Genomic DNA, 131,161 nt, shown 5'->3' on the forward strand with positions numbered 1-131,161 from the left:
ATTCCAGTGCCTCCTTCCTTTTCAGAGCGTTTCAACAGTGATGTTTCCCAGCCACAGGCTCTGCAGGTATCACTCCCTTCCCAGGGTGCAGGTGCACAGAGCACAGCAGTGCATGCCACCAGGAATGTCCCTGCACTCCTCCTTTCAGCTGCTTTCCCACACTCTTGCACAATCCACACAGGCTGCACCCCTTCCAGCAAACTCACATGGAGGGTATGACCCCATACAGCCCCACAGAGGCTCCACAGCCATTCCACCACTGCATCCCAAAATGTGCCCTCAAATTTCTCCAGAGGCTTTGGGAACATGGAACATGCTGAACTCAGAGCCTGCCCATGGACAGCAGGGGCCTTTTACTGACAGGGATTAGTGCAATGGGGCTGGAGAAGGAATCCTGCCCCAACACTCAGAGCACTTTGTCCATCCACGGCACTTCCCATCATTCCTGATGAAAGATCCCTCGTAGAGCAGAGCCAAGCAAGGGGCCCTGCAATAAATCAACACCCAGGAGACTCTGGCTGATGCAGACATTCCTGAGCAGATTTAGATCTTGTTTGTGAGGAGGGATTCCTCCACGTCCACACTCTGCACACCCCAGCCACTAGAGAAGCATCTGGCAGCCAGTCCACAGCTCAGCCACCCCAGACACATCACACGGCTGCTGAGCAGCAGGAAAACTCTCTGGTTCCAGCAGATCATAAGCTTATTAAAGATAGATTTGTGCTTTGGTCTGCAGAGATAAACAGATCAAAGGCATTTCGGTCTGTGTGCCAGTGCCGCCGGTATCCCCTTTGGCAGGGAGGTGGGGATGTGCTCTCCATCCCCGTGCAGGGCCCTGGGGGAGCTCAGCCCGGTGGGGGAGCAGCAGGGAGTGTTCCCAGGGCCACATCCAGACTGTAACGAGCCCATTCTTGGCTGTTTGCATGGGGAACTTGGAAGCAGCTGGTGGGGAGTGAAGCACCTCCCTCGCAGGACTCCCTAGGCTGCTCTCCCCAGCCCTGCAGAGCCAGGGGTGGCCAGGCTTCGCTGGAGTCCTGCTGCCAGCCCGGGGTCTGCTCTGCTCAGGAGGGACAGCTAAAAGGGGAAACAGGTCCTCGCACAGCTGGCCCGGCAGCTGATATTTGCACAGTGCTTTGAGACCCGCAGATGAAAGGTTTGAGAGACACGAAAGGCTGTCACTGCCTGTTTGTCATTTCGTGTGGTTCCTCCCTGCTACCGCACGCAAAGGAGACGACTTTCAGGAGAGGTGAGTGCAGCTTGAGGGAAAGATGAAACAGGGGAGGCTTTTCCTGCCACGTCCGCTTGCACGAGGAGCACATCTGCACCCCAGAGCTGGCTGGGCTCCAGCTCCCTCCACCCACTTTACAGGCACCCCGCCTTCATCCTTATCTGCCCCCAGTTCCACACAAGAGTCACCATCCTCCCTGAGCCACGGCTGATACCCCACTCCAGGCTCAGCTGTGCTTGGGGGTTCACATGAATTGCAAAGCCAAAAATTGGGAATGAGTGACAACATCATCACAGGCAAGTGTGTGCCTGCAGAAGAGAGCCGGGAGGGAGGGAGGGAAGGAACCTTAGCACATGGCAAACCAGCAGCAAGGGCCCCGAAACTTCAGGCGAGTGAGGAAGGTGATGGTATCACTCAAGAAAGCAGCAGCAGGAGGCAGCAGGCATCCCACCCCCTCTCCGTGCCAGGCACGGCTCGGCGGAGCCCGGCACGCTCGGAGCTGGGCTCACTTTGAGCATTTCAAATTTGCCGGATGATAACCTCGGCGCCTGATCCCACCCACTGGAGCTCTGACTCATGTTGCAGTCACCGCTGCCCGGGTAGTATTGGTACGAGAGCAGGGAGGGAGGCTGGCTCCAGAGGAGGGAGGAGAGCAGAGAGGAGAGGGAGCGAGCTCTGCCCTCGCAGCTGAGCCGCACGCACCGACCGGGGCGAAGCCGGAGCCGCTGCAGCCGCTGAAGGCTCCCAGGGGCTCTGAGAAAGCACCAGCTTCCCCAGGTAATGTTTTTCCCTTACTTCTTGCTGAGTTGTTACGCTGCTGAAATACTTTTTAGGTGAGATTCAGAAGGGTTGGTGGGTCGCTGCTGAGTGGGATCTTGCAATGGGACAGCTGGGTCAGGCGAGAGGGTGTCAGATGCTGGTGCCATCAGCATCCTGCGGTGGCTGAGTGGAGGCCGGTTTGGGGACTTTTTTGGCTGTTTCTGGTGGGGACAGCTGGATCTGAGAACATCAGAGCCAGAGGAAGGACATGGGTGCAGCGTGCCCAGGGCAGAGCCCTGCACATCTGTGGTGCACATCTGCAGCCTCTCTGCCCAAGCACGGGGGCTCTGCTGACCTCTCACTCTGACCTGAGCCTTGCCCTGGGCACTCCAGCCCTGCACACCCTGGCAGCTGTGGGGATCTGCTGCTGCCCCGTGCCAGGGCATGGTCAGATCTGTGGGGCAGGACACCCCCAGGCTGGGCTGGGCAGTCCCAGGGGTGCCCAGTGCTCACTGTCCCTGTCCAGAATCAGCTTCAGCAGGAGACTGAATCCCAAAAACTCAGCTCCAAGCACACCCTAGAGCCCAGCTCCTCTGTTTTCAGTTTCACCTTTCCTAGACGCTGTCTGCCGAGCAAACTTTTGAAATGCTGACTGCTCTGTGCATTTCCACATTGCTCCTCACGTTTCCTGATTTCAGGGGTCCCGAACAACTCCTTACCCACAGAGCCCCTTTCCTCCTGGGGAAGCATGACGGAGGGCTGGTGGCAGTGACGGGAATTTTGTCCTGCCTCCCCCAACCCCTCTGCTCATGCTAGAGGCAATAATCACTGCTTTGAATCAGACATCACTCTGGGATAGGGCACAGAGAGCACCTGGAGAACCCAAAGAAGCCCAAAGAACAGGGACAGAAGTGTCTGGGGATGCAGCCAGGCAGGACACCAGTGTCCCCTCGCATTTTTCCTCTCTCACATTGCTTTCAAGTCTTACCTGTGACAAATTTGTTGTTGTCCCATCATGGATCAGGCTTGTGGGCCTGGCAGGGAATCAAGAAGCCCATTCCCAGCTTGGGAATTTCGCAGTTCCCACCATCAAACCTCAGGCATCCTGTCTCAGACCAGCATAAACCCCCACACTCCTTCCCCTCTCTTGGCTGAAATACCTCTCCCAGCATGCCCAGATGTTCAGTCTCAGGAAGGAGTTGAATACAATTCTAGAAAAAGCCACGACACTCTGCTGTGAGCTCTGCATGGCCAGGGAATGCACTTGGCTCCCAAGTGCAAAGCACTTTTTCTGCCTGCTCTTTTCTCAGAAAGAATCTGTCATGGGAGGCAGAGGAACATTTCTGCAAGGGCACAGCCCTCCTGCCCCTGAGACAGAGCTAAAAGGCTTCATGTGGTGCTTCTCCTGAGCCCCCAGCCACCTCTGTCCTTTCCAGAAGTGTGAAATGCTTCCCAAAGAGAGGCTGCCACATTCAGGCACTTCCTGAGTGCTCCTCTCCACTCGTGTGTCTGCTCGTGGTGCCGATGTACCCGGGCTTTTAACAGGTTCAAAACAAACCTGTTCTGCCAGAAAGGAAGGAGAGCAGCCAATGTATTCCCTGCCAGAGCCAGCACTGCATCCCATTAATCTTACTGCAAAAGTGCACCAAGTGCTGGAATTAATGATGTTCTAGGAAAGGATGCTGAGAGGTGGGGAGGGGGAATAAAAAGGTAAAATGCAACAGAAATTTCCCACTAATAAATCGCAGCCCACTCCCCAGAGGAGAAAAATGCCATTTTAAAGAGGAAAACGGCAGATCAAATACAACATGGACTGCAACAGAGCAGAAAAATATCTGTTCAGGCAAATATCTGGCAAGAGAAAGCAGAAATTACTATGAGAATTGTAAAGAGGATAATGGGGAGACGATAGGATATTACAGCAGAAGGATCATTAATGCACCAGAGAAGGCTATTAACAGAGTTCCTTAAAGATCAGCCTAGAGGTAAATTTTATTTAATGGTTGTCATTAGTGATCTTGACTCAGAAAATTAGGGCTTCTTTAAGAGAAATGTACTGGTGAGAAACTTGGGAGAAGTTCTGCACTGGACAAAGGACTAAGTACTAGAGGAGAAGAACCAGAGGATCTGAAGATTAACAGAAACACACCGGGCTGGCACAGGCTCACATGCTTAGCAAAAAGCAAAAATTGCTACTCTAAGCAGCTGAAAACACCATAGAAAAAAAAAAAAATCTGACTTTTGGGGGACCCCAGGATGAGTGCAACAACAAATGCAACCTGAGAAGTCTTCACAGCAGAGATAGTGTTCATTGGAGCACCAGCACCACGGAAAAGGCATGAGAAAGATGACCCAGAAGCAGCGCCCTGCTCTGGCTCCTTCAATGTCAGGAGGGTGATTTTGAACCACAAACAGGTCCAGGCTGTGATAATGAGGATAATCAGGTGAATGTAAAAGCTGCCTGGTGAGACAGGGCTGGAAAGGTATCATTTATTCTGGCTGTTGCTGGAAAGACTGCCATGGGAAACAGCTGCTCCACTCGTACATCGAGGAGGAAATCAACTCACTCTGCCAGAACACAGCAGGAGCAGAGGACACAGGTATTGGAGGTGGCTGTGAGTGACCTGGGCACAAAGCCAGGAGCACACGTGGAGTCACAGAGAGCCAATGCTCCAGGAGAGAGCTCTGAGCTGGAGGCATCATCCCGGGCTCTGTGTCCTGGCAGTGAGCTGACAGCCCCCAGCTATGCCAGCCCTCCAGCCTGCTTTTCCTGCAAAGCCACGTCCAGAGGCTCTCCTGGGGGAGTGTTTCCATGAGATAATTTGGCTGGGGGATATGGGAAGGTGTCCTACACCTCCAGCACAGTTAGGGTTGCAGCATCACACACCCGAGCTGACAGGAGGCAGGTCCTGCCCCACTCCATGGAGGAACATCCCAAGGGTTTGCAGGCAGCTGAGCCCTGCAGCCCACATTGAGCCACAGAGTCCCCAGCACTACCTGAGCTCCTCTGCAGGGATGGGGACACCTCTGTACCCTTGCAAGTGGCCATTCCTTGCCCTGAGCTAATCTGAAAAAGCAATAAGAAGCAAAACCCCTTCTGGGCACCTCAGCAGGGCAGGGCTGCACCAGGAGCTGTCCTGGCACCGCAGCAGAATCCAGATGAGCCCAAGTGCCCAGAGCTGGGTCCCACCAGCAGAGCCCCAGGCGAGCCCAGCACAGCCCACACGAGCTGCAGAGCCAGAGGCAGGAGCAGGTTGTTGGTGTGTGGTGAAGCAGCCACGTAGGAGGCTGCCATCCACCCACAGCATTTTCTAAGTGTGCTACTCCCCCTATAATTTAATCTGCCATTTCCACATGTTGGGAGCAATGAAAACACATCCCTTTCACTTGGAAATACCCTTCTGTGGGAACAACCTGTTCTCCTCGCTGCCGTCAGTGGGCAGGCAGCGCTCAGCTTGTTCCACACTGCTTTTGTGAGTGAACAAAGAGCTTTCCATGGCAAGAGCCTGCGCTGCAGCTGGAGGTGAGGAGCGCTCCACACGCTGCTGCCGTGGCTGAAAGCATTGCATCCCTCTCCCAACAGCCTCAATCCCAGCACCCAAACTCAGAGGGCTTCCTGCCTGCCAGTGAGTTTGCTCTGCTCAGCAAAAGGCTTCCCATGGGCTCATGGTTTGTGACTTGTTGTTTGCTTTCCATGCCTTTAGAAGCAGCAGGGCTGGGGGAATCGCCTCTATCTCAGTGGTCCAGTCCCAATCTCCCCCTGTATGGCTCCTGGCAATCAGTGGTTGTTGGCTCATGCAGTCTCCCTGGTACACTCCCTCCTGTGGCCCCCATGCCTTTAGACTTCAATCAAAGATGTAAATCATCTGAAGAATATTTTAACCTGCACCACAGTGTTATCTTGTTGTTGCAGGGGGAGTTTAAGATCTCACCTTTGTCCTCTGACAAGGCTGGATCTTTTCCTTTCCTGGGGTTTCTTCTGATTGCTCCATCTCTGCAGCCTGTTGCTCTCTGCAGAGAATCAGCTCTGCCTTCCTGCACAGTCCTGGGCACCACCAGGGAGGCTTCACTGCTGCTCCACAGGGTGCAGGGAGCCTGCAGAGCTGGGTCCTGCACACCCACGGGGACCAGCACAGCTCTCCCACACCAGCACATTGAGGAGGATGGGGAGACCCCTCAAATCATCTGGGAAGCTCATGGTGGGAGACCACAGCTTGGACACAGGCAGATCCATGAGGGTCAGCACAGTCCAGCTCCTCAGCCCATTCCCAGCCCTCTTTCTTGTCCCTGCACTGCCTCAATTCCCCTTCAGGTATTTTCCCAACATGGATAATTGCTCCCAATCAAGGACCCGAGGTCCCTTTGAATCTAGTAGTGGCAGGGTCTTGGAGATCACCATAACCAGCAGCTCATTGTAAGTCAGAGTGGTTTGCTCTGTTGTTTCTTCCCTGGCAACATGTGGTGTTTCGTTATTTGCATGCAGACAGAAATCAGCCAGAAAAAGTCAGTCTCCAAGGGATATTCTTCCTCCCTCCCAGGACCCAGAGCAGAGTGGGGATTTCCCATACAGGCTACGGGAGCTGCTGTGATTTGTGATGGCAGGATGGCTGCTGCCAAGCACAGACACAAGGACAAAGTTTAATGAGATTGGCAGCCGCAGCCAAGATTCAGAAATTACGTAGTCGTGACTAATTTTGCTGAATTGCATAAGAACTGCTATCTCAGGAAAATTGTTTCCTCATATCCTCCTCGTTCTCACTTTTATTGTAAGCCTATAGGAACATGACAGTTTTAAAATCCCTGCCCTTCTCTCAACATCCCTCCATTACATGGGCACCCCTAGGGCTGGGAGAGCCCAGCTGGCAAACTCATGGGTGCCTGGCTGCCAAAGGACTTTCCAGCTTGGGTTTAAGTGGGCTGGAGCAGCCAGGGAGGTACAGACACCCTGCTTCTGGAGGGGCTTGAGGGGAAGCTCAGAGGGTCTTTGCCCACTGCAGCTCTGACTTGATGCTTTTATAGAATCACAGAAGGGCTTGGAAGGCAACTTACAGATTTCATGCCACCCCTGTGCCAAGGACAGGGACACGTTCTGCAACACCAGGATGCTCAGAGCCTTATCCAGCCTAGACTTGAACGTTTCCAGGGATGGGGCAGCCACAGCTTCTCTGGGCAATCTGTGCCATGGCCTCACCAGAACTTTTTTTTGTAGGTTGTCCTTGGGAGGTGGCAAAGCTCTGTCCCTGCTGGAGCTGCTGACCACTGTCACCAACCAAACATGCAGAGGGCGTGAGAGCCCACAGGACCTGACCCAATGGTCACTCAGAGGAAAGGAGAAGGCAAGAAAGGAAAAGAATCTCTTGAGATCCACCAGCAGCTGCCACGGGGCTTTGGCTCCAGCACTGAGCTCCCAGAGGGGACCAACAGGCACAAATGAGTTGCAGTGCCACATCTTTCCTAGGCCATGTCATTCCCAGCACACAAGGCTGAACGTGTGAAGTGACTCTGCAATGTTCTCCAAGATCACTGTAGAACAAGGGTCACGTTGGGAAGGGCTCTAGGCTGCCTGGTCCAGCCTCACTCCAAGCAGCTTTGGAGCTGATGAGAGCAGGACTGCTCCACCCTTGCAGCGACACCATGGATCCATGTTACAACCACACAAGCTCTCAAAAAAGGATGGACTTCCCCCTGCAGCTGCTGGTCGGGTTCTTCCTCACCATCCTCATCCTGATCACTCTCTGTGGTAACATCATCGTCTGCCTGGCCGTCACCCTGGACCGCCGGCTCCGGAGCTTGACAAACCGCATCATCGTCTCCTTGGCCATCACAGACCTGCTGCTGGGGCTTCTGGTGCTGCCATTCTCTGCCCTCTACGAGCTCACCAAGGAGTGGCCCTTTGGCAGCGTCTTGTGCAACATCTACACCAGCCTGGACGTCATGCTGTGCACGGCCTCCATCCTCAACCTCCTCATGATCAGCCTGGACCGCTACTTCGCTGTCACCACCCCGCTCCGCTACTGCCAGGTGGTCACTCCCTCCCGGGTGGCCGTGGGTTTGGCTGTCATTTGGACCGTTTCACTGATGGTCTCCTTCCTACCCATCCACCTGGGCTGGAACACCAACGGGACAGCAGTGCAAAACACAGACCCCACCTGCCACAAGGAGTGCATGCTGGCAGTGAACCTCGTGTACGGGTTAGTGGACGGCTTGCTCACCTTCTACATCCCTCTGGTCATCATGTGCATCACCTACTACCGGATCCTCAAGATAGCCAGGGAGCAAGCCAAGAGGATAAACCACACGTGGGGCAGCGCGCCCATGCCACCCATGGTGAAAGAGCACAAAGCCACCGTGACGCTGGCGGTGGTGCTGGGCGCCTTCATCGTGTGCTGGCTGCCCTACTTCACCATGTTCATCTACCGGGGCGTGTGGGGGGACAGCAGGATCAAAGGCACGCCCATGTCCATTGTGCTCTGGCTGGGCTATGCCAACTCAGCCCTGAACCCCATCCTCTACGGGACACTCAACAAGGATTTCCGAGTGGCATACCAGCACTTGCTGCGCTGCTGGAGGACAGGACACCCCAGGAACTCCCACCTGCCTCCCCTCCCAAAGGCCCAGCCCAGGGGCAGGCAGGGCCAGGGCAGGCAGGAGGGTAAGCCCTTGAAACTGGAGGTGAGGAATGAGAAGGGGACTCTGCTCACTGATGGAGCCCTCAAGAGGTAAGAACCTTCCTCTTCCACTCGGGACATTGATGGGAGGTCTGTCCCCAGCAAGGAAGGCAGAGGTGGGGACTTCTTGCACTCAGGACATTAATGCTGTCCCCAGCAAGGAAGGCAGAGGTGGGGACCCCAAATTGTCCATGGACTTTTAAGCAACAAACTGATGCCCCAGCTGGAGATCCTTGCCCAGGCAACTCCTGAGTTCAGCCACTCAGAAATTCCTTACCACTCATAAGAGCCCACCTTGCATCCCCTCCATGCTGGCAGCACAGCTCCAGGTACTCCAGCTTCCCACATGGCTGGGCCTCCCCTGGAATTGCCACCGTTCACAGGGAGCACAAAATGTCCCCTGGCTTTGCTGGATAATGAGGACAGTTACCATCAGAATTTGCTGTACAGAATGGGGTGAAGCTCTTAGCTGGGGCTGCTCCCCAAAATCAGCCGTGTCCCTGTGAGGAACAGACAGCAAATTCTGGGCACAGAGCAGAGCTTCAGGGGCCAGGAAAGGTGACAGAAGGGAAGAGGGGAATTAGTCCTGGGGCACAGTCAGAGCACCTGCAGCCAGGCTGAGTCCCTGCAGGAGCCAAGGTCTGGGTTCCCAGCTCCCTGCAGAGCAGCTCGGCCACTTCCCATCCAAGCCATGCACCCTCAGCATTTCAGCCCTCAGTTTGCATCAGCAGTGAATGCAGCCAACAGCAAGTTCCATTCCCATCTCTGGAAAGGGGCAAGAGTAGCCCAAATTAGGTTGGCAGATGTTTTTAGAAATACAAATGCCCATGTAAAGTTAGAGCAAAAAATTCCCTCGGCGTCATCCCAAGTGTGTTACGAGGGTCAGCCCCAGCAAAGGGTGTGGTGAGGGAGCAGGATGGGAGCAAAGTGGGCAAGTTCTGTGCCAGGCTGTCTCCTCAGCCCCCTCCCTGGGCACCCACACCCCCACAGGGCTGTGCCACCCTCTCACTGCCTCACTCCAAGGTGTTCACTCAGCCAAGCACAAGGAGAACCGAGAGGCAGGCTGTCAATCTGCTGCTCCCGAGATAATCTAACCTCTAAGCAGTGCCTGATAAGCAGCCCAGAAACTTTCCATCCATAGATAAGGAGTCCTTTGATTCCCTGTTCCCAGCGTGCCAGCAGAGAAGCCGCGCTCGAGCAGCACGTGCCCTTGATCCTGCCCAGAAGGAGCCTTAAGCCACCACAAGGAGAACTCAGGGAGGTGAACCAAAGTTCAGAGCCATCCAAAAGGCTGATCCAGCATCGTGCCTCCCCCGGGGCACCAATGTGGCTGTACCCAAGGGAGGGGTGCAGATAAAGAGATACAGAGGGATGGATTAATGGGAACAAATACAAGAATGCAGGTCCCGGGGCTGCCTTTTTCCATTTCCAAGGAATTAATGAAGAGCCCAAAGTTACAGCATTTGGCAAATTGTAGGTTGTGTATAAAAACATATGGAAAACGTGTCTAAGGTGGTGAGGGTGTTTCTGCAAACATACAGAGACAAAGAGAGCTATCCTGTTTGCTCACACAGAAGTGCAGCCCCTGGGCAAACCAGGAGCTCTGCACTGAGGCTCTGCAGCTGAGCCAGGAGAGCTGGTGGTGGGGAACAGGCTGTTGGGATTTCCCTGCACCGCCAAGAGAGAACAGAATATAAATATATGTCAGTGTCTTCTCCAAATGCTGACTTACCACAAAGGGACAATAATGACTTGGAGGGAGATGAAAGAGGAAGAAAAATGGGTTTCTGTTCCTCAGGCAGAGGGCAGGGTCACTGATTTCCTGGCGTTTACCCTCCCAGCTTTTCCGGATAGAAAAGATTCTTCCCCTGGTTTCCCAGAGGGAGCACTCAAGCAAGGGGATGTTTCCTGACCTTTCTAAATCCAGTGAGCTCCACCCCATCCTACACAGCATCACCACTGTGGTTTCCACTCACAATCAGATAAGAGTTGCTCGAGGATCTGCTTTTACTTTCTCTCCTTGTCTTCATGGCCCTCTCACCTCACAGCAGTCACAAACCCATGATCACATGTGGCCCCTTCCAGCCCTTTTTTCCATAGTCAGATACACAAAGATCTGCTGTTGGCAGATGATCAGGATCAACTATTCCACACAAGACAGGTGAGCACAGGGTTCACCTGTTCACCAAAAACCTGGCAGCCAATTTCACCCCCAGCACAAACCAGGCTGGTTCCTCTGGCCTCTTCCTCTCTGCAGAGTCTTCAGAGTCATCTGCCCTGAACACGTTAACAGGAAAAGGCCAACATAAATCACTCAAAAAACTCATAACCCCCCAGACAGGAACACCCAGACCTCAGAAGAGCTCTGCTCCGAGAAGCTCTGTGGGATCATTCGAGGGAAAACAGAATTTTGAACTGTTGCCCTTAATAACAATGTTCTTTTCAGTTATGAGGCATAGGGAAAAGACTAACAAACAAGAGTGGAAACACTGTACTGAACTGCAGCCAGTCTCAAGGGTCACTCAGAGCCTCAGTCAGGAGCAGGGCAGGGAGTCAAAAGCCACGGGACCTCCAGAGCAGCTGGGGGCTGGAGGGCACTCCCAAGAGTGAGGACCAGGCAGGGCTGAGAGTGCAGGACCAAGCAGAGGTGCAAGGGGAAGACAGCTGCTCCCATTTCCACAGCAGGCATCAGAGAGGAAGGCGACTCATACAAAACCAGTAAAGAAAACCAAAGCACCTCAGGAAGCTGTTTCAGTGCAGTGGATGGGGCTCTGAAGTGAGCTGGTGCTTGGCTTGCTCGTGGCTTTAGGCTCTGAGACCAGACCCTGATGTTCAGAGAGATCAAAATCCCGTGAGAGGGAGCACTCAGCACTAACAGGGGTGTGCTGGGGAAGAAGTCACTGGAGCTGAATGAGTGACTGTGGATCACACTCTTGCATGCTTAGAGCAGCATGGAACAGGACCATGAACACAATATATGGGCAGAGGAGCAGCCAGTTCCCACTGGAAAGGGTCCCTGTCCCAGTCACAACACGCCTGCCCAGCTGCCAGCCTCAGCAGACACTGCCTGGTGCTCCACAGGGCAAAGCCAGGCTCAGCCAGGCTGGCACTGACAGACTGCACTGTTCTTTTTCTCTGTCTTCATGTGCAATTTAACCTTTCCAGCACTGGAGCTTTGCTGTGAGTCTCAGCCAGCCCGCTGCCCTAGGACCCACATCTCCCAGCCTTCAGCTCCTGGCTGCCCTCTTCCAGAATCCTGTGTGTGAGGTTGCAAGGACAACACTCAGCTTTCCTCAGCGCAAACCTCGACAGCAGAGGCGAGAGCTGCAGGGTGAGTGCAAGGCCAGGGCTCCTGGGTGAAAATGAGGGAGGAGGCAGCTCTCCCTGCTGTGGCATCCTCTGCATTTTTCCTGCTGCAGGGATCCCTTCCTGATGGTACCTGGTGCAAAGGGTGACACCATCAGAGATGAATCCTCACTGCTTTATCCATCCCTGCTTGCTCCCCAAGCACAGGGGAGGTGCACAGAGCTGGGCCCCCCTCTGTGGCTGCCCCGGAGTTTTGGGGTTACAGAATCAGCCTGAGATGCCCTGGAAGATGCTGCATCCTGTCTGCTCCTCATGCACTGCAGAGGCAGCTGCATTCAGACCATGAATTTCCAGCACACTTCATTTTCATGCAAGCCTACATCCACGTAAATTGCCAGCAGCTTTGGCGGAGATGCTGGCAGGGCTCCCGAGGTGAAGAGCTGATGCTGCACCAGGCACTGCTGCTCTCTCCAAGTGGTGCTGGGCTGGAGGCCACGACTGCCATGCACGGGGGTGCCTCTCAGCTCCAGAGAGCCACTTTGTGCAGCCCTTCTCAGGAAGAGTCAGGCAAGGTCACCCTGACCTCCACAAGCTCCCCCCTCCAACGCTGCATGCTGATAACCTGGGCTCTCCATATTGACTGTGCCTTGGGGGAACACAATCACCCACGTGCTGGAAGCTGGGCACGCCTTGTCCCTGCTGCACCCTGAGCACTTCTAACCTCAGCCAAGGTCACAGCAACGACAGGAGCTGCTGCTGTGTGTCCACACACAGAGCTGGGGTAGAGGCACCCCTGCCCTGGGTGCACCACAAACCTGCACTTCTCAGAGGGGCTCCCTGTGAATCACCCTGGAAATGCCACTGCCCATCAGCAGAAGGAGAAGCAGAGGAGTGCAGGCTGCAGATGCTGTGCTTTGGGGAGGCATCACTGCTGCCCTGCAGCAGGAGCAGAGTGAGCCCTCCAGTCTGGAAACCACAAAGCACAAAGTGAAGGTCCCCAGGGCAGGCACAGCGCAGACACGAGGCAGAGTCATCTCTGCTGCTGTCACTGCCCAGCAGCAGGGGCAGAGGGGACATCAGTTCCAGCTCTTCTGCTTCATGCTTTCCATCCCTGTGCATATGTTCTAAGACACACGTAGTTTCTGTGAGGTAAAAGGAAAATGCCAGCCATCCCCTGAGAGGCTGCTGATCTAATCAGCAGAATGAAGCAGAGGTCTGGGGGGGAGGTTTGCACGAGATCTGAGGTCCTGGTGTCACCACACATTTCCTCTCTGCACCGTGGGGGTGGGGACAGGAAATACCACCTCGTACAGGACACCCAGCCAAAGAGCTCCTGACCAAAAAATTCCCTGACCCACAGCAGGGAGAGGGGCCATGGGAGAAGCAGCACCCAGGAGCAGAGCAGTGCCAGGACATCAGCTTTTGACAGGCTACGCTTCTGACAACTCAGTCCTGCTGCTGCTAGCTGGCCCAAGGGACAGGAAGAGCAAGCAGAGAAAGCCACAAAAAAGAGTGATATTGCTCAGAGGGGTGTTGGGTGATAGGTTTTTGGGCGATGCAAGCCTGCTCAGCTCTGCCCAAATGCCAGCACTCAGCATTTTGTCCAGGATGCCAAGAGCATCCTCACGGCATCACACCACGGCCCCTCCCAGGCACAGCAGGTGCTGAATGCAGCACCCTCACCCCGGGGAGCAGGAGAGGGGGGAAATGGACCCATCTGCGTCTTGTGAAGTCATTGATCTCCCTCTGTGTTCCCCTGCAGGATCCCTGCTCTGGCACATGGCACCACTCCATCCCAACACTGCTGGAGAGCCTCTGCCCGCCCAGGTTTCTGCCCGGGAGGGTGCTGGGTTAGAAGAGCCCTCGGAGGAGCTGCAGAAGAACACATCCCCATCCTGTCTGGGCAGTGACACTTTCAGCATCAAGCCCCACAGCAGCAGGAAGAGATGCCAGAGGAGCTGGGTCAGGAGGCAGAGCATGCCCTCGGCAGGGCAGGGCAGGGCAGGGAGTGCCTCTCCCAACCCAGGGGTCAGGCTGCAGGGGGAAGGGGCTGGCACTGCTGAGCTCCTGGTGCCAGGCAGACCAGCCTAGGGTGGAGAAAGACAACACAGGCACCACCTTCCTGGTGTCCTTGGGATGTACCCACCCCTCAGAGGGGAAGGCCCTGCTAATGGGGTGAGGGGGCTCAGCGTGGGGGGTGTTGGCAGCCACGAGTGCTGGATGTCTGTGCAAAGAACATCCCAGTCCCCCAGCAACCACGCTGGGGCAAGGCTGCTGCCCATCCCTGGGGCTGTTCTTACAGCACACCCCCTGTCCCAGCCCTACTGCAAGGCAAGGAGAAGCCCTGGAGCCTGCTGGGGAGACACTGAGCAGCCAGGGTTTGCCCCAGGCTCTGCCCTCCCGAGAAGGCTCAACACGAATGTTCCCAAAAGAGAAGATTTCTGCCCCGAGCCTGTGCAGAAATCATCAGTGGTATAAAAATCTATTTAAGACAGAAGGAAAATGCAATACTTGATTTCTGTGGATGTGCTTTGTCCTGGGAAGAGCCTCCCTGAAGAGCTCCATCCTGCTGTCCCATTCCCATCCCTCTGCTGGGACAGAACCCGAGATACAGGCACAGCTAGCCTGGGCAAGGCTGGCACCCCCCAGAGCACAGCTTGCCCTGTGGTACCAACCAGATGTTCCCTCCCTGGTCCCTGAGCCGATGGAGCAGGGCACACCCTGCATCCCCCAGGCGCAGACCCGGAGGGGTGGCACGGCCGGCTCGGAGCTCCCCCTGCTTGCTGCGGGCACAGACTGGCCCCGAGCCCCGGCCACAGCGTGGGGATCACCCTCTGCCATCAGCCACGGCGGGGCTGGGCTCCCCGAGCTGGCACAGAGCACCCCAATCGCCCCCCAGCTCCTCAACACCCCCCGAGCCACCCCAGCGCTGGGGTCAGCACCTGCCACCGGTACCTGGGTGGGTTTCACCCTTCCACCACTAATTAGGGGTTACAGAGGGCAATCGGCTCCCAAAGAGCGAGGAAAGATGAGAGGGGGAGCATTGCAGCCCCAGTGCCCCCCAGCAGCCAAATCCCACCAGAACATCAGCGGGCAAGGAAACATCCCCAGCGAGGTGGGCAAGGTCCCCTCGTGGTCCTCCCTCCTGTGGCCTTGGGATAAGGAGCTGTGACACTCCTGGGCTGAGCCCCCAGAGCAGATTGAGAAATCCCCTGATCAGCAGCTCTGCAGAGCGGCAGGAGCCGGGTCCCTGCAGAGGGGAGCTCCTCTTCCCCAAACAAACCCGGCCGGAGCCGCCTGGAGCATCCACGCTCTGCTCCAGCTCCGAGAGCTGGCACACACACACCCAAACCCCTGCCACCTATGATAACAATTAGAGGCTTATCTAATTGCAAAAATAATTGCAATTGAAGTGTTTAATTACCATACTAAGCAGGAAGAGCCGTTTCCTACTGTTCCAGTAGCACTCCCGATCCATCAAACAAGGTTTGGGGCTTGTTTGGGTGCTGGGTGTTTTTTGGAGTTTTTTTGGTTTTCTTTTTTTGATTATTAGATTGCAGCCCCAGGGGATGAAGAGATTTGCTAATTAGGGTCTTGGAGAACAGCTACCAATTCACAAACACTTGCTTTTAATTTCGATACTAACGAGGCTGGAAGGGGGAGAAATCCAAAATGCAGAACATCTGTGGCAGTGCTGGCTGCAGCAGCGCTGCTCCCACCCCCTGCTCAGGGACCATCCCAGAGACCCCGGGAATGGGCTGGGGAGGGGCTGGCTCGGTGCAAGCACAGGCAGGGTGGAGCTGATGCTCTGGGTCGCTGCTGTCACCGCAGCCACCACAAAAACTAATCCCAGCATGGATCATGTGTCCAATCCCCCCAGGGACCATCGGCTTTCTCAGTGATGGGCTAATCCTGGTCCGGAGGCAACCCTTCCATCCCCTGGGGGTGCAGCAGCAAGAATTTCTCCAGGTGACGTTCGGTTTTGTTCCCCTCTAAACTGACAACAAAAGAGAATTTAATTCTCTCTGCCAAGCAGCAATTCTGAGAGGGAAGAGAAACTGCTTAGGAAGCTCCTAACCAACATCTGCTCTCCCAGATAGGAAATATCCCCTGCTAGAGGAGGGAGTACAGGCAGGGCTGGCTGCCAAGTGCAGGGGGACATCCCCATCCCCCTGTCCCTGCAGGGGACACAGGAGCTCCACTGCCCTAAATACAGCACCCAAACTCACCCTGCTCCTCCAGCCACCCCAGGGACATCCAGCCAGTGCCTGGCTGGGCTTCTTCCACCAAACCACCTTTCCTGCCCTTGCCCCAGCTCGGGGAAGGGTCCAAAAACCTGCAAAGAGGAGACCCAGGGAGGGAGAGAAGCACAGGGGAGGCAGAGCAGCCGCAGGGCATGCAGGCGTCCTGACCCCCGGGAGCACGGCTCAGGTGTGGTGGCTGCCACAGGCCAGAGGCAAAGGAGCGTTTTATTTCTTTTAGATAAAAGAGAAACATCAGTAGAATGAGGAAATAACTGTGTTGTGGGGTTTTTTTCAGGCTGTCATGTGATTAAACACAGAGGAAACAGAAAGGTAGAGAACAGCCCCGAGCAGTGGAAAATGAGAAACTTTGTGTTAGAAATCTCAAGATTGGATTTTCTGGAATAAAATACATTTTGGGATCACTCACCCAACAGTTCTGGCTGGGGAATCACGCCTCTGGAAAGGTTATGGAACCCATTTCCTCCCCACTAATCTAAAAATCACATTTCCATGACAAAGCATCTCGAAAGCAAGGACAAGCACTCCCTACCAGCATGAAGGAGATGGCTGTGGGGATGGCATCGCCAGGTGCCCTCCTGCCTCAGCTAAACGCTTCTTGCCCAGCATTTCCCCACCACCACACGGGCTGGCAGTGCCAGAGGCACAGACAGACCCCGGCCCTGCAGGGTGGTGGCCACGAGGAGCATGGTGGTGTCACTGGGACGGTGGCCAAGGGACCAGAGAGAGAGGACAAAGCCACTAGAGGGCACAAGTATGACAGAAACACGTCCCCACATCGAGGGACCTCCACCTCCTGCGGTTCAACCGCCCCAGAGGCCCCCAAACCCCTCATCGCCCCCACCTCCAAAAGGTGCACCCCCAGCTCTCCCCCAGCTGTAACACACCTTCTCCTGGAGGCCAAACCCCACCAGGCAGAGCTGCCATGGAGACCCCTGGCCAGGCCGCGAGGCATGGGTCCTGCCAGGAGCCATCACCAAGAGATGTCCAACATCCTTCTGTCCTTCTGTCGTTTCCTTCTCCTTCCTCCCCAGAGCGTCCCCTCCCCACTCCCGCAGCCACCACCGCTTTCACCGAGGCTCTCCCACCAGACCAAACACCCTTTGCCAGGGAAAGAGCTGCCCCGTGTCCCCCAGCAAACAGGCACTGTCACCTCCCTTTCCCGTGTGCCACCCACACCTGTGCACGCTGCCTGTCCTGGGTGCAGGATGGGGGGCACGGGGCCCTGTTTCCAGAGCTGTGTTCCTGCTCCCAGCCCCACCAGCACCCCGGGACTTGTGTGTGGGAGCCGCTCTCAGCACCTGGCTGCCCAGCACTCCACCCACCCCGGGCGTAGCTGGCAGGTGCTGCTGCCCCGGGGGTGTTTGCACAGCTGTCAGGGCCTCCTGCTCTCCTTGCTCACCATCCTCACCCCACAGCAGCAGCCGAGCCCCTCCCTGCCGCAGGAGCCCGGAGCTGCTGGAGGCAGAGGCAGCAGCACCTCCGACCCCGAGCACGCAGGGACTGGCGCTGATTAAACGCAGCCCCGGTGCTGATAATTAATTTCTTAGAGGATGAATTACTTGGGAAAGCTCCAGAATGAATGTTGTTCTTCCTGCCACAAAACTGCTAGGTCTGTTGGGGCTTTTAAGAAAATCTAAAAGCAAAGGAGAAGAAGATTCCCTGATGAAGAACCATGGCTGTGCCCTGGGCAAGGGCTCCTGCTGGGTTTGGGATCTCTGCTGGGGCTGTTCTCTGGATCCACGAGGCTGCAGGCAGGACAGGAGGATGTGCTGGCACTGCCCAAGACCCTCAGGACAGGCTGTGGGCATTGGCCAGACTCCCTCCAGCAGCTCCTTGGACCCACCTCAGCCCACCCTTTGTGCTGAGGCATCCCCATCCCCATGGGACCTGCCCAGGGAAGCACGGGGATGTGTGTGGAGAGCAGGCACTGCCCTCTCCCCGGGCACTGCCTGCCATGGTGGGGCTGGACGTGGCTGTCCCCGTGTCCCCGTGGCCCTGTGCCCAGCCCCCTGCTGTGGATGCAGAGCGAGCAGCCCCTGCAGACAGCTCTGTCCTGCAGGGCTCTCCATCCCTTTTGCTTAATAGGAAGCATTTTTCTGTTTCATTTCCCTTACCCTTGGAGCTGAAACCGCCTTTCTGCAGCAAAACACACCAAGCCAAGGAAATTCTCCCTTTGCAGCTCGCAAGCTGCCCTCCCTCCTCCACCAGCAGGAATGGTGCTGGAGTCCCCCCTTGCCTGGGGTACATTGTACAGGTGCAGGGACAAGTGATCCCCTCCCCTGGCCTCCCACTGGCACCTTGGAGACAGCAGGGACAGAGATACTGAGGGGGCTGCAGGATTCTGTTCCCTCCATGTACAGACCTTACAAATATTCCCAAACACGGCAGAAGGCAGAGCCTGCCCTCGGCTCATCTCCTCTGGCCCTCCCCGAGGGCACTTCACTCGCTTGGCCTGCTTCAGCGCTGAGCTAAGTCCACCATTCGTTATTGGGTAATTAAGCTGTTAATTAAGAGGCTGATTTCCCCTCAGAGCCCTGCCAGCAGCTCTTGGTCCCTCGGTCAGGTGCCTCCAGCAGGGCACAGCCTGCAGGGCCGGGGGAGAGCTGCTGTCCCAGGGATGGCTCCGGGGTGATTTTCCTTCCTCCCCCAGGATCTGTTCCTGCCAGCCTGGCCCTGGGGCACCGTGACCCAGCCTGAAGGCGTGAGCCTGCTCCAAAAATGTGCCTGCAGCACAAGCGAGCCTGACACGTCTGGGCTCAGAGCGACACCGGGGAGTCAGGGGCAAGCAGGGGTGAGACACTGCCACCGTGAGTGATGCTTAAACCTAAAGCTCCAAGACTAGAGAACCTCCCAGCTTGTAAGCCTTAAGAAAAAAAAATATATATATATATATATACAATATTTGAGATATTCCTGCCTAAAGAAAAAATCTCTCAGCGACCTTTGCTGCCAGCATGTCCCCCCTGTGTGCTCCTCCCTCCTTTGGGACCGAGCTGGGTGAGGAGGCAGCAGTGCCATGCCCCAGCCCCGAGCTGGCTGGACCGTAGGGGATACAATGGAGACCCTGCCCCAGGCTCCCCACCAGCCCCCAAACCTCAGAGAGCCGCAGCAAAGCAGCCGTGATGAGCCGCTGTCCTCGGCGAGACGGCAGGAGCTGCCCTGCAGCGCTCCGGCTCCGTGTGTGCATCACTTGTCAGCTCCCCTTAGCCGTGAAAGGAGAGTTATCCTCCCCCGGGGCACGGCCGTGCCGTCCCAGCAGCGCTGGGCACGGGGGCTGGCGCTGGGCGTCCCCAGCCCTGCCCGGGTGTCTGGGTGGGAGGAGAGACGCGAGTTTGGCTAATCCAACTGGAAACTAATTGTGCTTCATTGAGGTTTTATCTCTGCAACTGGCAGCGTGCTCCTGCAGGAGATTTAGTGTGAAGTTGTCTGGTCTCTGCCAAGGAGGCTCTTTTTTTTTTTTTTTTTTTTTTATAGAAAGCACATTATGCATCAAAGTTGAAATTCAAATCCCTTTTCCTTCCTTCCCAGAGTATATTTATGACGTTCCAGATATTCCTCGGTGCATCAGGGTTTGTGGGAAGCCCCCAGTCACTGCAGGAGCCCGGGACCAGCTCAGAGAGCTGCCTGAACTTCTTCTGCTTTGTGGTTTTTCCCTTTGCTTTAAGTTGCTGCTGCGTGAGTGGGGGGCTGTGGGCAGGCAGGGATGAAGCTGATGCACACGAATGGCTCCAGGTGAACTCCCCCCAGCCCTCCCAAGGCTTCCCAAGCCCGGGTTGCCCCTCTCCTGCTGTAATTCCCACACTGCCATGCCCCCCCGTGTGCAGTCTGCTGCCTGCAGTCTCATCCTGGATGGGGCTGGCAGCAAACTGAGTGTTTTTCCCTGAAGATGCTGCACTCCTCCCTTGGTTTAGCAGGTTGTGAGTACAGCCATGCCAGGAGGTGAATCAGCCCAGCCTGGAGCCTGCACCCAGAAGGGGAGGAAAGAGGGGGGCACAAGGAGTCATGTGAGGGCAGAGGGGGACACACAGGACTGCAGCCCTCTCACCCAAACCCTCTGGGGTGAAAACCCACCTGGTTTGCTGAAGCAGGCTGGGAGGGTGGATGGGTGGGGGCCTCCTTCTCCTCTCGAGGCATCAGGACAGGCCCAGCATCTGCAGTCGCTGGAAAATCACGCTCCATTTCCAGGAAGGAAAGCAAAGTGTAAATCTCCCTCTCAGACGCACATTTGTTCCTCTGCAGCAAGAAAAGTGGTGAAAGCTTTAATTTCCGAGCTGGGAGGGAGAGACAAATACATCAGCAGCACCCCGGGTGCAGAGGGAAAAAACATCAATTCTGGGATTACACCAGCGGCCACCGAGATTTCTCCCTCCCTGGCTGTGATCCAGAAACACCACAGGTTTCTCTGCCGACCCTGCAGCTCCCACCTGTCACCGTGTTTGGGGGAAATGTGGAGAGCTCCGTGGCCATCGGGGTGGTTATTGCACCAGGGTTTGCCCACAAGTGCCAGGCTGGGGGAGGCAGGGATTCCCCTGCTGCATTTCGCATTCAGAGCAGGCTGGCCGTAGTGCTCGGCTCTCCCCAGAGATTCCCTTCATAAGAGGGAGCAAATTCCACTTATCTATCCAGGGGAAATTTGCATTTTAAATATCCCAACTCCAAATGTCACCCAGTTTGATCCCCTAAGCTGAACAAATGCAGGGGAGCAGGGAGGGGGCTCACCAGTGTGAACAGCCAGGAAGAAAAGGAAGAAAAAAAACAGGGTTAAAAGCATGTACAGATGTTTAATCTGTGCTGAGGTTGAGGATGGGAGCAAACATGGCAGAGACCTTCCCCCTCTTCCAGCCTCCATCGGGCAGGACACGGGGGACGGGTATCCGAGGCTCCAACCATTAAGGATTAGGGATTTCGTGTTTGAGATTTTGTTTACACAATAAGACTTAAGACTGCATGGAGTGTAGGTGGATTCTCCCCAGTGCCTGCAGAGGGATTAGTGCCTATAAAGCAGCCAGAACGAGCTAAAAATTGGCGAGATCAAAGTGCAGGAAGAGGAATCACGTTCTCGGGGATGGGAGGAGAGGGGAGGACGAGGGCAATGGTCAAGCCTGAGACAATTGCGGCTGCTGGCCCTGGAGAGCTGGGGAAAGGCACAGAGCATCCTGCAGCTGCAGGGATGCCAGGAGGCATCTCAGGGAGCAGCTGGACCCCAGGTAGGGATGGGAGGAGAGGGGAGGAAGAGGGCAATGGTCGAGCCTGAGACAATTGCGGTTGCTGGCCCTGGAGAGCTGGGGAAAGGCATGGAGCATCCTCCCCCTGCAGCTGCAGGGATGCCAGGAGGCATCTCAGGGAGCAGCTGGACCCCAGGTGTTTTCCATCCTCCCCTGACCAGCTCCAGTCTGCAGCAGAGGGATGACCCCAGCCCTTCCTGAGCCCTCTGCTGCCACAGGGCCATCCCTGGGGAGCTCAGCAGAAGAGGGGTGTCCAGCCTGAACCCCTCTGCAGTGCTGGGGCATGGGGGAAGCTCAGCTGCAGGGAGGGGAGCCTGATCCTGCTGCTCCTGCCAGCCCCCCATGAGCAAGGTGACACTGCCACGAGTCAGCCCATGCCACATGAGCAGGGAACACACCCACCAGGGCTGGGGGGCTCTGCCAAAGCCCTGGACCTGCAGTGCCCAGCCTGCTCTCCCTGCCTGGCTGAGCAAATGAGCCTTCTCCTCTTCACCTGATTAAAGCCATGAGCTGATTCGATTAAAACAGGGCACCAGCCCTCGTCCCCAGAAGGCAAATGGGATGAATGTTTAAGGCATGAAGTTTTCTGGCCCCCAGCAACTCATTACCAGTTCAACCCCCAGTGCACAGGGCACTGCCTCCTACCAGCTCCCTGCCTGCTGTGCACCTGGGGGCAGATAAACTCACCTAGGGCAGGAGTAGTGCCAGCCCTGCACTACCTTTGGCCCCAGGGACTCAAGCCCAGTGGGGCCACGCACATGGAAAAGCAGCCCAGGCACAGCAGGCTTGGAGACACCTCCAGTGCTGGCACTTGGGGATGCCTCTGGCTGCAGCAGCCCGTGGCTGTGCAGCTCACAGGCCTACAGGCAGCCCTTTCCTCCTTGGCATCTGCAGGGACTGCTCCCTCACTCTGGTTTTTGGGAGGCACAGGGTGCCTGTGCTCCCCTGCACAGCCGCCCTGCATCCCCAGCCTCTCCCCTCTCAGGCACAGGACTCAAGTTTTATCCTCACCCCTGCCTCCCAACCTGCGGGCAGGCAGGCACTCCTTTGCCAGAAATGAGTCTGAAACGGTTCAGAGAACTAATTCCCTCCCTCCTTAATGCATGGAAGCTTCTTACACTAAATCTATACAGACACAATTAGCATTATTCATATTCCATATGCTCCGCTCCCTTGTGATGAATATTAATCTCCTTCCCGCTCCCAGGCATTAGAGATAACAGCACTGCTGCAGTGGCACAGAGGGTCTGAGCGAGTGATGCTGCAGGTGCAGACAGTCTCATCCCCATGTCGGCAAGGACAGATTTTGTGTCCTCTTGGGGCTGGTTTTACAGCTGGGCTGGAGAGGGCTGTCCTTGCTGCTCCCACTCCGGCTGAGCTGGTCTCTACTGGGGCTGCTTCAGTCCCCCCAGGGCACGTGGTTGTGTTGGGCACCACGAAGCCCCAAACCTTCCTGCACTTCCCAGCTCTCCACAGGTTTTGGAGGTGGAGTAGGACTCAGTCAGACTGTCCTGCTTCTGCCAGCTCACATTTCGCAGCATTTCTTAGGCTGAGAAGAGGTCACAGCACTGCAGGAGCTAAAGTGACGCCTCTTGGTGCTGCCCAGGGCAGGAGCAGCTTTGCCGGCATCCCAGAGCATCCCTGATGTATCTCCTGAAGTCAGCACAGCTGGGAACTGCAGCAGCTGGGCCACTGTCCCTGCTCTGCTCCCACAGCATCCCACCCCACACGGGCACAGCATCTCATCCCACACGGGCACAGCATCCCACCCCACACGGGCACAGCAGCACCCGCTGGTGCTGCGAGAGGAGCGCAGGGGGCGGCGGAGGGAGGGATGCAGCCAGTGCAGCTCCTGCACTGCCGCTACCACGGGGGACACGGCGGCATCCACAGGTCAAGGAGGGACCATCCCGCCCGCAGGCGGGGCTGCACGGACCCTACACAACCCTGTGTCCGTCTGTCCGTCCGTGCTTGCCCTGCAGAGGTGGCTGCAGGCCAGGCCGGGGGTGCTGTGAGTGGGGGCCTGGGGGCTGCGGATTGGAACGCGTCCCTGTGGTGGGGGTGGAGAGGATACAGGCCAGGAGGCTCCGCGTCTCTGTACATCCATTTGCATGCCTAATCCGCTGCCGGGGAGTGGAGCGTCAGGTCCCCCATCTGCTCCGCAGCTCACATCATTAGCTGGCTGGTTTCCGAGCCGGCACCGAGCAGAGGTGGGAGTGGAGCAGAGAGGGGAGAAGGGAGGCTGCTCCCATCCCCACGCACCATCGCAGGCTGGGGAGCCTGGGAGGATCCTGCCCCTTGCCGGAGCTGGTGGGCAGCACACGGGGGGCAGAGAGGGGCGTGGGTGGAGGAGGGGGTCGATTCCTGTGGGTTCCTGGGATGCTGCTGTGCTCCAGGCTTCCCCCTGGGCAGCGTGAGAGGCACAGGGCATCTCCTCACCCATCACGGGTGCTGCCCACACTTTAACTTTGCCCCGGGGCAGCAAAAGTCCCCATAGGTGGTTCCTTGCTGCAGGCAAGCCAGGAAGCACCCACAGCCAGCAGCCCACTCACGGAGCTCAGCTCCTCCTCAGGGATCCAGCCCCACCAACCATCCCCACCGCCACTAACGCGGCGTGATGGCCCTGGGACACAGCCCCTTTAAATCCCCACACTCACAGCCTGGGCTGGGACACTCTAAAGGGAAAAATAAGGCAAAGAAATTATTTTCTTCTCGCCAGCAAGCCTGGATCGCTGCCCGTTCCTCGGCTGCGCGCTGCCAGCCCGCCCACGCTCCGCACAGCCAGCACTGCAGAGGCCAGCGTGGGCTGGGGGATGCCAGGGGGGTCGGGGGGCAGCGAGGGACCCCCGTGCTGGACACCTCTGCTCACTGGGATGCCACGGGGGAGATGTGCCAGCCGGCCCCTCGCTCCCTGGGGTGCACAGAACATCCTTCTGCTCCATTGCCTGCCCCGTTCTCTGGGGCCGTTCCCATCTCATTCCCATCCAAAATCCCTGCTGAACTCCCGAGGCTGGGGCCACAAGGACCTGCTCCAGCCAGCAGTGCTGAGTAAATGGGGGTTTCTCAGCAAGCAGCAATGAAAAGGGGGTCAGAGAGATGAGGAGGATGGGGGACAAGGGGAGCAGGGAGAAAAGAACCCCACATTTCCCCAGGGTTACTCTCCCCCTCTGCTTTCACGCCTGGCTGGGTTCCTTCATTACTTACCCAAGCTGTAAATTGTCTAATTTGGAGCACACCATTTATCCCTGATGTGCACTTGAGCAGCCAGATTTTGTTTTCAGGTGTGTAATTAATTTTTTTTAACGTGATTTCTCTCCTAGGAAACTGCAAACAAACAGTTCTGGCTTTCACGGCTGGGCAGCTCGGGTGAGCGTCAGGGCAGGGATTAGGCAGACAAGGACCCGAGGCCGGATCTCAGAGGATGTGAGGAGCTGGGGTTTTGCAGAAACCTCTTGCTCCTACTTTCCAAATCCTTCATCCTTCAGTGCAGCCCTCTGCCTCCTCCAGCATCTCCACGCTCCCCATGGGCACTGGAGAAGGCTTGAAAGGGGAAGCAAGAGCCACCTTCCCTGTTCCCAACTCAATCTGCTGGGAATTACCATTTTTATTAAGACCTAACATGTCCTTGGCTGCTGGGAATGTGATTTGCTCCTGGAATGAGATTACAGCAGCTCCTGAGGATCCCATATCAGCATGCACCTCACTGTGATGATGCTCCCATCCCCAGACAGAGGTGTCTCCATCAGTGGATGCTCAGAGACATCTCCACCACCAGGAGAGCTCGTGCTCAGGCACAGTACAGGGGGGATCCATGGGGATCCACTATCCTGAACTCTTTGCCTTTTTTCACATCATCCCAGGGATGTTTCCTGTCTGGGAATGACGCCGGCTGTTTTTGCATCACCCCTCACCTCTCACAGGGCAGGCACAAGGGAGGATGGAGGAGAAGCAATGCCGAGGGGCTAATGTCTGCTCCTGCTGTCCCAGTGTCCCACTGAGTGTGGGCTGGGGTCACAGGGGGTCCCAAGTGCTGCTCTGCATCCCGAGCCAGAGCGATGCTCCTCAGAGCAGCACGGAGAATCACCTGCTGTGAATGCGAGAGAGAAACCTCTTCAAGGCTCCTGCTGCCAGGGAAGTTGTTAGATGAGTTTTGCCGGCGGTTTTCCAGATGAAAGGAGGTGAAAATCACCTCCATTAGTTGGCAGAGGCAGGTGGGAGGATCTGCGGAGAGAAGCACTTTCAGGGCTGACTGGGCAGACCCCAACCCTCTGCCCTGAAAGCCCCCGGGCACAGGGTAGCAGTTTTGGGGTACAGGAGATGCTCTTGTGCCACCCCAACAAGGGAATTTGGGATGGTGTTGGCGCTGTGGGAGTTTTGGGGGCGCTGGGGGGGAGCAGCTGGGGACACCCCTGGGACAGCTCCCGTGCACTCCTCTGCTTCCTGCCCCACCAGCATAGGTCCCACCAGTGGCAGCTGCCTGCAAAATAAATCCACAGCCCCCCCAGAATGATCCTCCAGGAGTGGATCTTGGCCACCACAAAACAGGCTGTGACCCCTTGAGGGGGGATTCCACCAGCCAGACCCCCAGAACCATGGGCCAGGCTTCTTGAGATGTGGAGGTTTTCCTATGAGTTTGATTATCTGTTGTGACTTTTGGGAAGGGACAGTGCAGTCTCCAGGGGCCAGAGGAGGGGGCTGACTGCCCTGCTCCCCCATCCTGCTCCCCTTTGTTCTTTGAAACTGCTTTCCAAGGAGCTGCTTAGCATTCGGAGCAGGCACCCACACCGTTTCAGGGCAAAAACTCTGGTTTGCCTTCAAAAACACATCAATCTTCTGCAGTCTGCCATGAAGGGCAGCTCCTGCCCTCCAAAACAGGACAGAGGGCACATGCAGGCTGGCTTGGCTTTCCCAAGTGTGTACGGTGTAAAATGTGCATGCTCCATCCTACAGCCCCTCACCCATCACCACCCAGCTCTGTGTTCAAAGGAAAAGGCATCAAAACCCCAATCTCTTCAATTTCCTTTTGGTCTTTTTCTTTTCCCTTCTCCACTGAAGGAGTTCAGCTCCCAGATACTGCGTGCACAGACACAGAGAAGAAAATTTCCAGGAATTGCTGCTCTCTCTGGGAAATTCATTCACAGGGATCCAGGCAGCTGAGTTGATGCCAGGCACTTCCTGCCCAACGTTTGGGACTGTGGGCAGGTACAAGTTGTACCCCAGCATTCACCAAACCTTTTCCCACCAAGGTTTGGTGCCACCTGAGGGGTATAAGCTCATCTTCCTAAGGACAATGGCTGATTTATCTGCATTCCCTTTCCCGACAGAGGCCTGGCTGTGGGCTCACCAGGCGGAGGAGGCAACACTGAAATAGCTTCTTTTCTTATACTTCACGTGGGGATTATTATTATGCCTCTCATGAGTCCCCCCTCTGCTGCCAGCACAGGAAAAATCCCCGCGGTGCCACCATCAGCAGCCCTGCCACCAGGCAGAATGGGACCGTGTCCCCTGGCACTGCAGCCTGGCCTCTGGCACCATGGGCTTCCCTCTTCCACCCACACACGGTGGGAACATCCTCCCAGCACCTGCAGAGCTGTGGAGCTGAGCAGCTCCTCCTGCACTGCACCTGCGCAGCCACCGCCGGCTGCCGTGAGGGTGAAACGTGTCCCTGCAATTCCCAGCACGCCACAAGCCCTCGGACCTTTGCTCCAAAATGTTTGTTTATCACTAATCACAGCTATCCCAGGGACCAGTGTCCGCTGTCCCTGCAGCCTTGGCAGCCAGCAGCTCGCCTGGTGGCAAAGCCCCGGGCTGTGACAGCTCCGCAGCTCTTGGGGACCCTCACCCTAAGAGTGCAAAGGAGGAGCGGGTCCAGCTGCAGCCCACCCATGGCCATCCCCTCCTGGCAGCGCTGGGGAAGTGGCAGGGCTGGTGGCTCCCATTAGGCTGGGGAGAAAAACGAGTATTGATCATCCCTGCAGGTCCGGCATGAGGCACGCACGGCCCACGGCCGCGGTCGATAGAGCCGGGGAGGCTTTGCTCTCTCTGAGGTTTCTGTGTCCGTCTGGGGCTCCAGGAGGAAGCCTGTGCTGTGCCAGCGTCCTGCACGGCCCCTGCACAGCTCCATCCTCCACAGTGCACCCTCTGTCAAGCTCTCCAAGCTGATATTTCCACCCGAGGGAAGCTCAAGGGTAGGGATGCTCACACGGGCATGGCAGGGGGGAGAAGGCAAAGCAGCCATCCCACAGCTGCAGCCTCTCCACCCCTCAGTTTCCACACTGGTGGCATGGAGACAGCCCCAAGGATTCTCTGCCTGGCAGGGTTTCCTCTCCTGGAGCCCTGTGGGCTCCCATCTCGGCAGGGATGCTCTGGGCACACAGGCTCCCGACAGAGCCACCTTCCTGTCCTGCTCCACATCCCCAGAGCTGGCTGTCCTGGTGCTCCATGGGGCGCCCAGCCTCGGTGCAAAAGAAGGAACGCTGAAAATTAGGGATTTCCGTCCCTCCGGAGGAGGATGTCGGCGGAGGATGAAGGCAGAACTACACTTCCCAGAGTGCTGCTGGCACTGCCGGGGGAAAGGCTGAGGCACCCAGACACCAGCTCCTCCCTGCTCCTATGTTATTCTCCTTCTTGTTTATTTGTGGGTTTTCTGCACTTAACTGTCTGCCTCATCCACTTAATTGGGGGATTATTGCCACTACCTGCCCGCCCGCCAGAGCCCAGCTCATTACTGGGGTTTATTTATTAGCAGCGAGGCAGCAGAAACGCACCCTGCAGCTCCCTGCTCTGCTCCTCGGGCGCAGGCAGCTGGAGGCGATGGAGGGAAGCGAGCAGGAGCCAGGATGAGCCAGTGGCAGCGGCCAGCTTGGCCAGGAGCAGGTCAAAGCCATCCTCTGCCATGCACGGAGGATGGCAGCAGCCTCCTGCGGCGCCTGGCACCTGCCTGGCACACCCCAGGAGGACCAAAAGCCTGGCTGCTCTTTAGAAGGTTCCCTGAGCTCAGGAAAGGGCAGTGGCACAGCGCTGTGCTTCCCCTCGCAGCAAGGGACCCCTGTCCTCGGCACGGTGGCAGCCGGGTGACAGCCGTGTGACAGCCGTGTGGCACGGAGGCGAGGAGAGCGCTGAGCCCAGGAGGAGCCAGCAGCCCCACGGCTCCTCTCCAAACCGCTGCTCCCATTTCCAGGAGGGAGAATCTGGGGGAAATGTGGGACAGCAGGAGAGAGAGCTGCATATTGAGCGCTTTGATAAATAAAACATGCGGAGAAGGCAATCAGAGCTGCCCACTTGGCTGCAGCAGCTCTGTCTGCGGCGGCTGCACGGGGGGAATTCACAAGCGCTGCCACCCCGGCCGCCGGGCCGCCAGCCCCGGCGCTGCTCCTCTGCTCGCATCCAAGTTTTGCAGCCTCAGCACCGGGGGGGATTGATTTATTCATCAGGCTCTCCATCCCGCAGCAGCCCTGCAAGAAGGAGTGGTGCAGTGAGCTGCTGCGGGATGTGACGAGCAGCACGGCGGGAGCAGGGAGGGACAACCGGAGGTGGCTCCCGGGTGACCGGCACCTGACCCTGCCGTGATGCCTGGTGGAGGAGGAGGGATTCCCCAGGGTGGGAAATGTGAGCAGCAAACTCCCCCGGGCATTAAGACACAGCTGTCTTGCACCCCCTTTTCAGGAGGGAGAGACAGGACCCCCCTGTTCAGAGAGCCAGCAGAGATCCCCGTGGCCAAACAGATTGCAAAGACAAGTTGCAATGCAAGGAGCCCACCCCAGAAAGCACCAAGCCCAGAGCATCTCCAGGGCTTGGTGGGAGAAGTTCTGAGCATCCACAAACCCAAAACAAAAGCTAGGGGAGAAAGGGCCTCAGCTGCTGCCAGGAACACAAGGGAGCAGCCTGTGGACAGGGACTGGGCAGGGGAAGGATGAGCTCCAGCCCCTTAGGCCAGTGGGGTCTTGCAGTCCTCTTGACCACGCTCTGCACCAATCCCTGAACCAGAGTTTTGGCTTCTTGAAGCCTCTGTGGACAAGTTCTTGCTTTTCTCACACTCCTTCCTTCTGCTGTTCCCTACCTCATGCAGCAGCACATGGCCAGCCTGGCCATGTCCCCATCCCTGGGCTCTGCAGCTCCCAGAGCATCCCCTGCTCCAGCTCTCCACCTCCTCTGCTCCCTCTTGGCCCTTCTCCAGCTCCTCTGCTCCCTCCTGGTCTTTCTCCAGCTCCTCTGCTTCCTCCTGGCCTTTCTGTGAGCCCTGCAGGTTCCAGAGGGCTCATGGCCCTTCATTACCCCCATCCTGGGGGCACCCTGTGAGGGAACCTTTGTGCAGGAGGGATTTGTGATCTGGGGAACACTGCTGGCACCCGAGACACCCAGAGGTGCCCTGTCCAGAGACCCCTCCTCTGGAGGGGTTGGCAGTGCCATGGGAGAGGAATCACCAGCTCAGGGGGGCAGAGAAGCACCGGGTCCCGTGGGGAGGGAGCAAATATTAGAAGGAATTGCTGGATGGGGAGAAACTGGCAGGTTCAGGGGGTCCAGAGGGATGGCTGGGGAGTGAGGGGAATTTCTGGGTACTGGAGAAACGGGTGGCCAAGAAATGGGGTACTGGAAGACATGGCCACGCTCTGGGGAGGTTGTCATGGCATGGAGGTGCAACTGTGGCACCGGGAGGGACGCTTCGTACCGGGGGTGAAGCGGGGCGAGGGGGGCACAGCCGGGTGCAGGGGGCGGATGGTTGAATAGCTAAGGGGGGGCAACTCGGTACCGGAGCAGCCATCACCGGGTACCGGAGCGAACCCGGCCGGCAGCGGGGCGGAAGGCCGGGCCGGGGGCTGCCGCCCGGGGCGCGGGGCGGTCCGGAGGCGGGCACGGAGGCGGCCCCGCCCGGGAGGCCGTGCGGCGGAGGGGGAGCCAGCACCGGGCCCCCCCTGTACCGCTACGGCTCCCGCCTCCCTTCCGGCGGCGGCTCCTTCTCCGCGCCGGGGGCGGACGGGGCGCACCGGAGCCGCGCCGAGGTGCCGCAGAGCCCGGGGGGTCCGGGCACGGGCGCGGGGATCGGCCCGCCGAGCCTCCCGGGGCCGCCGGCTTATATAACGGGGCGGCGGCCGCGGAGCGGCGGGATGCGGCATGCGGGGTGCGGGATGCGGGGTGCGGGCAGGGATGCAGGTGCTGCGGGGTGCGGGGAGCCATGCAGGTGATGCGGGGTGCGAGATGCGGAGCTGAGCGGCGCGCCCCCGGGCTGCCCACCCGCAGGTCTGGGAGGGGGACACGCCGCTGTGCAGGGGATGGCAGGAGAAGGGCTGTCACCCCCGGGCCGGGCTTTGGGTACCCCTCCGTGCCTGGCCGTGCCCGGCGGGGGGGCTCCGCGGAGCGGGGCTGCGGGCAGGGAGAGGATGCGAGCTGATCCCGCCATCACCCCCTGCCCGCAGCCCGGAGGCTCCGTGCACCTTTCTGCCGGGGGATCTCCGGTGCCTGCCGGGCTCTCCCCGTGCCTCCCCATCAGGGCTTCCTCCTCCACCCTGCTCTCCACGGCTGAGTCCAGCCACTCGCGGAGCATTCCAGCTTCACCAGTCCCCTGAGATTCAGCCCCTGTCCCCTCTGCACTGTCCCTACAAGGCACCTCCGAAGCCCCACAGTCCAGCCCTCTCCCTGCCGTGTCCCCAGCAGCACACGGGCAGGTGGCTGCTGTGATCCAGGCCTTGGCAGCACGCGGTGGCAGTGCCACCCGCATGGCACGAGCGTGACCGGGCAGCCGCTGCCCGAGGCTGGCAGCATAGTGAGTCAGAGCAGAGAGGCAGGGCTGGCACCGTGGCTCAGATCAGGGCTCAGGGCTTCTCCCTGCAACCAGCCAGGCTCCAGCAGCTGGTGGCCAGGGCTGGTGAAGGAACCGGAGTGATTTGAGTCAGGCTGAGGTGCTGGGTTTGGCAAATCGAGGGCGAGGAAGGATGGGCTGGACACTCAGAGAAGTGTCCTCCCTGCCAAACCTGCAGGACCCCAAGGGCTGCCAGGACAGGCTCCAGTATGGAAACAAAGGAGCTCAGTCCCCATCCAGTAGCACTGCTCGCAGTGTCTGACCCTCACCCTCCTGGGGAAACTGGAGATGGCTCAGCTGAGACAAACTGGCACAGAAAATGTCTCAAAGTCTCACTTGGCTGTGGGCCGTGTTTGTTTCTTCGATTGCCTTGCTTGATGACATTAGTATTGAAATGACCTGGAGCAGACAGAGCTCGGAACACCTCACAGCACTGCAGGATGATTGTGGTTCACACCTTGGCTCTTCCCTGGGTTTCTGCAGGGGCTGCTGCCAGGCAAAGCCCACCAGGCCCATATCAGGAGCCAAGGAGGCTTCCCAAGCCCACCAGGCCCATATCAGGAGCTGTGTTGGGTTGCCTAGCCTGGTTTATGCTCTGGAGATGAGAAGTCCCAGCAGAGGTCCAGCCATGTGGAAAACCCCTCTGGGGAAGAGGCGGTGATCACTGGCAGCGTGGCACATCTCCATTCCTACCCCTGGGCACCATGTGCCCCTGTGGCCTGGAGCTCTGGAGGTCTGGAATGGCAGGAGAGCGTGGTCACTGCAGCCCAGGCTGCATGGCACCGAGCCCGAGCCCTTGGGCATCACACACTTCCCCAGCAGCCAGGGCTGGACCCAGAGGATCTTCCCCATGGCCAGAGGATCTGTGCTCTCGCCCACAGCCTCTGTGCTCCTGGCCAGGCCTTCCCATTTGTTCTTATGCCAGCATCATCCTGGAGTTTAAATGATCCTTCTCCCTCCCCGGTGTTTATTCTGCGGGTGTATTTATAGAGAGCAATCAGGCCTGCTCAGCCAGGGTAAACAAGCTGTGCTCCTGCGGGCTGCTCTCGCCTCAGCGCTCTGCTCGCTCGTCCCAGGAGCTTCCCCCTCTGCCTCTCCTGGTCCCACGGAGCCTTCCTGGCTGCAGAGACCCAGACCATCTGCCCTGGGCTCTCCAGGTGGTGCCTTGCAGGAGCCACTGTCACCTTTGCTGTGTTGCTCTGCACCACCCTGCTCCTCCTGCACACAGCCAGACCAGCAGGTCCGTCCCTCCCTAAGTGGTGTCACCAGCCCCTCTGTGACACTCACCAGAGGCTCAGGAGCACTGCTCATCTCAGTCAAATCCCACAGCCCCACAATGGTGTGACCCAGACCTGCCCCAGTGTGAGGTGAGAGGAATTGTGCAAGAGGAATTGAGATGTTTGAGGCTGAGGATCTCTGCTTTTTGAGGGCAAGGCAGGTCACCTCAGCTGGGGAATGCCTCTGGGGGCTTCCCAGGGTGGCATGGCACCCTGAGTCCTCTGCACCCCTGTGTGAGAGCCAGGACAGCACGGCTCAGGTGCAGACCTCAGCTGGGGAATGCCTCTGGGGGCTGTCCAGGGTGGCATGGCACCCTGAGTCCTCTGCACCCCTGTGTGAGAGCCAGGACAGCACGCTGCCAGCACAGGCTTTCCCCAAACATTGTGGCTGAACCCTCCTGCTCACCTGCTGCCCAGACAGGAAACTGGTGCCAGACCCAGGCAGGAGCATCTCCCTTAGGCAGGGGAAGTGCTTTGAGATGTGCCCTGAGTTTCTCAGCCCATGCTCCACTGCTCACCCTCCTCCTCCCCAGCGTCCCCTCCCCTCAGACACCTGCACAAGCTCAGCTATTCAAGCAGGTGCTGAGAGCTGGATGTTCCAAAGCAGAAGAGCTGTGCACTCACTAATGTCTCATCTTGAGCATTAAATTTTCCCTGGATACTGAGTCTTGTGTCCAGACTGGATCACAACATCCCTGCCAGTGCCTGGGGCTGTCCCTGGAGCTGGGGGTGTTGTGGCACCATCACCCTGCTCTGCTGGTCCCTGTCCTCTGCTTTGGCTGTGGTTGGTGTCTGGCTGCCTGGACAGACAGACAGACTGAGCTAGTGCAGCTGCCCAGGTGAGAGGCATCTTCATGGTGCTGCCAGGCTCTGCCTATTGCAAAGGAGATTAAAAACCTCTTTGGTCTGGCTGAAATAAAAAATACCCTGCAGGAATGGGAGCAGCACCCTCAGGACTCTCTGCATTCTCTCAGGTGCCTGGGCAGGGTGTTCCTGCTCTTCCCACCCTCTGGGGTTTCACAAATAAATATCTGCTGATCTGCACCCCGGGCCATGGCCAGCAGAGCCACACTGATCCTGTCCCAGCCCAGCTGTCTCCTTGGCACGGCGCTGTCTGGAAACCAGACGCCCCCAGGAGCACATCCCTGCAGCTCTGCAGCCCGTCTCTCCCTGCTCCAGAGCCTTCCCACCTCCCAAAGGAGGCAGTGGTTGTCCCCAGCAAAGGTCACCTTCATGCTGCTGCTGAGCCCTTTGCAGGCTGAGCTCTCAGCTCTGCATTCCCAGGGCACCTCTCACCGTCCTGGGGTCTCCTTGAGGTCCCACTGGGGAGCCTTTGCCTCTTTCCACATCTGCCTCCCCAAATCCTGTTCCAGGGGCTGTCAGTGTCTCGTGCTCCCAGGGTTGGAATGAGGCATCCCTGCTCTGTGAAGCTTTTCAAAATGCAGGCTCCATCCATGGCAGCCCTGCTCCTCCACAGTGTTGGTGTTTGCCCGTGTTTCCCCTGGCTCCCCTGAGTCACATATTTATCTCCAATTTGCCAAAGCCTCCCTCCTTCCCCACGGTGGAGGAAAAGCCTTTGCTTGAAGTCAGGATGAATTTGTAACTTCCCTGGGAACCTGCTCCTCGAGGTGCAGAGGAGAAATGACACTCATGACACATGTCACAGTGACGTGAGCCACACCACAGGGACAGCCCACCCCAGGAACTGCCAGCCTGGCACCCAGAACCCTGGACCCAGGTCCCTGCACAGTCCCTGCCCAGGCCAGCATCCCCCTGCATCTCCCCAAGCATCACAGGGGGGTCTCAAGGACATTTGAGGCAGGGATGAGATCCCCAGGCAGAAGTTTCCTGAGGTCCAGCAGGAGGGGGGAGCCCAAAGCAGCACCAGGCTTCCTCCAGTTGCTGAGTCTGAGCAAGGACTTCTGTCTGGTGGCTTGTTTTAACTTGCCATTATGTTCTCCAAAGAAGAAATTCATCATGTGCAAGCTAAGGAAGGCAGAGTTAATGTGAAATTTTAAAACCCTTAAAGAGTTGAGAGCCCTCTAAATTTTTAATGAAGCCATCCGAACTGCCAGGTACCTGCAGAGACGGCCAGGAGCCCTCTGCCAGCAGCAGAGTGGGTGTCCCTGATCCAGGAGAGGATGAGCTACCACCTCCTGCAGCCTGCCACCCTGCTGGGCTCCCACCTGCAGGGAGATGGTGGCTCTGGGCAGCTCCATCCTTGGAGCTCGGGATGCAGGGACCACACAGACCCAGCCAGGTGGGGGAGAGGGCAGCAAGCAGTGGTGTGCTCTGTCTGCCACCCATCAGGTGGTTCCTCTCTGTCGATGCCACGGGGTGCTGTGGCCCCTCCAAGGCACTCATGCTCTCACTGTTGGTGTCTCTGCAGGCCCTGCTCTCCCTGCGATGCCCAGCCACCCCCACGAGCTCCTTGTCCCCCTGCCTTAGGTGCTGAAGCAGGCAGCAGGCTCCTGGTGCTGCACACACCAAGGTAGGCAGCGCTGTGGCTCCTGGGGGGCTGGGGGGGCCATTTCACTCCCCGTGGTATGGGGGCACAGCAGAGGCATGGGATGGATGGGGAGGCTCAGAGGCACCACTGGGGCTGCCTCGGTGGAGCCAGTCAGGTCACCCAAGATGGGGGGGTCTCATCTTGGTGACACTTTGATGCAGGCAAGAGGCACCTGAAGCAGCTCAGGGCCAGGCAGTGACCAGGGGAGTGAGGAGCAGCTCAGGCTCTTGACAGATGCTGGGCACAGTCCCACCTGGAGACCATGGCAAGTGATGGTGACTGTGGAGGTGGCACAGGGCCAGGGCTTTTTTCTTTCTTCTTTTTTCTTTTTTTTTTTTTTTTCCATTTGAAAGCCCCCAGATGGGAAAGGTACGAGCCAAACCCCTCTGAAAGCAGCCAAGAATGAATTTCCTGGCCCAAGCCCCAGCAGCTCTTGGAGCAGCACGGTGCCTGTCCGGCTCGTCAGAAACCCCGAGCACAGACAGCTGGGTGGGCAGCCAGCCCCACAGCCACCCAGCTCCTCCTTGGAGTCCCCTCCCCAGCCAGGGCAGCTCGGGCTCCTCCTGCTCCCCCTGAGCTGCAGCTTGGCCCAAGCCCAGGCACCCAGATGTCCCCCCATGCTGCCATGGAGCCCCCCACCACGCAGCCATCTGCTGCCACCACGGTGTCCCTGGTGTTGCCCCCCTTATGCAGCTCTGTTGCCCAGGCCATGGGGCATTCTGGGCTCCCAAATCCCCCCTCTCACAGGACACAATGAGCCCTTTCCCCAAAGCAGGCAGGTGCTCTCCCAGAGCTGGGAGTTTGGGTCAGGCATCCCTGCTCCTCACTTCCTGCTGCTCCCCAGAGGGGTACAGAGAGCACCCCAGTCTCTGTCCTCAACTCAGACACCCCAAAGAGCCTACAGGATCTTTGCAAAAGCAAAGCTTGAGGCTGAACCTCAAGGATCTCATTTTAGGGTGTTTTGGCTGGAGAGGGGACGGGCAGGGGCTGTCATTGCTCTGCTGTGACCTGGATGCCCAGCCTTGAGCCAGTCATGCCCTTGTCCTTCGTGTCTTTTTCCTGTCAGTGAAATGAGGCTGGGTATAACCACTCTGAGGCTTTCTGTGGGGAGTGGGTGCCCAAATCCCATGCTGACACAGAGCCAGGAGATGATCCTTGTGCATCCACTACCCACACAGTCCTGACCACCTCAGGTGCCTGCACGGGCCCTGTCAGCGTGGCAAGGATGAAAATCCATGTGTGCACGGGGTGAGGCACTGGGCAGGCAGCCCAGGGGCTCGGGGGGCTTTTGTCTGCTTCCCAGGCAGCGTGTGTGTGCTGCACCCAGCCCTGGCCCCTGCAGAGCTGCGCGGGTGTGCGTGCCTGCCATAAATATTGATGGGGTTACTCGGCGGCAGCGTGCCCTTGTCGGGGCCATGGGGGTGGGAAGGCTGTGCCTGCTGTGTGGGCAGGGCAGGGCAGGTGACAGCACCAAGGTGAATGCAGTGTGAACCCACAGGGAGGTGGGATCCATCCTATACAGGATGGGGGGTTGGAAGCGGCCAGGTGAGTAAGGCCAGGGGTCATAAAGCTGTTTGGGGAGCTGGCCAGACCTGCATTGAGCTTTAATGTGGCAGCTGAGTCTGCAGCAAGGCACCACGGCCTGTCCCCATGCAGCCACTCCAGGATAAACAGCGAGGGGCTGCAGTGCCTCTGTTTAATAATGCACAGCACAGAGGCACCGGACACACGCTGGGAGTCAGGAGCTGCGGGCATCAGGAGCCACCACTGCAGCACTCCCGTGGCAAGGTCCATCCCAGCAGGGTCTCCCTGGCACTCACAGGTCCATCCTGTGGACTCTCTGGGGCTCTGGGTGGCTCTGAGACTGGGGCTGGGTGAGCAGAGGGCGCAGAGCAGTGGTGGCAAAGCCATGGCTGACAGCCCAGCCACTCTGGAGTCTTCTTAGCTGGAGCCTGGAGCTGAGTCCCTGTCCCCTTGGGAGGTCCTGCTGGGAGATTCATCCCCAGGATCACTGTGAGACACAGATGTAGGTGAAGATGGCAATTCTGGGGAGCTCTGGAGGGCTGAGCAGCACTGGCAGCTCCCCTCTGTGTCTGGTACCCTCCTGGGACAGCTGGCAGGCACGGGCTGGCCCTGTCCTCACCCCAGCCCTCCTCAGCCACAGCCTCCCGGCCCGCAGGAGGTGATGGGGCCCACGGGGGTCATTCACAGCCGTGCCCCCCGGGACAGCCTCGTGGGGAGCAGCTCTGTGACCGGCCCCACCGGCTCCCTGCCACCCAAACCACGCCGTGCCCGCGGCACGGAGAGGGGCAGGGCTGAGCTGGGGGTCCAGCGAGGGGAGGGCAGGCAGGTCAGCCAGAGTGACAGTGACAGAGAGAGGGGCAGGGCTGAGCTGGGGGTGCCCAGTGCACCCCTCGTCCAGCGAGGGGAGGGCAGGCAGGTCAGCCAGAGTGACAGTGACAGGGCTGTGGCAGCAATGCAGATGGGCAGTGATGCAGAGGGACCTGTGCAGTGATGCAGGGGAGCAGCAACAGCTGCAGCGTCAGCCCAGAGCCCCCTCTGGCTGCAGGGGGGCACAGGGTGGGCAGGATCCCCCCCAAGCCAGCCAGCAGAGCCCAGAGCCAGGGAGAGCTCCAGGGCCAGCAGAAGTTACCCCATAAGGGTGGTTTTTGCCCGTTTGCTCTGTCCCTCTCTGCTGAGCACGGTGCTGCTGCCACAGCTGGGAGCCCCACGGTGGGCAGGGTCAGGCTGTGGCATGAGCCCACCTCCCTCCCCACCAGCCCCAAGGCTCCTGGTGAGGGCTGAGCAGTGAGACCCCATTCACCCCGTGTCTGACAGGGGTGTGATGACAGCTGAGCAGTGCTGGGGTCTCTCTCACGTGTGCTGGGGGTCTGGGCTTGCTGCAGGGGCAGAGTGGTGGCCCTGGCATCCCCAGGGACTGCGTGTGGGTGGCTCTGAGCACCACAGAGTGTCCTGGCCCTGAGCACAGCACGAGGGAGTGACGCCGGGTCCCCCCTGTCCCCGAGCAGTCTGTGCTCAGCCGCTGAGCTGCAGGGGCTGTCTCCAGACTGATCCCAGAGCACGGCTGGTGTCTGTCCCTGTCCCTGTCCCTGCCCCCGCCGGGTGCCAGCCCCGAGGGACCAGAGCTGCTCTTCAGAGGCTGCAGCTGCTGCATGTTTCGTGCTGCCTCTTCCTCTTCTCCCCGCTGCTGTTTTTGTTTTGTTTAAGAGGCTGGGTTACGAATTTTAAACAGGCTCCTGAAAAACCCAATTACCTCCAGAAGACAACCTGATAAAAGCTGCCTAAGTGGCACTGTGGAAATCGCCTTGTGCAGCAGCTGAGGGAAAACCAACATAACAAAGCCTTTGGAAATGGAGTTAACCACTTTTAATCCCTCGGTGCAATGAGAAGGACCAATAATTATTTTCCGCAAAGATGTTGGGGGGCGGATAAGTGAAATAACTGCCCTGGGCTAATGGGTGACAGCAGGCTAGGCTGGCAGTGCCGCAGGGATGGGCGAGGGTATTCCCTCTGCCTGGGAGCTCTGAAAGGGCCCACAGAGGCTGTGACCTTGCAGGGTCCCCATCTGGCTGTCAGGGCACAATGGGGACGATGCCAGCTGGCAGGTGCCGCTCGGGCGTTGCTGACAGCAGATGCTGTGGCCGATGTGGTGGCACCAGCCACCCCCATTCCCTCCCTGGGTGCCAGCAGGGACCTGCTGGGGCCCTGGCACCTGTGCTAATTCCACAGAGGCGACTTGCAGGGCTTGCCCCATTCCCTCCCTGGGTGCCAGCACGGAGCGGAGCAGGGACCTGCTGGGGCCCTGGCACCTGTGCTAATTCCACAGAGGCGACTTGCAGGGCTTGGCAGTGCTCTGAGCTTCCTCCTCCACTTGTCTCCAGTGCTGCTACCCAGCCCCTCACACCTCTCCACGTCCCCTCCCTTCCTGCCTCCCCCAGCAGCTCCAGGCAGCCACCCAGCAGGTGATACTGCCCAGGATGATGCCAAGGAGCAGCTGGGCCTAAAGGAGTGCCCGCACTGGGCACAAGCACCAGGAGCATCCCCCAAACACCCATGGGAGCTAGCTCAGCTCTGGGACTGTGGGGGTCCCCTGGATCCCATCTCTGTCCCACAGCAGGGGTGTGCAGGGCAGGGGGCAATGCCCAGGGCTGCTGGCTGCTCTTCCTGTGGAAGCCTGGCCAGCAGGGCAGAGCAGGGTGCCCATCAGCCCAGCAGGGCAGAGGAGGGTGCCCCCAGCCCAGCAGGACAGAGCAGGGTGTCCCCAGCCCAGCAGGGCAGAGCAGGGTGTCCCCAGGCCAGCAGGGTAAAGCAGGGTGCCCCCAGCCCAGCAGGGCAGAGCAGAGCAGTGTGCCCCCAGCCCAGCAGGGCAGAGCAGGGTGCCCCCAGCCCAGCAGCTGCAGTGCTGGGGCCCTTGGCCTCAGCTCACACGAGCCTTCCCACAGCAGCAGGGACGGGGCTGCTTCGCCCACCTCCCCCTGGCCACCCCACTTGGGGACAGTGCTTGGGGACAGTGCTCCAGGCCACTGAGTCCCAAGAATGGCAAGCCCAGCTTAGCACTGGGCACTGACACAAGGGATGTCCCTGCCAGTTTGGCCTCAGCTGATACTGGGAGCAGATCTCTCTGGCACACTGGGATCTACTGGAGGAGGATGTGCTTAATGAGCCGAGGCATCTCCAAAGATTGAAAGACTCAAGGACCCATCCCAGGAACAAAAGGAGGCGTTTGTCAGGCGCTGAGAGACGGGCTCGTTAATTCCTCCTGGCTGTCACACTTATCTGTAATGAATTTGTGCTCCGCTGTATTATTTTTAATACAATAGGAGCGGTGCCGCCCGCCCACCGCCCGGCTGCCGGGAGCGCTGACGTCAACGCCCGGAGCAGGGCTGCCGCAGGACGGACGGACGGACAGACGGACGGACGGGCCGAGCTCAGGCCTGTCTTGCCGCCCACAAGCCCGTCCCACCAGCTGCCAGCTGGCAGAGCCGGGCTGGGCAGGAGGGCAGGAGGCTTTTTTGCCTTGGAGGTGGAAAAAGGAGTTGTTGGTCAGTGCCAGGCAGAGGGCTCGGGGCTGGTGGAGATGGGTTGTGCCAGGAGGCGTTTTTGAGAGCGGGTGACCAAGAGGGACGAGTCCCTGCTGTGCTGTCCCTGTGCTGAGAGTTGTCCGTGAGGCAGGAGCTGGCAGCGGGTGCACACGCACGGATCTGCCGGTGCGTCTCTCTGGAGGTGGCACTTGCAAGCCAGTTTGGGCCCCCCTGGCTGCGAGATGTCCCCCCACATCCTGCATCACCCCCAGCCTTCCCGCAGCAGCCCCAGAAGTGCAGGGCAGCACCGGCAGCATCCCCGCAGCCCACCCCGAGGAGCCTGTCCCAGCTCCCTGCAGCCTCCCACGTTCAGGGGGGGACATCCCTGAAAGGACCCTGCACCCCGACCTTCTCCAGCGCCCTCCTGGGCCCCCGCAGGCTGCTAGTCCAGAGCCTCACTGTTAAACACCAGCTATCCCACGCCCGGCTCCAAGTACCACTGATTGATTCGCACAGGGCTCATCTTGTCCCTGAGAACCCAGGGCTGCGTTAATCAGGAGGCACCTAAGGAGGTGTGTGAGGAGCACAGACCGTCCCTGTGCATCGGGACAGGGGTGGGAGACCCGGGCACTCCTGTCCCGCACTGCAGAGGAGCACAGGGGGGGCTGCGGGAGCCCATCTCCCTTCGGGCAGGTGCAGGGGGGCCAGGCAGGGTGGCGCACCCCATTTCCCACCCAGGAACCCTTCGCTGGAGGGGTTTCTGAGCTCCGTGGGCTTTGTATCCTCAGTGCCACCGCAGACCCCCTCAGGCATCCCCTCCCTGAGCACCCTACACCCGCCCCGGAGCAGCACCAAAAATCCAAAGCTGGGGCCCCCGAGCGGCAGCTCTGGGCGGCGGGGGGAGGGAGGGTGATTTGATTTATCAGGGACTTTAATTAAACTCCCGCAGCCGCCCCGCATCGCTGCAGAGGAGGCCGGGGAGCTGCGGGTCGGGGTGAGGGAGCCGGGGGGTGCGGGGCTGGCGGCACCTCGGGCTGATTACCGCTAATTGCGGCGGCGGTGAATCATTAACCCCACGCCGGGGGCCGTGCCCCGTCCCTCGCCGCCCGAGGGGCCCCGTCCGCAGAGCGCTGCGCTCCCCGGGACGCTGCCCGGGGGTCGTGCGGCGTTCCCCGGGAGGGGTCCCGCACCCCGCGGGGGCCGGTGGGCGCGGTGGCGGGGGGAGTCGCTCCGGGCGGGCCCACGCGTGCCGCCGGGGGCGGGAGGGGCTGGGGGGCAGAGGGGTCCCCGCGGCGCCGCGTCCCCTGCGCGACCCTCGCCGTGCCCGCCTTCCCCGTGTCCCCGCGTCCCCCCTCCTCCCCGGTGTCCCCCGCGCCCCCGGTGCGTGTTCCCCGACCCGGGTTCCCCCCTCGTCGTCCTTGTGCTTGAGCCCCACCTCCCCCCCCCACGGCGGCGCGCCCCCCGGGTCCCGCACCCCGCTGCGGTCCCGGTGTCCCCCCGCATGCTGGCTGTCCGCTACGTCCCGTGTCCCCGCTGTCCCCCGCCTTCCCGGCGCCCCCCCGTGTCTCCTGCGGCTCTGCAGCCCCTGTGGTATCCCGGTGCCTGCCGGTGTTCCCCCCGTTTGCTGTGTTCCCCCCGCGTCTGCCGTGCACCTCCCGATGTCCCCCACGTACCCCGCTGTCGCTACGAGCCCCCCCCGCCACGCGACCCCAGCGCTCCGGTGCTCCCCGTGATCTTTGCCTGCGGCCCCGGTGTCCCTGCGCTCTCCGGTGTTCCCCGGTGCCCCCCAAGCCCCCGCTGCAGCCCCAGGGCTCAGCGCTGCACTGCCCGGAGGAGACCCCCGCGTTGTCGCGGGGTGCCCCGGGGCTGGCAGCAGCAAACTTCGCGGGGTCACAGCTCGTGCAGCCCCCCCAGTCCCCGTGGGGTTCCGGGGAGCCGGGGTGGGGGTACCCGCGGGGCTGCAGCACCCACCGGGCACGTACACACACACACAGGCTGCAAACTGCACCCCCGGGCTGCGAGCACAGCCTGCAGCACCCCACTCACACGGGGCACGTGGGGGGCACGGGCACCCCCACACACACACACACCCTCTGCCTGTAATCCCCCGCATGCACACACACACGGAGCACACAAGCAGCCTGCAACACCCCCACACGTACACACACGCGACACAGACTGCAAATTTGCGCGCACAGCCCCCCGTGCCGCCTGCAAACCCACGGACCTGCACACACAACCCCCCCACGCTCACACGAACGCTGCCTGCAGCCCCCCCCGGGTGTGCAAACTCACGCACACCCGCAGCACAAGCACCCAGCCCGCAGGCACAGCCCGCAACCCCGCGTGCACACACATCCGCAGAGCCCGCAGACCCCAAAACTCGCACACGCACGCGCTCGGGGCTTGCAAGCAGCCTGCAAAGCCGCACATCGCGGGCGCACACGCAGTCTGCAGCCCCACAAACTTCTCCACGCGCGTGTGCGTACGCACCCCCCGAGCAAACACAGCCTGCACACCCGCAAACACACCTCTTGAGCAAACACAGCCCGCACGCAGAGCTCACCGCCCCGTCCTGCACAGGCAGGGCCCCTGCACGGTGTCACCCACCCGCGGGGATCACACACGCAGTCACAGGCTGCTGCCTGCAACCCCTGCAGCCCCCAAGCACTGCCGCAACCCGCCAGCAGTCTCTTCCCCATCCCTCTGCAGAGCACTCGTGCTGCTGTAGACACGCACACACACACAGAGCACCCCGGGTCCGGCTGTGCCACGCTGGCACCCCCACACAAGGTCTGTCACCCCCTCCTGCAAAGCAAGGGCACACATGTATGGTCCCCATCCCACCAGCCCCCAAGCAGCACGCCAGAGCTCCTGGTGCCACACCAAGGGCAGTGCTGAGGTGGAACATCCCTCTGGAGTCCGTGCCGTGGTGCCTCCACAGGTCCTCAGGGCCAGAAGGGATGTGGGGATGGGGCTGAGGGGAGCAGGCACAGTCATCCTCTGCCTGCAGACCCCAGAACCTCCCTCTGCCCATCCTGGAAGGCACTTGGGCTGAGGATGCAGAGGGTGCAAAACACAGCCTCAGAGAGCATTCCATCCCTGAGCCTGGGCAGCAGGGAACCTCAGCATGGCATCCCTGACCTGTCCTTCTCTGCCTGCACAGGTGGCCCAGGTCAGCAAGCCCGGAGAGCGGAGGAGGAGCGCTGGGCACTGGCCTAGCCACACGCACACACCGGCACCATGGACTTCGTCATGAAGCAAGCGCTGGGCGGTGAGTGGGAGCTGTTCCCCCTCAAGGGTCCCCCCTCAGGGGGCAATGCTGGCCCAGGACCCCAGTCAGTAGCACAGTGGGAGGGACACGGCAAGGGGACAGAGTCACACAGAGAGCCACCAGCAGTGGGGAGCTGCTGCTGGAGCCCTCCAGGTTTCCCACTACCAGTGCCGTCAGCGGCTGGCTGGGGAATCCTGGCTCTTCTGCTACAAAGTGGGATTCCCCAGCAGGTCCCCTGGGTGCTGAAGAAGGAGCTGCTGGCATCTCCCCCAGCTGACACTGAACTAGGGCAGACCAGCCAGCCCGTGGTACTCCCCATCCCCACAGCCTGCCGAGCCTGCCTGCAGCCCGCTTCGGCACAGGTGGCCCTGGGGATGTCCCAGGTCCTCCTTGCCCTCCCTGCTGCTGCAGGGGCTTTGGCAGCAGCACCAGGCTGCAGCACTCTTGGGGACCAACCAATGGTCTCATATGCACAGGGGCCACCAAGGACATGGGGAAGATGCTGGGGGGCGAGGAGGAGAAGGATCCCGACGCGCAGAAGAAGGAGGAGGAGAGGCAGGAGGCCCTGCGCCAGCAGGAGGAGGAGCGGAAAGCCAAGCACGCCCGCATGGAAGCGGAGCGGGAGAAAGTCCGGCAGCAGATCCGTGACAAGGTGGGCACACACCCCCCCTGTGCCCGCCCCTGCCTGTGGCAGCCGGGGTGGGGCTGGGACAGGGGGCCGGCATGGCCGGGAGGAGGGTGGCCCGAGCCGGTGGCGACGGGCACGGGGCACAGCGCGGGCAGTGCCCACTGCCTGCCCTGCTGAGAGCCTGTGTCCTCGCAGTACGGGCTGAAGAAGAAGGAGGAGAAGGAGGCAGAGGAGAAAGCTGCTCTGGAGCAGCCATGTGAGGGCAGCCTGACGCGCCCCAAGAAGGCGATCCCGGCGGGCTGTGGGGACGAGGAAGAGGAGGAGGAGGAGAGCATCCTGGACACCGTCCTCAAGTACCTGCCCGGCCCACTGCAGGATATGTTCAAGAAGTAACAGCACCGTCAACCCTGCCATAGGGTGCTGGGGCACGGGCGCCCTCTCTCCTACAACTCCTCCATCAGTTCCCTTGGCCCCGGAGAGGGGGTCCCCACACCCCCTCCCATCCCCTCCTGCCCTGTCCCCCAACCAGACCAAAAGCCCGCCCCGTCCCGTCCAGGCAGGGCCCCCCCACCACGCCAAAGGGGAGCAGCCCTGGCCGGACAGGGCGAACCGGGACCAAATGCACTGATGTAACCTCGCGGCAGGCTAGGGGCACCCAGGCCCTACCGGCCCCCCCGGGGTGGCTCCTCGTGCCCCCTGCCCTGCCCCTTCTGTTCTCCCAGGGGACCCCAGTAGGGCTCTGCTCGCCTGCCCCCGTCCCCAACACTGCCATCCCCGTCCCCTCCCGCCCTGGGCCAAGCCCAAAGCACAAAGCCAGGCGCCCTGCCCGCAGCTCCCCCATCCCCGGTCGTCGGGCACGGGGGTCCCCCGGGGCTGCCCGGTGTGCTCCTGCATCGGGGGCTCGGAGGGGACCCCCCTCCCCGCATCTCTGGCCCCATAGTTAAAGCCATATCAGTTAGACTGCAATACTTCAGCACCGGGAGGAGCGGGCGCCGCGCTCCGCCGACCGTGTACAAAGGCACGCGCGGGGCAGGGTCCCCCTGCCTCGTCCCCCCGTCCCCGCCGCTCGCTCGTCCGTGTCTTGGCCCCGCTGGCCCCCGTTCTCGCATTAGTGTCTCTGTGCCAGGGTGCGCCCCGTCGCTCCATGCGTCCTCGTGTCCGCTGCTCAGCCTCCCACCCCCGAGTCCCCACTGTCCCCGGGGGCCACCCGAGGCGCCCCTCGCCGTGCTGCTGGGACCCCCGCTCTGTCCCCTGCAATAAAGCCAGCGCGGGGCCGGGGGCTGCCGGGCCAGTCCCGGGCTGGGAGAACCCGGCTGCCCTCGCCTGCCGCTGGACACATGGGTCCCCGGGCCTGGGAAGGGATGCCCGGGATGTCCCAGGAGCCGCTGCTTGCACCCCGGCGGGGGAGGCAGGGGCACAGCCTCATCCCGGCCCGTCTCTTGCCACACCGTGCTCCCCTCCCTGTGCTTCCTCAGCCACGGCCCCCAGCCGCTCACCAGGGCCCTGCCGGGAGGTGGCGGGCAGCTCGGGGCCCCACAGACATGCTGTGACCATCCTGCTCGAACTAGTCTTTGACGAACTAATAAAATAAAGGGATTTGTACATTGCTCTGGCCTCTTCTCATGCGTTGCTTTCCTGGGCCCCCGTGTCAGCTCCCTCGCCCCGCCAAGCTCAGGGTTGAAATCTGGCAGCTCGTCACACATGGACTGCCCCCAGCCAGGTCTCTACAGGTGCAGGAAGCAGCCACATGTGGCTCCCATGTCCTGCTCCTTCCTGCTGCCTTCCTACTCCACAGGCATCTGTCCTTTCTGGGGCTGGGGACAAAACAAAAGGGATGTCCCACAGATATGGCATGGGGGTTTCTCCCCCTTCCCCTTGACTCCAGGGCTTCCTTCACTGAATGGCTGGGGATACCCAGGAGTCCAAGGGCTGTTTCTGATGGGTCACAGCATCCCACCACTCCAAGAGAGGAGCACGAGGCTGTGGGCATGGTGCACCTCATGCCCCCACACCGAGGCCCTGGCAGTGCCCAGGCCTGGCACAGCTCGGGAGGCTTCAGCTGGTGCCAGCCCCAGCTCCAGTGATGTGCCATCATTTACCAGCAAAGAGCTCAGCTGTTACCCAGGCGGCATCAGCAGAGCAGTCACCCAGAAAAGCTTCTGTCAGAAGGAAATATGAGGGTAGAGAAGGGCAGAGATCTCGCAGGGAAGGTCTCCACTGCAGGCAGGCTGTGCCCTGGTACCTGCACAGCGGGGAGAAATCCGCAGGGCCCTCCCTGGGCAGAGGGGACAGGGCAGGGAAGGGCTCTGCCCTCGGCCGTGCATGGAATGCGCAGTGTCCTCCATGTCCCGATCTGAGCGGTGTCCCCGCTGTCACCTGTCCCCACCGTGGGCACGCAGCGCCCCCTGGTGTGGTGACAGCGCAGGACAGGGGACACAGCGAGCGGGGACAGGAGCGACAGCCCCCGACAGTCCCCCTGCCAGGGCCGTGCCACGGCCAAGGGAAGGAGGCAGGGGAGGGAGAGCAGCTCAGCACCCCGCCTCTACCCCCTCAAATAGCCACAGGCACCTTCGTTAAGGAAGAGGATTTATCAAAATTACAAAAAGACACCACAAATATTTTTAAAAAGCCCCAGCTGGGAAAAACATCTACCAGTTCAAACCCGCCCACCCTCCCCTCATTGCCCCAGCGCAGGGAAGGGTCACGGGATGTCTGGGAGGGGGAGAGGCAGGTTGTGCCCCCAGAGCTGCCCTTGCCACCAGGCTTTTGGGGACAAGGGGACAGTCACACATCACTGCTGGGGAGCCTGGTCAAAGCACAGCACCTCCCATGGGAGGCTCCTCAGCAGCCACCTTCAGTGACTGATTTTCTTTGGCCACTTGCCTTTGGAACAAGCCCCCCACGCCCCAGAGAGGAGGTGGCAGAGGGGGGCCCTGCCAGAATCCCCCCACTCTCCCCAGCACACAGCTGCCTGTTTACAAAGCTCCCAAGAACAGGAGACACCGAGCTGAGCCCGAGGTCACAGCCCTGCCAGGCTGGCAAGGAGATGAGCCAGCTCCTAAGCTCCCACCCTCGAGGGCAGGCAGGTGTTGCCTCCCTGGGTGCAGCAGCTTCATCAGGAGTCGTTGGGGAGCCCAAAAAGCTTGACAGTGCCAGCCTCCCGGCTGCTGTCATATTTGCCATCTTTGTCATCACAGGCGAAGGCCAGCAGCGGCCTCTTCGGGTGCCAGGCCACTGTGAAGGTGGGGGACTCACACTGCACCTCCCAGAGCTTCTCTCCTGCACGGAAAAGGAGCCACGTCAGCCTGGAGAGCCTCCAGCCCCCTCTGCTGCTCACCTCCCCGAGCCAAGCACCTGCTGCTTCCCTCAGCCAAGGGGAGAGGCAGCACAAACGCTGCTCCAGCGCCTTTCAGTCACCCAGTGACAAGGCACAGACATGACAGGCATGCCTGCCACAGACTTCTGAGGCAGAGGCTCCCCCTCATGGCATTCTGCTCTGCACGGATGTTGCTCTGATTTTTTAAGATTTTCTAAGCCTTCTGATGTTTGCATTTTTGTAGCAAACTTTCTCACACACTTTCTGTAAACAACTTATTGTTTTGCATTCTTTTATGGAGAACGAGAAATTTGATGGAGTGTTGGTTTGTCCAGTGTCATTGGGTAGTTGTCACTTTCACGCTCCAATCCACTGCACCTTTGCAAATCTATAAATGTCGGAGTCAGAAAATAAACTTCCCTCTTTCCTGCCTTGAGAGCAGCAGTGTGTCTGCATCCTGTTGTCTCGTGTCCTATAGTGACACACAGGAAAGCTCTTCCTTAGCATACACATTCTCCCTGTGTCCTCCCAGCTCTACCAGCACTTCTCCATCCAATTCCCCCCTTGTTGTTCCCCAAAATAAAACCATTACCTGTCTCCACCTCGGCAATGTCAATGAAGTGATCCTCTGATGCTGAGGCCAGCATCTTCCCATCATGGCTAAAGCTCAAGGTCCGCACGGGCCAGTCCAGCCTGCAGCAAGCGAGGGGAGCAGACAGTGAGGCACTGCCACCACAGTCCCCAGAGAGGGGGAAAACCATTCTGGGACAGCTCTACCTACCTGGAGAAGCACCTCACACACACCAGCTCATCCACATCCCAGAGGCTGACCAACGCATCAGCACTGCCTGTGGCAAAATACTTCCCCATGGGATCAAACTTGATGCAGATGCAGTTGGAAGGATGGGCGTTGATGGACTGGATGGGTTTCAGCTCTGGGTAGCTGTGGAGGTGAAGGGAGAGGGCAGGGAGCAGTGAGAGAAGCACAGGGATTCCTAGAGCAGGGCAGGCATGAGGCACACCAGGACTGGAAGCAAACCCTGCCGAGGCAGGACTCTGAGTGGCCAGTGAAGGAAGCAAAGCACCAGGGACCACTTCAGGGAGCTGAGCCCAGCCCACAACTGTGGCAACCTCAGCTCCAGGCAAGCTCATTCCCACCAGAGGGCAGGGGATTGCTGGGATGTGGGGCTCAGGTTCTCCAGAAGCAGCAAAGGAACTTGCAAATGACTGCAGCCAGCCCAGCCACCCGGCCCAGCAGCAGCCACGGGCACCTGCCTGAGGATGTTGATGCAGCCATTCCCGTTGGTGAGGAAGAACATGTTGTTGTCGTTGTTCCAGGAGATCTCGTTCACCTCAAACTTGAACTGCTCCTCAGCTTTGGAGCGATGTGTCTTGGCATCAATGAAGGTGACCACATCATCCTTGTTCCCCACGGCAATGGTCTGTCCATCAGGGCTCCAGCAGATGTTGATGTTCTCACCTGAAAGGACAGAAAGTCTCACTTCCACTCCAACCATCCCCAAATGGCAAAGACTGCCAGTTCTTCAGTCTAACACAAACGCTGCACAGCAGCTATCCAGCAAAACCAAACTTGTAAGAAGTGCAGCTTGAAGACAATATGCTACAACCCATTTCAGCCAAGATGGGACCACAGCAACCACCAAACAAGGTCATGCCAAAGATCCTCTGAATCCAGTCATCTCTGAGATCCAGAAAAAGTAGAAGCCAAAAAGAAATACCTTTGAATAAAGGTAAGAAAGTGGCAGGTTGCTGTTACACAAATTTACAGTGCTACTCCCAGCCCCAACAACTCAAAACTGGACATTTCCAAGACCATGGATGGTATTTGGGTTAAGCATCACATGAATTTAAATAGTTTTTTCTGAATCCACACAAACTTTTATTTCCACCACGGCACTCTGTAAACATGCTTTTCTCCAGCCTCACAGCCCACTGACTCCAGAGACAAGTACAAAGGACATTTTAACAGCCAGCAACATATTTCAGCAGTTCTACCAGTCCTGACTCCACAGTAAATCAGCTCTCACATGATGAGTGCAACACAAACATAAAGCAGTTAGCAAAGATGTCCCAGCCAGAAATAACCACAGGAAAGGTGCGAAGCTCTGTGGGTCCCACACAGCTGAGGTCCTGCCGGGAAGGTGACCTGGAAGGCAGGGACTCACCTTTGGTGTTGACAGTGGCGATGCACTTGGTGGTGCGGACGTCCCAGATGCGGATGGTTTTGTCCCCTGACGCTGTGACAAACAGGTCGGGGTTGCTGGGGTGCCAGCACAGCTGATCCACGCTGTCCCCGTGGCCCCGGTAGTTGTTCTCCTTCACCTGCAGGGACAGGGCGGACGAGGTGAGGCTGTGCCCAGCTCCTGCCCACATCCCGCTGGGATGAGCAGGGTGCCCCAGTTCCCCCGCGGTCACAGCTGCCTCTCCCAGCCGGCCAGGATGGATCCCCGGCCAGGCACCAGCCCCGTTCCCGGCGGGCACACCCGGGAATCGCTGCCCGGGGCGATTCCGGTGCACACCGAGCACCCGCCCAGGCCCGGCACCGGCCACCGGGACCCTCCCGCTTCCCCAGCCCAGCCAGCCGTGCCCGAGGGCTCCCGGTGCCGGTCCGCACCGCCCGCCCCACGCCGGCGGGGCTCACCAGCCGGTCCTTCTCCAGCAGGAAGACGCTGGCGGTCTTGTCGAAGGAACCGGAGGCGAGGCGGCGGCCGCAGCAGCTCCAGGCCACCGAGTGCACCTTGGCGCCGTGCGCCGGGAACTCGCGGCTCCGCGTGTTGGCGCGGAACAGCTCCTGCATGGCCTGCACGTAGGGCGACAGCGCCATGGCGGGGCCGCGGCCACCGGCACCGCCGCCGCCCCGCCCCGGCACCGCGCCTGACGCCACTTCCGCCGCCCCCCGTCGCTGCCCGCCCCCGCCGTGAGTCCGCGGCTGCCGCGGGCACGGCTGCCCCGCACAAGATGGCGGCGCCGCCATGGCGGGCGGCAGCCGCGGGGCAGGGGAGGGGGTGGCCGGGTGTTCCCCGCTCCCGGCCCGGCCCGGCCGGCTCCTCAGGGACCTCCCGCCCTCTTCCCAGCCGGGCTGGGGGCGCGGCCCGTTCCGCAAGCGCGCTCCCCGCAGGGCTCCCAGCCTCCCGGCCGTATACCCTTAGAAAGAGCCCGGTGCCTGCCATAGCGTGCCGCGGGGCCCCCGCTGCTCAGCCCCGGCGGGATGCGGTGGGGCGGTTGCCGCCCCGCTCCCCGTGCCGCTCCCCCGGCGGGTGCGGGGCCGGTGCGGCCGCGGTTCCGGACGCGAGGCTCAGGTCGGACCGGGGAACGGTCGGTGCCCGGCCCCGCACCGCTGTCCCGGGTCCTGAGGCGGTTGGAGCCCTGCAGCTCCTGGGTGCCCGCTGGGCTTTGCCCTCTCCCTGGGGAAGGCAGCAGGTTTGAGTCGGGGTAGGAAAGTGGATTTAAATTCTCTGCTAAAAGTGTTCCCTGCTTTGAGGTGCTGAGCGGGATTTTTTTCTCAAGAGCAAACAGGCTCTGATCCCTCCTGGGCCTGCCAAAAGCTTGGGAAGTGCAGTGTGTGACTGCTGCTGGTGCAAGCACAGCGGCCTCCCCTGCCTGCTCCTGCTGCCCCTCGGACCCTGCATTGCAAGGTCTGGATGGGAGTCCCCAAAGTCTCAGGGCTGCTGTAGCTCCAGTTGGTGCCACAGATGAAAAGGCAGCTTTGTTTCCTGCCATTCCTGTCCTCCAGAGCAGGTGATGTGCCACAGAAAAGTTTGCAGGGTTTGGATCCTGTGCTGGTTCCTGCCAGTGCCTGGGTACAGGAGAGCTCCCTGTGCTTCCACTGCCCTCCCTGGACATGCCAGCAGGACTGGCATTTCCCTGTGGGGGGAAGGAGCTGAGCAGGCAGCCAGGTCTGCTCTGAGCCAAGGCACAAGGACATGAGCCCTGAGGGGAGCAGGGAAGAAAAGCCTGGGTTGGGCTCAGGCTCAGCTGTGCTGCCAGAAGAGGCTGATCCCAGAGCTCTGGGCCACAGAACCCCTTGGACAGGCAGAAGGGTCTTTGCCCCTCTTTTTCTAGGCTGGTGCCCTTTTCCCTCTTGGACTGGGACTACAGTGCCATCATAGCAGAGGAGGGCAGGACATTGACACTGCTGCTCTGTCCCCACAGGAGATCATTGACCTGACCTGTGAGGATGCAAGCACAGACCCAGTGCCGTCGAGCAGCCTCGCCTTCATCGACCTGACTGAGGACATGTGCAGCCTCTTCCACTCCACCCTTGGTGCTGCTCAGAACTCCAGAAATGCTGCCCCAGCAGCACACACGTCCCATCCCCAGCTCTGCCCCACTACAAAAAAAGAAATGCAGGCAGTGCCAGAGCCGAGCCCTGCACCAGCATCTCACAACGCTTCTGTGAAGCTCAGTTCCACCATGGCCACAGCAGAAGCCATGGAGAACTACAGCTGCCTTTCTCCTGTCTCTAGGCACCACAGCTGGGGCCCAGAGCAGGATTACAGCTCTGCTGCCTTGAGCAGCAGCTTGGACTCCCAGTCAGACTCAGACTGCCTGTCCCCATCTCCCCCCAGCCTGGACAGCAACAGCAGCATGAGAGCTGATGGCCCAGAGGAAGATCCTCCCCAGCCCTGCCAGGAAAGGAACCTCCCCCCAAGGCTGAGCCCTGCCCCAACCATTCCTATAACACCAGGAAGGACCCAAAGGCCTTTGCCAGAAGCAAGTGACTTCCCACCACACCAACCAATCCAGCAAGCCACCCCAGCCAGGACTGACACTGACAGCAAGGTCTTGCTGGACAAACTGCACAACTTCAGCAGGAGTGGAGTCCAGCACCTCTTCCTCCAAGGCATAGCACCCAACAGGGAAACACAGAAGGTAAACAGGGTTTGGAGCAGCCCCTGTGGCAGAGGATGGAGCAAGGGCAGCCTCTGCTCCCCTCTACCAGGCAGCTGGGGGCTCTGATTATTGCAGTTCCCTTTGCAGTGGGCCCCACATCACAGCTGGGATCCTCTGTGTCAGGGGAGCTTTCATTGTCTTGCCTTGTACACAGCAGAAACCTGGGCTCATCCCCAGCGGGAAGCTGAGCATGGTGCACACCACCATGGAGGAGAACAGCCTGGAGGGCACCTTGTATTTCCTGAACGAGTTTGTCTCCTGCCAGCACCGTCCCCCCAAAGAAATCGTCTGCCACCTGATCAAACAGATGCTGTTGGACACCCAGGAAGGGGAGATCCTGAATGACATCTACACGCTGCTGATGAAGATCCAAATGTAGGTGTTCCCCTTGTCCCAGGTGTTCCCAGGGGTCTGCCCAGCATAAGGGTTATTCTGGGCTCACCCACAGAACAGGGAGTGGTTTCCCCTATAACCCAGGATAATCCTCCTGCCAGCACAGGCACACCCACACTCTCTGAGGGTGGGTCAGGGACAGCTTGTGACACAAGGGAGCCCTTGGGGACAGAAGAGTGTGTTTGCCTTGCCCTGAAGCACAGGTCTCATTCTTCACTGCTGTGGCATGGCAGAAGTGCCTTCCCTGGGCTGCAGCAGTGGCTGGAGCAGCTCCCTCAGGCTTCCCACAGAGAGGTGCAATATTTTATGAGGCCACAGGTGTAGGAATCCTGGGCATCTCCATGGAGTATAGCCCCTGTCAGGAATTTCCAAAAACTTAATGTGTTATGGGGAGGAGAAGGGGTGAGGGCAAAGATGGAGAGGAGAAGGCAGGGAAGGCACCTGAGCAAGAGGGGCTGGGGAAGGGCTAAGAGGCTGCCCTGCCTCCAAGCAGCTGATCAGGCAGTTCAGCACAAATGGACATGGCTGTCAGCTAAGGGGCTCCCTGCCTTCAAGCAGCTATCAGGCAGTTCAGCACAAATGGACATGGCTGTCCTTGCAGGCTCCATCCAGCCAACATCGCCACGGTGGGATGGGACTGGACACTGGTGAAATTCATCATGGAGCAGCAGGTACTTGGCACCTTGTGTGTCACATGGGGCAGGGATCATCCAGCACACGCTGCCTGAGGGTGAGTGTTCCCAAGTGCTTCCTGTGGCTGTGCTCTGCTCCAGAGCTGGCCAGTCCAACAGTGAGTGCCAGCTGGGAATCCCACCTTTATCCACAGCGCTCCCTTAACCCTCTGCAGTTTTAGGCAAGTTGTCCCACTGAAGAAGGCACAGATAAACCCTCTCTGGGTCACAGCACTAGTGCAATGCCCAGCAATGCCCCTCAGGGTCTTGCCTGAGCCAGTCAGCTCCTCCTACAACTACTCCTCATTATGTACATCAGTACACTCCCAAGACAGCCAGCTTCCCCGGTGTTCCTAAGCCTGTGGCCCCACCAGACTCACATGCTCTCCATCTCCCCCAGGAGAAGCCCCCTGGTTGGCTCCTCTTCCTGCAGTACGTGGTACAGACCCTGGAGGATGACTTCCAGCACAATCTGAAGTCATATCAGCTGCAGAAGTCAATTGCCAAGAAAGTCCTTTCATGTGACTTGTGCTTCAGCAATGTCAAGTAAGGGACACCTCCTCCTTGTTCTCTGACCAGAAGCTGAGGGCAGGGACTTAGGGAACACTTGTCAATTTTCCAAGAAGCAGATTTGGGAGACAAAGGGAAGCATAGGGCCAGTTATAGGGACTAGGAAAAGATTTACAAAAGCAAACCACCACAGATAATACGAGGCCTTTCCACTCACAACAGAGTGGGCTTTTCCCAGGGATGAGGTCAGATTTGCATTGCTCAGGACAGGACTGAGAAGGAGGCAGTCCTGTAGGCAAGTGTACAAATCAAGAGAGCTCCTTTGTTGAGCTGTTCAACAGAGCTACTCCCTAACCTGTCCAAGTGGGTGGAACATACTCTTCATTGTCAGGGCCTTTCCTCCAGCTCTGAGTGGATCTAGAGGTCAGAACACAGCAAAACAAGGCACCTCCCCAATAAAATTATTGTTTCTGTTCCAGGGAAGTGGTCAATTGGTTGGTGGCAGCAGTTACAGGAGTTGGGTTCTCCCAGCCCCAGGAAGAGCTGCAAGAAGCCAGGGCTGAACACGGCTCATCTTCACCAAGGCTGGCCAGCACTCAGACAGCTTTCTTCGCCCAAAAGTAAGCTCCAGAATTCCAAACTCCCTGCTGGCATTATCGTGGACCCAAGTCAGGCAGAAGCCAGAGTCACTTTCTCACTGTCAGTTCAGGGAAGCCAGGCTGAACCAGCTTTGCTGGTTCTTCTTTGGGTTAAAGACTTGGTGAGCAAAGGACTCTCACCTGGTAGGAAACTGGCTCAGTGTCATCCTCTTGATGCAGCACAAGGCTGGAGCTTGTGGCCCACAGCTCAGGCAGCCCCATGCTGCTCCAACACTCAGGAGAGCCACCAAGGCCTCCTGAGGGTCAATCTGGGGATGAGCTTTGCTTGCAAAAGCATCATGTTCAGAAGTCACCAGGAGACACCAAACCTGGCCCGCTGCATTCCCATGCCCCTCACCGCACGAGGCTGAAGCAGGGGCCATCCCCAGGGCTTTGCTTGGCAAGCTGAGGGGCAGAGTCCCCCTGTGCTGACTGTCCCCTCTCACCCAGGACGATGCTCCTGCTCCAGCAGATGCTGGCCATGGCAGTGGAAGTGGACAGATCTCCCACCTGCAGCTCCCGTAAGATTGCAGATGACATTTTCCCGTTCATACTGAATATCCCCCTGAGGAGCCAAAGGTGAGACAAGCATTTGCAAAGGCAGCATTTGCCTGTGAACAATGGTCTTATTCCCAATTTACATCCAAGTGTGGATGCATAAAGTTCTACAGGGTATAGAAAGACAGGTCAGCCAGATGATGTGTTGATGGAAACACACCCAGGTGGTGTGTGCTGAGAACAGTCAATTCTCCCACTTGTTAAAGTTGTGACCTTAAAACTGTAAAGAGGGCCTGAAAAGCAGTACTGTGCAGCACAGCCAAGCACTGGCAAAGACATCACTGATTCCCATGGGCAACCAGGTAGTCTGAAATACAATGCAGTTCCTACAGCTTTGCCTTGACATCCTTTGTTTGCTTCTTTAAGAAGTGCAAATGTGAAGCCAAAGCACAAGGGAGTGAAGAGACCACTAAGCCCCCAAGCATTTCAAACCCATGTTTCAATGCCCAGCAAGCAGCCCTTTACATCTTTCAGCAGAACTCTGTGCACACACCAGGTATAAAGCAAGGCAAACTGACTCTAGCCAAGCTGTCACTTCGCCCAGGACAGATCTAGATCCTTCTACCCTGACCCCACGTCACCTTGCTTGGCTGGGCTCCCTGCAAGTCAGCAGGAATGAGCCATTGCCACACAGGCTGCTGGGCAGGGTGAACTGAAGCAGCTCAGTTTGCTTTAGAGACTGTACTCACTTCCAGCTGCTGCAGGTCACACCTGAGGATGAAAACATGGCCGTGGCCAAGCTGCATAACAAAGGTCTCGCACCACATCTGGTGGTCTTCCTTCCAGGGCATGGCTGGTTAGCCCCTGCAGTCACCCCACATCTGCACTAGGACAGCAGGAGCATGCTGGAACAGTTGTCTCTGGTCAGGCTGTGCTGTCTCAACCAAAGTAAATTCCTTGTGTTCCAGGGAAGCTTTATTAAACACCATGGAGAGCCAGCTCCTGCGCTGCAGACTGCTAGAGCTGTTATTCCAGCACAGCTGTGACGTGCCCACATCCTCATCCATGTCTCTGGACAAGGTCCTGTATTTCCTGAGCCACTCCTCTGTGCTGCCACAATTCCAGGTATCCAGTCCAACCTCTCCTTAGAAGTTTTCTCAGAGGAAAACAAGTCAAACAACTAAATACTGTCTCCTGTCCTAGGATGAAACAGCAACATGGCAGAGGTGGGATGAGATGCTGCAGTACTTGAGTTTGCTGCTGCTGAGTTACCATGGTGTGAAAGTGGGTAAGCAGTGCTTGTTCTGGCCCTAACAGTCCCATCAAGAGGCTGCAGTAGAACAGCCAAATTCCTCTTCCTCCTCTCATCACTACTGGACTCAAGGCCACTGAATCTTAGAAAGACAATGTGCTTCCATCCATGATAGTAACTATTCCCAGCAGTCAAAGAAGTGATGTTGCATTTAACCAGAGCACCCACCTTGTTTTGCCAAGTTTAGCCTCTGCAAAATATTCTTCTTCCTAAAGGAAGGAAGCACTTCCCAGCACTGCACAGTACTCAAGAGGGTGCTCTGTACCCCTGTTGTCTAAGCTGCTGCACAGTGGGTGGAAGAATAGGGTGCTTTAGGAAGAAAAGCAGAAGACAAAGGGATTGTAGAAGATCCCGGGCTGGAAGAGAGACACAGGAATCATTGAACTCCACTTCTGGCCCTGCACAGACAGCTCAGAATCCCCACCCTGTGCCTGAGAGAGTTGTCCACACACTCCTGGAGCTCTGGCAGCCTTGGAGCCATGGCCGTTCCCTGGGGAGCTGTTCAGTGCCCAGTCACCCTGTGGGGGAAGACTTTTTTCCTAACAGCCAAGCTAAATCTCCCTTGGCACATCTCCAGTCATTCCCTTGGGTCCTGTCACTGTCCTACAGAGCAGAGATGGGAGCTGCCCCTCCCTCCTGAGGAAGCTGTAGACCCCAGTCAGGGCTGATCTGTCTCCTCGAGGCTGAACACAGCAAGTGACCTAAGCCAGTCCTCATGTGGCTTCCCCTCTAGACCCCTCACCATCTCTGAAGCCCTCCTTTGGGCAAGCCAGGACCCTTTCAGCACTTAGTAAACTGTGTAGAGAGCACCACCCACAGCAGCCATGGAAACAGCAGCAATTCTGACCCCAGGAGAGTGGCACAGTCACAAAACACTCTGTAAAACTATTTTGCCAGAAGTCTCTTCCAACTTCAGGTGCTTTAGCTCAGGGTTAAGGCTGTCATGAATGAATGCAGAGGAATCCATCATCATATATGCAAAGTCTTACTCTCCCTGAAGTCCTAGATAATAATCACTGTTGTTGGGCTCTCTGGAGACCCCTTTGCAGCTGCCCATTTTGCCATTCACACAAAAGACAAGGATTATACAAGCCTTGCCCCTTCCCCATTCCCCGGGCTCTCTCTGCATGCCAGATGAGCTCCAGGAGGGGCCAGTTCCTTCTTCCCAAAGTCTGTGCAGAACCATCGAGGATAGCAAGAGGATCAGCCCTGTTTCCAGCACTGCCTGGGGCACACTGGGTCCATCCCAGCAGCTCAGGCTCCCTTTGGGTGTTGCCTCTCCCCAGCAGCATTTCCTCTTGCAGAGCACCTGCGAACCTCTGTCAGTGACCGGATGAAACTGATTGCTCAGAAAGCCAAGCCCAGGCTCCAGGACAGTGATGACATCAGCCAGCTGGACATTCAGCTGAAGATGAATGACTTCATCAGCAGAATGCAGAAGACCCTGGGAGAGCCTTTTCCCCCACAAATCCAGGAGAAATTGTTCATGCTGCAGGAGTTGTTCTTCATTGTCACTGCTGCCTGATGGAGACAACCACTGCAGCAAGGGGGAAAAAACTTTGTGTTCTTACTATAACCCCCCATCTCACACTGCAATCTCAGCATCATGAGGTTGGTTTATACAGTCCTGTTGAAAGATGTTTGGTTTACATTATTTCAGAATTTCCATTCAAGCCTGCCTTGTGCAGTTTTGCAAAGCACTTTTTACACTTGAAAAAATGAGTTTTTTTCATGTTTGCCAAGACACTTTTGTCTTGATACCAGCACTGCCCAAAGGAAGTCTTCTCCCCCACAAATCCAGGAGAAATTGTTCACGCTGAACGAGTTGTTCTTCACTGTCACTGCTGCCTGATGGAGACAACCACTGCAGCAAGGGGGACAAAACTTCACGTTCTCAATATGAACCTCCCCATCTCACACTGCAATCTTAGCATCATGGGGGTTGGTTTATACAGTTCTTTTGAAAGATTTTTGGTTTACATTTTTTCAGAATTTCCGTTCAAGTTTACCTCATGCAAATTTAAAAGCACTTTGTACACTTTAAAAAATAAATTCTTTTCATGTTTGCTAAGACTCTTTAGTCTTTGTGCCAGTGCTGCCCAAAGTCCAGAGCTCTGTCAGATCACACCACAAGGCCATGCTTTAACCCCAGCCTTCCCAATCTGAGATTCACCTGTGTAATCAGAACCACAGCACAGCCTGTACCCCAGTACCTGAATGTGTTCCATGACTTTGAGCTCAGCTTCCCTGTGCTCCTGGAGTGTAACACCAGCATTCAGAGCTCAGACTTCCCAGCCCAGGTGAATCACCCTCCATCAGCAGAACTTTAAAGGGCAGCTAAAAACACTACAACAGCACCAAGCCACAACTTTCCAGAGGGGAACTGGGCATCTCTAGGAAAACACCAGCCTAGTTCCCACACCACCACAGTACAGGTGGAAACAGCACACAAGCAATAACAGACAAAATCTCAGGAACATGAATTTGGATTGCTCAAGAAAACACAAAGATGTCATGTTTAGTTTCATCTGCACAAGCCCTAAGACAGAAGTGAGCCTGGCTGTAAACCCAGTCTCCCTGTGAAAGGGGAGTTTGTGGACAAGTATTTCAGCCTAGTGAGGTGCTGCCAAAGCCTTATCCACCAGAACCTTGACCCCACACTCACTGGACAGCCCCAAATTTCTCCCACAGATGCTCTGCCAGCACCAACACACACTGTGGACCTTCATTCCACAAGGATTTTATTATCCTGTAATAAACAGAACAAACATACACATTAGGAAACATGAATACAGTCAACAAATAAATTAATGTCAAATGAGAGCCTGATTGCCAAGGTGCAAATGAGTGGTGACAGAACTGCTGGTTTGGGTGGGGGACTTTCACACAACACATCACTGGCAGTGCTGCTGAAGCTTGAGAGAAAGCAGTGCTACAAAATGTGCTCCTCCAAAGGGGCCAGCAGCCAGCCAAAGGAGCCAACCCTGTCTCAGCCTCCAGGGAGAGTATTTGGTTTAAGTGAGAAACCCTGGAGCTCAACAGTTACCACCTGTTAAGTAACTTCTCTACAATGTCCTGGCAGCAGAGAAGCTTCCACTTCCAGATGCAAGGCTGCTCTGGCTGAGGGACTGTGCAACACCACTGTGAGATCAAGAGCAGACCTGAGGAGACCCATTTGCCACAGCACAGTGAGGATTCCAGAGCAATGCTGCCCATCATGCTTCAGGGATTAGATGGCAGGCAGGAGTTCCTTCCACTTTTCCTGAAAGCTGGTGTTAGCTGTTTCCAGGAACTGGTTCAGACTAGGTCACGGATCACATCCAGCTGTACCTCAGCAGGAAGGAATGTTCAGTCTGCCCTCAGTCCTCCCCCAGCCCCGCAGAACACACTTAATGCTGATAAACCAAAACACCCTGTCTGAGAAGTGTTTCTGGTGTCTAATACATTCTACACAATTCTAGTGAAAAAAACCAAACCAACAAAAACAAACCAAGCAGCATCCAGAGTGCCAGAACACGTGCAAATCTGCTGTCTAGAACACAGAACAGTGCTGTTTTGCAGAATGAAGAGAGGATTACTTGGTTCAAATCACACCAGCTTTGATTACTTCCACCTTCTTAGAGGAATATGAAGAGTTGGAAGAAAAGGAATTCTTCCTCATTACTTCAAAGTTCCATTAGATTCTGCTCCCTGCCTTTCCAATGAGAACATCTTAGAATGGTCCCTTTTCCTTTTAAAAAACATTCCAAGAAAAAAGACATGGTCACACTGGATAGTGAGGGAGTGCCACATTTATACTGACCTACCACATAGCCCGTCTTCCTTCTGGCAGCTAATGGTCCAGTTTTCAGTCCTTGCTTGTTCACAGCATTTTCTGCTTGATCTCTTGACAGAACCAGTCCTCCTGTGGGTCCTTCAGCACTGAGCAGGACAAGACAATCAGATTCCAGGCATACAAGCCAGGTGCTCACACACCACATGGAATCCTGTCCAAAAAAATACATGGCTCAGGATTTCACTGTGGTGGGGTGTACTGGGAGGTACATCCAGAGCAGCCTGGCAGCCCAAACCAGTGCAGTAGACAGGATGGTTTACATTGGTATAGGACTGGTGTAGGAGTTTTTCCAAGACTGGCTTTAGCAGGACAATCAGGACTGTTTCTTTTTCCGAGATGAAGAGCTGGAAAAGGAGACTTTCCTAAATTACTGCAGCACACAGGACAGGGAAGCAGAGCCTAAGACACCCTGTAGCCTGCTAAAGACACTGGAAGCTTTCCTCTAGAACCCAGTGGGAGTGAGCACGTTCAGATCCCGAGGTTTGATATTGTGGGAACGTGGAGATTGTTTCCTCCCATCTGTGCCTGGAATGTCCATTTTGGGTGGCTTGAAGGTGACTGGATCCTCTGTCATCCTTGTAGCCTGAGCACGCATCAGCTCCATTGGGGATGGCTTCTGGGCACCCTTATAGGACTGAATGGTAAATCCTCCTGATGAAAAAAAAAATCACAGTAAAAACCAGGAAAACCAGTCAAATCCATTTCCTACTGCTGCCAGGAGTGAGCATGTCACTGACACCCAGCACCACAGACCTATGTAGATTCCAGCAGCTTTATACCATCTGAAGCCCATTCCACATCAGGGGTGGGCACTTCCAGTCCTGGTTGCATCACGTATCAGAGAAGGAGTAAAAAGCTGTCACCTTCACACCCTGCCCCTCTCACTACAAGTTATTTCAGCCTCCAGATCCTTGGCACAGGTTTCACCCAACTGCTCTATATTTAGGCACAGAAATTATATGACTAACACACATTCCCAAGGTGGTCCTGGAGAGTAACAAGGCAAGCAGGATAAGACTACAGAAAGATCCAGCAAGTCTGTTGTGTGACAGTTCCCCCTTGCTCTTGGCAAGGCAGATTTTCAAGGACATACCTGCATCACTGGCTGATTTCTGGACAGCTCTGGGTCCAAAAAAGCTCCACCTTTCAGATGGCAATCTGTCCCCAGCACCTTCCATAGCGAAGTCTGAGCCAGTGATGGAAGTAGAGGATCCCTGACTAAACCAACCCCTAAGGAAAAAAAAAAATCATTGAGATGTTTAAAACGTGAGAATAAATACTTCAAGTGACCCCACTATGCCAGGAAACTTTCATATAGTCAGAAGGGGCAATTTAAGAAATCTTAATAGGTTTGTAACCACCCAGGAAAAGCTATGCATGCTCAAGCTCCACAGGATTCCAACACTTGGATCTACCCAACACAAATCCTCACCAGGCTCTAAATTTCACCCTCACAGGATAAGAAGGTTATTTGTAGCAGCTCCCACCCCAGCAGCCTGTAGGAAACCAAAGGAGGCACAGTACCTGTTTCTATGCCTGGGGGAGGAGTGGGGGGTGCTGCTTGGAGTGGACTGAGCAGAAGAATTCTGTTTGTCATCTTTTGTGGTCTCCCCATTCTGCATTTTTAGGTTCTGTCAGGAGAGGCAAGAGAAACAGAAGCAGCACAGCTTAAATACTGGACATAAGGAACAACACCCAGGTTTTTTACCAAAATCAGACAACTGTTTCTATCACAGGTGGTAAAGAATAAGTGTCACCATGCCTAAAGTTGTATACAGTATTACAGTACCTGAGTACATCCCCTTAAGTTTCTCTCCACATCAAATGTTAGCATTTTTAAAGTTCATTTTAGGCTACAGAAAGGAACACCAGCACTCATAGGGAGGCTGTGGATGCAGCAGAACTCACTTCAGCTACATGGTAACTGGTCTAAATTGTCTCCAGCCTTTATCAGAGCAACAAAGCTTTCAGTCCCACCAGTTCTCTAATGAGGGTGAGACCAGCTCTCACAGAAGGTACAAGATCAGGAATACCAGACCCTGTGAAGCAATTAGTGCACACCAGGATGGAAAGACTGCTCTGGAACAGAGATTAACCTGGGCACAAAATAAACAGGAACTGGGTGTATGCAAACCATGTTATTACAAGCTGGACAGTACAAACTGAACTTTGAAGAAGTCGTTTGAAGGGCAGTTACAGTTCAAACACAAAATACACAGGGTACCTTGTAATGTTTCCTGTGGCTATTCAGGCCACACTAATGCAATTCATCGACGCAGTTACTGAAACTTTGGCCTCGTGGGAGGACACTGAAGAGTTGACTATTAAACTCCAGCCACAAAATTTTTTTAAGAGCTCAGCAGCCCACAACAACATGTTCATTCAGGACTTTCGTTTTCAGTAAGACACATCTGGTAACTTCCACAACGGAAATGTACAGTTTAGAAGTTCTCTCTGGACACATAGTTGCAGAATTCAACTGCAGGGCACCATTCAGAAGTACAGCAAGAAATTAGATTGTGTAGGGTTGACCCACTTGGAAAGACAACTGGCATGGTTTATGACAGTGAAATGTGACAGAGAAAAAAAAAAAAAAAGCTGCTTCAAAATTACAAAGGCTAATGTTACTTTAAAATACAACTGGGTAAACTTTACTACACAATGAGCTCAAAGCCTTCAGAGGAAGCAGCTTAAGGAAAGTTCTGGTAACATGCTCCAAAAGTTATGTCACCAGGTAAATGTTAAACCAGACCCATCCTACATAGAGAAACCCAGTGGAAAACAAGCCTTACATGGACTGCCTCAGCCACTCGGTGGTACTTGGTCTCCTCGGTGGTGAGGCCTTTGTGGGGTGTGTAGCCAGCTTCCCTCAGCCCTGCCTGCTGCTCAAAGCGCTGGATGCTCTCCTGAGTCTGCTCTGGAACACAAAGAGCACAAATTCACACAAAATGCCACCACAAGCACCTCTAGCAACTGAATGCAAACCCTTTCTCTCATCGTTCACACACTGTAACAAGCTGAGGCAGAAAGGTGTATCTGGTGAGATATTCTGACTCGACAACCACCTTGAGACACAGGGCTAAGTGAGATGAGCAGTGAATTGTCCCAAATCACCGGACATACCACAAATGCAACACCTCTAATTAATCCCATCTCACCCCAGACTCTGCATCACTCCTACTCACAACTTCATAAATCTAGGAGAACCCAATAAATTGGACACTTTAAGTGGCCCACTGCATTCAAGGGAGCCTTGCAGGTCACGTTTTAAAGACTCCCAGTGATTTTTAGATCAGGTGAAATAAACTATTTCAGCCAGATACAGAGCCAGCGTCTAATACCCTGATATCAATTTCAGTTCTGAAAAACATAAGCACTTCCTCCAAACCCCAGCATAAGATGTTCATTCCCTGGTGGAACAGGAGAAAAGTCAAAAGGAATCAGAGCACAAAAATATTAGTGGAAAAGCCCATTGTCTTCTTTAAAACAGGTAACACTTCCCTAATCTTAAAGTTATTTTCAGATCCCTGTTTTTTGTAGCTGCTGACAGAAGAGGCAGCATGGACAGATCAACACAGGAATAATTCCTCTTATTGCAAAAGGGCACATGTCCTCTGCAAACATAACTGACCCAATTTTATTGTAAAGCATCATGATTTATGTTTGTAAGTGTTGCAATTAGCAAGGCAGCCTCTGCTATTAACAACATCAATGCCAGCAAGTGCTCCATTAACACAGCGTGTCACTCCCCTCACCACTTGGGTTAATGCAGAGCTCTGCCTGTCACTCAGAAATAACAAGTTAATAATCAAACAGAGCAGCAGCAGCCTCTGCACTCCAGCAACACGGACTGCAGTGTCCTGCCAGCAAACAACAAACTCTGCACTCCTACCCCACCCCTGGAAACACACAAGCACCACGTGTGGCCTATTCCCCAGCTCCTTGCTTCCTTCTAGAAACATCCCCTGAAAAAAACAAACCCACACAGCCCCAGAGCAGAGCCAGTCTGAACCCAGGAGCCCTCCAGGAATTCCCTGAGGCATCACCAAGCTGGAGCATCCTCAGTGCCCACCCACACACGAGTGTGAGCTCTTACTTGTGATGAGGGAGTTCATGATGATGTGAGTGGCCTTGGCCTTCACCACAGGCACCTTGTTCACACTTTCAGTGGACGATGAAGGAGTCATGACAGGCTTCACGTTGGCATCCCCTTCCTCATCCTGTGGGGAAGCAGCAGGGGACAGCTTGAGATGGGGAAGTATCCCAGCACCTGGCAAGGACACATCTCTAACTACACCAGTGAGACAAGGCCGTGCTGCTCTGCAGCCAGCCCCCATCCCATGGGAGCAATCCTGACACTGAGCACAGGGCAGCAGGAATGGTCAGAACCTCACACTCACAGCAATCAACAAGTGACTTGTTCAACTTCTGAACACCTACCAGGCTCAGAGCAAACAAGTTGTTGGTGCAAGTACAAAAAGGTCAACAGGCAAGAAACCAGAACATCTGTTCTTCTAAATGCAAACTGGACTTCAAGGTCAACTGGGCAAAAGCACCAAGAGCGCCCAAGGCAGTTAAAGCACCAGCTACAATCAACAAGTGACTTACATCCAAATTCTGAACACCAGGCTCAGAGCAAACAAGTTGTTGGTCCAAGTACAAAAAGGTCAACAGGCAAGAAACCAGAACATCTGTTCTTCTAAATGCAAACTGGACTTCAAGGTCAACTGGGCAAAAGCACCAAGAGCGCCCAAGGCAGTTAAAGCACCAGCTGTCCACAGAGCACAGCCTGGAGTGAACAACTTGTTTTCCCACCTCATTCCTCACATGTTTCTTGCTCAGTGTGGCTGGTGGTCACAGTTCGACCACTAGACCCCAGCAAAGAAACAGAAAAGAAATGCTAGGAAACAAAGCATCCTGTGAAACACTGACTTCCTCCTCCCAACACAGGAGTTCCCTACTGGAGAGTTTACTTTTTGTACCAAACCACAACTTTTGGTTGTCTCCCACAAGAGGTTTAAAAACCAAGGAGGTATAAAGCAGAAGTTCAGCTCAAATGGATACAGAATTAAGTTCTTGCATTCAACAACATTTAGCTTAATTTCAAACTTAGAAAACAGCCTCTAAATTTAAAAGGGCTGGTCCTGCATTCAAAACACAGAATCCCAGAATGGTTTGGGCTGGAAGTAATCTTAAATATCATCCAGTTCCAACCCCCTGCCACAGTGGGGGGACACTTTCCACTGGAGCAGCTTGTTCAGAGCTCCCACCAACCTGGCCCTGAACACTTCAAGGGATGGGGCAGCCACAGCTTCCCTGTACAAACTCTGCCAGCGCCTCACCACCCTTACTGTAAAGGATTTACACCCAACCCAAACCAGCCTTATCCTCTAGTTTAATCACACCTGGTTGCTGCGGTTTTTAACCACAAACACGGAGGAGACGCTCAGCACACGCTTGTGCCACCCACACCTCCATGTGCCCAGAGCAAAGCCAGGCAGCAGTGCCGGGCTCTGTCCCCAGCCCCTGCCGAGGCTCCAGCAGGGCGGGCAGGGGCAGAGCCAGCCAGGAGGGCTGTAAGGACGGGGCATGCCAGAGCTGCAGGACACCCAGGGACAAGCCGGGCCGTACCTTCGACAGCTCCTGGTACTTGCGCTCGGGGATGACCGGCTGCTTCCAGAGCACGCTGGCGCACAGGTCGGCGGGCGGCGGCGTCATGGGCGCCGTGTCCTCCAGGGCATCGTCGTAGCTGAAGGCGCGGCGCGGAACGCCGAGGGGCAACGACATCCTGCCCGAGCGGGCCCCGCCGCCCGGCTCCAGCGCTGCGGAGAGAGCGCAGCGCTCAGCGCCCGCCGCCCCAGCCCCGACCCGGGCCGGCGGGGAGCGCGCGGGGAACCTTACCGGGAGCGTCGGGCTTGCCAGAGCTCATGGCGGGCTCAGCGGGGCTCGGCGAGGGGGAGCGGCGCTGCCGGGCCCGGAGCGGCCATGGCGGAGCCGCCGCGAGCCGCCTCAGCCGGGGGCTGCCTGCGCCGCCGGCCGTGCTCTTATAGGGGCGCGGTCTCGCGAGATGCGGCCGTGCCGCGCGGGGCACGCTGGGAGGTGTAGTTCCGGTGGGATTTACCGGAGGCGGCCCCGGTGGTGGGGCGGGAGCCGGGTCCTGCCCGTGTCCCGTCCTTCTGCAAACAGGAGGCTGCTGAGTCAGCCCACAGGGCGCTAGGTCCTGGAAAAGCAATCCTGGAAGCTGGCGAGCCCATCAGGAACAGGAGTACGTGGCACAGCCTCACTGTGACAGCTTTTCTACAGCTGCTGCTTTGCCAATGAAAGGGTGACCTGCCTGCTGCCCTCGTTCCTCGGCAGGGAAGGGACCCCAGCCTGCTCTCCCAAGCTGCAGGCACAGGGAAAGGCCACAGCACATGGCCCTGCTCCAACCCAGCCCTGCCACGGCAGGGGGACACTGCCCACGGCCAACAGCACACAGGCTGGCACCAGCAGCTCTCCAGAGAGGACTGCACCAAGCAAGAGCCCACACACAACACGTTCACAAGCAGCTAGAAAGAGTATTTTATTTTAGCAAAGCTAAAGAGCTAGCTGCCACACAGAAAGTGAGCAGAACAGCACAGTCAGTGCCGGTGCCAAAAGAGTCTTTCATGGATAGTTAAACCCTCGCTGCCTAGGGAGGGCTCTTCCTCCATCACCAGAGGCTTTTTCAGTTTGGAAAATATTCATGTCAAGCCTGCACTTGCAGGTAAACCTGAGGAAAAAGAGCAGTCACTGCACTTCCATTTTTTCTGGCTTGAGTGATGCAACGAAATTCTTGTACTCATCAGGATAGAAATTCTTGTACACATTGATCTTCCTCTTAATCTGTTTGGGAGTATCCTGGTAGTAGTTCTTCTCATCCCGAGCCATTTCCTGCGACGAAGGAGAAGGTAAGTCAGAGGAGCAGCCCCAAGAGCAAACATCACACCAGCCCACCCACACCAGCGTGATCACAGCCTGACTCAGATGGAGCTGGCCACAGCTCAAAGTGTTTTTTTAAGAATCAGCTGACTGCAAAGCAGGACCCAGCACAGAGGGGATCAGCAGCTCTCAGGCTGCTGCTGGGAAGCCCCAGGAGGGAACCCCTGCAGTGCTCCTTGCTCTGGAATGTACCTTGTAGTTGTCCCCGTGGTTCTGGATCATGTAGCGCACGTAGTCAATGAGGTCCCGTGACAGCGTGTTGGACTTCTTCTCAGGGAGGCTGGCCTCCAGCTCCATCTCTAGGAGAGGGCAGAGGTAGCGTGAGGGAGGGGAAGGAAGCCACAACACCTCAGAGGTCCCCAACCTGCCCCCAAGGGCGACTCCAGCCACCCAGCTTGGCTGCTGGTGCATGCAGGGACGTTCCCCAGCATGAGAACAGCCCAGACAACAGCCCAGGCATGCAGAAACCCCCCCTGACTGCTCAGAGCTGCCCAGCCCTGGCACCAGGCACTGCCTCCGTGGCCTCCTGCCACCCTGGACCCAGGCACCAGCACATCCCGCGGTGACAAGAGCCCTCTGGAGGCTGCAGGGACAAACACGGCGGAAAAGACGTGCTCCTCCACAAGGCTGGATGAGAAACAACACCCTCCCCCAGCCCTGGCACAGCACAGGAGGACAGAGGAGCCCAGGGGGCTGAGGAGAAGCCCAGCACTGACCGTTCACCACGTAGGGCTTCCGCACGATTTTCTTTCCTGGCTGCTCTCCATCGCTTCCCACTTCCATCCCCTGAATCACAGCAGAGAAAACACACATGAAGAAAAGTGCTGTGTCCCCACACATTGCTCCCAAACTTCCCCAGCCCTGGCACAGCACAGGACGAGAGGAGCCCAGGGGGCTGAGGAGGAGCCCAGCACTGACCGTTCACCACGTAGGGCTTCCGCACGATTTTCTTTCCTGGCTGCTCTCCATCGCTTCCCACTTCCATCCCCTGAATCACACATGAAAACACAGCAGAGAAAACACACATGAAGAAAAGTGCTGTGTCCCCACACATTGCTCCCAAACTCCAAACTGCTTCTGCATGGCTGCAAGGGGCAGGAAATCCCAGCTGGCTTAAGCAGAGCTTTACTTGTGCCATTAAACTGCCTCGTGGGCGAGGCTGTCAGGTGAGAAACGCTGTGACAATGGCAAACAAGGGCATTCCTGCTTCTTCCTTGAGTTTCTTGGGCCACCTTTCACCTGAAAGCGTTGCCCTCTTACGCAGACGGGCCAGGCTGGCGCTGCTGTACACAAAGAGCCCTTCTTTGTTATCAGGAACAACTTGGCTGCAGCGTTCCCGGCCCCACCTGTCTCTGGCAAGTCCCAGGAGATGGACTGAAGGTTTTTACACTTGTTCTAAAGTCCATTATGCCTCCGGAGCGCTGTAGCTCGTTCCCACGCCAGGATTTTGGTGCGATAAGTGCACAGATCAAGATAAGAAACGTGTCCGCTGCCAGAGACTCATCCAGAGCCACCTGCCCAGCGCTGCGAGGACAAACCCCCCCTCCCCACACACACACACACAGAGGAGCGGTCCGGGCCAAACCCTTCCTTACCAGCAGCTTCTTCGGGATGGGGACAGCCTTGTTGGGATCCTCGGCCAGGCCCATCTCGGCCAGGTTCTGCGCCACCGACTTGTGCGGGTCCCAGGCATGGCGGATGTGCGAGCTGCGCAGGGACAAGCGACATCAGGGCCGCGTCCCCCTCCCCACCCACACGTGCAGCGCCTCCCGGCCGCCCTGCCCCAGCCCGCGCTGGCCCCCCGTGCCCCCGGCGCTCACCAGGCGATGCGGGGCGCGGCGCGGCGGCGGGCGCTGCGGTAGAGCCGCTTGCGGTTGAGGTTGTAGGAGTACTTGTGCCGCCGGCTCTTCCCCTTGGCCTTCGGCATGGCGGACACGCGCGGGCAGGCCGCGGGGCCGCCGCGCGCGCCCCGGGGCACCACGGGAAGTGTAGTTCCGGGACAGCAGCGCCGCGCGGTAGGTGCGCGCGTCGGACTGCAACCCCCGGCATACACCGCTTCGGAGGCGGGGCTACGGCAGCCGGAAAGGGCCTTGCTGTCACCTTGGCCATGGCGGCCGGGCCGCCCCCGCCGCTGGAGCCCGTTCCGCTGCCCACGTTCCCTGAGGAGGGATTCGCGGACAAGTTCCTGCGCAAGACCCGCGAGAACCCCCTGGTGCCCCTGGGTGAGGGTGGGGCGGGGGGTGGCGGGCCGGAGGCGGAGCGAGGGGCGCGGGCCGGGGCCGGTCCCTCAGCCCGGGCCGGTGTCCCCCGGGAGGCGCGGCTCGGGCTGGGGAGCCCGGGGGAGCCGCGCCTTACAGCCGCCCTCCTTCCCCGCAGGCTGCCTGTGCACCGTCAGCGTGCTGGTGTACGGCATCATCTGCTTCAAGAAAGGCAACACTCGGCGCTCCCAGCTGATGATGCGGGCGCGTGTCATAGCGCAGGGCTGCACCTTCGCCGCCCTGCTGGGGGGCATGATGGCCACGGCCATCAAATCCCGACAGTGACATCGGACAAGAGAGAAGCTGCGGCCACGGGCAAGTGTCCACCAGCAGCCCTGGCTGGGGATGGAGTTTCCTGAGACTGTTGTGATGTCGCAGCAGAGCCAGTTCTGGAGCACTGGAAATGGGGTGAATACACTGTGTGATTAACATGCAATTTAGGCTGTGGCTTTTTTTTTTGTGTCCCCAAGAGCTCACCCTCCTGCAGCACTGAGGCTGCATGTCACTAAGGCTCACCATCCCTGTCAGACTTCCTGTCCCTGCTTGGTGCTGTCACAGGCTGATAAAATTGTGTCTTGGTGTGATTATAGTCAGGCAGCGACCAGCATTTGAGAAATGAGCTGCCCATGAGGAGGGAACCAGTTCATGGCTTGGTCCTGACAGGACAGAGTCCCTAGGCAGTGTGGGAGGTTGTGTGAGCTGTGCAATTGAAACTGGTGAGTAATAAAGTGAATTGCAGCAAGATTCTGACTGATACTGGGTGGCAGAGCACTGAGAAGCCATAACAGTAAACAGTGCAGGCAGAAAAAGGAGTGGGCATGGCTGTCTGGAAGCTGTGGTGATGCAAGAAACAAGACATAAAACTCCCTGGGAAAACAAGCAGGGAACTCACATTTCTGAAATGGGGTCTGGCTGTGTTCTCTGGGATGTGCTGCTGCTCTGGCTGTTCTTGCTGGGGACACCTTCTTCTCCAGGGACCTGCCCTGCCTGTGTCCTGACAAACACGGTCCCACTGTTTGGATCACACCAGGGGTTTGGTGATCCACGAGGCTTCGCTCTCCATGCCAGGGCCACAGAGCTGGGATATGGGGCCAGGCTGTTCACTGCCCTGTGCCTGCAGCAGCTCGTACCTGCAGAAGGGGCACAGACACCTCTGTCTGTGCTGAAACACCTCACCCAGCAGCCTGGGCTGTTTCCTGGTGCTGTTCTGTGAGCTGGTGCCCGTGCCCCGAGTCCTTGTAAGGATGGGCTGAGGGGTGAACCCTCTACAAGCACGTGGATTGTCCTGTCCAGGGAATTGTGCTGGTGGGCCTTGGCAAGGAGAGAGGGAAGGCTCTTGCTCACCAGAGCTGATCTCTGAGTTGTGAGGGTGGGCAACAAGCCATTGCCAGTGCTGAGCAGGGTGAGCTCCACCTTGGCACGGGGCCCAGGGCCTGTCTTCCCTCTCTGGCTGCCTGTGCAGGACATCTTTCTCAGAGGAAACTGCTTCTGGCTGCCTCCCTGGCCCCTCCAGCCCAGCCAGCTTGGGGCAGGAGTGTGAGGAGCAGGAGGTGGGCAGATCCATGAGCACAATCCCTTAGCAGCTGAAGAAAGGTGCAGTGGACAGGGAGCAGCTCAGCCTGTTTGGACAAGCCAGAGCTTGCAGTTCCTTGGGGACAGAGCCAAGCCCTGGGTCCTGCTGCCACAGCTTTGGCCCCATCCGAGCACAAACCCTCTGGCCTTCCTCTCACTCCTTTTTTCCCTGTAGGATGTTCCTCCTCCAGCCCCATCCCTTCCACAGGAGGCTTCATGGCTGTAGGTTCTCCTGAACACAAAGACAACAGTGCCCTGTAGGATTGGAGATGTTGGTTTATTGTAACAGGTAATTTGGACAGTCACAGATACCAAAGCCGAGGGGATGTAGAACAGCTGTGGGCACGGCTCCCCGAGAGCTGCCCGGCCTGACACGGAGCACATGGCAGCTGGGGCACCCGGGGGGGCACACTGCCCACCCCAGGTAGCCAGGGGTGCTTCCTGCTGCTCTGCCATGCAAGGCTGAGGCAGGCTGAGTCCCCAGGTGCCCTGCAGCACAGCAGAGCTGCCTACGCATGCTGGAGCTCAGGGGGCCAGGCAGGAACGATCAGCCCTATGGGCAGGGGGCACAGTCCCAACACACAACAGCAAGTGATTCCCTACACAGCCATTCACCTTCCCAGCCCACTGGTGAGATCATGCCCCAGAACCGTGGGTGCACAGGCACCTCCCACAGCTGCAGCAGCAGGGCTGGTGACATTCTGGCCCTGGAGCCACAGCTGCAGGGCAGGAGAGCTCTGCACACTTGATTTCCTGCCGAGCAGGGCTCTGCAGAGGGGCCCAAGTGAATGTTTTGTGGGCTCTGCTCTATGTCCCGCCAAGCTGCTGCAAGCCCTTCCCAAGCCCTCAACAGGCCAGGCCCAGAGCACCAGCTCAAGGCTGTCCCTCTCCTGCTACCCAGGAGTTTTGCAGGTTCCCAGAACTGGTGCCATCCCTGCCAAGCAGAGGAGTAAAAGTTCAAGCAGGGAGCAGGACTGAGGCATCTCCCCACACTGCCTTAGGTGGGCAAATCCAGGGGGCAGAGCAACTGCAGACAGATGTGCAGGTTGTTCTCAGGGCCAGTACAAGCTCCAGTACCAGAACTCTGCCCAGCCCTGCTCTGGGCCCCTGGGTTAGGAGATGGGGGTTTGACCTGCCCACAGCAGCTGGACCTTCCTACCTCCTTCCCTGCAACTACACAGCCTTCATCTCCCATTCTGGTAGCAAGGGAAGGAGCAGAGCAAAGCCAAAGGTCCCCCAAAGCCTGGAATCCCACATTCCCAACTGCTGGTGTTCATGGGGGAAGGACAGGAAACATCCACAGTCCCTTCCCAGTGGCCCACACCACGGTGCTGCCAGTGCTGCAGGATGGATGGGACATGGACACTGGAGCTGCACCAACTTATTGGGGCATAGCCACGCTGGGCAGAGTTCTGATGGGCTTGGGGCAGCCACTGGCAGTCCAGGCCAACCCAGGCACCTGCACTCACATTGCTCAGGCCCTGCCAGTCTGGCAATGCCATGCTGCAGCCATGCTCCCTGCAGGACCCAGCAGTGTGGAGACAAGCCAGGGCTGTTTCTCCACCCTCTCAACCCTGCTCCAGCTCTGTTCTAAACCCATGGGAAAGGCAGACAGCAGCCCAGGATCCCATTGGGACCCCTGCCTCAAGGCTAGGACTGAAGCCTGGGCATGGGGCTGCCAGGACAGCTGCAGGCAGGTTTATTCCCAGCACAGGGCTGAAGTGGGGAACACAGGATGGGATATCCCCTGCTCATTTAGCCAGGCCCTCAGACATAACCTCCTGAAGAGCCTGGGCTGGGGCTTCCCCACTAACTCAGCTCTGCCACCCAGTGCCGCTTCCCGGGGAAATGCCACAGTGATTTATAAATAAGTGTAAAAAGAGACCGATGCACCTTTTAAGCAAAGGAAAACCATGGGGAGAGTTATACAACCGGTGACTCGAGCACAGCCGAGGCAGATCACGGAGCAGGCAGTGGGAGGCCCTTCCTGGGCCGGCCCCTGAACCACCTGGCTCAGTGTGCCCAGCCGTGCCCGCTGTGCTCCCAGCTGTGCCAGGCACAGCTAACGGGACAGGGGCGTCTGTTTGAGGGAGATGAGCACCGAGCGCATCCGCGACACATCCTTGCTCTGCTTGCTGCTCTTGGGGTTGAAATCACACAGCTGGGCCACCTTCTCCCACTCAGAGCCTGGGGTCTCCTCCTTGGACTCCTTCAGGAATGCTTCCTCCGAGGCCCTGCAAAAATATTGAGGGTTGTCACTGGCAGACCCCTTTCCAAGGAGACTCCTCCTTCTGTCTTATAAACCCTTGTGTCCCTGCTTCCTGTCCCTTTACCCCAGCTGATGAGCTCAGTGTCCTCTGGGACCAAGAGACATACGATGCTCAAGTCTGCCTTTGGCTGCACTCACCCAAAACATCATTCATCCAGGGCTGCAGGAGTATCTGCCTGCTCCCAAGACTTCACCCCCACAGAGCCATCCCCAAAGAGCCCATGGCTTTGCATCTTCAACCAGCTCCCACAGAGGCATTTCTAGGAGCTCCACTCATCTCCTAAAATTCCACTATTTGGAGACACTCAGTTGCATCATCCTCCCTCTGGTACCTCACCAGGCCAGTACCTCCCAGCATCCCCCCTTCCCTCGGCTGGGCAGGCAGTGCTGGGGCCAGGACCCCCAGAGCCTTTGGGGCAGGATATGGTCTGTAAGAGGCACATACACGTAGCCAATGACATCGGCGTCCGGCTGCTGGTAAAAGGCTTTGTCAGCGATCCTAGCCCCGGGCACAGAGAGAGAGAGAGTGGAGCGGAGCAACAGGCAGGCAGAGGGTTAGAAAGAGAGAACAGAGGGGGTTAGTCCTCCCAAAGAGTGACCCACACGCTTCAGCACACCAGGAGAACCTGGAGCCCAACCCTGTCCCCCCTGTGAGTCCCATGCAGGGGCAGGAGGCACCAAGATCCCAGGATGATCCCAGTGTGGTTCCAGCCAGAGTGGCTCTGCACAGCCACCAGAGCCACTCCAAGACTTGGGGTCTCTCCCCTTGCTTGGCAAGGTTAGGTCCCTGCAGGGCTGGACCCCACTGTGGGGAAAGAGGCCCTCAAACATCCCAGAAAGGCAGACAGTCCTTTTGGCCATGCTGACCCCGACATACCTGTTGTTTGCTCGGTTCTTCTCCATCTGCTCGTTCTGACGCAGGTTCCACTCCTCCAGGTCCTTCTTGGCCTTCTCACGCCACTCTTGCTCAGTCACCTTCGATGCCGCATCTAAGGCCCGAGTGAGACAGAGCCCATCAGCCACACTGGCACTGCTGGGTGTGCTGAGCAGTCCCTTGGCAGGCAGGACAGCTGCAGCCCCTCAGACCTGCCCCCAGTCCCCACCAAACTGGCCAAAAGGCACCACTGCCCCAAGGATAGCAGATCTTTGGCAGGGGCACGAGACAGCTCTCTGGGATGCAGAAGGTCACCGAGAGGTGAGGGACCCCAAGGGCCCTGAGTGCCATGTCACAAGGGGCAGATCTTTGGCAGGGGCACGAGACATCTCTCTGGGATGCAGCAGGGTCACCAAGAGGTGAGGGACCCCAAGGGCCCTGAGTGCCATGTCACAAGGTGCCACAAGCACAGGGGGCTACACGTGGCCTTGGGTCTCACCCAGCTCCTCCAGGCGCTTCTTCTGCTCCTCCCTCCACTTGCGGATGCTCTCGGGTTCCTGGGTCAGCCGGTCGGCCTTGGCTATGGCCGCGTAGGCATCCGTGGGGCCGTTGGACTCCTGCAGCACATGAGCACCTCCCATCAGCACCAGAGCTTCCAAGAGCCCAGCCCAGCCACCTCCACGGGCTGGCAGCAGTCAGGACTCCACACTCCCAGCACTGACAAGCCAAGATAGGAGGTGGGAAGGGTGACAGCTTGGGACATGAGGGACAGCGTTCCCAAAGCGCTGCCCAAGCTGCTCTCCCAGCCTCAGGCCCTGTCACCTAAAGCCTTCCCAGCGATTCCCTCCTCGACTTGCTGCTCTCTGCCACTGCAGCTGCTGCTCCTCTGGGCAGCCCCACTGCACACGGCAGACACTGGCCTTGGAACTGCTCCCCTGGGATTCCCTGGTCCTCACTGGGGCCCAGGCAGCTCCTGGACCGAGCTGCTTCCCCCATGTCTGAGCTGAGGGCCCCGCCAGGCCCAGCACCTCCTCTAACACTTTCCACTGGCCAGATGCCCAGTCTGACACCAAGCTCAGCAATGAGATTACAGCTTTCTTCCACGATCCTCAATCTAATTAAGTCTGTCCCATTCCTGATGCGATTATCATCCTGTAAAGCAGGCATGGGCAGTGCATATGCCCCACTGCTGGGCACCAAGTGGGGTGAAGGGCTCGTGAGATACTGGCATTGCTGACAGCAGAGCTGGGCTTCAGGCTCCCAAAGGGATCTGAGACCCAGGTGGGTCTCCCCAAAAGGCCCCTGGCCACGGGTTAAGTGGTTTTCATGGGATATTCAAGTCCCATGGCAGGCCTATCCTGTCTCTGGCCTCTGTCAAGAGATGCTCCTGCCTGCCCCAGAGGCCTCCAGAAGCTACCCAGGCTGGAGAGAGGGGACGTCTTGGGGAATGGACGATTTGTCACCTGCTCTCAGGGCCCAGGCACTCCTTCATGGCACAAGCCACCTGCAAACAGATGTGGGGCAGATCATGGCAGGTGGGACACATCTTCTCTTCAAAGAGAATGGAGCAGCCAGGACTCACACAGGAGACCCAGACCTTTCCAGGAGCACCGTAGCTGTTCTGCAGCTGGATAGCAAACTCCAGTCAATGCTGGGGGCAGAGCAGCAGATTGCTGGCCCCAAAACCACCCAATCTTCTTTAGCAGCCCTGGGCCAGCAAAAGGCTGAGCTCTCACCTGAAAGACATCTCCATTGACAGTGGCTCCTCCATTCTGGAAACCTGCTCGAGAAAAAGGAAGAGAGAAGGAAAAACACAACTATGGCAGCTGCAGGTGATGCCAGAGGGGCTGGTGTTCATGAAACAACATCAGATCAGCTCCTGGGAGTTTGTCTGTGCCTTTTTCAGCCCAGCACACCCATGGCAAGCACCCTCCCAGTGTCCTGTCCTTGGTGGGAGTCAGCGAGCACCTCTCACTCTCTCACACAAACTTCTGCAGGCGTTTATGTCTTTATGGTGTTTTCACTGGTGTTTAATCTTATCTTATGAAGATTAGGGAAACTGCTCAGGCGCAAGACTGACACAGGCTGCTGCTCTGACTGTAGAAACACAGCCTGACCAAGCCCAACCTGCAGAGGCTGCCCATGGACACAGCTGATCCCAGAGCTGCCAGCCAAGTGCCAAGGCAACCCTCCAGGGACACAGCCATGGAAACACTCCTTGTGCTCCCCCAGGACAGGAGCGCATGCCTGCAGGCCGAGGTCCTTGGGAGCCCACCTGGGATGAGCTGCAAGGTCAGGGCTGGTGATGAGGCACCCATCTGCCCCCACAGCCCCAGAGCTGCACACCTGGGTCACAAAGCCAGCCCAGGCAGGGGGTTTTCTGCTGCCAGGGTAGAGAAGGCTTTGAAGGAGTCACACTCCAGGCCCTGAGCTTTCCCCAGTGACCACAGGGCTTCTCCTGGCCAGCCAGCTGCAGGCACAGACCCATTGCAGCTCAGGCCAGCACTGTCCCCTAAGTGCTCAGCCCCATGACTACACCCAGCTCCAGCCTGTCTAACTGCATTTATCACTGTGGCTGTCAACACCTCTCCAGGCCCAGATCTGCCTCTGTGGCCCTGTGTGCAGAGCTCTGAAACCACTGCTCCACAGAGGAGACCCTGTGGGGCTGGGTTAGGGAAGGAGTCACAGCCCTGTGACTCCTTCCCTAACCCAGCAGTGCCCCTATGTCCATACAGAGAGCAGGTGCCAAAGCCCCTGCAGACTGGACACATGAGAGCAGAATTAGCACATTCTACCTCCAGGGCCTGGGACCACAATATTCCCAATGGCAATGTCTTCCATTTTGCATCCCAAAGGGCTCTCCTGTCTGTGGGGACAGTGACAAGGCTGTCATTGCTCCTCAGTGCCGCCTGGATGCCTTTTACACTGCCATAGCTGGGAGCACTGAAACATGGAGTCGGGAGTCCATCCAACCCGGGAAACCCAGCACAAAGGGGAGAAATCGCCCCATGGCCGGCACATCCCAGCTCAGGATTCACCTCACATCCCCGAGGTTCGAAAAGCCCTTTGGGCACAAGCACAGGCCCAGATGACCCTTCCTAGGATGCCAGCCTGGCCCACAGGGTCACCCCGCCACCAGCCCATGAGGTGCAGCACAGACCCCATCACCCACCGGGGATGCTGTGCATCCCCCGGGGACCGCAGCCCCGCGTGGATGCGGCCCGGAGGACCCTTCCCTGCCTTCGGGGCAGCCGGGGGCACAGCCCCCCGTTACCGCACAAGGTCGGGAGCCCGCCCGCGCCCAGCGGGAGCGCAGCCGGGCGGCCCCCGCGGCCGTGCTCACCCTGTTCCGGCGGGGCCGCCTGCCCGCCCGGGGCGGCGGCCGCCTCGCCGTCGGTCGGCCCGAAGCCCTCATCGTTCTCGATGCCCGCGATCTCGCTCTCCTGCTGGGCCAGAAAGGCGGCGGCCGGGTCCTCCTCGGCGCCAGCGCCCTCAGATGAGGAAAAGAAGCCGAAGTCGTCGGCCATGACCGGCCCGCCCGCGCCGCTCCCGGTCCGGCTGCGCGGCTCGGCTGGGCTGGGCCCGACTGCGGCCGGGCGGAGCTGCCGCTGTCACTGCGGCGGCGGGCGGGGCAGCCGCGCTGACATCAGCGCCGGGGCGGCCCCGTCCCGCCTCCCCGCCAGCCGCAGCGGGCACGGGGAGCCGGGGCTGCCCGCCTGCCTCCCCCGGGGCTCGACCGGCCGCGGTCCCGCCGCGCCGACCCCTCACGCGGGCGCTCGTAGCTGCGGGTGGGAGCGGGGGCCCCTCACGGCCTCCTCCATCTTAGCGGCCGCCGCCATCTTGGGCCCGGCGGGACGAGGGGTGCCGGGCAGGACCCACCCGGCGGGACCGGAGGTAGCGGGCAGGACCCACCCGACGGGACCGGAGGTGCCCGGGCAGGACCCGCTGGGTGTCTGGCAGCCCCCGCGGTGACGGGAACACAGCCAGCTCCGGGGGGTGTTCGGCTCATATCCCCCCGCCCCGCTTGGGCTCGGGGCCCGCTCCCACAGCAACAGGCTGCCCCTCATCCCCGGCCTGTTCCGGGAACACCCGAGCAGCCCTTGGCACGCTTCGGAACTCCTCGTGTGTCCGCCGGGAACACCCGAGCGGTACTCGGCACTCTTCGGAACTTTACGTGCGCCCGCCGGGGAAACCCGAGAGCGGCCACCGCCGCCGATGGGATTCGGGCATCTCCGGACAGGCCCTAGAGCACTTCGGCTGTGTCCGGAATGCGGCCCGGCAGTTCCGGCGGCGGCCGATAAACAGCCATTGGCCGCGCCGCGCGGGGCTGGGGTGGAAGTGTGGGCGGGCGACGTCACTTCCGGAGAGTGACGGAGCGGCGGGTCAGAGGCGGCAGCAAAATGGCGGCGCCTGAGGAACGGGAGCTGACGGCGGAACAGACCGAGAAGCTGCTGCAGTTCCAGGTGCCGCGTCCCGGGGGGCCCGTGCCGGCCGGCGGGAGCGGGGGAGGCGGTGCATGGACACGGAACGGGCTGAGCTGGGCCCGCCCCGCCGGCGCTGGGGGGTACGGGGCTCCCAGAGCCGGCTAGGCCCGTCCTGGAGCGGGGTGTCGAGCTGGGCGTGAGGGGACGGTGAGCGGAGAGACACCTGTGGTCCCAGTCCTGACGGGGTGAGTGAGATTTCCGTGCCCCTCACGCTTTGTCGGGGCGGCGTTCTGTCATGGCTAATTGTGGAGGCGAGAGGCGGCTGCTCAGTGAACTCCGTGCAGGAAAAACTCCTTGGTAAGTCCCGGCCATTTTAATTAGTCTGGAAATTCGCCTTGTCGTAGCTGGAGAGCCTTTCGTGGCGCCGAGGGGGAGTTATGCAGTGGGTTTGTGTGGAGCGTGGTCCTGCCCCTCGCGATTGGGTAACGCCGCTGGAGACTGAAGCGATCTGATCTGCGTCTGCTGCACAGCACGGCAAGGTCGCCTCACCTTTGCTCTGTGAGGCCTGCGGCTGTGTGGCCGATGAATGAGCATAAACACAGTCTGTAGATGTGGCTTGTTGGGGAGAAAACACAGCTGGGCAGCTGAAATGCTCAGGGTTGCTCGGTGATGAGTAACTAAATGTGCTGAGCAGTGAAAATTACCTTCGGGTGTCCTGGGTTTGTTTCTGAGCTGTGGGACATCATGTGGCATCCCTTGGGTTGCAGTTCTCTTACAAACACCGTGGTCACTTTTAGGGGTGCTTTGCCTGCTTTTGTAGCTTTACACGATTTTATTGAAGGCTGTGCACTGGCAGTTGGGTGGATGTAACTGTAGATTTAAAGGGACTCCGGGGGCAGCTGGCCCTGCCTTCCCAGGTGGGGCAGAGCAGGTGTTCATCATTCCACAGCTGCCTTCCCCTGATTCACAGCCCTGATTTAATTTAATTGCTGAGGTGTTTTCCTGTGACTGGGCCCAGGAGGAACCTTGCTTTACAGCTGTCCCCTCTGAGCCTGCTGCAAGCTGAGCTCTTTGGGCAGTCAGATCAAACACAGCCTGAGGGCACAGGGCAGTGCTGGTGCTGCTGTCCCTGTGCTGCTGCTGAGGGTTCTGCACAAACAAATGTCCCATTCTCTTGCTGTGAGAGATCCTGCTGCTCAGTCTGGACAGGCAGCACCAGCTGCTCTCACCTCTGCTGCTGTTTGCAACCCCTGTGGGCAGCTGTGGAGTGCAGTAATCCTGTTTCCCAGTGCCACCTGCTCCTGTCAGGGACAGAGGGCTGCCAGAACCAGGAGGAGGCAGAAGGAGGGATTCACGCTTCAGTCCAGCTTCCTGTCAAGCTCTGGGTTGAGGCACAGGGAAACACTCCTCAGGTTGGAAAGGGAAGAGTTTTTTTTTTCACTGCTGTGCAGAGCCAGATGTGAAAGCTGTGCTCCAGAAGGCTTGGATAGCAGCCAGGATCCTCCCTCTCCTGTCTTCTGGGCTGTGTTGGATCAGCTCTCTCCAGGGCAGAGCCCACTGGTGGTTCCTTCTCCTCTGGTGTGTCCCACCTGGCTGAGCAGGGCTCAGCTGGGAGTCCTGCTGCTTCCTCAAACATAAACCAGTCCACTTGGAAGAGATTTATTTTCTCAGACTCCAACAGGAAGAATGAGGTGTTTGGAGAGATTAGCTAAGTTTCGTTAAAATAATTTGTACATTGCCACGAGTCAAGCCTTCAGGGATCCCTGCTGCCTTTGCAGGAACACTTGAGTGTTTCCAAGGATAATTTCTCACTTTGTGATGTGCCATCACAAGTGGTCTGTACAGCCTTCCATGTGACAGAGCACTGCACTTCCACAGAGGGTTACATCCCTCTGCACTGGGATGGGAGCAGCAGAGCACACCAGGAAAGAAGGCAGCATGGCAGGGATGAGTGAGGAGCAGTAGAAGGGCCTCAGTGAAATGGAGAGCCAAAGGGAGGGAAGCCCTGAGCAAGGGCTGCTGTTCACCCAGCAGCCAGCCCTTTGGGCTGAAGATGCTGCTCCCCTAAACTGTTCATCCTGCTTCTGCTGGAGAGCTCACCTTTCCAGGCAGAGGTGAGTGTGCTGTCCTGTCCTGTCCTGTCCTGGCCCAGCTGCCTGGCTCAGCTCTGCCTAGTGCCTGCTCTGCATTAATTCCACCCCTGTTTGTGCTGGCTCTGTAGTGCTCATGCAAACAGCTTTGCTGGCAGAATGCTGAAACCAGCAGCTTCCTTCTTGTGGGCAGGGCTGGAACAGGGCAGCTGTCTGCACCGTGCTGGGGCAGGTGAGTAAAGGGAAAAACAGGGGAGAGAACTGGGATAAACTTGAAATGAAAGCAGCAAAGCCTCTTGCATGCTTTCAGCCTCCCATTTACTGCCAGAGAGCTGGCTAATAATGTAAGGGAATAAAAGCATCTACATTTTTCATCTGTCAAGACCTCGCTGTCCTGACATTTGGAGAGAGAAGTTTGCTGTGAACAGTTTAGGAAAGCTGTGGAGATGTGATTCATTTGGGAGATGGAAGAAAGAGTGGAGCAGCTTTTCTGGGATCTGATTATTGATCTGTGCCCATTACACTGGGGCTGATGTCTGATATTGTAATATGCTAATGTAAAGTAATGGAGTGTTATTTGCAAGAGAGTTGGCACTCATATAATCTGTGACTTCAGCTGGGGAAAACAGAGTGCTCAAGGCTGGATATGGCTCTGATTTAGGGGAAGGAGGAAACATGAAACTCCAGGCAGCTTTCCCACTCAGTGTATCCATCAAACCCTCAGAAAGGCATTTGCTGTAATATGCAATGAGAAACTCTTGGTTAAGGCATTTTTCCAGTTAGAACTCAGATGTTCTTTACCCTTGGAAAGTAATTCTCTGGGATTTGGCAGTGGGTTGGGCAGTGAGAGCAGTGCCAGTTATTCCTGTGGATTTGCATCTCCTGGGCTGTGTCGACATCGGATCTGAGGCGACGGTTTCGTAAGTCCAGTTTACAATCTTTGTCCACTCAGGGGTATTCCTTCTGCTTTTGAAGCATGAAATTGTACTTTCCACTGCTTCAGTATTGAGAAGATTCTGAGCAGTCTCAAAGGTGAGATACAAATAATTACCTCCAGCCAAAGCTTCCTTATGCTTTGCAATAACACTCTTGCTTTGTGTCGTGGTTCTGAAGGCACTATTGAGCTTTTCTGGCATTTGTGGAATTTAATATTTTGTTTTTTGAAATATTGGCCACTGTGTTGAACTTGGATTTATTTGAAGGTTTGGGTGTGGTGGTTTAATGGGACTAATTTTAACTACTTACTGTGTCTGTAAGATCCATGCTCTTAAAGGCAGCTGATAAGAGATCAGAGCAGCAAGGTTTGAAGATGCTGGTTATTCTCTTAGCCCTGATGATACTGAGAATGTGCTGATTTGCCACGTGTGTATGTTTGCAGCTGAACGAAGTTCACCAGAGATGCTGAGGCAGTGGAAGTAATGTGGAGTTTCGAGTTTCTGGTCTGTTTCCATGACTTGGTGAAGCAGGGGCAGCAGGAATGCCACGGGGGTGATAATGACCAGTATCAGTGTTTGGCAGCAAGAGTTGTCTGAAGTGGCAGTTGAACTGTGGTCCTGCCATTCCTAACACCGGGTGTGGGTCATTCTGAGCCCCGGTGTGTCTCCCAGACCCTGGTGGAGCACACCAGAGTAACAGCCAGCAAGTGCTGAGTGTTAAAAGCTGCCTTTGCCCGGCAGCTTTTCCTGCAGTGTTTAATTGTGAAGCCTCATTGATCAGACGAGTGGCGGGAGCGCTCACACCGTGCTGCTTGGAGTGGCTTTGTCACTTCTGGTTTGGGTTGAAAGCAGCTGAATTAAGATGCTAAGAAAAAAAAAAAAAAGGAAATTCACCTCCCTGGAGAGCTGCTGTAGAAGACTGAGAAGTGGCTGGAGCTGCCTGTCAGTGTGGTGGTGATCAGGAGGGGTGACGTTGGCTGGCTCTGGTGTCTCTGTGGAACTCAGACGGGCTGGCAAACGCTGCAGTGATTCCGTGCTCATTAACTGCTTGTTGATAGCTCTGCTGCTTTCTGACCTAAAGCTGCAGAAGAATTTTGCATCATTTAAAAAGGAGGGAATGCTCGGTGATGTATTTAGTGCTCGCAGATAGTCCAGGTATTTAGAAACAAAGGTGTAAATGAGTTTCTGAATCTTGTAACCTTTGTGAACACCAGCAGAATTTCCAGGGTATTGAGGGGTGGTGATCAGAAGAGTTTCAAGGCTTTGGAATAAACACATTGTGACTCCACTGTAAAATCAATTAATTGAGTAGATTGCAGGTGCCTTTCATGGTGTCCTTCTAAAAAGACAATGAAGTGCCTGCTATAGGCATTCAGGTTAAAAAAATAAAGTCAGAATGCAAAATAAATTGAATAAAAAAATAAAGTCAGAATACAAACCCTAAATTTTACTCTGTGAAGCAGGTCTTCAAAGAAATATAGCTAAACTAAAACATTAAATGATGAAACTGAGTGATAATAAAAGGTATTCTAGCAACAACAGCTGAGTTCACTGAGCTTTATTTCTTCTGTGAAATCCAGTTCTGCAGTGTTCCCTTGCAAGGCTTGCAGCAGACTTACTTTTTAATAAATATTTATACACCACTGAACAGCGACTTGAAGTGCTTTTTTTTTCTGAACTTCTGCAGTCACAGTGCTTTAAACAGTCTGATTGGTTCTGTGCAGCAGAATGAAACAGTGATTTTTGCCCAGTAGATTGGAGAGAAGGTGTTGATCTGGAGACTTTGTGAGAAAGAAGCCAAGAAATGCTCAAAAGTTTGAACTGAGCCCAGAGATTGAATAGGGCATTTGTCCACAGTGTTTGTTACTCGGGTGGAAATGGCATGTGGAATGTATGAATGGGGGCAGGGAGGGGAATAGATGCACCATCCTTCTCCAGTAAAAAAAAACAATCCAGTGCATTCTTAACTGGTCAGCCTGTCAGGGGTGCATCAGGGGCTTTTCAAGGAAGCAGGGAAAACATCTGCTCAGACCTTAAAGCAAGTGCAGTGGGGAGAGATGTTTCTGTGGCACAGTGACAGGGGTGTTCCCTTCAGCAGACCTTTGTCTCTGTTCGGGAGATGCTGATGTGGCTTCCTGTAACAACAGACACGATTGTTTGATCTCCTGTGCAGAAATTCTGATTGGCACGGGGCTAAAATACACCCAGTGGCTTTGAGGTTTGTCGGTGTGTTTGGACTGTTTTCTGTTTCAGGCCCTGTGTTGGACTGTTCCTGCTTTTTTTACTCCACTGTTTACTATACTTTTTTACTTCCCCTGTGGTGCTGGGCACATCACCTTCAGTAATGCCTGGCTCGTTTTGGTTTTAGTTTCTGTTTATGCTGGCAGTGAGTGGAGTAACAGTCATCTTGAGTTTTCAGAAGTGCTTTGTCTGTATTTTGAGTTCAAGATGATGTTTGAGGGCATTGGCCTGGCGCATCTTTTCAGAGTGAAGCCTGTGGGCAGTATGGTGTTAAACCCTTGACTGCTGAGTGCTGTTGTAGTGACAGACCTTGGGCACACTGAGTTGGCTGGTGCTGGCAGAGTGCAAAGGCCTGTTTGAGGCCTCCTGTGTGTTTAGGGTCACTCTGCTCTTAAACTCAGAGCAGGGCACTTAAAAACTGGGCATTGTGATAATGTGTTGTGGTAACTCCCATCATGTGCTCATGCCTTGTTAAGAGCAGTCAGAATGCAGCACTCCCTGCCACTCATCTGCTTTTATTCTCCTTCTTTAGGACTTGACTGGCATAGAGTCCATGGACCAATGTCGCCACACACTGGAGCAGCACAACTGGAACATAGAGGTACCACTGAAAATGAGACTTGTAGCAGTTTCCAAGCACCTGGATTAAATGCAGCCCTCTGTGGGAGGGGGGCCCCTACCAGTAAGATTAATCTGTCCCCCCCTGGATTTACCCAAGTAGCTCTTTGGAGCTGTATCTCCACACCTCTGGAGAGCTGGATTCAGCCAAACACAGCAGAGTGGCTGGGAACAATCCCTTGGCTGGCACACGATGTGGCTCCCGTGGAGCCTGTGTGCTGGCTGCCATGGAGAAGGCTTCCCACATGGAAAAGAGCCCTGGTGCTTGCTGTTTGTCAGGAGTTGTGCTTATCCAGTGCCCTGGGGCTGTGGACAAGTAGTACCCACTGTCACTGTCCGAAGTATAAAACCATAAAATGCCTGAAACCTCCCTTTGCTCTTTCTTGTGTCAAAGGCAGCTGTGCAGGACCGGCTGAACGAGCAAGAGGGTGTCCCAAGTGTCTTTAATCCTCCTCCCCTGCGGCCGTTGCAGGTCAATACAGCTGACCACAGGATCTACAGCTACGTTGTCTCAAGGCCACAGCCAAGGGCAAGTTATCTTACCGTGGATTTTGTCCTGCTTCTTGGCTGACTCTCTATGAATACAGAACCTGCAAGCAGGGAAAGATATTGTTTTCTTTGCATGCTGTTATCTCCTTTCTAAATATTTTATCTTACAAAAACAAAATGTAGAGCTATTCCTTCAGTTTCTGTTACTGCTGTGGAGGTTTTCTCCATGCTGTGATTCACAGTATGAGGACATTTTTTTTGTCATAGACTGTCTTGCTGTGGTGTAGTAAAGCCTTTTGATCAGTGGAATGGGAGGAAAGGACTGTCCCCTCCATGTGGCAGTGATTATGTTTTTCTTTCTAGAGCCCCCCTTAAATGTATATTAACTAGAATACAGTATTATTTTCATTAATGTTTTACAAACAAATTTGCATGTGCACCTGTAAGACTTGGTGCTGTTAGTCTTTTTGTATAGTTAAGAAAATTAATTCCTTATTTGTAATTGCAGGGCCTGTTAGGATGGGGTTACTACTTCATAATGCTTCCATTCCGATTCACATATTACACGTTACTTGATATATTTAGGTAAGTCCTTGTTTGTGCTGACTCACTTATTGACTGCATCAGGGAACACACTAGCTCGGATTTGGCTGGATCTCTGTCACTTAGATCTTTAAGCCTCATGGCAGATTTTCCATTTGTTTCCTTAACTGGCATTATCTGTGGCCTTGTGAAGTTCCTGTGCTGTTTAGTAAGAAATAAATCTTGTTGCAGAGGAAAAGAGCACCTTGCAGCTCTGTAAATGAAGTGTTTAATTGGATCTCTAACTCCACTCAGCTTTGCAGTCTGAGTGCCACACAAAGGGGTTGCAAAACAGTGTCCAGCTGTTTGGTGTTCTTGGACAAACATCAGGATCATGTCCCGTTGGGCTGGGCAGCAGGTTAACCTGCCCTAATTCCTGGATGTTATTTGGCAAAACCCAAACTGTAAACACCTCTGCTTTGTTCCCTTTGGTGTCTATTGCCTCTTCTCCCTTTACTGCCCCAAAGCACTAATTCTCCTTGTCTCCTTTACAGCATTGATAGAGGGAAAAGGGAATTGTAGTGGTGGTAAATAGCCAGCAGTCCTGCCATCTGTCCTGGTTTGGCAGTTTTCCCTGTTATATTACTTTTTTTTCCCCGTTAAAGACATTTCCAAAGTTCAGTGTATCTTCTGTGCATCAGTAGAACTAAACAACACTGATATCTGCCTTGCAGTGAAGCTTTTTCAGCTTCAGAGGAATGACAGTTTCATAGGACTCATAGTGTAATGTTCTCTTCCTGCAACTCTTTTTACATTGGAATTCTTAGTTCTGGATTAGGAAAAATGCAGTTTTCAAAGTTATCTGGACAAAACTGTGTGGCTTTTAACAGCCCATCTTTGACTAAATTCTTCAAACCTCCTGCTGTTGGTGTGGCTTATGCCTGATGCTTCAGAGGAAGCTGAAACTGTTTAATCACACAGAACTTGGATCCTTACTGATCCCTGGCATGAGATGAATCCTCCTTGGGGTTGGTTCTGTAGCAGTGGTATCAGTTTGGAGCGGATGTCAGTTTAGGTTCAGGTTATAAATGTTCAAGGGTCTCAGCTATGACTTTTTTCCTCTTTGTGAATCCCAGTGACTATCTGTAGAAAAGAAAACCTGTGCCTCAAGAAGTCAGTGAGCTGAAATTCCAGTGTCCTTTGCTTCCTTCCTAGGTTTGCTCTGCGTTTTATACGCCCTGATCCTCGTAGTCGGGTCACCGACCCAGTGGGTGACATTATTTCGTTTATTCATATGTTTGAGGAAAAGTATGGGAGGATACACCCTGTCTTCTACCAGGGGACTTACAGCCAGGTCAGTGTCATGTGTTGGTGCAGAGGTGCTGGGGAGTGGTGATTTTGCCACATGGTATCAGGGCCTACATGGCAAAATTGCTTTTCATCTACAAGCCTAGCATTTATCCCCAAACTCTCTTAACAGGGTAATGGAGAGCTAGTGAACAAGTGTATTGGGAAACCAGTGTCTGCCAGGCTTGATGGTTTGCCAAGCCTGCAAAGTTGGAAAGCAAAGCTGCTCTGGCTGTTCCTCGACCGTCTGTGTGACTCTGTAGCCGACAGCTTTTCTTTGTAATCCTGCCTTTGTTTTTATAAACTGGTGTGCTGTGCCAGAGTCTGTCCTTCTGTTCACCAAATTGGGATTAACTGCCTGGGCTTGTATCACAGTGCAACTTCACAACAGTGCAGGGCCTCAAAATTGAGAGGGAGCCCCTAAGAAATTATGGGAGGTGAGTGTTCCATGTATCAAATCTGAGGGGGCTCTCTGTAAAGAGGGACATCCCCATGGACACTGCCTCTTGCACAGCTTCTCTCAGCCTGGCCAAGGGAAGGGTCTCCTGCAGAGCATCCCATCAGACAGGTGGATCAGCACTGCTTCCCAAGTGTCAGTGCCTGTCTGCTCCACACTGCACAGTGGTGGAGCTCACCGCCTCTGCAGCTCCTCTAGGCTCCTCTGTCATTCCTGGAATGCAGACTCAAGTAATTGTGGAATGGTTAGGCTACCAAAACTCAGTGCCAGTAAAACAGGGAGCATATTGTGCACTTATCCTGTGGTCTTCTTAAAAATGCTCTTGGGTGGGTGGAATCCAGACACTATAGATGTGGAAAGGGAGAGATGCTTTTCTTTGTTGTCTGGTTTTTGGGGGGCCTGCAGCATTATTTATTACCTGTTTTAACAGAATTTTCATTTGGTGTGATCTGAAGATTGTGTCCCATGCAGGCTCAAGGGAAAGCTCAGCCTTGGCCACTGGGAGTCAAGGGGTGCAGGAGGTTCTTCACTGCTAGCTGAGTCTGGTGAGGCAGCTGAGGTGTCAGTCCATGTCATTGCCTACCCAGCTTCACTCTGAGCTCAGTGTTCCCCAAAGCCACATCCTGAGAGGACACGAGAGAACACCACTGTAGCCCTCTTAAATAAAGGTTTATTCAGAAGGTCTGACAGGTTCATCCTCCACTGCTGCTTCACTAAAACCACTCTAGTGGCAGAGTAATGGCCTGGGTCACACAAGCCTTGTGGGTGCTGCCTTCCCCTTGCCCAGACATCCTGTAACTTTACCTCCTCTGCTCTTGTGCCAAGGCCCTGAACGATGCCAAGCGGGAGCTGCGCTTCCTGTTGGTTTATCTTCATGGGGATGACCACCAGGACACAGATGAGTTCTGCCGGTAGGTAGGAGAATTTCCCAAATAGTTGTCTTTGTACTGGAAATGCAGCTTCCCTCACGTGGTCTCTTCTCATCCCCCAGCAATACGCTGTGTGCACCTGAGGTCATCACCCTCATCAACACTAGAATGCTCTTCTGGGCTTGCTCAACCAATAAACCAGAGGGATACAGAGGTGAGTGTGTCCTCCTGGGCTTTACATGTCCCCTTCTGTCTCTGGAACAAGCCAGATGCTCTTTGACAAATTTACACATGTGAAACACTCTCTTGAACAAAATACAACAGATTTCAGGATTGCATGGGGAAATACATGTGTTGGCTTCCTGGGATATCTCAAAAGGTTTGGATGCCGGAGAAATGCATTCTGATCTTCACCTCCACCCTTCTGTGTGTTTCTGGGCAGTTGTAGTTCTGTGCTCATTGCTGTGGGCATTTAGGCTGCTTTCAGTGCCTTGTCAATGGGAGTTGGTGGGTGTGTGCTGGGGATAAACTGGGTGGAGAAACAAGTATCCAGCTAGATCTGTCCTTAAACACTGTGGCGCCTGAGGCCAGGGAGGACTTGTTAGTTGCATTCTTTCCCTTTCTGAAACAGTCACCTTAATCCACAACCAGCCTCTGTGTCTCCTCAAAAGCCTACAGTGTTTGAGAGCTGTTGATACCTGGCCAGACAGCATTTTGGTATGGATTTGTTGCAAGTGGAGCCTTTTCCCAGTGTTCTGTTCATGGCTCCTGTGTTGCTTCCACCATTTCTGTTTCATGGTCAGGAAAATGCTACTTTTGGGTCACTCTTGGCTCCATAGTTCTGCTCCCAGTTATCAACAACTTGAGAGAAGAGCTCTCTGAGGAGACAGTCTTTGACTTATTCCTGTTTCATTGCTGCAATGCTTTGGAGTCACAGCCTGGGAAGCAGAGCTGGAAGGGATCGTGACCTTCTGTTTAATCCCTGAGCTGCTGTGATTTTGTTTGGGGCTCCATTGGTAACAAAGGCTCCAAGTTGCGTGATGTACCGTGTGTGTTTTAAGGAGGGGATCAACAGCCATATGTGAACAGTAACTTATCACATCATCTGTTCCATTCCCTGCTTCAGACAGAGCCTGCCTCCAGCAAAGCCAACCTAAATTTGTTCAGGAATGTTCAATGTGGACAAACTGCCATCTCCCCCATGGCAGTTTCTTCCAGAGCCCAACCATCCCTAATCACCTGAGCAAATGTTTACATGTACTTGTCCTGTGTTTCTCTTCCTGCAGTTTAAACCCATGGCTTTGTCCCATTTTCAATGGACATTCAGAGCCATTTACTTCCTTCCTGCTCGAGTTAAAAGAGCCTTTTTTGGTTACTTGTAAGCTTGGGTTTTTTCCCATCAGTATTTGTGCTCCCAAAGCCATTTCCTCCCTTTGCCAGCTTACAGGGTATAATTTCCAAAATGGAGCCTGAGGCCTTTTTTGCCTTGGAAGAGAGAATGTCTGGGGAAGGTGCTTTCCTTGGCCCCCCGTGCTGGGAGGCATTTGTGCTGCGGCCCTGGTGGCCGGGGTGCTGACGCCTGTGCTGTTGGCAGTGTCGCAGGCCCTGCGGGAGAACACGTACCCGTTCCTGGCTGTCATCATGCTCAAGGACCGCAGGATGACCGTGGTGGGGCGGCTGGAAGGCCTCATCCAGGCTGATGACCTCATCAACCAGCTCATGTTCATCATGGATGCCAACCAGACGTACCTGGTGTCCGAGCGCCTGGAAAGGTAGGGTGGGAGCACAGCTCCAGCAGCACAAACTGTGGCACGGCTTCCTCCCTCCAGACACCGTGTGTAGGCACAGAGCTCAGCACCTCCTGTCTGTAACACAGCCCATGGGCTCTCCTCTTGCCAGGGGGATCATCAGTCCACAAAGTCAGGCCATCTTATAGCCAGGGAGCCAGAAGTGCTGCACGCACAGTCCCACCACTGAAAGGTGGGTGTCAGTACTCTGTTCTCTGCAACTGGAGCACACCTTTGGCATGCTGGAGCTTTGCAGGGAAAGCTTGGACAATAGCCAGTAGGATCCAAGTGGGAGCAAGGGCATTGCAGGCAGGAGAGCTGCTGTCCACAGCTCTGTGCTGCTCCCTGGGCTGGCTGTGCTGAACTCTGGCTGCTTTTCTGGTGGGGCCTGACAAGTCCCTGGTGACTCTTAGGGATGTACAGGTTGCATCCAAAACAGGATCCTACATTTGACTTTATGTCTCTCCCTCCTCTGCCCCATGCTCTGTGTGAGGACCCAGTAACACGTTCCAGTTTATAAAATGTGCAAGGAATTACCTGAAGGAGATGAAACCAGGAAGAGTCTCAAATATGAGGCAGGAATCCTGGGCACTGTTCTTGTGCTATCTGTCAGCTCTGACAAGCTGCAGAGGTTCAGAATGCCTTTTAAGTTCAGTTCTACCCACCCCTGGGAAGCAGTTTGAGTGTGAGGGACTGTGGGAACCTGGCTTGGCCTTTTGGGAGCTTGTGGTACCTCAAGGCATTGCCTGCTGTGTGCTTCTCTGAGTTGGAGGCTGTCCCTGCACCCTTGGGTGCCATCCCCTCACCTTAGGCCTGTTAGCCCTGACCACTTCCCACTCGTGTTTGCAGGGAAGAGAGGAACCAAACCCAAGTCCTGAGGCAGCAGCAGGACGAGGCATATCTGGCATCCTTGCGTGCAGACCAGGAAAAGGAGCGCAAGAAGAAGGAGGAAAGGGAGAGGAAGAAGAAGAAGGAGGAGGAAGTGCAGCAGCAAAAACTGGCAGAGGAGAGGCGGCGGCAGGTGAGAGCAGAGGGGCTGCAGTGTCCTGTGGGATGCCTGGCCTGCAGTAGGGATTGCTTGTCTTGCTTGGGGCTTGAGCATTCCTGAGGCTCCTGGAGCAGCAGGGACAGGCACAAAGGTCAGCTGAGTGCACAGCCATTGCTCCTGCTCCCCCCTTGCCTTGCAGACACTGCAGGAGGAGAAGGAGAGGAAGTCGGAATGCCTTCCTCCAGAGCCGCATCCCGACGACCCCGAGAGCGTCAAGATCATTTTCAAGCTGCCTAACGATTCCAGAGTGGAGCGGCGATTCCACTTCACACAGTCATTGACGGTGAGCGTGGGGCAGAGCTGGGGGCCCTTCCAGAGCTAGGGGCTGAAGGACTTGCAGGTGGCTTTTTTCCCTTGGGCTTGCCAAATGGTGACCTTTGCTGAGAGCCTTGGCAGGCAGAGCTGCTCCTTGGTAAAGAGAGTGCTGTAGGGCCTGGTTCCACCAGCTTGGAAGAGGAGAAAACGTGGAAGAAGCTTCTGTTGCTTCCTGAAAAGCTGGAAGGTGTCTCTGCCCATGACAGGGCAGGGTGGGACTAGATGATCTTTAAGGTCCCTTCCAACCCTTAACATTCTGCAATGCCACTGCTTCCTCTGAAATATAGGTGTAGGAAGAGTCAGACACAGTGTTTGGTCTCCCCAGTGCTCTGTGCCAAGCCCAGTTTCATGTGTGCCAAGGAAATGGCTGTCTCAGGTGTACAGTGCAGTGATGGTGCAAATTTGGGAACCTTCCCCCACGAGATGCCAGGGATTCACTCTGGCTGTGTCACTGCTCCCCCAGCTGGCAGTAACTTCTATGTGTCTTTCCCAGGTGATCCACGACTTCCTGTTCTCCTTGAAAGAAAGCCCGGAGAAGTTCCAGATTGAGGCCAACTTCCCTCGCCGTGTCCTGCCCTGCCTCCCTACAGAGGAGTGGCCCAACCCTCCCACGCTGCAGGAGGCGGGACTCAGCCACACGGAAGTCCTCTTTGTGCAGGACCTCACGGACGATTGACACTTCTTTTTGGTTTTGTTTTTGTTTGTTTTGTTGTTTCGTTTGTTTTTTTGTTTTTTTGGTTTTTTTTCCAGAAGACACAAAACGGAAAGAGAAATTCATATTATTATTATAATACAATATTTTTTTTAAAAGACTGCGTACAAACGAGGGATCAGAGACCACATGGCCTGTGCCAGCTGTGCTGCGTGCGCTGGCGAGAGGACGCGAGCGCACGGCCATCCCCTGCACGGGGGGCACACAGGGGGGAGCTGGTGTTGCCCCTCCACCCTCCCTGGGGAGGAACAGGAATGGCAGCTCTTGGTAATTATTGCTTTTATTGATGACAATAATAATAAAACCCCAGCAACCCAACATCTTGTGAAGATTTGATACTCTGCTGCTCCTGAGAGACACAAGACCGAGCACCGGACCGTGCTGGGATTGGGGTGGGGGGAAAGGGCTGGACAGACTCTCTTCAGCTTCCCTCTGTGTATAAATACTGTTCTTTTAATATTTCTCTTGCTTTGTAATGACCAAAGGAGATTGGGGTTGACTATAGTATTAACTTTTTGATAAAGAGCTGGTTCGATTCTTACCCATGTGGGGCCTTGCCCAGGGTTCTTAGCCTGCGTAGTGTAATAAACTCTGCCTCTAGCATGTCTGTGCTGATGCTTTCTGCCCCTGCCCAGGGAGGGGCTGGGCTGCTGTGGGCCTCGAGGCTCCCAGCAGAGTGGGTGCACTCAGCTGCTGCTCTCACACTGGTGATTCTGTGCCAATGGAGCTGTTGTGTGAGAGGAGAGCGGGCCCAGCACGGGGCAGGGCAGGGCTGGGGTGCTGCTGGGCCACCTCCTGTGGCATCAGCTCTGGAGCAGGGAGGGAAGGAGCTGCTGAGGCTGGGTCAGCCCTCGTGGAGCAGGTGGGAGGTGGAAAAGGTGTAAGGCTGGTCCCTGCCCCAGGCTCGGCCAGGGCTGTGGAGCTGTGCCAGCAGCTGCCCGAAGGCAGAGGGGGAGCCTGTTCCTGCAGGGACCTGTTCTGGAGCCAGGAATGGTTAAGGGTGGAAGGAATCTCAAAGCACATCTCTCGCTCCACCCCCTGCCACGGGCAGGAACACAGGGAAAGCCTCTTCCCTGGCCCAGCATGGGAATGCTGGAGGGTTGGGATGGAGGAGAGGGGGAAGGTGTCCCACTGCTGTGGCGGGAGCCACTCAGGGAGCTCTGCTGTCCCGGGATAGCAGCCAGGGGCACTTTCCCATCTCTGCAAGCTGTGAGGGGTGGCTAAGTGAGGAGTGGGTGTGTGGTGCTGCTCAAAACCAGACCCAGCTGGGGCAAAGCATCCAACCAGTCCCTGCTGCCACCCTCAGGCTCTCCTGGACCCTCCCAGCCTCTCTCCAGGGCCCTTCCAGCTGTGGCAGCTCCTTCCCAGCCCTGGCTCCCCCTCTTCCCCTCAAGCCCCCATGGAGACAAGAGCTGGGCCCAGCGTGTTGGTATACATCATACATTTATTAGTGAATATCCCTCTCAAAATCAGCCACAACATTAAAAAAAATAATGATTGCACTACTTGGTCAAGCAGAACTAGCAACTTTCATTTTAAAAAAAGTACAAATCTGTTAAAAATTTCAATCAGTATAATACACATATATATAATACAACATACTAGTTATGTTAAATGCTACAAAACCAATATGATTCCAATGGAATGGAAAAAAACAAACACTTTTAGAGCTTTAAGAACCTTTTTTTTCTATATATTAGCCTTTTTTCAAATACATACATGGGAAAAATGAGGTAACTGTAAAATGTGCAAGTAACAGAGCAAAAAAAATTATATATATATATTTATATATATATATATATATATAAAAACTTTCTAACACAGAACACACGTCCTAGCACCTTCCGGGGAGCCGCGGGGAACGCGGGGTCCCACCGGAGGGCCCGGGGACTGGTATAATAGAACAGTAAACAGTCCACTATCCCACCACAGGAAGTCATTGGTAAACAGTGGTATCTACAGCGCAGTCAGCAATCACAAACACCCTAAATAATTGTTTTTTAGTATTTTTTTTTGTCATTTTTTCTTTTTGTTATTTTTTTTAAATGATACTTTTAGCTGCTCATTGGAATAAATTCTGCAGCACACGAGCTGTGAGCTTTCGAGTCGCCGTCAAAGGACCGTAAGGCTTTCCTGGCTCCCTGGGCACCGCGAGGGCGGGAGGGGAGGAGGGGGCGTCTCCGGGGGCGCGAAGCCGGGGACTCCTTTGGTTATCTGTCACTGAGTGAGGGACGGGGAAGGGGCCGGGGTCCTGCCCAAGGGGCACCGAGCCCAGCGGTGCCGGCACCCGTGCCACGGCGGAGCGGGCGGCGCCGGGCCGGGGCCCTCGGCCTCGATGTGCCCTGGGCACAGAGGGCGGCCGCCGGAGAGGTGGGCAAGGGCGGCGAGGGGGAGCTGGCCCGTAGCCCCCGCACCGCTCGCCACCCCCCGCGCCCGACCGGGCAGCGTCCGGGGCCGGCCCACCGGTGGCTGGCACTGCCCTCTGGCCCTCAGCGTGGGGAACACCACCGTGCCCACCCGTGTGCCAGGCGCGGCCCCTCACCTCGCACCCGGCCGAGCCACCGCCGGGGGCCAGCCCCGCGCCTGCCCCCCGCCCCGCGGGGAGCCGCCCCCTCCCACCCCGGTCCCTTGCACACGCCGCCGCCGCGGGCGCGGACCCCGCGGCACGGCCCTGAAAGTCTCACGGTCCTGCTGTGGCGTTGCGGACATGTGCAGTACAGTGCATGGCAGTATCAGCTGAGCACAAAAACCCCTCTCCCCACCCCCCTCACCCCACAGCCGGCTAGACGTAGCCAAGACCACGTTCCAAGCTGGTCAGACATGCATGCATATTTGTGAACATTTACATAGGGCTGGCGTCCGCTCGGAAGCTCCCAGGCGTCGGCGACGCGCCGGGAGGGGAGGGCGGTGCTCTCACCACCACCCCTGCCACCGCCTCCCGTCACCCTCCTCGCTAATTAATCATGCAAAACAACGGCCACGCGGGATTGATGGAGCCGGGCGGCGGCGTGGCGGCTTCTCCCCCAGCTCCTGCAAGGGCAGGGGGAAAACGGTGGCAAGGGGACTGCTCACAGCTTCCCCCGCACCAGCCGGGCCAAGGCCAGGGTAGCACTGAAGATACTCCACGAAGTTAGGAATAAAACCCCCCCGCTCTGGGGGCCGCAGCCCAGCTGGCCCCTCGCTGCCCACGGCGGGGAAACCGCGCCGTCCAGCCAGCAGGACGGGGCACGGGGCTACCTTGATTTACATCGTCGGGACAGATACACAAGCAGGAGCAGGGGCCGGGCAGCACACCGGGGACACCACATGCCCAAAGCCCTAAGGATGGGGTTGGCATCCCCTCCTCAAGCTTGCTGCCTTGTGGGATGCCACATGGCCTGGCCCCGGGAGCTGCTCTGGCCAGGCACAGGGGAATGAACAGGGAGAGGGGCCAGGGCTGTGCCAGCACCATCCTCCCACTGGCGAAAGACCCCAAGCAGCCATAGCCCTCTGGGGCTCCCCAGGGCAGCCGAGGCAGGAGAGAGGCCGTGCCAGGCTGCGCACAGCAGCGGGGACAGAGGCATTCCTGTGTTCCTGCCTTTCTGCCCCAGCCACGCCGCGGGGTTGCTGGTGTCCCACCTTGGCCACACTCCGCCAGCCACCTCCTCCGGCTGTCCCCGGGGCCGGGGTGCTGCCGGCATCAAACCCGCAGCGCTCCCTCCTCTCTCCTCCCCACGTCCTCCGAGAGCAACGCTGAGGGGAGGAGCCGCCTGCGTGCCCCTAGGGCAAACGGCCAAGGAACCAAAAACATGACGGAAACGAAAAAGAAACAAGGGGGGAAAAAAAACTATCGTAAAAAAAAAAAATAGTGACAAAGGGAAAAACCACTAATTCCCTAGGAGAGTACAAAGACCTGGAAAGTGATGGAGCAACAACAGCGTCTTTGGAGCGCAGAGGGCACGGCCACGCACCTCCCGCCTCCAGCACAACACGATTCGGGGCCCTGGGAGCGCAGCGGGCAGGCGTCCGGCTGAGTCCGTGCCCCGGCGGGGAGGAGGAGGGCTGGCCGGGAGCCCAGACTGCTCAATGCTCACCACATCCGAGGAGAGGCTTTGGGGAGGGGGGGTAAGCGCAGGGTCAGGCCCCAGCAGCGGGCAGCAGCCCCCGCCCCAGCCCGGCGTCCTTGTCCTCTAGCGAATTGTGCGGCACAGCGCCCGCCAGCCTCAGTCCGCCTCCCGCTGCACCTCCGACGCGTCCGCCCGGCAGATCGGGCACGTGCGGTTTGCCTGCGGGCAACCAGAGACGGGGCAGGTGAGCGGCACCACCGGCAAGGCCAGAACCACATCCCAGAGTGGCTTATCCAGCCCTGCACAGCGCTCGGCCCCAGCTCCCAGGGCATGCAAGCCACCCAAAAGGCAGCACCCCATACCCAGAGCACCCCAAGAAGCCACCCTGCTCCCCACAGCAGGCACAAGGCAGTACCTTTAACCATTTGTCGACACACTTGGCGTGGAACTCGTGGTTGCAGGGCAGGACGCGGAGAAGCTGCCGGGCCTCAAAGTCACTGAAGCACACGACGCACCTGGGGGAAGCAGCCATCAGTACAGCCCCACCGCCAGCCACGGGCCCCAATCCCCACCAGGCCCCCCATGTGCACCCCGAGCTCACTCACAGGGTCTGCTCAGACTGGTGGCTCTCGGGGTTGAAGCGGTATGACGGGAGGTGCTCGATGTCTGCTTTGGTGAGTCCCCGTGGCTTGGCCTCCCCCAGCCGCTCGGCCAAGTTCAGCAGTGCCTGGAGGGAGATGCAGAGGCCGGCCCAGCTCATCTCCTGTTCTGGCACAGCACACCTCCAGGCTCTCCCCTCCCAGCAGAGCAATCAGCAAACCCCCCCAGCTCTCCCATCCCATCACTGCGAGGAAGCCAAGCAGACGCACCTCATAATTCTCCATCTCCACATCATCCACGTCCAGGTCTAAGCTGATCGTGGGGCCCACGGCCGTTGGCGACACAGGAAGCATAGAACTGGGGAGGGGGGAAGGACAGGGCAGTCAGCATGGGGCCACAAACCCCAAAGTCCACCCGGGCACCCCCAGGGGGCAGAGCCCCCTGTGCCAACACAGTGCCACTGTGGCCCCCATCCACAGTGCCACCCCTGCCCTATGCATCCTGGAATATCCCCAGCAGTACTCACAGGAAATAGGGCAGGAAGCTCGGATAGTAGGGAGGAGGCGGCGGCGGGGGCGGCGGCGGGGGCAGCGCCTGTTGCAGCCGGTACCGCTGGGTGTTCAGCCGCCGGGGCATCATATGGGGGTATGGCTGCAGGGAGAGATGGGGTGCTCAGAGCCATGCCAGCCCCACAGCGCTCCCAACCCCTCCCCAGGATGGGCACTCACCACGCCAAATGGCAGTTCTTGGTGCAGCGGGTCGTGGGGGAGGTAATGCAGCGGCATGGAGGGCGACAGCGTGGGAGCGTGGTGAGACGGAGGGTAGGTGAAGCCTGCGATGGGGTGCTGCTCCCCTCGCAGGTCCACGTCATTGTCTATCCTCTGCAGAGGCTGTGGGGAAACAGTTAGGCTGGGAGGAGCATCCCAAATTACACCTCCCCGACGCTATGAAGACAGAGGCACCCTGCCCACCACCCCCAGCTTAGACCCACAGGGGTTGCAGAAGGACAAGACCCCAAGGTGGTGGGTGCATCACATCCCCAGCCTGTCCCTCCACCCCAACTCACCATACGTGGATGCTGGGCTTGGAGAGGTACAAACTGCCCCAGGGGGGCCATGTGGGGCGGCTGGTGGGGGGGCACTGGTGGCGGGGGTGGGTGCAGGATGTAATGGTCGCTGGAGATGATGGGGGGGAATGTCTGGTAGGAGACGGGAAGTTGTTGCATGGCACATGCCTGAATCAGCTGTGGGGAGAGACAAGAGAGAAAAACAAGGGTCAGACACCCCTACCCCTCCCCAGAACCTCCAAAGGACCCTGTGCTCCCAGAAACTTGCACTAGAGTGTGCTTGGATACCCACACGACCTCTGGGCACTCACGGTGTCCCCAGGTGTCCCCGCTGTGACTCACCGGGGGTGGGAGGCAGCAGAGCGGGTAGTGCTGTCCGCTGAACATCACTGAGCATGCTGGGAGCTGCTGGGTGCTGCACCCAGGGATGTGCTGGCCAGCGTGGATGGGGAAGCCTTGCGTCGTTACGGTGGTAACCGTGTAGGAGAGAGGGACAGGTCCCTGGTGCACCTGAGGACAAGGGCACAGTCAGGGTACAGCCCTGTCTGACCTGTCCCTGTCCTGACAGGGTCATAGAAGGACCCTGGGCACTCAGCACTGGGACAAAACACCTGGCGTGCCCATCCTGCTGATGTGGCCAGAGGAACGGGCTGAGTGAGGCTCAACTTGAGGGAGTTTTGAGCCCTTCTTCCCTCCACACAGACAGGCTGACACAGCCTCCAACACATCACCATTACCACGGATTATGATGACAGCTGTCACATGAACAACCCTAAAAGGGGACTGTTCCCAGCCTCCAGGAGCAGGGTCTACCCTGGACATTCCCAGAAGCCAGAGGGACCCCAAGATGTAAATCTCGGAGAACCAGAGCACCAGCAGGCTCAGGGCTGGGTGATCCCTGCAGCAAGTGGCCAGGGGAGACCCAAGGACATGTCACCACTCCAGACAACAAGGAACACCAGAGGATCACACTTAGGAGTGGGGCTGGGGGCTGCAGCACCTACCTGGTCATGCAGATCCACCATGAATGGGTTCTGGTGGGGCGGGTGAGCGGCTGGGTGAAGCATTCGTGGCGGCGTGCTGGGAAGAGCGTAGGCGCGGGGCTCATCTACAGGGACGTGCGGCTGCTGGGGGAAGGCAGGGTGCACCTGGGGCTCATCCTGGCCCAGCAGGGTTGCCAGAGGTCGATCGCGTCGTCCCCACTGACGCCTGGCAGAGGGGCTGTGGGGCCACCGCAGGAGAGAAACAGAGCAGGAGTGACCCCCCAGGCCAGAGGGGCACCACAGCCCCAGGCAGGACGGCTACAGGAGGATCAGTGCCAGCCCAGTGCCCAGGGTGAGATGCTCAGGGCATTGTGCCAGGCCACACCAGGCTGGACAGCTCCAGAACCAGCTTCTCTGCTCACCCTGCAAGCGCCCTCTCCGTGTCCGCAGCACAAAAAGGACCCCTGCTCCCCAGGGACCCCTCATGTGGGCCAGGTGGATGTGCTTCCCTGTCAATGTCCCCCCAAGCCCCACTGGGAGGCGGTGCCTTGCCCCAGCAGGACCAGAGAACCGGCCCCACAACCCCACGTGCCGCAGGGTGCAGGGCTCCAGGCACCCTGCAGCCCGTACCTTCGCCGGAGGTGGTCGGGGCTGCTGCAGGGTCCCCCCGAGAAACGGCGCTGGGCAAAAGGGGCAGAGGGCGGCCGCCTATTCACTGCCAGTTCCCATGGTCGCATTGGTGACGTCGGGAGGCGGGTGGGCACACGGGACCTCAGGCTCCAGGCAGGGCAAGACACCAGCACCTTGAATTCTGCAAGAGGGACAGCGGGTCATGGCACTGTCCCGCCACCACTCAGGCTGCTGCTCCATCCTCACAAGGATGGTGGTGCTGACAGCTGCACCCACCCCATCTCCTGGGGCTGAATATGGCCCTGAGAGGGGCTAGGAAGAGCCTGTTCCCAACTCCCTTGTTACTGTTCCTCCCCTTCATGGCCAGAGTGCATCCCATGCACAACACAAAGAGATAGAGAGAGCGACTTATATTTGCACTTATTTTTGGCGCAGAGCAAAGAAAGTGATGGAGAGCCCTGTGGCTGTGGCAGCATCCCAGCCTGCTCACAGGCCAAGCACGGCATGGGGAGTTTCCAGCAGGCCCTCGATGCTGCTCTGGGGAGTGCTCTTTGTTGCTGAGCCCCTGCACATCCTACTCTGGAGTGACACTGCTACCCCAGTGACCAGCACAGGGACTGGTGGTGGCAGCAGGGCTCATGGCCCTTCCCTGTCAACTCCCTGCTGCAAACAGGGCACAGCCACACATCCCCACGAAGCAGGGGATAAGCACGGGCTGTGCTGAAGCCAGGGAGGCAGCTCTGCTCCCCCAGATGCTCCCCAAGGCAGTGGGACAGTGGGAACACTGCCCCGACCCTGCTCCATCTCCCCTCCTGTGCCCAGCCTGACTGGTGTTCCTGCACCAGAGCCCCCTCCCAGGACACAGCTCAACCCCTCAGCCTCAGTGAAGCCTGGCACTGCACAGAGGAGACATCTGCATTTGGGGCTGGTCCCAAAACAGCCTTCCTTGCCTTCACGTGTATCCAAGAGCCTCCCTGGGTACCCTTCCACTGCCCAGCTTCCTCCAGCTTCCACAGCATCAGGCCAGCACACGGCAGCAGCCATGGCCTTGGAGCACAGCCCACACTCCCCTAATCCAGCTCACTGCAGGCTGGTGAGGTGCCCCCCAAAGCTTCTTCAGCTCCACCTCCTCCTCAGTGCCCATGGCAAAGACACACCCGGGACAGGAAAGACACTCCGGGGACCCGGAGCCTGGGGAATGCTGCTCAGCTGGGGATCTCAGCCCCGCAGAGAGAAGCTGCAATGTCACTTTTGGGTGATGGGTATCAACAACCACTGGGGCAAGTCCTGTGCCACACACAAGTCTCTTCTTAACCTCACCTTCATCTCCACACTACTGTGGAAGCTGAAAGCAAATTCCTCTCTTTGTTTTGGTAGGAAAAAGGAAGAAGAAAAGCAACAGCCACAGGCTGAGCCGTCCCAGAACCTGTCTGTGACTATCACCGGGGAAGGGAGTGTGCCTGACCAGGAGGTTCCTTCCACAGGGAGTTTATTCGGCCCAGCTCGAAGCTCTGCCCGGCTGCAATATGCCCCTGAGTGGGCTGGGAGCCAGAATGCAGCACCAACCCAGGTCCAGCCCCACTCTGAAGAAGCCTCCCTGAGGTGTTACTGCTTCCAGTCCCACATCCTCACTCTCAGAGCACACGTGGTGCCAAGGCCCTGTGTGACCCAGCGGGCACCTTCCAGATCAGGCACCACAGCAATGGGCTTGGGGATGGGCAGCACACCCACAGAGGAACATTGAAGCCATACAGGGGCTCGCCTACTCCTGGGACCTCCAGAGCAGAGGGCTGCCTGCGCTCCTGGAACCCCAGGACTGCATCCCGAGGCAGGATGGCACCCCCTGACTTGCGGGACAGCGCTGGCCCGGCCCTCGTCCTGCCACAAGCAGCACCCGCAAGGTACCACCCTCGTGTCCCAGGCGGGCACACCTGGCTCCCTCCGCACCCGTGGCTGCAAGCCAGCGGCCACGCCGAGCAGGGTGACCGTGACCCCGCGGAGGCCACCGCAGCTCCGAAACGAAGGGGATCGCGGTCCCGCAGCCCCTCGGAGGGGCGGGGGGAGGCGGCTCCCGAGCCCCGCCGAGAACAAAGTTAGCAGCGCGCCAGCGCTCACGCCCGGTGCCATCTGCTCGGGCAGAGCCGGGCTCCGGGGCTGCCGGGGGAGCCGCCCGCCCGGGGGGTCCTGCCACCCTGCTGCCACCCACCGCCGCCTCCGTCCCGGTACCCCGAGCTCTCCCGTAGTCCCTTCCCCGCCGTTCCCAGGCGGGCGCCGCCAGCTCTCCCGGGAGCGGGGTCACCGCTCTCCCCGCCGCACCGACAGCCCCTTCGGAAGACCGAACCCGAGTCCCAACCCCACGCCCAGACCCGACCCCGACCCCGACCCTCGGTGTCCGGGACGGCGGCGTACGGCGGGGCGAGCAGCGCGTCCCGGAGCGCACCGACGGAGCGCCCCACGGTGCAGCAGCCCGGGGAGGCACCGCGGGCACCGGCAGCCGGGGGTGCAGCCCAGCCCGCGCCCCCCGCCGCGGAGCCCCACCGCTGCCGGTGCGGATCTGTGGCTTTAAGAGCGGCCGCTCCGGGGCCATGTGCTCGGCGCCAAACAAAAGCAATAACAAAGGCGGCCGCCGGACCCCGCCGCCGCCGCCCGGGGCAGGTGCCGTCGGGGGTCCGGGGGCGGCCCCCGCCCCCGCCCCGCTCCCGCCGACCTCAGGCTCCAGGGCGTCCCACGTGACCAGGCGTGTCACGGTCCGCAGCCATCTTGGAGCGCGGGGCCGCCACGCGGGGCAGCGACCCCGCTCCGAGCCACCGAGGCGGGCCCGGAACGGCGGGCACCGGGCACCCACCGCCCTTCTCGAGCGGCCCGGTGCCGCCACCGGCCACCTCGCCCTGCTGGGACGGGCCTTAAGGCTGGTGGCATCGTAGCTGCGGCTGTGCCTCCGCATCACTCCCGGGTCCCCGCTCACCGGGCTGGCAGCTCCGTGGGCCCGGCGGGCCGCGGGGACGGCAGCCCCGGGTGGCCGGAAGCCGCCGTGCTTCTGTGCAGAAAAGGCCGGGGGTGGGGAAGCGGGGGCTCGGCTCCCCAGCAGCTTCCGCGCTCGGGCGGGAGCACGGAGGGGCTACTCCCGTCCCGCTGGGGACAGCGAGCCCTTAGCCCGCACCGACAGCTCTCCCAGGGCATGTGGCAGTTCGAACTTTTACGCACCAGAAAAGCCCCTTTCGCTTGAGAAAAGCCTCCTATTCTCTCGCATTAATTAAGCAAGAAGCAGGAACTACTCGGACCGTCTCCTGCACAGCTCCAGCTCACCTGAGCGAGTCACCCGGCTGGTGGCTGGGAGCCGGACGCCGAGAGGAGAGCCAGCGGCTCCCCGGCAGCTGCACACCACGAGGCCGAGCCAGCGGCTCCCTGTGCCCCAGCAGCACCGCTCAGGCACCAGTCACATCCCCGTGCCCAGGACAGCACATCGCAGCAGCTCCACTGAGCGCCAGATGCTTCATTCGAGCCAAATTTCCCCCGGTTACAACGCACACTTAGAAATTCCCAGGTAGGCGAGCGAGCCAGCCGGCAGCCCTGATGTAATGCCTATAAACCAGCCCTCCCGTGACAGCTGGGCTTTAAAGTGCTAACAACCAAAAGGGAGCTAATTAATTTGTAGCATCACCCCTTTCAAAGAAAACCTCAGATTGACAATTTAACAATTCAGTAGCTCATTGTTGCGATGAGCAGTAGGATTCAGCTTTGCCAGATTTCAGTCCTGTGCCCAGGTCCCTTCAGGCCCCTCTCAAGGCTCTCACCTCTTCACCCCAAATCCAGACGTGCAGGAGGAACTACACCAGGCTCAAGGATCCTCCAGGACATAGAGCACTCTGGGGCAAGATCCCTCTATGTGGTGACTGTCAGTCACGGCCAGTGCTCCTGTCCCCATGGCAGGAGACACACAGGACAGGAAGGCAGCACAGCAGGGCAGACCTATGATGGTGTCAGAGCCACGCACTCAGACAAGAACTCCAGCAGGAAGAGCCAAAGGATTGAATCAGCCCAAACCTGAACAACCACCCTCCAGGTCTGTTCCACCACAGCCTCTTTGCTTCAGGAGCTGGGGACTACAGAGAAGAGAAGGAAAACAGCACTCTGTCCTTTGACCTTGCCATTGTTTGTGGGCAGGGGTAGCACTGCACCTTCACAGGACTGCCAGGACCTGCTCTGATCCCAGGCAGAGCACCGGCAGCAGCAGAGGCCACAGATGGTGGATATCTGTGCAGACACTCCCTCCAGACCCGCTCCAGCATCACCAGCTTCCCCGCGGGCAGCAGCTATCGATGTCCTCAGGATGGCATCAGGAGAAGCCATCGATGGAGCACAGCTCACATGCTGCCCACGCTCCTGCCCAGCCAGGCTGGATCATTCCCCTGGCACAGCCACGCTGCACACGGCTGTGCCCAGTGAGGACAGGGCACCACACATCCAGCCACAGGATCAGAGGATGTGGAAACAGCTCTGCCCACACTGTCTCAGGGACACAGCCGTGCACACAGACACCAGCATCACACTGCCCCAGGTACAGAGCTCTGCCTGTAAAGCATGTCAAGGATGCTACAGCAAGGCTGGTAAGGCTGGTCAGTGCTTCTGGGCCAGGACAAGGGATCCCAGTCCAGCCCCAGAGACCTGTGACACCCCTGGTGAGTGGGAGAATTTGTAAGCTTTAGACAGCTCTCTGTGTGCAGGGGCTGCTCAGGCTGAACCTGGATGCTCTACAGCCGACAGGTGGCCCATCCTTTCCTTCAGGATAGCCAGGGGCCAGCAGGACGAAGTCTCCCTGAGCCCAGGCTCTTTAAGAGACCATCTGCTGCCACAGACATGCCACCTCCCTCACCCCATATATAGGTCAGGTCTGACACAGGATTAGCCAGGGTGATCCAGTGGTGAGAGCACATCTCCCACTGGAGGCTTGGTCTGCCCTGTGCTCTCCCTGACACTCAGCGTGCCAATGCTTCACCTCCACATTCTCCTGGGCCTCTCACACAAGTCTAGGGAGAGAAAGAGGTCCCAGATCCTATTCTTTTCTCCCCAGGGCCTAGAAAAAAAGCATGAAGAAACTGGCACCAAGAACACTAAGCTCTCAGACTGCAGAGAGGGAGGAGCAGTGGGAGTGTCCCCTATCCAAGGCCCAACACAAACACCAGAGGACATGGGACACCCCAACATCAGCAGGATGAAGCGCTTCTCCACTGTGGAGATGGGGGAGCAAGGAGCTCCCTCCGTGCTCCACACAGCCGGTGGAGCTGAGTTCACTGGCAGGGGAGGCAGGACGCCTCTGCCATGATCACACGCCACCCACTCCCACCCCCGGGCTGACAGCACTCCCATCAAACGCCTCCAGCCACACACACGTGGAGGATGCTGACATGAGGAGCGAGTAGCTGCACAGGCAGCGGAACTGATAACGCCCAGTTTCCTGTCGATCTCTCCCACGTGGATTCTCTGATGTCTAATAGCATGGCTGAGCTGCACTGCAGAGGGAGAACCAGCAGCACCTTCCTCCCCGAGAGCCTGTAGCAAGCCAAGACCTCAGAGGCAGCATGCACACCTGACACCTACCCCAGCTGACACCATCCAGCAAGTTCAAAGCACAGTGAACACAGATAAACACTAAGCTTGCAGGAAGCCTTCATTTCCTTAGGACAGGGTAAATAATCTGCAGAGATCTGCACCTTCCTTCGTTTGCCCTAGAAACACCAGCACAACCTGAATAGCGTGACCAGAAGGTTGCAGGTGCAGCAACTGAGTCCAGCTTGGCCGCCTCTGTAGCTCAGCAGCATCAAGGAATGGTTGTGTCCTCCTCTCTCCTGGGTGGCCTCTTCTCCCCTGAGCAGAAGCATGTTGAACTCCACACACCTCTGTCTGTCCAGGCATCTTGCAGCAGCCACTTCCACAGCTCAGTTGCACATGGGTAGGAGGAAAAGAGCAAATGCCACCATGTCCATCCCCAACCTGCTGCCTGGGTAGCCTCCCTGGTCCTTCCTTTCCTTCCTGCTACGAGACACTGCTCTTCAGGACTCCATACTCCTCTGCCCTTCACTTTTAGTTCTCATTTCAGACAGCCCTTTCCTAAAACAGACCAAATCTCTCCTGGGACAGAGCCAGCACAGGGAGGAGGGATCACCCCTCTTTCTCTTCCCCACACAGCATCCCTGGAGCCCCCAGCTCATCTGTCACCTCTCCACAAGCATCTCTCTGAGTCCAGCCTGCTGTCTACATGCTGTGGACAGTGTTAATGGCATCTGCCAAGTGAGTGGCTGAGGGCAGGAGGGGCCAGGCTCCAGACACCTTCCCCACTGCTCTCCACTGCACTCAGAGCAGCTCCTGCAAAGGGATACAGGCAGAGCCAGGAGCTGGTGGATGGCAAAGAGCAGTTTCATTACCACTCAGCAAAACGAAGCGTCTCTTGAAAGCGCTAGTGACAGTCAGGAAGTTGGGCTGGGTGGTTTGTTTTGCATTTTAAGAAGCCTGCAGGGACACCGACAACCTGCAACTATCATTTTCAGAAAGGAGCTCAGAGAAACTCATGATTTTCAGCAACCATTTACCCTCCTTTGTCCTTGATTAAAAATTTGCCAAGAGGCTGCTTATAAGATGCACCAAAACAGGGAGTGACCACTACCCTAAGTGCAAAGGAGGTTTGCTGCAATACGTCCCCGTACATCACTCAGAGAGCCCCACACCAGTGCCTGAGGTTGGTTTTAAGAGCAAAAACATGACTTTCAAGCTGACAGCCCCCGCGCACAAAGCGCAACTGCGGTGACAAGAGAGCAGCCTGGGGCACAGGAGCTGCCTGACCTCTGCTACAGCTCTCAACGGCAGATTTTTATTGTTCACCACTTTCCCAAAGCACAGGCATGGAGAAAAAACCAACTAAGACGCTTGTCTCAAAATGCAAATGCTGCTAGGGAGCCCCACCAGCACAGCAGGGAAAAGACAACCTGCCAGAGGGGACCGTGCCTCAGCATTGCCAGGCTTGGGGGAAGAGGGAGCAGAACGTGGGCCCTCCCTCCCCAGGGGCAACAGTGAGAGATGCCCGAGGCCTGGATCACCAAGACACAGGCTCACCCGAGAGAAAGCAGCTCCTAACACACTGCAGGCCAGTCCTCTGCTCTGCATGGCTGAGCTAAAAAGCTTCATCCTGCTTTCCAGGGTAGCCAAGGAAGACCCAGAAGTACAGCTCTGAAGTCAGTGAGAGCAGGTCTCCAGGACCAGCCTGCAGCTAGAAAATAATATTCCCAAGGCCAGCAACGAGCATTGTTTGTTGGGGACACTGCTCAACCTCACCCTCTGCCATGCACAGAGCAAAATGTGGAGCCCTCCCAAACCACACCAGAAAACCCAGACATGCCACACTGGACATGGGACCCATGGTCTGCTTGTGCCCTCCAGGAAACAGCTCCTGCCCCGAAATGCTGAGGACTTGCAGGTGCAAGGGTGCAGGAAAGGATAAGCACCATGGTGCAGCTCTGCTGCCCAGAGTCAGCAGGCTGGCTTCTCCCAACACCCTTGTGAGCTGACAGCACAGATCCACAGTGCTCCCCTCTGGAACTGACCTGTCTCAGGGAGCCAGGCAACATCCTCATGCAGCTCCATGACCACAGGGCTCAGGTCTTGGCTCTCCCAAGTTCCTGCATCAATGTCAGAGGGCTCTGGGAGAGCTCCCCAGCACCAGCAGCTTCCTTGAATGTTTTAGCAGCCTCTGGACACATCAGACTGGCACCCTACAGGCTGTGCCTGCAAGGTGGGTACACAAACCCCTTGGCCAGCTAATTACCCACACACAGCAGGTGACAAACCATGTTTCTCTGGACTGGTCCAAGCAGGGAGCCAAGGGATCGTGGGGAAATGTTGTGCCCCAGCTGCTCAATAAAGAGGTGAAAACCCCAAAAGCATCCAGAAGCCCGGCTTTTCTGCCGAAAACCAGCGCCGTGCCGCCTGCCACCACCACCTCCCGAGCCGTGCCCCGAGGCTGGCCTCACGTGACAGTGGAGTGGATGCACACAGGAGGAGTGGCTGTAGTGACAGCGTTACAGCTTGTGTCCAACACACAGCTGAGCCCAGCAAATCCCAGCGCTCTGCAGCTCTCCTTTACAAACTCCACTCACTGCGCAGGTACACGAGCGTCAGGGAGAGCTCAGTGCCCACAGCCCCAGGAAAATGACACCTAGAGGGAGACAGCCCAGTGAGTACAGGGCTCCTGAACTCTCTGCTGTCCACTAGCACAGGGACTGGCCCACACCAAGCTCCAGGGACCAAGGACAGCTGATCTTACACCAGCCCCAACTGTCCAGGGCCAGTCCCTCTGCTATTTCAGCACACATACTCCCAGCAGGAAGCAGGGACACCCAGCAGGATAAGCAGGAATTCACCCTGTCTAACTCTGCTCCGAGTGACTTTACATCCTTCCCTACTCTACCCTGGGTGGCAGGACTTGGGCAGTTCTGCAGACAACCTGGGAGAAAAGTGCTGCAAGCTGAAGCCCAGCCCTTACCTGCCAGCTGTTATTTCATTCCTCTAACAGGTCCATAAACCAAGGATAATTAAATCTCTCCTAAACTCTCTTCCATTTAAAATAAAAATCTATAGTCCCTATTTCATTAGCTGGCTCTAGGTTTTACAGCTTGATCAATTCCCCTCGCAGGGCCCTGGTCCTGGACAGGCAGATGCAAACATGCAGCTTCCATGGTGTGGATCAATGGGATTTGCAGTCTCCTACCCCATTCCTTGTTCCTCACTCACCAAAGGGAGCCACACAGCCCAGCAGGCAGGGACAGTGTGTTTCACTGCTCAGGGGAACACCCCTGCCATGTGTGGCTTCAGAGGTTGGAGTGAGCACCTGGCAGGAACAGAGGCAGCAGCGACACTCCCTCTCCATGAAGAGCCCCAAAAACACAGCCATGACCCTAAAGGCAAAGCAGCCCAGCGCGCCAGCAGGGTGACATCTCCCTGTTTGCTCCACAGTGAAGAGGGACAAGGCTCAGCCCCCACAGCTGACAGCTGGAGTCCCAGCCCACCACAAGCACCAGCTGGGAACCAAGAGCAGCCGCCACCTCTCTGACCTGCCTGCACACAAAGCGGAAGAGACTCGTCACTGAGACCCAGGCACACGGGCTCGGTGTTTCCTGCCCTTCCCAGCCCTCTGCTGCCACACAACACCTTCCCCATGCCAGCCTGCCAGACCAGCAGGCTCCAGATGGCTCTCGCCACCCCTGCAAGCCTCTCCCTCCACTGCAGCAGGAGCTTCCAAAGCCTGGCAGCAGATGGAGGGACCACAGCAGCAGCCAGAGCTGCACTGAGAGCATCCAGGCAGAGCCCACGGAGTGGGCATCAAAGTGCTGGGCAGCCCTTGGCCACCACCCAGGCACCCCCAGCACCTCTCACATCATTTCCCTCTGTTTCAGGTGCATATCCCTTCCTCCCTCCCCCCTCTGCTCAGCCAGAAAGCAGCAAGCTGCCACAGCCTGAGTCAGTGACAGGACACACCATGGTGGCAGCCACAGAGGGAAGGTCCGGCAGCCCCAGCTCCAGTGAGCTCTGCCCTGGCCACACAATGCCATGATGGACAGACCACACCACCAGGGCCCAGATCCTGATCTGTACTCGAACCAGCTGGTACTTGCCAGGGGACATCAGGACAGATTTCTGTCCACTGCTTGGAGGGTGCCTAGCTCTGAGCAAGGCTAGGGGAATAAAGCTTTGCCATCCCACCAGCACTCCTTGCATGGCTGCATGCAGGGAGGTGGCACTGGAGCCTCCCAAACACACACAGGTGCCTCCTGCCTCACCTCCCATGCCAACACCTGCCCCGTGTCCCAGTGTGGGGGGGGAATGGAGGGGCCACAGTTCACCTGCCCACAGTTCACCTAACCCACTGCACGAGGAGTGTGACCCCACCCGGCCAGCCCCAGAGCAGGCACCCAAAGGTGACAAACAAAGGCGCCCAGCAGGCACTCCGCATTAGCAGTATTTTTAGACACCACTATGGAGCCGGCCTTATTATTTTCATTGCAACGTGCATAATTACCCACCATGCACCGCAGTGACATCAGACGCAGCCGGCTCTCCTCCGACAGCTGCTCCTCCTCCTCCCGGGGCTCCTGCCCGGCCCCGGGGACCCACCTGCCCCGCCGGGCTCTGCCCTGCGCGTCTCCCGGGGCACGAGACCCCACCTCGAGGGGGGCTCGAGGTCCTGGGGCACCAGAGCCCACATGGGTGCAGGTGACAGAGCAAGGCACTGGCACAGGACAGCGAGCAGGCAAGCGCAGGGATGATGCCTGGAGCTGCAGGCACACACAGCCAGCTGTGCTGGAGCACGGGGCCGGTGCAGAGCTGGTGCACAAGGTACCAGCACAAAACAGAGCCACGCTCCTGGGAAGAGGGGCTGTCCTCAGATACAGGACCAGCACCTGCCTAGCCACAGAGCTCAACTCCTGCAAACCCGGGAGAGCAAACCCTGGAGCACACCCAGCTGCCCACAACGCGATCCCTCACGTCCCCCGTGGGACAGGGCTGCCCCGGGCCCCCACACAGCCCATGCTGCCCACACACATCCTGCCGGGCCGGCAGCACGCCTGGGCCCCTGCCACCACCCCGGCTGCCACCACCCCCACCCCGTCACCTCGGACTCATCTGTTTCCTACCTCCTCCCCAGGGACAACTTTCCGAAGAGTTTCACCACTTCCCCTCCCGTCCCCCGTCCCACAGCGGAGCTTGCCCCGAGCTGGCACAGTTTACCGGGTGCGGGGGAACGGCGGACGGGACACCGCGAGGTGCCAAGCGGGACGGGGACACAGCCAGCCAGCAGCCCCTAACTGAAGCCGGACAACCAGGCTCAGCAGAAGCCCCTGACTCCGCCGGGCTGGGGTCGCGGAGACCCCAGGACGGGGCTCGGGCCGGGTCGGGCTCGGACAGCCCCGCGGGCAGCAGCGCCCCGGCCCCGTCCCCGCTGCCCCCCGGCCCGGCGGGGCTCCCCCAGCCCCGGGGGCTCCTCCCACCGCCCTGCGGCTGCACCGGGCCTGGCTGCGCTTCACGGCCGCTCCCCCGAACCCCAGTGCCCCGGCAGCCGCCACCCCGCCCGCGCCGGCCATCCGCCCCCTCCGCGCACCGCAGCGCCGCCTCTCCCCCCCCGCGCCGCGCCGATGGGCGCGCCCGCTGCCGTAATGAGCCGAAGAGCGGCGCGGCCGAACTGAGCCGAACTGAGCCGAGCGGAGCCGAGCGGAGCCGAGCGCCCGGCCGTAATGCTCCGAGCGGCCGCGCACTCCCGCACCGGGCTGGGACCGCCACAGGAATTGGGGAATCACGGAATTAATTAGGCTGGAAAAGGTCTCTGAGGTCATGCAGCCCAACCTGTGACCCGACACCACCATGTCAGCTAGACCTGAGTGCCACATCCAGTCTTTCCTTAAACATTCCAGGACGGTGATGCCACCACCTCCCTGGGCAGCCCATTCCAGCGCCTGGCAAACCTTCCCGTGAAGAAATCCTTCCTGATGTCCAGCTTAACCTTCACTAGTTGCCAGGGGGAAGAGGTCGACTCCCACCTGGCTACAACCTCCTTTCAGGCAGCTGTGGATGCCTCGGGACACCCTGGGAGGTGTGGCAGTGCCCCAGGACAGCAAGGGACAGTTGGAAGAACGGTGTCCAGCACCAGCCCCAGGAATCTCTGGGGAGGAGAGCCCTGGGGGACTCTGGGGGTAACCGCAGGCAGCTCATGGGCTGTCTGTGAGGATGCCCTGAGCAGCCTTTGCAGGAGCTGGGGTGGCCCTGGAGCAGCTCAGGAGAGGTTTGCTAAAGGGTGGTCACAGTCTGTCCCCTGTAGCCCCTTCTCTGGGGGTTCTCTGACCCAGGTGTGGGATGAGATGGGAACCTCAGAGCAGGCTGAGTGTCTGGAGAGATTCCAGTTTCTCCGGTATCCAGGCCCCGTGGGTTCCCCAGGGAATAGGGCCATGGATGCGGGGGTCCAGCAGGCTGGCCATGCCCCCCCACCACCACCTCCCAGCCCTTTTCTGCCTGAGCAGAGCTGGACAATCCAGCCTTGTCCCTAGCGGGTCTGAAGTAGGTCAGGGAGGCTGGGCCAAGCTCCTGGGCAGGGGAGTGGGTGGCAGGGGGTGCAGAGGGCCCCAGGCACCCGCCCCTGTGGCCACACTACAAGGTTGGTGCCCACCCCCTGTCCTGGTAGGACCCCAGTGTCTCCAGCCCAGGGGATGCAGGGCATTTCCCTAACCCCCCCTTTGGGCTCCTGGGGTGGTTTGGGGTCCCTCTGCATCCCTGCAGGCTCCACACCCCTTCTGGCAGCTGGGGGTCCCATGGGTGCAGGCTGGAGTGGCTGGATCCTGGGGAACAGCACCCAGTATGGAGACCTGGGGACTTGGTTTTGGGCAGGGAGCCTGGAGCTGAGCTGGGTGGGAGCTGTGGGACGAGAGAACAAGGAATACAGAAGACAGGAGAGGGATTTCTCACCCCTTAATTGCAGTTAATGATTGACGAACATGTTTACTGCAGGAGGCAAAGGTCTGGCAGTGCCAAGACGAGAGTGCAGAGGCAGCATCCCCAGGGACACAGCCACAGGTAAGGGATGCCAGCTCCTATCCCCCCCACGGGCACCTGGCTGCATGGGGGGAGCTGGGGGTGTCTGTCACCTGTGGAGCTGCCCGCGGGCCCTGACAAGGAGGGACACACCGTGGTCACACCAGGGTTACTCTGGGACTCCCAGCTCTGCTTGGAGAGGCCCTGCTGGGCACAAGCAGTGGAGCCTCCAGCCATGCCCAGGACAGGCTCCTGGGGTCCCCCTGGCACACCTACAGCCTCTTCTACCCCATCCTCCCATGCCACGTCCTCGGGGAGCCCGTGCCCAGGAGTGCAGTGAGGAGCCTGGTGTTTGCTCAGCAGAGGGGACTGTCCCCACCAGCACCTCTCCTGCCCTGGTGGCTGCTCCCCTGAGGGGTTTGGGGGGCAGGCCTCAGTCTCTCAGGTGCTTGTTCCCTCTGTGTGCCCGCAGGCATCCTGGCAGGATGGCATGGCGCTCCTTGGTGCTGCTCCCCTTCCTCCTGGCAGCAGGTAAGGACTCCTCTTGGCGCCTGGCATGGCTGGGTGCGAGGTGCTGGAGCTGCTTTCAACCTCCAGCACTCTTTCTCCATTCCCTGGGGGAAGCTGCAGCCCCAAAACTGCTGCCTGCCCCACTGGGGACCCAGGGCAGGGCAGGGCTGGACAGCAGGGACGTGCTCTGGAGGGGTGGGATGAGCACAAGGACAGGGCTGGGGTTCCCCTGCCTGCCATGGAGACCCAAAGCACGGCTGGGAGCTGAGGAGGAGCTGAGGAGTGCTGCCAGACGTGCAGCCCAGCACGGTGGTGCTGCTCAGCCCCTCTCCCCTGCAGTTTCAGGGAACACTGTCCCCATCCTCAACGAGACCATCTTCTACGTGCCTGAGGACCTGGAGCTGGGTGAGCAGGGCGGTCTCAGGAGGGGCCTGGGGTGTCAGAGGAGTGACTGGGGGGCTCTTGGGCAGGGGCTGACACTGCCTGTGCCCCCAGACCAGCTTGCTTTCCAGCTGAAGGCTTATGACCTAGACAACGACCCTCTGACCTACCAAATCGGAGGGACAGACGCCTTCTACTTCTCTGTTGACTCCAAATCAGGCAGGGTGACCCTGAAGAACTCCCTGGACCGTGAGGTGAGGGCAGAGGATGGGGTCAGACGTCCCTGGGTGGGTATGGGATGGAGGGCAGAGCCTGTGGGTCACTCCCAGCTCCTGGGGGGAAAGTTGTCCTCACAGAAGCTGGGGCTCAGCCATCCAAGGACTGAGCTTCACCTTGGCCCTGCCCAAGTCCTGCCTTGTGTCCCCTCAGCTCCAGGCCAGGCTCACCATCATCGCCATGGTGTCGGACGGGGTGAATAACGAGGTGAGTGCTGGGTGGCTGCAGGGGGGAGGCAGCCCCCGTGGGCAGGGCTCACTGGGGAGCAGGTGGGTGATGCTGGCTGGCTAGCCAGGGTGGGCAGGGGGTGCCAGCACTGCACCCAGCTCTGCTGGCCACCATCCCCCACACCCCCATCCTTGTGCCCTCTCTGACACCTGGTAGGTTTCCAAAAAAGTCACCATCATCGTGGAGGACCGCAATGACAACGCCCCTGTCTTCCAGCGCCTGCCATATAATGCCATCATCCCCGAGGTACCTCTCTGGGACCTCCCAGTCCCCTGGGCAGCAGGGCAGGGGTGCTGGGTGGCTCCTGTGGCACGGGTGTGCCAGCAGTGGGACAACAACGGGCTGGGAACAGTGTGACCACACTGGGCGTGTGGTGACAGTGTGCCTGGGCGTGGGGCTGTGCACGGTGCAGCCAGCACCTGGGAGCACCCTGTCACCAGGGCAATTCCCGGTGGGAGCCTCTGCGTCACCCTGAGAGGCTGGAATGTGACGGGGACTCTGCCCTTGCAAAGAGTTCAGGGTGTGCCCAAGCTACCTGCCAGCCCAGACACCGTGACACTGGATCAAGGTGTAGATGGGGCGTGGGGCTCACTCCGACCCCATCCAGCAGCTCCAGGGCTGGGGTGGAGCCTCTGCTCCCCAGGGAGGGCAGCGAGGGGGTCCAGCCTCTGAGGGAGGGCAGAGAGGAGGTCCAGCCTCTGAGGGAGGGCAGAGAGAGGGTGCACCCTCTGAGCGAGGGCAGCAGCTCGTCCCTGTGTGTCCCACGGCACTGGGCAGTGCCAGCAGCCCTGCAGGGCCACAGCGTGCCAGGGCAGGGCTGGCAGGGCCCAGCATCACGCCCTGCTCTGTGTCCACCACCCCCGTGTGCCCAGAACACGGCTGTGCACAGCATCATCTACAGCGTGTTTGCCAACGACAGCGACACTGGGAACGCCTCCAAAGTCAGCTACAGCATCGAGGAGGTGAGCACAGGGCTCTGTGGAGTGGGTCACACCATACCCAAAGCCCACCCCTGGGCCCCCCCTGTGCTGCTCAGGTGCTGGGGGACACGGCCAGGGCACACTGATATCTCTGGGGTGCAGGGAGGTTTTGGGCAATGGGTGCAAGGTGGTTTCAGTTTCAGGCTGGGGATGAGCCAGGTGGTTGGGTGTAAATGTTGGGGGTCCCCATGGGCCAAGCCTGGCAGGAGGATGGGGATGGAGCCCCCATCTCTGCTGGGACACCTCTGCTCCCTGCCTTGGTGACACAGGCTGATGTCCCCTGCTCAGGTGATCCCAGACAACATGAACAATCTCCAGCTCTTCTACATCCTGACCAACGGGAGCGTGGTGCTCAATGGCTCCCTGGACTACACCAAGAACACTTTCTACCAGATCAAGATCCTCGCCCAGGTGGGGACCATCCAGGCTGGGGGTGCAGGGCTGCCAGGTAAGGGAGCTGGGTGACTGAGAGGTGCTCTGCTCTGCTCCTCAGGATGGTGGGGGATGGCTGCACAACAACTGGACCATCCAGAAGAGCTTTACTTACCTGTCCCTGACCATTAAGGACATGCCCAACCTGGACCCACGGTTCCTCAATGAGCCCTACTCAGGCTCTGTGCCTGAGAACTGCGACCTGGTGAGGATCCTGCCTGCCCCAGTGTCATGTCCCTGCCCCTGGCCCTCCCTGGGGGCTCTTATGCCCTGAAGTGTCTGGGCCACCAGGCCTGTGGGCAGCTGGAGATGTCATAGGTCCTTCCCTGATGGCCATGTCCCCACAGGGCACCACTGTGCTGACTGTCACTGCCATGGACCAAGACACAGGGGTGAAGGACAGTATCTCCTACACCATCACCAGTGAGTGATGGGGCAGCATGGCTCAGGCAGGGGATGACACAGTGGGATGAGCAGGAGGGGTGCCAGACAGCAAGGGGTATGCTGCAAAGTGGTTCTGGGCACCCAGACTCTGCCAGCCTGGCCTGCTGGCAGAGAGAGAACCAGGCCTGCCTTTCCCCGTGGCTGCCACTGGTTCCTGCTGTCCCCTTGTCCTAGATGCCAGCGTTCCTTTTGTTATCAATGGTACAACGGGCACCATCACTGTGAGTGAGCCCCTGGACCGTGAGCAGCTGCCAAGTGAGGAGGTGCTGCTGGAAGTCACGGTGAGTAGGAGATGGCAAGGGGAACCCCATCCTCTTCCTCTCCCTGGGGCCCTCCAACCTGCTCTCTCCTCCTCCCCAGGCACGTGAGGAGCACCTAGATATCCACGGCAAGGTGGCCCAGACCAGCACCCTGGTGACAGTCTTGGTGACTGATGTCAATGACAACAAGCCCCACTTCTACAACTGCTCCCTGTCCAGCTGCAACTTCTCTGCCAGTGCTCAGAACAGCTTCACAGGCAGCATCATAGAGCACTCCTCCACCAGACTGCCTGTGTCCAACCTCAACATTGTTGCCTACGACCCAGATAAGGTAGGAGCCTGCCCGTGGTGCTGGTGCTGCTGTCTGTCCTTGCTGCACCACTCACCCTGGCTCTTGTCCCTCCCTGGCAGGGCATCAACAGCAGTTTTGAGCTGAGCCTGCAGGGTCCAAATGCCAACGCCTTCACTGTGTTCCCCACGACGATTGTGGGCTCAGGGGAAGTCCAGATCCTGGTGCAAAACTCATCCTTGGTGGACTACGAGATAAGCCATGTCATGGTGGTGCAGGTGGGACTTGTAGGGCTGGAGGCAGTTCCTGTTCCCTGTGTGCACTGGGCACAGTGGGGACACAGCCCTTCTCTTGCAGAGTTCAGGAGTAAAGCAGAACAGCGCTCTGCCCTGGCACTTTGCTTGGTGCAGGGCAGCTGGGCTGGAGTGTGGCAGGTCTCTCTAACGTTTGGAGGCTCATGTGAGACACAGTTCCTTTTCAATCCTGCAGATCATTGCCAATGACACAGGGAACCCTACAGACTGCTGCTCCACGGCCACCGTGACCATTGACCTCATCGACAGCAACGACCACATCCCTGAGTTCCCCCAGAGCACCTACAACCTGAGTGTGATGGAGAACAGCCCCGACGGCACCGTCATCTCCCCAAACATCACGGTCAGGCACTGAGCAGGGAGTGGGCACACATAATATCCCCAAGCAGGGCACTGGCCACACTTAGCACTTTTGGTACAGCTTGTGCTGAGGGCACTGACCTCTCCATACGCGCAGGAAGGACTCAGGACCAGTGGGTACTCAAGGGTGGGACCCCTCTCCTATCAGCACCACATTTTTGGGATGCTCACTGCCAACAGCCACTTCCCCAGACCCATCACTGCTCTGAGGGCTGAAACAGACGGTTCCTTCTGTGTTCTAGGCCTATGATCCAGACAGCGGTGTCCTGGGCCAGATCACCTACCAGCTGCTCCCCGAGAACATGTACGTACGGGCACAGCCAGCCACGAGCAGGGCATCATCCTGGAGAGTGGGCTCCAGGCCTGAAGGCTCTGTGTGTGCCACAGCCGTAACACCTTCACGGTGAACGCCACAACCGGGGCGCTGCTGGTGTACGACGGGAGCTTGCTGGACCGGGAGACTCGCTCCATCTACTACGCCAACCTCCAGGCCAAGGATGGCGGCGGCCTGGTGGGCACCACGGTGCTGGAGATCACCGTGCTGGACGCCAATGACATGGCACCCGTGGTCATTGGCTCCTACTTCATCTCGGTGGAAGAGGGGCAGAATGTTAGCACGCAGATCCAGGTGTGTGCCAGCAGAGGTGGCAGAGGGGAGGGACTGTCCCCGAGGTGCCCGACAGCCCTGTTCCAAACACTGACCTTTTCAGGCCATCGACAATGACGAGCCTGACACCTGCAACAGCAAACTGGGCTTCATGATCTTGCCAGGACTGTTCAGCGACAACTTTACCATCAATGGAGACACAGGTGAGATGCACAGCAAGGAGCCACTGGACCGCGAAGCCGTGGAAGATGAGCGTGGACAGATGGTGGTGACAGTGATGGTGTATGACCACGGCGAGCCACCGCTGAACACCACGGTGAACGTCACCATCACCGTGGGGGTGAGCCCTGGGCACAAGCAGGGACATGCTGGGGCAGGCTGGGGCTTGGAACTGGGATGGATGGGCAGGGCGGGGCTGTGGAATCCTTGGCTGCGGCAGAGCTGCCGTGTCTCCAGGCTTTCTGTGGGGGCAGAGTGAATAGCTGATGCAGGGAGGCAGGAGAGGGCTTGTGCAGCTCCTGCCTGTGGGCAGGCAGGTGCCCACACTCCTGTCCCCAGCTGGCTGTGGGGAATCCTGTTTCCTGGAAGGGCTACAGCCATGGGCTTTGTCTTCTGCAGGACCTGAATGACAACATTCCCATGTTCCTCAACCAGTCCTATGAGTTCTCAGTCTTTGAAGACTCTCCAGGTAGAAGTTGCATGGCCAGGTTTGTGGGACCAGCAGTGGCCCTGAGTCAGTGCCCACTGCCCTCTCAGTGTCTGTCTCCACCTGCAGGGTCCTTTGTGGGTGAGGTGAAGGCCACAGATGCCGACCGGACAGAGATCAACTCCCGCATTTCATTCCGACTTGAAAGAGGCGGTGGCTCCAGCAACTTCTTAATCCGCTCAACCCGCCTGGGGCCAGGGAAGTACAGTGGGCAGCTGACCGTAGACCCTGAGACGTCCCTGGACTATGACACACTGCAGCAGAAATTCTTCACCCTGACAGTGCTCGCAGAGAACACAGCCGCAGACAACGCAGGGGACAAGGCCAACGTCTCAGTGACAGTCCACATCCTAGATGTCAATGACGAGTCCCCCAGCGTCCTGCCAGGCTCACTGCAGGACGTGTCGGTGGCTGAGAACGGGACACAGCAGGGTCTGATCCACACGCTGAGTGCCTTCGACCCTGACACCAACCACTCGCTGGTCTTCGAGGAGCTGGCAGTCGCCTGCTTCAAGGGGGACAGCAGTGCTGAGGACGTGTGCTGGGGCTGGTTCGTGCTGGCCCCCAACGGCTCAGTGCTGGTGAACAGCTCAGACATCGACTACGAGGTGTGTGACAGGGTCCTGCTCACGCTGAGGGTGGAGGATCTCTACACTGAGAAAGGCAACCGCTACAGCCAGAACGGTACGGCCCCGCTGCCCGCCCCTTCCCCAGCCCCCTGCCTCTCCCACCTCCCACGGGAACTGTGGGCTGCAGGGCAGGGGCTGCCTGCTTTGGCTACAGAGGGAGGGTGTCCCCAGCTCCTTTGACCTGAGCTCCCATAGGAAGCAGAGGATGGTGCTGCAGGGCTGCTCTGTTGGTGATCAGAGCTCTGCTTTTGGGACGTTTGCAGAAACGCTGAGGATCATCATTATTGATGTGAATGACAACGTGCCAGTCTTCGAGGCCATCTCAGAGACTTTTGGTGAGCAGCTGGGGTTGGCACATCACGTGGGCTCCTCGTTGCACCCACACATGCCCTGCCACATTCACCAGCAGCAAGGATCTTCCCCAAGCCCAGGGCAGGGCTGAGAGTGCAGGGGCCAGGCTGGGGTTACTCAGTGCTTTCCATGGAAGCTGTGGGGCCAAGGGCAGCAGTGGGTGCTTGGAACCCTGGGGCTGTGTGGGCGTGGGGTCTGCAGCAAGTCTGGCTGCTCACCAGCATGACTGCACCATCCATCTGTCTCTTCCTGGCAGTGGTTGTCCCCGAAATCTCTCCTGTGGAACTGCAAGTGGCTACTGTGAAGGTGAGGATCTGCCTGCCTGTATCTGTCAGTCCGTGCAGCCTTGTTCACTTGTCCCCACCATGGGCAGGCAGGGGCCATTCCCACCCGTGCTCCTGCCATGCTCTGTCCCTGCAGGCCACAGATGCTGACTCAGGGCTGGGGGGAACCATCACCTTCTCCATCGTCAGTGTGGTGCTTGTGGAGGACAACGGGGCCAGTCGGCCCTTCGAGAACCTCTTTGGGGTGTCCACAACACCTGACAAGGGCGCCTACATCGGGAGTATCCGGTGAGGCCGTGGGGCTGGGCTGGGCTGGGAGGGAGGGATGCAGCTGCTGCAGGGCCAGCGTGGGCTGGAAAGGGGACAAAGCCTTTCTGGGGTCCTGCCTAGGCATGGAGGGAGGATGGAGTTCGAGGGATGGCAGGGGTCATGCAGTGCAGTGAAGTGGGATCACTGATGTCCCATCCTCACAGAGTGGCCAGCAACCTTGATGAATCTCTGAAGGGGCAGTACAAGGTGACGGTGGAGGCTCGGGATGGTGAGGAGCCGGTGCACAGAGCACAGACCGTGCTGAGCGTGAGTGTCACCCCCAAACCCCATCCCAGGACACCACACCTGCCCAGCCCAGCTCTGCTCAGCCCTGTCCCCACACACAGATCTTCACGGTGGATCAGAGCTACCGCGTGCGGCTCCAGTTCGTGACAACGGTGGAAGAAGTCCAGAGTAACTCCGAAAATATTAAATTGTAAGGGGTGCTGGGCCAGGGCTGGGGGTGCACGGATGGACCCACCGACTGTGTCTCTCAGCTTCATGGACTGTGAACAGGGTGGGCCAGGCAGGTCCCCACCAGAGGAGGGGGCTTCAGGGGGTCAGTCTGCTTCCTGTGAGCAGAACAGCAGGATGTCCAGCCCAGCTCCCCCCCCTCTCTCTTGCTCCTAGGGCCCTGACCACCGTGACCAAGGCAGCAGTCTACGTGGTGGCCATCCGAAGCATGGAGGACACCCGTGACACCCAGTGAGTGGTGGTGGGGAAGGGGACGTGGTGGTGGCCTCAGGGGTGTCACCCTGGGGCAGGGCACCACACTCCCCCCATCTCTGTGGTTCTGCAGCGTGGATGCCAAGTCGGTGATGGAGGCTTACTTCGTGTACAGCAATGGCACTGCCCTGGATGTCAATGACCTGAGCATGTGAGTGCTGGGGCTGTGCAGTGGCACTGCCACGTGCTGGAGCCAGCCCAGCTGCTCACACCTCTGCTTGCCTTGGCAGACTCATTCAGTCCGACCCGGTGGGCTTGGCTGAGCTGGTGAAGCTGGGCCTGGCTGTCATTGTGAGTGGGGCCAGGCAAGGGGCACGGGGAGAGGCCAGCAACCCCTTTGGGGCAGGCCGGGGGGTTCTACTGGCTGGAAATGTGCCCTAACCCTGCTCTGTGCCAGGGCCCCGGGGAGGTGACAAAGCCCACCAAGGAGGTGGAGCTGATTGGCATTATCGCAGGATTGGCAGCATTCCTGATCATCTTCATACTCATCATGACCCTGGTTTTGGTACTCACCACCAGGAGGTACTTCACTGCCTGCACCCCCTCCTACCACCCCCCACTGCCCCCACCCTCACCAGCACCCCCAGACCCATCCCCATCCTCCAACCCTCTTCTGCCCACCCCATCCCACTGCCCAGCTCCTCCCTGCCCCTCTCACCCACCCCATCCCTGGGCTTTGCAGCTACAAGAGGAAGCTGAATGCCATGAAGGCTCTGAAGGTGGCCACAACATTCAACCCTGCAACAGCACAGCAGGGAGCTGGCATCCCTGGCACCAACCAGTACAACGCTGAGGGGTGAGTGGGGGGCTCCCTGCAGCAGGTGGGCAGAGACCAGGCTTGTCCCCACATCCAGGGGCTGCAGTGCCCCAAGGGGCAGCACTTACCTGCCACCCATCCCTGAGCAGGGCCAACCCCATGCTGAACCACCCGCTGGATCCCTCCCACGACCTGGGCTTCCACGAGGACTCCATCTCTGTCACCAGGTGAGCTCCATGGGCAGGTCCCAAAGGTCACAGGCTGTCACCTCATACCTCACTTCCCCAGTGCTTGAGTCCTTTTTTACCTCCCACCCTCCATTCTCCACAGCGTGAATTCCCTGGATGAAAATACAGTAAATGCACCAGCAGATGACAACTTTGAGGTCGAGGTAAGTGTGCAAAGAGCTGCCAGTGCTTGGCAGAGCACCCTGCATCTTCTCTCTGCTGTGCTCTCCAGGGCCTCATAGACCCCTCGTGTCCTTTACTCTGCACCCCTCCACAGAGGGGAAGGGAAGGACAGGTGTCCCTGCCCTACCTCTCTGTCCCCATCCCTTCTGACCCCACTCTCCTCCTGCAGCAGGTCAAAATGCAGCCAACAGACCCCACTGACAAGGAGGTGCTGGTGGCTGCCCTGGACCTGAAGGAGCCCACCAAAATAGCATACCTCAACACCACCTTCACCACCACGGACTTGTGAGCGGGCTCACAGGGTGCAGCAGGGCCAGAGCAGGACTCGGGCAGCTGCTTCAGTGTTGATATGTTCAGTGTCTGGCAATAAAACTGTTCCACGGGGGTCACAGTGTCCTGTGGTCATCAGCCCAACTGCCTGGGGGGCTCAGTCAGCTTGGAGTCATCTCTCCCAGCGTGAAGTGCTGGTTTTGGGCTGGCTGGTGCCAGAGGGGAGGTGCCACTGTGGGGCTCAGCCGGGATTCTTGTCCCCAGGACCCTCTCTGCCCCGGGGGAGGGAGGTGCAGGCAGCTCCGTGAAGAGGTTTCTGTAAGGTTTTATTACCCAACATCCACATTGACAGACTGATCCTCCCGCCCCTTCCTCCCCCCGCCCCACCCCCGAAAGAAATGAAGAGGAAAAAAAGAAGAAAACAGGTGATGAAGCTGCAGCGCTGGTGTGCCACAGCTTGGCAGTGCAGGGCTGGAGGTGAGCACAGCCTGGGGCAGGGTGGCAAGGGGATGCCCCAGGGCTCCTGCTCTTCCTGGCATGGCCGTGGCACCGGTCCCACAGCCCAAGGCACTGAGCAGAGCCAGGTCCCAGCGAGTGCCACGGCACAGAGTGGGCACTTGCCACTGCCCTGGCTGCCAGCTGGCACTTCAGCAATCCCCTTGCAGCCCCACAGGGACAAAACAAGCCCAGGATGTACAGTGTGGGTTTAGGTGGGCAAGACTTTACCTTAACGAGGGAAAACGGCTGCAGTGGTGACTGGCACCTTGAGCCCTCCTGCACTTCTGCCCAGAGGGGATGGTGCAGCTTCACAACCCCTTGTTTGCAGCCTGCTGCCCATCACATGCTGGACACAGCCCTGGGCCCCCCTTGCTGTGGCACTGTGGGGCTGGTCCTCTGTGTGGGGCCAGGCTGGGGGGACCAAGATCCACATCTTGGCAGGACATTGAGGTGCTGCCAGCCACAGGGATGCTGGCCCAACCACAGGGATATTCACCCCCCTGCAGACTGACCCTTCACTCCCAATGCTCTTCAGCCTAGCAGAGCACAGGCAGCGTAGGAAGAGTGTTTGAAAAGATGGTCTCAGCCCCACAGGCCACCGCGGGGGAGGCAGCTCCAGGCAGGACTCTCATGGCTGAAAGTGTCTCTTAAAAAGCTCCAAAAATGCAAACACAGTTCAATAAAAGCTCCCTCCCCCCACCCTGTAAAACCCCAGCTGTAAAAAGTGGCAGATTTTTGCAGTCGTCGCATCCCCAGCTGCCGTCGCAGAGGAGAAGCCAGCGGGCCCAGCGGGACACGTGCCCGTGTCCCCAGCACATGGGGCCTTTCCAGCACCACTGGGGCAGCTGGACAGGCCTGGAAGCAGGGCAGGCTTCATGTGCACCACCAGCCGTGGTGAGGATGTGCTGCTTCCAGGCAGGTGGAGCTGGGGGCCATGGGGACAGACTCCCCAGGCACCTCCAGCCATGGTGACAGGGAGGAGCAGCTCTCCATCACACATGGTTGGCTTCTGTCTCTCTCATTTGAGATCTGTCCTGGTGCCCTGTGTGGCCACATCCTTCCAGCTCCAGGGCACCCACAACATGGCAGTGTGGCAGAGAGAACAGGGAAGGGGGGGATTGGTGCTTGCCATGGGTGGCTCTGGGGACCCACGCAGGCACAGCCACGGGCTTGTTGGAGTGTGGCCCAGCCCTGGGCAGGCAAAGCAATGGCAGGGCGATGCACCAGTGTCTCTCCAGCATGGGAAGAGATGCTGCTGCTGCTTGGGGTGCCAGAGTTCAGGGCAGCCAGCAGCACGCACCCTGAGCCATCTTCAGACCTGTGCCACGGGCAGGAGAGGCACAGGAGCAGCCGCCTCCATCTGGAAGGAGCCACGTGCTTCCTCGTGCTGAAAAAAGCCACCAAGCACAAAGACAGGGCACCAGTCTCATGCCCCAGGGCACCTCCATGGGGCTACACTCATGGGGGAACCCCAGGCTGAGAGGGAGGAGCCCAGCAAAGGAGATACCTTGTCCCAGTGTGCAGTGCTCCACCACCAGCACAGCCCTGCACGCTGGCACCGGGTGTCTCAGGACGCCAGGGCAGGGACCCCTCCCCACTTTCTCTGGAGAAGCCCCGAGGCACCCCCACCCTGCCAACTCACTCCATGGCAGGGCCGGCTCGGGAGCAGCACCGGGGCCGCCGGACGTTCTGCAGCAGAGCCCGAAAGACACTGGGCTGCCTCTTGGCCTCGCCTTTGCGGGGCGCGCCCTTGACGGAGCCGGCGCGGGTGGTCTGGGGGGTCACCACCACCTGCCGCCCGTGTTCCTCAATCTGCTTCTCCAGGTGCTTTTGGATGGCCATGCCCAGGACCTCCACCTCCATGGAGGCTCCGTACACCTCCCACGTCATCCCCTTCTCATCCCAGCTCACCTCCCGGATGGGCTCCGGAGGCTCCTCCTCCACCACCTCCGGCACCGTCCCCTTCACCTGCACCTCGGGGTATGAGGTCTGCGGGGACTTGGCCACGGGTGTCATCGGCCCAGTGGCCACCGAGCGGGTCTCCACGGGCATGGACACCTGCATCTCTGCGTCCTTCTTGCAGGGCTCGAGGCGTGGGGCTGCAGAGGCTGTCTCTCTCTTGGGGAAGGTGAAGGCAGCAGCCCCACATGGCGGGCTCATGGGGCTTAAGGCCACCGACACCAAGGACACACGGTTGTCCACTTGCGTCCCCATGTCTTGTGTCCCAGTGTCCTGGGCTGGGGTCACTTCAAAGGAGTAGGATTCACAGAGCTGCTTGGCTTTTTGGGGCTGCTGGCTGCTCCCAGCCCCCACATCCTGGACTGAGCTCCTCTCAGCTTTGCCCTGGCCCAGAGCAGTGGAGCTTGGTCCTGCCTCACTTCGAGCCCCAGTCCCCGCAGTGCTGGTGCTGGGAGGGTCTGCTGTGCATCCCTGGGGGTGCTTGGGGGCCTCACTGCTCTTTGTCTGGGGAGCAGCACCCAGGGATGTCCCTTTGCTGTCCTGGGGCTGCTCCTGGCTTGGAAGCTCAGCTGTCCCAGTGCTCGCAGTGGGCTCCACGAATGCCACATGTTTGGCAGGAGCTGGCGTGCTCCCCACATCCTTGCTGGTTGCCTGGAGGCAGGGATCAGAAACAGGAGAAGTGGGGACTGCTGCATCCTCCTTCTGGGTGTTGGGGACCCCCATCCCTGTGGGACCACAGGCAGAGGCAGCACCGCTCGGTCCTCCGCAGCTCCCTGCTGCTACTGCCACACTCTGCTCTGCGCCGGTGTCCTGGAGAAGCGCGCCAGGAGCTGGTCCTGCTGGTGACGGCACCTTCTTCTCTGCCACCGAGTTGGCCTTGGTGCCCTGAGACTCTGCCTCAGCCACACAGCAGGTCCTCATGGCACGGGCCCCCGCAGCACAGCCGGAGCCGGGCAGGCACTCGCCTGCCACCGGGCAGCCAGGGGAGCTGGCACCGGGCTCGCAGGCGTCCTCGGCCCCAGCCTGGCGGCTCAGCACCCGCAGCCCCTCGGGCTCCTTAGCGCTGCCCATGCCCAGGGAAGGCTTCTCCCATGCTAGTCCCGCCACGGGTCTGCAAGAGAGAGGACGGGGCAGTGAGGAGCAAGCAGCACACGGACCCCCATCACACCTCAGCTGCCGACTGTTTTTCTCCATGCCACCCCTGGCAACAGGTTGGGTGGCCACCTGGAGCACTCGCCGTCCCTGGCACAGGCTGTGTGGTGGCACACGGTGCTCAGGCACGTGGGGAGGGAGGAACAATGTCGGCTGCCTACCGTAAAAGTCAGCCTTCTCCCGGAGCAGTGGGACCGGGAGCGGGATCCAGGCGCTGCTGGGGCTGGTGGAGCGGGAGGCGTGGTGCAGGCACCCCTGCAGAGAGAGCGTTAGCTGGAGAATGGTCCCGAGCACCAGCCTGAGAGCCGGGGGGCTCAGCAGCCCCTCCTGTCAGTGGGAAGCTGGCAGTGAGGGGTGAGAGCAAGCTGGGCCTGGGGTCCAAGGGAGGCTGCAGACAAGGGCAGGAGCACAGGGCAGCCCAAGCCCTTCCCTCTCCACGTGAGTGGAACACAGCCCAGTGTCACCCGGCTGTCCCCAAACCTTTCTCAGCCCCATGGGGCAGAAGCAGGGCAGGACATTCCCAAACATTCCGGGAGCTCCCCGGTCTGGCAATGCCAGGAAGTCCCTGCAGAGCTGGGAGCACATGCATCCCGCAGGCGTGGGGCACTCCATGCCTCCGGACACGGCCACTCGTGGGTCCCGAAAAGGGCAGAGCCGAGCGGACACAGCTGGAGCCGAGCGAGTTCCCCCAAAGGGAGGCGACAAGAGCGGGGACCAGGCGGTCACCACGTCCCCCAGCAGTGCTGAGCCCGGAGGCGACGATCCCCGCCCCGTCTGCAGGCTCCCACCGAGCACCCCGATCCCCGGAGGGCCGCGCCGCCCGGCACCCCCACCTGCCCCGACAGCATCCCGGTCCCGCGGGATCGGTACCGCGCCCGGCACCGCTGCACCGCCAAGGAGCTGCGAGCCCCGGCACACGCGTGTGCACACGCACGGGCACGCACACGCCAGCACATGGCCACGGGCACACCCGCACGCACGGACACGCGTGTGCACGCCCCGGCCCCTCTTCCCCGGCCGGGCCCCGGACAAAGCCGGTCCCGCGGCAGCCCCGGCCGGGGGAGGCCGACCCGCCCCCGCCGCCCGTCCCGGGGCTGCGTACCACCCCCAACCCCCCCCGCCCCGTGGGTGCCGGTACGGGGCGACGACGGCAGCGCCCGGCCCGGTCCCGCCACGTGCGCCCCGGGACCGCCGGTACCTGCGGCGGATCCTCCCGCCCGGTCCCGTCCCGTCCGGCCCCGTCCCGCTCGGCTCGGCTCGGCGCGGCGGCGGCAGCGGCGGCGAGCATGCGTAGGGCGGTGGCGGCGGGGGCGGTACCGTGCCCCGGGCCGCTCCCCCCGGCTGCCGCCCGCCCCGGCACCCCCAGCAGCAGCGGGGAGGCGAGGGACAGCCGGCTGCCGCCGCGGGAGTGGGGGTCCCGCACACCGCGTGTCCCCCGGTGTCATCGCTGTCACCACAGCGGCGCGGCCCGGGAGCCCCGCATGGTCCCACAGCCCCCCCGGTACCCAAAGCATCACCACGCCGTGTGCCCCGGGGAGCAGCATCCCGGCACTGCCCGCTGCACTCGGGCACGGCAGGACACACAGCCGGCACCGGCGGAGTCGGGGGATCCCAAACCTTAGCGTAGGTCCCGTGGGTGGGGGTGACAACAACACAGAGCCCAGTCCCCCTCCTACCTGGTGATGGAGACGGCCGCTTCCCTCCCGGGCATTACCGGGACGGGGCTGAGCCCCGGTCAGCCCGAGGGACCGGGACAGCGTGCCAGCGTGGCGGGATGGAGATGGGCTCCCGAGTACCCCTCGCCCGAGGGTGGGGGAGGACGGGGAGGGGAGAACGGCCCCGTCTAGCTCCCGGCAGCGCTTGCCTCTGCTCCCGGGCTCAGGCTTTGTCTAACTCCTTCCCACGCACTCCCGCTCGCGCTGCGGGGGGGAAGGCGGCCTGCTCGCCTCACCTGCCTCCCTGCATCCCCCCTAAAACCTCCAGCATAGCCCCCAAACTTCCCACTGCCCCTCAGCACCCTGTGGGACCGGGCTCCCCTCCCCGACCCAGAGATGTCAGCACAGAGACAGGAGGTATGGATCTATAGGGTCCGGAGGGGTGGGGGCTAAGGTTGGGCAGGTTTCCCCATCTTGGAGATAACATTAGGACCAGTTTCCCAGCCCTATAGATCTATAGGGTAAGGCTGGTTCCATGGGAGCTGGCACACCTGGTTGCTTGGAGACAAGGGAGGTTGGAAATGCTTCTTTCAGTAAACAGCCAGCCTGGAACAAAACCCCGAAGGCTAAAAATAGGGAGGCAGGATATGGAAATCAAATAAAAATCCTTGCCCCCCTCCCTCTCTGGGGCAGAGCGAGGCACTGCAATGTCACCAACGGGCACTCCAGTAGATGGCTGGGGAGGCTGGAGTGGGGGGTGCATCCCTGCACCCCTTAATGTGTCCCCTCCTCAAGGTGTTGGTCCCCACACTTGGTCCTGCCTGCTGGTCCCAGTCCTGCAGCATTGGCTGGACCCCACTGCACGCCTGCAGTGGTGGGGGACCTAACTCACTGCGAGGCACAGGTGTGGGGTTCTGTCCCATGGTGCCCTGTATGGAATCAGACCCAGTCCTCAACACATTCCTTTTCGGGTCCGAGGGACACCATGTTCTGGGGCAAGTCCTGGCAGAAGAGGGGACAAGCACCCCCTGGCCTCTGGCTGGGATTTTACCGCAGGCAGGAGGCTGCCGGGTCACATCCTGCTGCCATTTGCTTCCACCTGCCTCGCTAAGCTCCGCCAGCAGCGTCTCTCCCCATCCCCATCGGCATCTTGCCACCAGCGTGTCCCCGTCCCACCAGAGCTGGCTGGGTGTTGGGGGGCCGGCGGGGGGGGACTTGGGGAGCATTTTTCCCTCCCCTCAAGCAGCCTTCATCCCAGGCTGGCTGCCTTCTCCTCCTCCTCCTCTCCCCGCCCGGGCAGCTCAGGGCTGGCAGGAGAACAATAGCGAGGAGGATGAGTAAGATGGTCCCCATTGCCTTGGCAACGCACTCCCGCGCTGCCGGCTCGGGAGGAGCCAGGCAGCTGCCTGAAAAGCGCCTTCTCCCTCGGCGGAGGGGGAGCTGGCGCAGGTAGCACCGCACCCCCTCCCTGGGCGCCGTGGCCCACCTCCCACGCCGCACGGGCAGCGCCACGTGAACGCACACCGGGCTCCCCCGCAGCCGCCGGCACCGCGCACCGGAGCGGGCAGCGCTCACCGGAGCGGGCAGCACACACACACCGGGGCGGGCAGCACACACACACCGGAGCGGGCAGCACACACACACCGGAGCGGGCAGCGCTCACACACGGGGCGGGCAGCGCTCACACACCGGAGCGGGCAGCGCTCACCGGAGCGGGCAGCGCTCACCGGGGCGGGCAGCACTCACACACCGGGGCGGGCAGCACACACACACCGGGGCGGGCAGCACACACACACCGGGGCTGGCAGCACTCACACACCGGGGCGGGCAGCACACACACACGGGGCGGGCAGCACTCACACAGCGGGGCGGGCAGCACACTCGCCCCGCACTCGGCTCAGCCCGGGCTTGGCTCCACGGCCTCCTGCTCTCCGGTGCCGGGGAGCGGTGGAACGCTGCCGGCAGGCTCTGGTTGGGAATGTGACCCCCGCGGGCTGCCCCGCAGGGAGGACAGGGGGTTCCACGGCCTCTCACGGCCATGTCACCTTCATGCACGGCTGGCCGCGGTATCGGGCAGAGATCCGGCTGAGGAGGTGGCGGGGTGTTGGCAGATGGCAGTGGCAGGGGCATCAGGATCCCGTCTCCAGCCACAGCCATGTGTCCCGTGTTGTCCTCCAAGTCGTGTCACAAGCAGGAGGACCCTCAGTGTGCCCAGAGCTGTGAGTGCCTTGGGGTGACACGCATGTTAGCCAGAGATCCAAAAGCACCAAGCATCCTAAAACCAGCACTGTTTTCCCAGCTGCCTCGGTGTGGATGTGCTGGGGGGCGGGTATCTGATCCCTGTCAGCACCTCATGTCCCAAAAGACAGCCCCTGCCACAGCCCCGTGGGATGGGAGAACACTGCACCCCGGACACTGCAGCCTGGTGGCTGGGAACATCATTCAGGGTGTTCCCGGGTACAGACAGGGATATGGCCCCAGGGCCAGCTCAGGGCAGAGGCAGGGAAGGGGGAGCAGCTCTGCCAGCTGCTCTGTGCCACTGAGAGGGACCCAAGCACAGCATCAATCAGCCAGAGCTGGGTGGTGACACTGGGAAACAACCCAGCCACACACTTCATCTCTCAGCACAGGATGAGGGAGAACCAACGCAGAGAATCATATAAGCAATGAATGGTTTGGGTTGGAAGGGATCTTAAAAATCACTGAGTTTCGATATCCTGCCATGAACAGGGACACCTTCCACTAGATCACATTGCTCAAAGTCCCATCCAACCTGACCTTGAATGCTTTGAGAGATGGGGCAGCCACAGCTTCTCTGGGCAACCTGTGCCAGGCCCTCACCACCCTCACAGGGAAGGATTTCTTTCTAATATTTAACTTAAATCTATCTTCCTTTAGCTTAAAGATATTCCCCCTTGTACTATCACTCCACACCCTTGTAAAAAGTCCCTCTCCTGCTCTCCTTAGGTACTGGAAAGAGCTCTAAGTTCTCCTCAGAGCCTTCTCCAGGCTGAACAGCTCCAGCTCTCCCATCCTGTCTCCAGATGCTCCTGCCCTCTGATCATCAATACAATCATCCATCACAACCAGATGCTGCTGTTCCAGAAGAGCTGAAGCCTTTCCAGCAGTGCCTCTGTGCCTTTGTGGCAGAGAGGCAGGGACTCTTCACTTCTCCTCTGTCCTTTCCCAGGGGTTCGTTTCAGCAGCTCAATCACGCTGCTGGAGTGAAAGCCCTGGCTGCATTCACAGCACACAAATGCACTGGAGTGGGTGAGTACAAAGGGAACATAAAGCACACGGTGACTTGGGCATGGGATGGGGCCACGAGTCAGAGGAGCTCATTAGGTGCTGTGAAAGACAGCAGGGCTTTGGAAGTGCAGGATGCTCCTCTGGGCACGGATGAGTGAGGTCATGTCTTGCTGCAGGGTACACCACTGGCAGCCCGGAATGTTGGTGTGGATCAGGAAGTGTCAGGCTCCTCAGATGCAGTCTCTGTGCCTGGGTTGTCGCATGTCTTGCTGCAGGGTACACCACTGACAGACCGGAATGTTGGTGTTGATCAGGAAGTGTCAGTGCTCCTCAGATGCAGTCTCTGTGCCTGGGTTGTCATGGATTCAGCTCTGGCTGGTGGCATTTGTGGCAGGCTCAAGGCCCATATCCCATCCTGCCTTCAGCTCTGCTCTGCAGAGGCTCCCTGGCACTACCAGGGAGCCGTGTGTGGCACGGGGGAGCCGTGGCCCCTCGCCTGGATTCACCAGCACCATCACGACTGCCAGAGTCACTTCCTCCCCCTGGGGAGCAGGTGAGCTGGCAGAGAACATCTGTCTGCCTTACCCAGCCTTTTCCAGATGTTCCTTTCTGTGTTGCCATGGTGGGTGTGAGGATGAATCCAAGGAAATGCTGGGTGAGTTCACTCCTCGTTTCCCTGCCGACAGCCCATAACTCACGCTCCATTTGCACAGCCCTCCCTCTCTGATGTGCTCTGACGAGTGGGGGGAGACGTTTGTAGTGAGTAACACTCACCCAGCACTGTGAAAAGCAGCTTGGGGAGGGAGAGGGGGGTGAACTCTGGTTTATGGGTCGGTGCATCTGACTGGAGACACGCTGAGGGAGCCCGGAGTGGGGATGCTCCCACCCCTGCCTGCTGTGCTGGGGGAAGGGGCAAATCAGCAAGGGCTTGGAAGGGCACTGAGCAAAGGGAGCAGGAGTTCACACATCTCTTTTTTCCATTCCTGGGTCTCCAGCTGCTGTGACTAAACTCCCTGGAGCCAGCAGGCAGGGCAGGATGCTGGACTGAGGCTGTGTGATTTTTCCTGGGGCCTCTAGTAGAAACAACTGTGTTTTGTTGTTCTTGCACAGGAACACGAGCCTGAGAAAATAACAAGGCCTTTTACTCCGAGAAGGAGTTTGTAGGTGGTGGGTTTGTCCCAGCTCTGTTAAGCAGTGTGTGCTGGCAGCCAGGGGAGCAGGCAGCAGCTGCCTGGCCAGGCAGATACAGAGGCTGCCACCATCCCTGCCTGTCTCTGTCCCGGTGCTCCACCGTCCCTTCAAACCTTTCTTTCCCTTGGCCCTTACCAAGAGGGAGTGTAGAGGTCTTTGCCTTGTGATCAGCACTCACTGAACTCTCTCTC

General features: G+C 58.2%; 12 protein-coding genes across 29 annotated transcripts; 6 read left to right on the forward strand and 6 right to left on the reverse strand.

The window, feature by feature from the left end:
- The first annotated feature begins 1,846 nt into the window (after positions 1 to 1,846).
- Positions 1,847 to 14,509, forward strand: HRH2 (histamine receptor H2). Of its 2 annotated transcripts, XM_039701863.1 has the most exons (4): positions 1,847 to 2,005; positions 7,197 to 8,706; positions 11,821 to 11,986; positions 13,724 to 13,843. In XM_039701863.1, exons 2-3 carry the CDS (start codon positions 7,586 to 7,588, stop codon positions 11,837 to 11,839), a joined length of 1,140 nt encoding a protein of 379 aa, XP_039557797.1. In that variant the 5' UTR covers positions 1,847 to 2,005; positions 7,197 to 7,585; the 3' UTR covers positions 11,840 to 11,986; positions 13,724 to 13,843. The 2 variants fall into 2 exon arrangements, with proteins under 2 accessions (XP_039557797.1, XP_039557796.1); XM_039701862.1 differs by lacking the exon at positions 11,821 to 11,986 and having other exon boundaries at positions 13,724 to 14,509.
- Positions 14,510 to 34,772: 20,263 nt separating this feature from the next.
- CPLX2 (complexin 2) lies at positions 34,773 to 45,584 on the forward strand. The gene is made up of 5 exons (XM_039701717.1): positions 34,773 to 34,784; positions 34,914 to 35,015; positions 43,242 to 43,349; positions 43,826 to 44,001; positions 44,173 to 45,584. Exons 3-5 carry the CDS (start codon positions 43,319 to 43,321, stop codon positions 44,368 to 44,370), a joined length of 405 nt encoding a protein of 134 aa, XP_039557651.1. The 5' UTR covers positions 34,773 to 34,784; positions 34,914 to 35,015; positions 43,242 to 43,318; the 3' UTR covers positions 44,371 to 45,584.
- Positions 45,585 to 46,550: 966 nt separating this feature from the next.
- Positions 46,551 to 50,195, reverse strand: THOC3 (THO complex 3). The gene is made up of 6 exons (XM_039701829.1): positions 49,956 to 50,195; positions 49,480 to 49,636; positions 48,569 to 48,773; positions 48,075 to 48,236; positions 47,886 to 47,986; positions 46,551 to 47,256 (listed from the first exon to the last, which is right to left on the reverse strand). Exons 1-6 carry the CDS (start codon positions 50,136 to 50,138, stop codon positions 47,093 to 47,095), a joined length of 972 nt encoding a protein of 323 aa, XP_039557763.1. The 5' UTR covers positions 50,139 to 50,195; the 3' UTR covers positions 46,551 to 47,092.
- A 24-nt stretch (positions 50,196 to 50,219) lies between these two features.
- SIMC1 (SUMO interacting motifs containing 1) lies at positions 50,220 to 60,180 on the forward strand. 3 transcript variants are annotated; one of them, XM_039701818.1, is made up of 10 exons: positions 50,220 to 50,231; positions 51,467 to 52,186; positions 52,362 to 52,582; positions 53,202 to 53,271; positions 53,672 to 53,817; positions 54,261 to 54,401; positions 54,870 to 54,998; positions 55,886 to 56,042; positions 56,121 to 56,205; positions 57,534 to 60,180. In XM_039701818.1, the coding sequence occupies exons 2-10, from the start codon at positions 51,551 to 51,553 to the stop codon at positions 57,752 to 57,754; spliced, it is 1,806 nt and encodes a 601-aa protein (XP_039557752.1). In that variant the 5' UTR covers positions 50,220 to 50,231; positions 51,467 to 51,550; the 3' UTR covers positions 57,755 to 60,180. The 3 variants fall into 3 exon arrangements, with proteins under 3 accessions (XP_039557752.1, XP_039557750.1, XP_039557751.1); XM_039701816.1 differs by lacking the exon at positions 50,220 to 50,231 and adding an exon at positions 50,242 to 50,734; XM_039701817.1 differs by lacking the exon at positions 50,220 to 50,231 and adding an exon at positions 50,242 to 50,734 and having other exon boundaries at positions 52,365 to 52,582.
- Positions 58,954 to 66,122, reverse strand: KIAA1191 (KIAA1191 ortholog). Of its 2 annotated transcripts, none has more exons than XM_039701831.1 (7): positions 65,966 to 66,122; positions 65,696 to 65,886; positions 64,161 to 64,284; positions 62,857 to 62,981; positions 61,589 to 61,695; positions 61,158 to 61,294; positions 58,954 to 60,715 (listed from the first exon to the last, which is right to left on the reverse strand). In XM_039701831.1, exons 1-7 carry the CDS (start codon positions 65,991 to 65,993, stop codon positions 60,507 to 60,509), a joined length of 921 nt encoding a protein of 306 aa, XP_039557765.1. In that variant the 5' UTR covers positions 65,994 to 66,122; the 3' UTR covers positions 58,954 to 60,506. The 2 variants fall into 2 exon arrangements, 1 of the variants encoding a protein (XP_039557765.1); XR_005626723.1 differs by lacking the exon at positions 58,954 to 60,715 and adding an exon at positions 62,289 to 62,543 and having other exon boundaries at positions 61,269 to 61,294.
- Positions 66,123 to 66,601: 479 nt separating this feature from the next.
- Positions 66,602 to 69,010, reverse strand: NOP16 (NOP16 nucleolar protein). Of its 3 annotated transcripts, none has more exons than XM_039701836.1 (5): positions 68,845 to 69,005; positions 68,620 to 68,731; positions 67,741 to 67,810; positions 67,217 to 67,323; positions 66,602 to 66,976 (listed from the first exon to the last, which is right to left on the reverse strand). In XM_039701836.1, the coding sequence occupies exons 1-5, from the start codon at positions 68,949 to 68,951 to the stop codon at positions 66,833 to 66,835; spliced, it is 540 nt and encodes a 179-aa protein (XP_039557770.1). In that variant the 5' UTR covers positions 68,952 to 69,005; the 3' UTR covers positions 66,602 to 66,832. The 3 variants fall into 3 exon arrangements, with proteins under 3 accessions (XP_039557770.1, XP_039557769.1, XP_039557771.1); XM_039701835.1 differs by lacking the exon at positions 67,741 to 67,810 and adding an exon at positions 67,943 to 68,012; XM_039701837.1 differs by lacking the exons at positions 66,602 to 66,976; positions 67,217 to 67,323; positions 67,741 to 67,810 and adding exons at positions 67,505 to 67,670; positions 67,875 to 68,012 and having other exon boundaries at positions 68,845 to 69,010.
- Positions 69,011 to 69,084: 74 nt separating this feature from the next.
- HIGD2A (HIG1 hypoxia inducible domain family member 2A) lies at positions 69,085 to 69,718 on the forward strand. The gene is made up of 2 exons (XM_039701838.1): positions 69,085 to 69,246; positions 69,401 to 69,718. The coding sequence occupies exons 1-2, from the start codon at positions 69,132 to 69,134 to the stop codon at positions 69,565 to 69,567; spliced, it is 282 nt and encodes a 93-aa protein (XP_039557772.1). The 5' UTR covers positions 69,085 to 69,131; the 3' UTR covers positions 69,568 to 69,718.
- A 1,392-nt stretch (positions 69,719 to 71,110) lies between these two features.
- Positions 71,111 to 77,675, reverse strand: CLTB (clathrin light chain B). 3 transcript variants are annotated; one of them, XM_039701832.1, is made up of 6 exons: positions 77,341 to 77,675; positions 75,734 to 75,780; positions 74,497 to 74,614; positions 74,001 to 74,112; positions 73,569 to 73,622; positions 71,111 to 73,088 (listed from the first exon to the last, which is right to left on the reverse strand). In XM_039701832.1, exons 1-6 carry the CDS (start codon positions 77,522 to 77,524, stop codon positions 72,917 to 72,919), a joined length of 687 nt encoding a protein of 228 aa, XP_039557766.1. In that variant the 5' UTR covers positions 77,525 to 77,675; the 3' UTR covers positions 71,111 to 72,916. The 3 variants fall into 3 exon arrangements, with proteins under 3 accessions (XP_039557766.1, XP_039557767.1, XP_039557768.1); XM_039701833.1 differs by having other exon boundaries at positions 75,734 to 75,777; positions 77,341 to 77,632; XM_039701834.1 differs by lacking the exon at positions 73,569 to 73,622.
- A 27-nt stretch (positions 77,676 to 77,702) lies between these two features.
- Positions 77,703 to 92,454, forward strand: FAF2 (Fas associated factor family member 2). Of its 4 annotated transcripts, none has more exons than XM_039701822.1 (11): positions 77,703 to 78,460; positions 84,220 to 84,288; positions 84,700 to 84,834; positions 85,303 to 85,379; positions 86,532 to 86,670; positions 87,946 to 88,031; positions 88,112 to 88,203; positions 89,584 to 89,761; positions 90,626 to 90,797; positions 90,964 to 91,107; positions 91,633 to 92,454. In XM_039701822.1, the coding sequence occupies exons 1-11, from the start codon at positions 78,398 to 78,400 to the stop codon at positions 91,813 to 91,815; spliced, it is 1,338 nt and encodes a 445-aa protein (XP_039557756.1). In that variant the 5' UTR covers positions 77,703 to 78,397; the 3' UTR covers positions 91,816 to 92,454. The 4 variants fall into 4 exon arrangements, with proteins under 4 accessions (XP_039557756.1, XP_039557757.1, XP_039557759.1 ...); XM_039701823.1 differs by lacking the exon at positions 77,703 to 78,460 and adding an exon at positions 78,477 to 78,778; XM_039701825.1 differs by lacking the exon at positions 77,703 to 78,460 and adding an exon at positions 78,477 to 78,666.
- Positions 92,455 to 93,275: 821 nt separating this feature from the next.
- Positions 93,276 to 99,448, reverse strand: RNF44 (ring finger protein 44). 3 transcript variants are annotated; one of them, XM_039701826.1, is made up of 10 exons: positions 99,177 to 99,448; positions 98,568 to 98,784; positions 97,906 to 98,073; positions 97,564 to 97,740; positions 97,226 to 97,387; positions 97,024 to 97,148; positions 96,767 to 96,854; positions 96,503 to 96,624; positions 96,313 to 96,412; positions 93,276 to 96,116 (listed from the first exon to the last, which is right to left on the reverse strand). In XM_039701826.1, exons 1-10 carry the CDS (start codon positions 99,281 to 99,283, stop codon positions 96,054 to 96,056), a joined length of 1,329 nt encoding a protein of 442 aa, XP_039557760.1. In that variant the 5' UTR covers positions 99,284 to 99,448; the 3' UTR covers positions 93,276 to 96,053. The 3 variants fall into 3 exon arrangements, with proteins under 3 accessions (XP_039557760.1, XP_039557761.1, XP_039557762.1); XM_039701827.1 differs by having other exon boundaries at positions 98,568 to 98,687; positions 99,177 to 99,312; XM_039701828.1 differs by having other exon boundaries at positions 98,568 to 98,690; positions 99,177 to 99,310.
- Positions 99,449 to 107,294: 7,846 nt separating this feature from the next.
- Positions 107,295 to 126,738, reverse strand: GPRIN1 (G protein regulated inducer of neurite outgrowth 1). 3 transcript variants are annotated; one of them, XR_005626721.1, is made up of 5 exons: positions 126,552 to 126,738; positions 125,037 to 125,130; positions 122,077 to 124,834; positions 107,458 to 107,461; positions 107,295 to 107,304 (listed from the first exon to the last, which is right to left on the reverse strand). XR_005626721.1 is itself a non-coding variant. In XM_039701819.1 (3 exons), exon 3 carries the CDS (start codon positions 124,792 to 124,794, stop codon positions 123,403 to 123,405), a length of 1,392 nt encoding a protein of 463 aa, XP_039557753.1. In that variant the 5' UTR covers positions 124,795 to 124,834; positions 125,037 to 125,130; positions 126,552 to 126,738; the 3' UTR covers positions 121,576 to 123,402. The 3 variants fall into 3 exon arrangements, 2 of the variants coding, with proteins under 2 accessions (XP_039557753.1, XP_039557754.1); XM_039701819.1 differs by lacking the exons at positions 107,295 to 107,304; positions 107,458 to 107,461 and having other exon boundaries at positions 121,576 to 124,834; XM_039701820.1 differs by lacking the exons at positions 107,295 to 107,304; positions 107,458 to 107,461; positions 126,552 to 126,738 and adding an exon at positions 126,074 to 126,137 and having other exon boundaries at positions 121,576 to 124,834.
- On the forward strand, positions 111,344 to 121,363 carry CDHR2 (cadherin related family member 2). 3 transcript variants are annotated; one of them, XM_039701815.1, is made up of 33 exons: positions 111,344 to 111,369; positions 111,720 to 111,785; positions 112,216 to 112,274; positions 112,593 to 112,658; positions 112,749 to 112,888; positions 113,064 to 113,117; positions 113,295 to 113,384; positions 114,011 to 114,100; positions 114,407 to 114,529; positions 114,612 to 114,755; positions 114,898 to 114,973; positions 115,169 to 115,275; positions 115,355 to 115,585; positions 115,666 to 115,821; positions 116,033 to 116,200; positions 116,460 to 116,521; positions 116,605 to 116,845; positions 116,928 to 117,164; positions 117,443 to 117,512; positions 117,600 to 118,214; positions 118,423 to 118,494; positions 118,767 to 118,816; positions 118,931 to 119,082; positions 119,268 to 119,370; positions 119,451 to 119,539; positions 119,734 to 119,808; positions 119,903 to 119,980; positions 120,060 to 120,120; positions 120,227 to 120,351; positions 120,512 to 120,625; positions 120,736 to 120,813; positions 120,917 to 120,977; positions 121,166 to 121,363. In XM_039701815.1, the coding sequence occupies exons 3-33, from the start codon at positions 112,229 to 112,231 to the stop codon at positions 121,283 to 121,285; spliced, it is 3,894 nt and encodes a 1,297-aa protein (XP_039557749.1). In that variant the 5' UTR covers positions 111,344 to 111,369; positions 111,720 to 111,785; positions 112,216 to 112,228; the 3' UTR covers positions 121,286 to 121,363. The 3 variants fall into 3 exon arrangements, with proteins under 3 accessions (XP_039557749.1, XP_039557747.1, XP_039557748.1); XM_039701813.1 differs by lacking the exon at positions 111,344 to 111,369 and having other exon boundaries at positions 111,694 to 111,785; XM_039701814.1 differs by lacking the exon at positions 111,344 to 111,369 and having other exon boundaries at positions 111,694 to 111,785; positions 121,169 to 121,363.
- Positions 126,739 to 131,161: the final 4,423 nt, after the last annotated feature.

Source organism: Passer montanus, unplaced genomic scaffold (genome assembly GCF_014805655.1).
Source record: "Passer montanus isolate IOZ18808 unplaced genomic scaffold, ASM1480565v1 scaffold15, whole genome shotgun sequence".
Lineage (NCBI taxonomy): Eukaryota > Metazoa > Chordata > Aves > Passeriformes > Passeridae > Passer > Passer montanus.

Bases quoted from the DNA above. Each gene is read 5' to 3' on its own strand.
- FAF2 (XM_039701822.1), top strand. From the start codon at position 78,398: ATGGCGGCGCCTGAGGAACGGGAGCTGACGGCGGAACAGACCGAGAAG. The intron at 84,289-84,699 runs GTACCACTGAAA...CTTGTGTCAAAG, and splicing joins AGCACAACTGGAACATAGAG to GCAGCTGTGCAGGACCGGCT. The intron at 90,798-90,963 runs GTGAGAGCAGAG...CTTGCCTTGCAG, and splicing joins CAGAGGAGAGGCGGCGGCAG to ACACTGCAGGAGGAGAAGGA.
- SIMC1 (XM_039701816.1), top strand. From the start codon at position 50,273: ATGGCGGCGCCGCCATGGCGGGCGGCAGCCGCGGGGCAGGGGAGGGGG. The intron at 50,735-51,466 runs GTTTGAGTCGGG...CTGTCCCCACAG, and splicing joins CTCCCTGGGGAAGGCAGCAG to GAGATCATTGACCTGACCTG. The intron at 53,272-53,671 runs GTACTTGGCACC...CATCTCCCCCAG, and splicing joins AATTCATCATGGAGCAGCAG to GAGAAGCCCCCTGGTTGGCT.
- NOP16 (XM_039701836.1), bottom strand. From the start codon at position 68,951: ATGCCGAAGGCCAAGGGGAAGAGCCGGCGGCACAAGTACTCCTACAAC. The intron at 67,811-68,619 runs GTAAGGAAGGGT...GCTGTGATTCAG, and splicing joins CCATCCCGAAGAAGCTGCTG to GGGATGGAAGTGGGAAGCGA. The intron at 67,324-67,740 runs GTCAGTGCTGGG...GCCCTCTCCTAG, and splicing joins GAAGCCCTACGTGGTGAACG to AGATGGAGCTGGAGGCCAGC.
- GPRIN1 (XM_039701819.1), bottom strand. From the start codon at position 124,794: ATGGGCAGCGCTAAGGAGCCCGAGGGGCTGCGGGTGCTGAGCCGCCAG.
- THOC3 (XM_039701829.1), bottom strand. From the start codon at position 50,138: ATGGCGCTGTCGCCCTACGTGCAGGCCATGCAGGAGCTGTTCCGCGCC. The intron at 47,987-48,074 runs GTAGGTAGAGCT...CGCTTGCTGCAG, and splicing joins TGTGTGAGGTGCTTCTCCAG to GCTGGACTGGCCCGTGCGGA. The intron at 47,257-47,885 runs GTAATGGTTTTA...TTTTCCGTGCAG, and splicing joins CATTGCCGAGGTGGAGACAG to GAGAGAAGCTCTGGGAGGTG.
- CDHR2 (XM_039701813.1), top strand. From the start codon at position 111,694: ATGATTGACGAACATGTTTACTGCAGGAGGCAAAGGTCTGGCAGTGCC. The intron at 116,846-116,927 runs GTGTGTGCCAGC...TGACCTTTTCAG, and splicing joins ATGTTAGCACGCAGATCCAG to GCCATCGACAATGACGAGCC. The intron at 120,978-121,165 runs GTAAGTGTGCAA...CTCCTCCTGCAG, and splicing joins ATGACAACTTTGAGGTCGAG to CAGGTCAAAATGCAGCCAAC.
- RNF44 (XM_039701826.1), bottom strand. From the start codon at position 99,283: ATGCGACCATGGGAACTGGCAGTGAATAGGCGGCCGCCCTCTGCCCCT. The intron at 96,625-96,766 runs GTGCGTCTGCTT...ATCTCCCTCCAG, and splicing joins TGGAGATGGAGAATTATGAG to GCACTGCTGAACTTGGCCGA. The intron at 96,117-96,312 runs GTACTGCCTTGT...GGTTGCCCGCAG, and splicing joins GTGTCGACAAATGGTTAAAG to GCAAACCGCACGTGCCCGAT.
- KIAA1191 (XM_039701831.1), bottom strand. From the start codon at position 65,993: ATGAGCTCTGGCAAGCCCGACGCTCCCG. The intron at 64,285-65,695 runs GTACGGCCCGGC...GCTTCCCCACAG, and splicing joins AGTACCAGGAGCTGTCGAAG to GATGAGGAAGGGGATGCCAA. The intron at 62,982-64,160 runs GTAAGAGCTCAC...TTTGTGTTCCAG, and splicing joins CATGAACTCCCTCATCACAA to AGCAGACTCAGGAGAGCATC.
- CLTB (XM_039701832.1), bottom strand. From the start codon at position 77,524: ATGGCCGACGACTTCGGCTTCTTTTCCTCATCTGAGGGCGCTGGCGCC. The intron at 73,623-74,000 runs GTATGTCGGGGT...GCCCGGGGCTAG, and splicing joins AAGAACCGAGCAAACAACAG to GATCGCTGACAAAGCCTTTT. The intron at 73,089-73,568 runs GTATGTGCCTCT...ATATTTTTGCAG, and splicing joins GCCGATGTCATTGGCTACGT to GGCCTCGGAGGAAGCATTCC.
- HIGD2A (XM_039701838.1), top strand. From the start codon at position 69,132: ATGGCGGCCGGGCCGCCCCCGCCGCTGGAGCCCGTTCCGCTGCCCACG. The intron at 69,247-69,400 runs GTGAGGGTGGGG...CCTTCCCCGCAG, and splicing joins GAACCCCCTGGTGCCCCTGG to GCTGCCTGTGCACCGTCAGC.
- HRH2 (XM_039701862.1), top strand. From the start codon at position 7,586: ATGAGAGCAGGACTGCTCCACCCTTGCAGCGACACCATGGATCCATGT. The intron at 8,707-13,723 runs GTAAGAACCTTC...GTTCCCCTGCAG, and splicing joins ACTGATGGAGCCCTCAAGAG to GATCCCTGCTCTGGCACATG.
- CPLX2 (XM_039701717.1), top strand. From the start codon at position 43,319: ATGGACTTCGTCATGAAGCAAGCGCTGGGCG. The intron at 43,350-43,825 runs GTGAGTGGGAGC...TCATATGCACAG, and splicing joins CATGAAGCAAGCGCTGGGCG to GGGCCACCAAGGACATGGGG. The intron at 44,002-44,172 runs GTGGGCACACAC...GTGTCCTCGCAG, and splicing joins GGCAGCAGATCCGTGACAAG to TACGGGCTGAAGAAGAAGGA.